The 122,863-nt window shown below is 39.7% G+C and overlaps 5 protein-coding genes across 8 annotated transcripts; 2 read left to right on the top strand and 3 right to left on the bottom strand.

Moving 5' to 3' along the window:
- Window positions 1-44,875: 44,875 nt before the first annotated feature.
- Window positions 44,876-52,038, bottom strand: nt5m (5',3'-nucleotidase, mitochondrial). 2 transcript variants are annotated; one of them, XM_086140823.1, is made up of 6 exons: window positions 51,595-51,693; window positions 51,206-51,456; window positions 49,710-49,810; window positions 48,202-48,262; window positions 48,001-48,115; window positions 46,494-46,782 (listed from the first exon to the last, which is right to left on the bottom strand). In XM_086140823.1, exons 2-6 carry the CDS (start codon window positions 51,392-51,394, stop codon window positions 46,643-46,645), a joined length of 606 nt encoding a protein of 201 aa, XP_085996949.1. In that variant the 5' UTR covers window positions 51,395-51,456; window positions 51,595-51,693; the 3' UTR covers window positions 46,494-46,642. The 2 variants fall into 2 exon arrangements, with proteins under 2 accessions (XP_085996948.1, XP_085996949.1); XM_086140822.1 differs by having other exon boundaries at window positions 44,876-46,782; window positions 51,206-52,038.
- Window positions 52,039-53,218: 1,180 nt separating this feature from the next.
- Window positions 53,219-62,397, top strand: cops3 (COP9 signalosome subunit 3). Its single transcript, XM_086140501.1, has 12 exons — window positions 53,219-53,390; window positions 54,309-54,438; window positions 55,779-55,891; window positions 56,472-56,521; window positions 57,055-57,147; window positions 57,461-57,640; window positions 57,776-57,916; window positions 58,361-58,534; window positions 59,718-59,804; window positions 60,724-60,837; window positions 60,934-61,014; window positions 61,609-62,397. Exons 1-12 carry the CDS (start codon window positions 53,336-53,338, stop codon window positions 61,660-61,662), a joined length of 1,272 nt encoding a protein of 423 aa, XP_085996627.1. The 5' UTR covers window positions 53,219-53,335; the 3' UTR covers window positions 61,663-62,397.
- Window positions 62,398-62,743: 346 nt separating this feature from the next.
- On the top strand, window positions 62,744-88,671 carry usp22 (ubiquitin specific peptidase 22). The gene is made up of 13 exons (XM_086140500.1): window positions 62,744-63,200; window positions 70,937-71,069; window positions 73,736-73,849; window positions 73,987-74,088; window positions 76,239-76,405; window positions 76,529-76,676; window positions 77,831-77,933; window positions 80,424-80,582; window positions 83,326-83,452; window positions 83,594-83,685; window positions 84,050-84,112; window positions 85,751-85,900; window positions 86,492-88,671. Exons 1-13 carry the CDS (start codon window positions 63,081-63,083, stop codon window positions 86,532-86,534), a joined length of 1,521 nt encoding a protein of 506 aa, XP_085996626.1. The 5' UTR covers window positions 62,744-63,080; the 3' UTR covers window positions 86,535-88,671.
- Window positions 88,672-90,473: 1,802 nt separating this feature from the next.
- tnfrsf13b (TNF receptor superfamily member 13B) lies at window positions 90,474-94,040 on the bottom strand. Of its 3 annotated transcripts, none has more exons than XM_086140839.1 (5): window positions 94,015-94,040; window positions 92,726-92,814; window positions 92,226-92,342; window positions 91,251-91,535; window positions 90,474-91,156 (listed from the first exon to the last, which is right to left on the bottom strand). In XM_086140839.1, exons 3-5 carry the CDS (start codon window positions 92,320-92,322, stop codon window positions 90,939-90,941), a joined length of 600 nt encoding a protein of 199 aa, XP_085996965.1. In that variant the 5' UTR covers window positions 92,323-92,342; window positions 92,726-92,814; window positions 94,015-94,040; the 3' UTR covers window positions 90,474-90,938. The 3 variants fall into 3 exon arrangements, with proteins under 3 accessions (XP_085996965.1, XP_085996963.1, XP_085996964.1); XM_086140837.1 differs by having other exon boundaries at window positions 92,680-92,814; window positions 94,015-94,038; XM_086140838.1 differs by lacking the exon at window positions 92,226-92,342 and having other exon boundaries at window positions 92,680-92,814; window positions 94,015-94,038.
- An 18,850-nt stretch (window positions 94,041-112,890) lies between these two features.
- On the bottom strand, window positions 112,891-120,838 carry LOC147214729 (somatostatin receptor type 2-like). Its single transcript, XM_086140502.1, has 4 exons — window positions 120,581-120,838; window positions 116,528-117,191; window positions 115,563-115,888; window positions 112,891-114,619 (listed from the first exon to the last, which is right to left on the bottom strand). The coding sequence occupies exons 2-4, from the start codon at window positions 116,901-116,903 to the stop codon at window positions 114,188-114,190; spliced, it is 1,134 nt and encodes a 377-aa protein (XP_085996628.1). The 5' UTR covers window positions 116,904-117,191; window positions 120,581-120,838; the 3' UTR covers window positions 112,891-114,187.
- Window positions 120,839-122,863: the final 2,025 nt, after the last annotated feature.

Genomic DNA, 122,863 nt, shown 5'->3' with positions numbered 1-122,863 from the left:
CATCATTTCACGGGGAGCCGTGAGAATGACATCTGTTTGCACCAAAATCACTTTATCTACTGACTTTGTGCAGGTTTCCTTAAATGTGGAAAGAATTAGTTGACACCGAGCCAAAGTTTATTCTCAAACATGCAGTTATATCACCTTGTGGCTTGTTGCATCATGTGGAAGTTGAAAGTGATTTGACACCTTTCGTTGCAAGGCCTGGACACAGGGCACTGTCTGTTCTCGCCACTTAATTCAGCTTTAAAAAAAAAAAAAAAGAGAAAAGGCACATGACTCCATAAGTACAGCAGTTTCCCCTGTGATAAAGTGGTGCTCTGACGTGCACGGGCCCCTGTCAGAGGTAATCCTGAAAGTCTTGACCTGTCGGTTCTCACAGGGGTGAGAACATTTTTTATTATTGTGCAGCAGGAGTGAAGGACACAGTGCTGTGTTTACCCCCCCACAGTAACACTGTGTGCTTCATTTTGCCTTCATAATGAACAAAACCGACTGATTTCATTAATATGCGCTGTGTCCTCCAGCAGAGGAGCAATATTTATTTTTCTCCCCCCTGGTGAAACGGGCGTCGGATGCTTCCCCCCTGAGGGGCTGCAAGGGAAAAGCTCTCTCCCAGTCATGTAATATCCCGAGGAGATCAGCGTACGCAGTTTCATCTGAGCAAAAATTGCAGAGCAATTTTTTTTTTTTCAGCAGAGAAAACAATGTACCATCAGGAGAATAAATACAGAATGTGCTGTGGGCCTTTGCATTATAGCACTGAGAGGATGAGTCAAGCTACAGCCAGGATTCTCATTGAATCTGCAAAATGTATAATCCTAACAAGTTACAAGGGTACTAATTGGGATGTACGTGTTTCAGGCTGCTGGGATTAACCATGTAAAAGAAAAATACTTTGATGCAAAAAGTATTTAGTTTTCATAAATAGATTTTTTTTTCTAATTCTCATTTTGGGTATACTGATCCAGAACAGCCAGGAGAAATTAAAAAATGCATAACATATGAAGCTCTGGGGCAAATAAAGATCTTCCTGTAGCTTTGCAGAACTTCTCTGGTCCGTCGTAGTTAAGGGAATGCATTTATAGGAACAGTTATTAGGGAAGGGCTTATTACTCTTATTCAAATATGATTTTCAAATTGATAACTATCAAAGACCTCTCACAAAGACATCCATGTAAACACTTGGAAAGAACGGCCAAATTTCTGAAAAGGGTTTTCCAAGTTATCCAGGTCATCGTGGCCCCCAAAAACACCTTATCATAAAGAGCCAGACTTGTTTTCTGAGTGTTTTCTGAGAAGAGGAACTGGAAGTGTGTGTCTGACACAAGAGTTGGAATGTCTGCAAGACCTTGAAACAGAAGCGTTTCCAGAGCTATAAACTCTATTCTAATTACTTAATCAAACATTTCTTTGGAGAGCAAATAACAGAGATATTCTTTTCACTGATCCAAAGGTAATGTTTATGAGCACAAAGCCAGTTGGTTTATTAGCATACTGTATATTTAGTCACAAAAACAGAGGTGGATTTAAAGCTCAGCAGCAAAGTCGTAATCCTTTTTCTGCCCATTTTCTATTACTGCCAGTAAATGGCCCAAATTCCACCACCATGCAATTCTGCCTCAACATTTCTCCCCACATCAAACCCACTTTTACTCTTTCTGAGACCTATATCGATCAGGGACCCTATCAATATCATGGAAATGCAATAGTAAAAGATTGTAATGGAAAAATGTAACTGATTATTCCGCTTGATTCCAGTCTGGTTTCTGCAAGCGTTTATAGCAGTTTTCAGTGTCTCCCTGGGCTGGAGATGTCAGGCTGCAAACACCAGGGATATAAATATCACATCAAAGGGATGTGAGGAAGCAGGGCAGTTGTTTTCATCCCAGGAGTTCCTAAAAATTGAGAAAAATTAAAAAATAATAATTGAAAAATGACAACCTCATTGATAATAGACACAAGGCTCCCGCTGATCACAGCAAAGACTGTCATTATACATCAGATAAAATGGTATAATCAGATGACATAAGGCTCAAACGTCATGAATAAGGAGGGCATTGTGTCCCTTTTGCATTCTGCGGTAGAATAACAGCTGGCTTTTGCACCCAAAACCACTTTAAGGAGTCAAAAAAAGAAGTAGATATACTGTTGTGCATGCATAAAATATAATGTTGGCATTGTAGATGATATATTCAACCATATTTTTGAATCTATTCTGGCGCAGCTACAGACAATGATGCGTGTGTATCCAGATAGATTAAAAAGATATTACCATGTTTTGCATTGCAAGTGGCTAATGTTTAAAATAACATGGTTTATTAAATAAACGATTTTTTTTTCTTCCCTTGCAATTTAAGTATTATATGAAAGTTATTTCGGGCTCAGTAACTCTCTGAAGGTTTTGGTCGTGAACTGCGTAGACAACAAAAATAAAGCATGTGGGCTTTTAGGAAGAGAAAGGCTCGCTCAGACTGGAAGGTGAGCCTCCGAAACATTGTGCAGAGCGGCGCAAAGTGAAAAGCCGGAATAAATGCACAGAGATGCAAAAGACATAGAGAGATCCCCTTCAGATGTCAGTCTGCCACCCACTTACACACGCACACACTTACACACACACACTCTCGCTCTCTCCATTAGACTTTGTCTCTTTTATCACTGTCACTGTTCAACAAATGCAACAAAAAGATCTGAATTGAAACTAATCAGACAAACTGAAAACACAACGTACAGATACAAGGCCCTCGAAGCTATAACATAGGGGTTACTAATAATGATCCTGTACCAGCCTCGACCGGACCAAATCACCATGGTTACTAAGTCATCATGTGCTCAGTGTCTGAATACCTACAGTCCTGGCCAAACAGACTAAAAGTGTCGAGTTTGCAGTGAGGTAGCAGGTAATAAAGAAAATAGCTGGTGGAATAATTTCTCGTCCAGGCATTTAAAATCCACTCTGGGCTTATAATCAACAACACCGAAAGCCTGCTGAGCCGCTGTTTTTCCACGTGCGGTTGAACTGCACTAAGTATCCCCAACTCCAGACAGGACTCCTGCCAGCGTTGAACAAGAGACCACTTTGTGATTGTGATTGGAAATAAAACTTCACTCTCACCGATTAGAATTTTGAAGAAGAATCCAGACTATTCATTAAATCCAATGAGTGCAAAACACTGCAGTCAAACGGACGTCATCAGGTGTGGCCTACTTTTGGTCACGTTCTCATTGCTTGAACAACAGTTGTACTTTCAGCAAGAATGTATCTTTATCTATTCAAGCGATGAGGCCCATTTCAAATCCCTCAATCTGATCTTCGCTGTTACCATGACGTCTAACCATTTCATAGAATGGAATGCTCCAAAAAAAATAATAGTATGAGCTGTTAAGAAATTTTTATCTGTTTGCCAGTCACTCCGGCGATCACTTGACTTTTTTTTTTTTTTGCTTTCATTTTGTGGGATGGCGGGTGATGTGACCGAGACAAGCGCGTCGACATGCATCAAGAGTGAGTCATCGACGGATGTAACGGAAAGAGTCCGATAATTTTTTTTTAAATAAAACATTGTTGAGCCTCAGATGATAAATTAAATGTATTAGTATAAATTATTTATCATTTCCATGCTGCCCGGTATCAAATGACAGAGTGTTGGGAACTGCTAACTGGGCTACCAGAGCTCAGGCTTTAGCTGGTGTTTGTGGACAAGTAAGCCGATGTGAATTAGCAACGTTAGCCACATGGTTGAAACATGAAGTACTATTGTAATACAATCTATAAATTATATATAATTTTTTATACAATCATCAAATGTGTTTTTTTTTTTTGTCACCCAGCTCCAGTAATGTCTTTTTCGAAACCTGCCATGAAGAGATAGTTTGCAGACAAGCGCGCATAATTTCAGGAAACGTGGGAAAACATTTTTTTTTTCTTACTCAGCGCAGGGGCACCTCGACATGTCTTACATTTACAGAGAAAGGTCGCGGTGCACAAGGAATACAACATCAGACGTCATTACTCAGCTACACATGCTAAGGAGTTTGCACAACACCATGGAGATGAGAGGGAGACCCAGCCAATAGCCAATCTTAAAAGATGGGTATGGAGGCAACACATTTTTTCAAGAAAGCAAGCAAAGAGAGAGAGAGAGATGCGGCAGTTAAAGTCAGTTATGTAGGAAGTGAGATGATTGCTAATGTAGGAAAGCCATTAAAAGGCAGCACGTTCATCAAAAAGTGTATATTATAGGCAGTTTCACAACATCAGCCTTTAAACCAACACACCAGCAAAGCACATATCTGACCTATCAGGTAACATATATAACCAACTGTGTGAGAAAGCCAAGCTTTTCTGCACATACTCAGTCCGTCTTGATGAGAACACGGACATTACTTATACTGCGCAGCTTGCAATTTGTGTCTGTGCGACAATTTTGAGGTGATGCCAATGCATGGATTGCCAGACCACCAAGAGATATAGTCCGCCAGCTGCGTGATGCCATCGCGGATACTGGTTCACCAAGGAAGAGATTTGCCGGGGTAACAATTGTCGGAGGATCATCAATGAAAGGGAGGAAAAATGGACTGGTGGCACTTGTTCAAAGAAAACTGGAGGAGGCCATTGCGTTGCACTGCATTATCCATCAGCAGGCACTCTGAAGCAAATCCCTGAACTTTGACAATGGGATGTTTGTCCTTGTGAAATGCATTCACCATATCCGATCCAAGGTCTTAAAGCATTGGCAGTTCCACACCTTTTAGAGGAAATACAGTCAGCATGAGGATGTGTTTTTACTTTATTGATCCCCAATAGAGAAATTCGAATGCTACACCAGCACAGGGCAAGAGGACAGGTATTAAAAAGGCATTAAAAGGGACAGAAAGGACAGAGACAATACATTTAAAAAGTAGATAAAGATGTTAAATAGGACAAGACAACAATAAATAAAATGACGAAATAGATAAAAACTCACAGGAACAGGGACAAAGTTGCAAGATGCGACTAATTCACATCAGAGCTGTGTGTTGTCCAAACAAAGATGGTGGCAGACACAAAGAAACGTCTGAAGCATTCAGTTCTACACTGAATGGCTGAATGAGCTGCCCACCAGCCACCGCTCGTGTTTGTCCAGGATTGCACCAAGTTTGTCCTTCACCCACCTCTCAGCCGCTGTTTCCAAACAGTCCAAGTTCAATCCCAACACCAACAAGTTCCTCCTCAAACCACCACCTGCTTGGCCTCCTTGTGGAATTGTAGGTTTTTCCGGTTACCACGCAACAAAGCGCTCGATCAGTCGTCTGTACGCAGCATCATTGTTGATGTATCGAGGAAAGAGTCAACAGAAAACCTTGAGTTGTAGTGGAAATCGGAGGTGAAGACACAGAGGAGGGATGCTGACAGGAGAGTACCTTGTTATGACCAGAAGAAGATTTTGACAAGACTCAGATACACGGCCATCCATCCTGACATAATGAAACCATCCTGTGAGGTTTTCCGAAATCCAGGTCGTGATGTCAGGGTGAAGTTTTAGTTTTTGAGTTGAGAGCAGAAATGAAAGCCTTCATAGAGAACGGTGAGATGTCTGTCCTCGTGCTTGGTGATCCCAAATGGCTCACGGACTCAGCTTTTCTGTTGGCATCGCACTGGAGCTGAATGTACTTAACAAGAAGTTACAAGGCCAGGGGCAAATTGTCAGTGCTGCCTATGACGTGAGAGCATTTTCCACAAAATGTGTTATGGAAACCCCACCTCTCTCAGAGAAACCTCAACCATTTCCCATTACATAACAAAGTAATGGATGAAGGCGTAACATTCAGCTGTGAGAAGTATGCTAATGCCACGGTGAAGCGACAGCAGGAATTTGATCATAGGTTTGCGGACTTTAAGACACACAGAGTCTGACCCCTCCTTCGATGTGCAAGATGCCCCTCCAGGACTTCAAATGGAGCACATTGACCTGCGGCGCAGTTGTAAACTCAAAGCTCCAAGTTCATGGAGGTAAGTGGAGGTAATTTTTGAGAGAATTCCCCCCTGACCTTCCCTAAGCCTTCCAGTATATTCAGGCAGATTGTGTGCACACATTGGAGCTCATATCTGTGTGAAAAGCTCTTCTCTTCACTGACTTTAACAAGTCAAAATATACATCCGAGGTCACTGTTCAGCATCTTCAAGCTATACAGAGGATCTCAATTACTTCCCCCATCAAGCCAAATGTGGCTCAGCTGTGCAAAAGGAAGCACTGCCAGGTAGAAGTAAGCACACCAATGTTCTGAAGGATTGTTATTGATATGTACTGAGAAGATTGGATGGTTGTACTTTTTTTTTTTGGAATGCTTGAAACATTTTTAATGTTTTAATACATGATACAGCCCAGCCTCACCCAGACTCCACTTCAGTGGCCCCCAGGTAAGTTGAGTTTGAGATCTCTGTTGCATAATGTCCCTACAGCTATGTAACCATTATTGTTATTCTTCATAAGAGATTGTTTGTGTCTGTCCCTCCCAAATCCTCCTCCCACCTCCATCACATGTTTGCTTTCTATCTCTTTGTCCTTCTATTTTCCCTGCACTGGTCAAGAAAGAGCTTTAGTTGGGATCTGTCCAGGCTTCTACCTAGTAAAAGGCAGTGTTTACATGCCGCTTTTGCCAAGCACTGGTACATGGGAGAGTGTCCTGTCTATAATTTTTATAGAATTTGTTCCAGACTTGCTCTCCCGCTCTATATGAAATGTGTAGAGGCAACTCTGTCATGATTTGGCGGCATATAAAAAAAAAAAAGTCTGATTTGACTTGATGAAGCAAATTGTTTGATGTGCATGTCAAATGTTTTATAAAAAAAAAACCAAAAAAACAATTATAACAGAGTTTATATTATCTTGGACAGCTTTGGAGGCTGTGGTTCAGTTGGTAGTGTTCATCCCTCTAATCGAAAGGCTGGCGGTTTGGTTTCCCAGCTCTTCCTGTCTGCATGCTGGGGTGTCCTTAGGCAAGACACTGAACCCCAAAAGCCTGGTTAGAGTGTGTGTGTGTGTGTGTGTGTGTGTGTGTGTGTGTGTGTGTGTGTGTGCGCGCGTATGCATATATATATATATATATATATATGTGTGTGTGTGTGTATACTGTAGACAACTTTCGTTCAGTGAAACAAAAACATTCTTGATTGGTGAAAAAGCTGTGCATGATGCACCTGACTGTTATATTGGATTTTCAGCAGCTTATTATTCTCTCTCTTGTGATTGTATTTATCAGGCACAGCGTGTCGTATAAATGTGGCCAATTTGCTGTAACGTCTGTAATAGGAGAGCTGTCAGACTTGTGGCTACTCTGTCAAGAATTCTCGGTGCTATCTTTCCAAGAATTATTCATACTGTACATGTATTCATTAGTTGTACCATCTTCCCTTGCGAGGGTGGTGAGTGGAAAAAGAAAATAATCACAGTCATTTATATCATTGGAAGTTTTTAGTCTGTGATTTATCCAACCTGCATGCTTCCAGTCTGCAGGAGGAAACAAGAGTGTTGTTTTCGGAGTGCAGGGACATTACTAAGTAATTCGTCCTTTCGGCGAATATCAAAAACCAAAGTGCATCTGGGGTAAGAAAGAGAGCAATACTTTAAAAGGATAATTATAGAATTCAACAGCTCAATGCATATTTTTTCCGTGTGTTTGTGTATCAATAATCCATAATTATCTGAATCAAGCAGATATTGAATACGGAATAGTTTGAAAGCAACTGCTTTGCACACACACATACAATTGACTGACACAGTCACACAGACAAAACAGTACTGCTTTTACCGTGGTGGCGCTTGAAAATAAAGAAATGAATACTTCCTGAAAACATAGCCTTCAGTTCTACATTGATGCGTAAGTGTAACTTTCCCTGAAATGAAAGGAAGGCCTCTCAAAAGATTGTAAAATGGATGTTTGATCAGCAGATTTTCACAGGAAAACATACTTAAATGTGGCATTTGTTCTCTTACTGGACAGGAAGCCATGTCCTGGTCAAACTGCCAGTACAATCCTAATGTTTTCATCCGAGTTTAGCAAGTAGCAGTAGGCTAAATGCATTTTACATGTCACCTAACCAATTCAAAAACTCATCAAATTCTATCGGCAGATCCACTTCAAATTGGATTTACAACAAGGGTATAAACATGTATTTTCTTTTCGCTCTCTGAGCACCTCAAACCTTAAATGTTCCTCTTGCTGTTAATTTCCAACTGCTACTCACAGGAAGAGAAATGATTGTAATTTTTGCCCAAATGAATGGGGATCATTTATTACATTACCTAAAGGGATTATATACTGACGTCACGTTGCATAGAGGAAACATCTCTTTGTCTGACTGACTGTTGATTACTTTTTTCTTTATCATTTAAATGGTCCTGCTGAGTGAACACAAAACAAAGTCTCTCTCCGGCGCTTTCCTCTGTTTTCCTCGTATTTTTTTGGCAACGTCCTTGTCTGAATGAAATCTAATAATGCGCAGTTGAATTGGAAATCCACTACCTTCATGTAACTCAACAATTCCTTTTTGAGGTATAATCAAATCAAAACAAATCCACAATGAGAGTCGAGTGACTTGGAAAGCTTTCTACGTAAGGACTTGCAGAAAGAGTTTATCTTTTTGATAATCAATCGGCAGATTTAGCAGGAGGAAAAAATGAATAGATCGTTTTGCTTTCAGGCAAACTGGTCAACAACACCGTTACCCAACACAGAGACGAACAGATCCCACTAAAGTGGAACCAACAAATAGTTGACTGATACAAGGACACTGTTAAACTGCTCATTGACTGGATACATCTCCATCCGTGATGGATGCGTCTCTGCTCAGAGCACTTTGGTCGGGCAAATGCAAACTAAAAACAAAGACGTCAAGACAACTCTGACATAACCACTTCTAAAATGCAATGATTGTTTCTCTGTGACCTGATTAGTTGAGGGTTCTTTGAAAATCTGAACTGTAATTTGTTGTTATTTACAAAATCACAGGCCAAACGTTTGATCACGAGGTAGGAAGTAATTCTATGATAATGAATCTGTAATGCGGGAATGAGAAGAAAGGGCACTTGAAATCTGTTTGGCTTCCTATAAGAGCAGAGTGTATGCAGGTAAAGCATGAATTTTTAAGATTTAAAATCCTAAATATTTTTCTGGTGTGATTTTGGGCGGAAGCACATGGAAGACTTATCTTACAATTTATTGCTGAATTTCAATCTATAAGTTCCTGTTGTGTTTCTCCAAACAACCTGCACAGGCTCGGTTTCACAGCAAGAAGATCCCTGGTTTGATTAAACCAACAGTCCTTTCTATACTGACTTTGCATTTTCTCCCCATGACTGCGTCAGACTCTGAAGACGTAATTGTCTAGACATGAGAATGAACAAGTGAATATCTGTATGTCTCTAGATGAGAGTGAATGAAAGAGTTAATGGTTGTATGATGTGTGAATGAGACCGTGAATGGTTGTGATTTACTAGCAACGGGTCCTGCAATGATTAACACTTAACAGTCAACGCGTATAACCATAGATTTATTTAATTTTTAAGAATTGTATGCAATAAGATACAAGATTCAAGTCAATTTTAACTTCAGATGAAAGGGATACATGTAAATAACTAGCCAATTGTGATCAGCCATTAGTGTTGGCCATGTGATAATATTAACATGACAAAAAAAGATAATAAAGCGCATGCCTTCGTCTATACATATGTCTTAAATTAACACATTTTTATTCTCTGCTTGTGCTCTGCTGGTTGAACATCACACGCCGGGCGGCAGACTCATCTAACAAATTACAAAAGTGAAGAGAAAACGTATTAGACGATTAAGTCCAGTATGAGATAATAGTGGCCGTTAGGGCCAACTACGTTTTAAACCCCATCTGTGAGGCAGACCATCACAGCACTGCATCCATTTCTCTTATATAATGATAATAATTGATGACATTACTGTTGGCAGCTGCCTATGAGCTCATACACACACCGCTTCCGTCGTCCAGTGTCGGGTAATGAAATATCCAGCCTTCAATTTGAAAAAAAAAAAGGCCAAAATTCTACTTGTGAAATTTTCTTTGCACAATTTTGGATGACTTGCACAGTTTCAGCCAGCGGACTGAAAATTGAATTCATGCCGAATGGAATTCCTGTGCAGTCATTAATATCTGTCCATTTATTTTTTCATGTGCTCTGTTTGTGTTGCTCTGTCTCAGCAGGTTATTTGCAGTTCAAATACTGCAAGTAGGAGAACACAATCTCACCAAAAGCTGCAATTTAATCAAACGTTTTCAAAATTAGCATTCGCCACATTTCACATCAGGCACCTTGAGTTGTGACCCGACAATTATTCTACTTCACACTGAAGAAATTAATTGTGCGTAATCAGTCTTTGGAAGGAAGTGAGTTTAATTTACAAATTAAAGGATGAATATGTTTTGTGCAATGATATGAACATGTTCATCCTTTAAATAAACCGGATCCTGAAAATTACATCCATTTTCTTTCATTTGCTACTGTAGTGTAGCCCCTCCCGTACAGATATTAGCAGTCTGCCCATCAAAACAGCTACAGTCATTGAGAACAGCACAGCATTTCTCGCTGTGTTTAATTTTGATTTTAAAGTTGTGTTGCCACCCTTAGTGCCACCTTCACTGGTGTTTCTACACACTGCGTGGTCCTGCAGCTGTCGTCGTGTCCGCCAAGTTGGATCCAAATGCGGAGGCATTTGATAAAGGAATTTATCGAGACGGATTACATCCCAGTGCTTCCACCTCAGGACAAGACTGTTCCAAGGTTCATTTCCGACGGGGGTGAATGGTTGCGTGTCCCAACATGTTGCGATATGCGACGCATGAGCGCTCCAGGGTGAACCCCACCTGGCCAATGACAGCTCGGATAGACTCCGGCCTCCCGGCGAGTCTGAGGGCAGGGTAAACATTATAGATAGTTAATCGATTGACAGCTACATCCCCCTGATCAAAAACAAGACATTGAAGTTAGCAAAGTAATCATTTTAAAAGATGTCTGAGCTGATAATTCCTGACAATGCAAGCCTACTTTGTTGCTTTTTATTAAATACATTTCTCCCGCAGCGACACGGAGTGCAAGCACACTTTTCATTGACTCAGGATGTCCGGATTTCGTTGCAATTGTCAAATATAATTTGTGTTGTGCTTGCTGTGCAGACTCAAACTCATCCCCTTTTTTTTTTTTTTTGTTTTTGGCTTGTTTGTTATTATTCCACGCTCCCAGGGGCACTGCAGCACATGACCAGGTTGACTTTGGTTAGGAAGTAAGGAAGCCAAAGGAAGTGATATGAGGTTAATGCATCACTTATTACACAATTCAAAAAGAAAAAAATACTTGCTGTGTTATATTTGGGTTCAGTATATTGGGATGTGTAAACTTGACTGTAAGTCAAGTACATAATTAGACCGGCCAAATCACACAGCATCCATCTGCAGTCGTGCTTTGTCAATATTACTGTGTTGACATCGATGCCTGCCCCCATCCTGACTTACGGGTTACAAAAAAGGATGTCTAAATTCAACACTCTGCTGACGTTTTACCTTTTGATTTGACAACAAACGTGCCGCATCTGGTTGTTTAACCCGTTCACATGGTGTTGTCAAAAATGTTTTAATAGCACAGCTTACCAGTTCTCAAAATCTTATTAAGTGTGTTTCAAATAGGTAATTGAAATATTCACAATATAGCATGGTAGTAGATTTATACTGAACTCTGAAAAGTAGCAGTCGATTGCCAAACTATATAACAAAACTATGATGTCGTGAGAAAAAGAATGTGATTATTTTATGGTTCTTATGATTGTGGGTTTTTGGCACTTAACAAAATAGACAAATATTAGATTATAAACATGATGATACTGCTTGTGGTACATAATCCAAAGAAAAACTGGAATCGCCTCTCCAACATTTGTGTTTGTGTGTGTTTTGACATCAAAGCTTTGTAAAAGTTTTATAATCTACAAAACATTTCCATCAAAGTACTCTTTTGTCCTCCTAAACAACTTAGCTCGTAACCCCCAGTTATTATTATTAGTAAGCACAGGATTTCCGAACTAAATTATTTTGTTATAATAAATTCGACAAAATTATCTGACCTCAAGATCCATTTAATAACACTGTCACTCATCCACATTTTATGGATTCCATTCCCTCTGCTTCATCTCCTTAGTTTTAAGTAATAGTACAAAATAAAATAAGTACTCTCATGATGGGAAAGAGGAAGAAGCGGTTGGAGGGAGCGGAAGGCGGCAGTAAAACAACAAATCCCCTCATTTCCTTGAAGTTCATGAAGTTCAAATCTAAGAAGTTAGTGTTATGGTCAACATTTCACAAAAACAAATGACTAAATTACATAGTAGGAAAGCTCTAATTTCATATCCCTCAGATGTGTGAAATGATATAACAGTGTCCTGACCATCACAAAGATACAACACTATATATGTACTTCGAATAAGTGATTGTAAATTCCAAACAACAGTTTCAATTGTGCGTTCCATTGGAAATAACACAAGCGTGTTTCCTTTTCTACTTTACAATGGTAAATGGGAAATCTTCCAAGAATTTGCTCTGTTATTATCTTCTGAAATCAATTCCTGTATTCCCGTACACATTCTCCAGTCATATAGCAATGAAAATATACAACCTTGGTGAAGAATTTCAAATAAACAAATCAATCCATGATCTAGATCTGTGTGAAGTTGTAGAACTTCTCCCCCACTGGGCCCCGATGCATCCCAACAGATAAACAGATAAGTCATTATCTGATGTCTGACAAGCTAAAATAACCACCTTCCCAAACAAACTTTAAGTACATAAATACCATATACTTTTTTCACAGCTCCAGCTGAATCACAACAACCTATCAAGATGACATAACGACTGTCTCACAGAATCTGTTATAGAATAAATCCTTATTTCTGCTTAAATAGAATTGAAGATTACATCATGGTTTTACACAAAACCATGAAGGTGGGACGTTATGTAAAATAAAAGATCTTATGTCGGTTATGTGACGCAACAAAATCCAATCGAATTTTGTAAATGATTCAAATCAATGTGAATACGCCATTCTTGATAAATAGAATTACAAAACTTCAGTTTGAGAATCAAGAGCATGATCAAAATCTCTGTTAGACGGTCCAGAAAATGGAAAAAAAAAACTATTGTCTGAAGAAAATAAAATTTTCCTACGTAATACTCCCCCTGAATTGTTTTCATAATGCTCGGTAACATTTGAAGAGAGGACAGTAATTTAGCTATATTAATGTCTGCATAAAATGTTTATGACAAATCCTATCACCCCTCCATCTATAGACAGATTGTAGGTATGCCACACAGTCTGTATTTTGACTCCCATCAATAAAATTGTGCATTTGTGTACCGGCCAGCAGCTTATAAATTTGTTATTCTGGCTTATTAATATTCACAGTGCAGTGTTGGCTGCTATTACTAGCTATTCAGTGAAATATTTAAATTACATTATTTTTGTTGACTATCCACAATGTGACTCAAGCACTGGGTTATTGTTTATTCCCAGCAAACCCAGTGTGTAATATTGTTTGACCAAGTTTTAAATGTATTTTTCCCATTTCTCCATCTTGGATTTTCACCTCAGTGACTGTGTTGCTGAAAAAATGTATCATTCTTTAAAAAGATTTTGTCTTTTTTTTTGTTCCCTGCGCCGGGTCTCAGCAGTAGACCGCTCCTGCAGGACTTTCATGTCTTGTTTGCTGTCAGCTGACAGCAAGCAGAGCAGCAGGGATGAGGGAAAAAAACATGTTCAGTGAGGAGCATGTAAAGATAATATGCGACTCCAAAGGCTTCAGATTAGAACAGACAAGAAACTGTAGCAAAGATTCAATTACAGATGACACAAGGCGCCATCATCAAAAGACCCCGCCGATGTGAATTTGAGAGGGTGTGTGTTACTGTGTGTGTTCGGAGGCCGAGCCATTGACGCACAACATCACAGAAATAATACTACAGGCGTGTTAAAATCTCATAAACCCACCGGGTCTGCAGATGGATTTGATGGACTGTAGCTGTGTGACAACACACCGGGTTTGAGGGACTTTAATTTACTATTGGCGGTTTCGGGCGGCAAGCTGGCGTCCATGTGGCTTGGATTTGTCACTTACGAAAGGGATCCGTGCTGCAGCTGTCACAGATTGGCGGACTGATATTGCAGCTTTTACCTCACGATAAACGGCCAGCATTTTCCAGAAGAGCATGAATGAAATGATGATAGGAGAATGTATTGGCTGGATGTTATCAACCCCTGACTTCGACTGACTGGAATATTGTTTGTCACTGCTCTGCCTTCACTTTGCAGCATGCTTTCAACCTGTGCCATTTTTATTTCCGAGGAATAGCAACCCTGCTATTCCACTCAAACTGCACTACCTTCTATAATCAGCGCTGAAAGCTGCACATAGAAAGCTTAGGCCGGGCTCTGAATGTGGATTTCTTTTTTTTTTATATAAGCCACACATCTCTGTTATTTGGGATGTTTCGACAGTTGGCTTGTGATACAAAATGTATTCAAAGAAATTCATTTAGATTGCGCCGTTTCTGGAAAATGTGTTTGCACCCCGTGTGCATCTGCATATAGATGACCGTCAATAATTATAAAAATGTCACCTTAGGTTATGTGATCCTTATAAATGTTTTTCTTCAACTGCTGCGGTCACAGAGTGCATGGATAAATGTCCAAACACGTTGGAGGTCAATCGTCACATGACGCGTAAAATTCATTCATAAAAGCGCAGCGTGAAGATCGTATCCGTATAAGGCAGAACAATCGAGCGATGGGACAATAAAAGAACAATCATTACCTTTGAACAAACATTTGTAAAACGGCTTCGCTCAGCAAGCAATTATCAATGAGGTTCATTTTGCACTTTATCCTCTTTAAGTTGAATGAAAAGTTGGCTCAGGGCTATTTTTTTTGAACCAGGTGGTAAGGATTATTTGAATGAGGAATGTGACTAAACCATGAGTCTCAAACCACAAGAACAATAAATAAATAAATGTAAACTTTAACAACATTAACAGAATATTAGTAAAAGTATTTAGATGCTACGAATAAATGAACTGAGGAACTTAACATGTGGCTTGAAAGCAAGAGAAAAACTAAAATATTGCACATTATCAAGAATATAATGATACTAAAAGTGCCCTGATTTTTTATTTAATCTGTTTAAACTTGTTCATGTCATGGATTGCCATCATAATGCATTCTGCAAAGTATGTAAAGAGTATATCATAGCTGAAAATATTTCGAGGCTGCTGTCCACAACTTTCTGCTTAACCGGAACACACAAAATCACCGGCTATTTTACCCTGGGGAGCGACTAAAAAATGTCTGAGGAGAACAAAATCAGCAGCAACAATGGACAAGCAGTCCCCATCACACACACAGCCATAATAAGGCAGAATTCTGTACTTAGCTTTTCCCTGCCAGGGGAGTGACAACAGGCAGTTCAATGGTGGATTAACTTTGACCTCACCTTATTGTTGAGGTTACTGGTCACACACTCGGAAGTCACATCTATCTGGGTCAAAGGATGCTTTTTGAAAAATAAAAACAGGGAGGCAGGGAGGAGGTCTTTATGTTGGAGTTGAAGAGGCGTGTGTGCTATGTGAGCGCGAGTGGATGACTTTGTGGCACGAACATGCATTCAGAACATATGCCCTGAATGGATGCATAGATGGAGGGTTAGGTAATATGTTTCTAAGTCCAATGCATTTTTTGTTTTTTTTATTGTTTTACTGTGACATCCTTTTATACTATATTCTTTACTGGATTTATAGGTTGATTTGTGACTTGCAACTTTTAAATACCGAGCTGATGATCTGAATGCTGAGCCGTGTTTCAAGACAAAGCATACTACATAAGAAATTATTATCAATGATTTTTAATATTTTGTATTGAATCAGAAGTTCTTTAAGTGATTTTTGAACTTCACTGCAGAACCTTTTTCAGAAAAGAGGTGTTAAATTGATTGGATTGACTTATTAGCAGTATCCCTTCAGACAAATAAAACAGGAAGGGTGTGTGTGCAAATTTGAAACACACTAACAAACACGTTGATAGTGTGTCCGGGTCTCTCCGGTTGTACTTTAAATCCCCCCTTGACTAAATAAGGTGACTAAATAATCCTTTAAGATTAATCAGTAACATAAATGTACCAACTACTGGTTTGATTTTCAAGCAGAGGCAGGATATGACACAGGCCGCAAGCTAATATTTCATCACCACAGAGGGGGATATCAAGAAACTTGCTATAATATTCTGTGTTTAATGAAACCCTTTGTTTTGAGTAAAACCAGTCTTGCTTATGCTTATAATTTATCTTGGATCAAACTAAAGGCTGCGTAATTTTACAAATGTTTATCCTTCCCTTCCATCTGCTCTGCCTTTGCCGCTTTGCGACATTTCACAGTAGTCTTTTGCCATCTTTATTTGTCAATTTGTAAACTTCAACAAAACGACACTTGTTTTGACAGCTAAGCGCAGTTAAATTGATATGGGTATTAGTCAGTATTATTTGTTCCTGCCTGAGATTATTTATGAGTCTATTTTCCATGTTTAGTGTTTAATCTCACCCCCGTGCTGTTTTCCTACCAGGTGTGAGGTGGGGTGCGCAGTTTAATGAAAATTGCGTCTATTTTATTTAAGTGTCCAGACCAGAATAAACAGAGGCTCGACTATGTCTGACTCAGCACAGGAGAAAATTAGGGAGGAGAGTTTGCCCGAAGAAACTCAATTAAATAAGTCTCATGAATCAAAATATATTTAAAATAAAATGTGCCCATTTATACATGTATCAATCTTTTTTCTTTAGTCAAATTAAAAATATTCTTCCTCATAACTGCTGATATAACCCGGTGGCATTTTTTCTATTTGTTGTAATTTGTTGCAGTGTGTCAGCTGTTATCTTCAGTGTTGTGCCATACGCCAAGGTCTGTGCCTCCCAAAGCTGAAGGCTGCTGTTCTGAATTTTTGTTATGCATCGCAGGTGGATATTAAATTCCCTTGATTGACATCACTTCCTTTTCTGCACAAGACATAATCATTATCTTTTGGCATTCTTATGAGGAGTCACGGAAAGGTGACAGTGTCCTCGGTGTGCCGCTCTGTTAGCTATTGATTCAGGTGAGGAAGAGGCAGGGTGCAATCCTTGACCCAGTGCTGTTCAGTACTGTTTTCATGTAAAGTAAACCCCTGTTATTTTGGGGGTTATGTTCTAAAAAAAATATCCCGCGATCGGCAAAATCTGCGAAGTAGTCAGCTTTAGTTGTCAGCCATTGCTGGCAGTAAATGTGCACGATACTGTGTGAACCTGAGATCCTCCTCCTCTTCGCTGTCATGAATGTCATCGCTGTCAGGAAAGGTTTCATAAAGTTTTTTAACTTTTGTGCGAATAACGTTGTCATCCCGAATAATGTCCTTTTTCCCGCAATAATAAATCCACAAAGCTAAAGGAGACTCCATCCTTACAATGGTCTTATTGCGGACAGTCACTTTGCCTTGTTAAAACTTATTGCTGCTGTTGTCCTTAAGTCATTTTCCTCCTTTATGTAACGAACCGAAGAGTCATTTATTCGGTCACGGCGCCCTACAGCCGCATAGCTTCTACCTTTATGGACACTGGTCTACCGTCCTTTAGCCAATTAGGATGCAGAACACAACACACTGTACAGTAATGTAAAAAAAAAAGCATTAAAACAACGGCACTAGAAAAATCTGCGAAACAGTGAAGCCGCACCCAGTTATAGCGAGGGTTTACCGTACTTTCTTGCGATGAGCTTGGCTTGTCAATGCACCGTTTCCAGCTGCCTCTGCAGACTCCTTAGTGAAGACAATGGCAGCGGTCACGACAATGTGTAACATTTCTCCCACAAAGCATATTTGATTTTATCATACAACATAAAATTGCTTTTGAGACATTTTTTTTCCTATTATAGGAAACTTCATGATCTACTGCTGATTGCACAACATGTAATACCCTTTCATTCCTGCACTGTGGAGTGCGTGGGTGAGGGGGGACCAGAGGAGATGAAGATTGAAATGATTGAAATATTTACAGTGGTTTCAGTCCGCACTGCGAGAAACATCCAGCCGTATCACTGTTGTGTTTTACAAGAAAACCACTCACTGCTTCCCTGCACTGTTGAAATACGTCAAATCAACAATTCCCTTCTCTCTGTAGAGTGCAGAACAAACACATACCAATAGTGAGAAGGTACTCGCTCTACATAAAGCGGTAGATTTTGCGTCATCGGGGATGAGGAGCACTCCTGCGTCATGACCTTTTCAGTGAGGCAGGCGGGAGGGAAACAGAAAACCTGCGTTCGGTGACATATAATGGGAGAACATCGTCCCATCTCGGGGGGGATGTTTAATAGCTTTTCAGTTCATTAAAAAATGATGTATTTTGACTGAGATGTCGTGATTAGAAGTTGCACTCGGTGTTACATTCAACAATAGGTTGTTGTGTGTTTGGGGTATTTCCTTTTAAGGCTTTTGCATTAGAGATCTTGTGAGACCTTGCACACTCACACTCAGCAGGTACTGACAAATTAATTTATTTACATATATTAATGTGTGCTGGAGTTGTCATTTTATCAGTCAAAAATAATAATAGAAGTGCTTTCAATGACAGTGCTATACAAACATGAAGAAAGGAGAGTCGGACAATATGAAATAAGCTATCACTCAGCAATTCACTGTTACAGCTTTGTGTGCGACACATTGTGCCAGTCTAGTTGTAGCAGCTTCACAGTGTATGTGGTTTTGTATGGCGCTATAAAACGACCCCAGGCATGTCTCAATGTGAAGACGGACTGTCAGAGAAGGATCCAAAATTCAAGAGTGCATTTATGGTAGTCTCTGATTGTATCCTGAGTCAGTTCATTTTGTTGATGTGTCTGGTTAGCAAACAGTTGGTTAAAGAATAAATAGATTTTTTTTTTTTCAATTAAATAAATAATTCTTGGATACAGGAGAATTGTTCAATGCAGAAGCAGTAAAGGATCACAACTGAAACTGATATTTACATGGCAATAAAAACCTAAGATAGTGTCGACAACTGACTCTTTACTGCAGTCTTGTAATGTGAGCCCTTGCTGTGTTGCAAAATTGTTTCACTTTGATATCATGGTGGCTGTGAGAGCCAATTTCACAGTGAGGAAATTTGAAATTTGGAGAAAAAAAAAGAAATGTCAGGTTCCATATTTGCAAAAAGGTTGTTTTTTTTTTTGATGAAACACAGTTTTTCACATCTCAGCGGCAATCAATTCAGCAATCCACTGGTATTTCAATTGATGAAAGTTTCTAATTTTATTAAACGGCTGAAAATGGCATAGGATTGAAGCTGCTGAGACTTCCCTGCTTTATCCCAATTTTATTGAAACATCTGCACATCATATTCTTTTATAACCATTAAGAAATAATGAGCAACTAAGATTTTGGATGCATTTGCACTCGGCCTTAAGTGTCGGTATTTTTTGGCTTGTCAGAAATGTAACAAACATCAGCCTGGACGTCGATGATACAAGCGGTCATTGCAATCATGCTAGTTATCAGTCATTCCCAAAGAATTCCCTTAAAACCAATTTTTTTTTTTTTTCAAATCATAACTTTTATTGCAAGAAGGTTGGGAGTTTCAAGCAAGCAAAACACATGCATCATCATCATTAACTTATATAAGATTGCAATCACTGAGAAGGTTCTTTCAAACGAATCCCTCTCTTTCCTTTATTGCTCCATCTGCTGCAGAGAAACACTGTCTGGTTCACACTTCTGCCACTGACAGCCTCGTACACATGCTTCACACCGTTCCACATATGTAACACGCTGAATCAACATCGCACGGAGATTTGAAAGATACCAGCAAGCAATGGCATAGAGTTTTCTGACAGCAGGCTTTCTGACGCTAAAAACCTTGTTAGTGAAGATTTAAATCATAAAATATGACACAGACTTCCTTTCAAGTAACGTGCAAACCAACAGTTACCAATTCACCAGCTGGAAAAATGCCACATTTTCTTGGCATGCATTTCATTTGATTTGTCATGACTATCGGCAGTTGTAATGAGTAACTTAGCGTGTTTTCACTGATTTAATGTCGTGTTCTAACGAGAAAAAAAATGGAGTTTAGCGCAAAAGAATGAATGACCTGCAAGTTAAAACAACTATTTGGAGAGCTTGTCTTAAAGATTGTGGGTATTCATATACAGGCCTGAGATATTTGACAAACAAGCTGGTGATTTAAGGACTCTTGTGTAAAAGCAATTACACTTGTGTGACCAAGTGAGTTATTATTATAGTTTCTGTATTCAGCAGATTCACTCCATCTTCTGTCCCTGAATATAAAGTTGGAGATTTTAGCACTAACACACATGTCGCTGCACGCAGCCGATCGCTCTCAGGACAGGACGCTTCTTGGAAGCGCAGTATAGTTTTGAACATCATGTGTCACCATTCCAGGCTGTGACAAAAGCCAATATCATGCCTCTTCTAACATATTCTTACGCTAAGTCACGTACTGAATAACTTTCAATGCCAGATATGATACCTTTGAATGGTATCTTTTCCTTTGGGTTAACAACTCTGCTTATGATCCTTCTCGAAGAGTGCAAGTGATTTGATGTTGATAAACAACACCTCTTTGTTTATTTACCACTCTTTGCCATTTGAATGTCACCATATTAAAAGGAAATTTTGGAACCATTTAATATACATGTCATATTGGAAGTGACTGCTGACATCATTCTCTTACCAGAGTTGGAAACAATTTATCAATCCAACGTGGCCAGGAATGAATTGCAATCTCGGCCAGTCCAAAAATGGTCCTCCCCCCGTGGAAACTCGCAGAGAAGCAGCGCGCAAACATTAACCCTTGTGTGGTGTTCAGGTCTGTGGGACACGTTTTCACTTTTGTGTGTGTGTGTGTGTGTGTGTGCCCACAGACCCGAACACCACACAAAGGTTAACAAGAACCCACAAATTCATTTTCACAAGTTTTTCCGATTTTGACAATTTATGCCCGCTGTGAAATGCCTTTTACAAATTTTACAGATAAAAGTTGGACGCCAGGAAACCGTTGCCATGCATCTGGACCCTGTAAATTTAGAGACTTGTGCAACTCCCTACCAGTTACCAAAGCTTAAAACATGCCATGCTCTCCCACCCTAGTTTGCCTTCATAATTCATTCTTTATTAATCCCTGGTGGGGAAATTTGTTCTCTGCAATTAACCCATCATGGTAAGCTGCCGTTCATCAGCACCAGGGGAGCAGTTAGGGGTTCAGTGTCTTGCTCAACAAAACTTCGACACACTTGGAGCAGCTGGGAATTAAACCAAGAATATTCGGTTCGAAAGACGATTGCTCTACCTCGGCGTCACACCGCCCTTTCCAACTTTGCACTGCCTTTCGTCTGTCCATGCAACACTAGTACTGCAGATTAGTCACTGCTGCTGCTGACCTCTATGCCCGAGTGTTTATTTTTTGGTGTTAATCTAATTACCGGTACAATGTCATAGTATAAACTCTGCATGTGCTTCACCCTTTGTTCCATTCTAATCAGAAAACGTGTGACGGATAAAGTACTGTCCAGGACTAAATTCAAGATTCAAAGTGTTTATTATGGAATGTACAGTTTTGAAAAATGTGTATCCCTGTACAGAGAAATTCTTATTCAGCTGTCCCCAGTGAAGCCAAATTGTAGGCAAAAAAAAAAAACAACTACAAATGAGAAGCATAATATTTGAATGAGATGTAAACAGTGCAAAGAAATGTTAACAATAATAACTGAATATGCAAGTTGAAAAAAAGAGCGCAAATTGAAATGTAACTAATTGTGTTCATGGGATAGGCGTGTCAAGAAAGAGCTGCCTGGCATCTTACAGCTGAGTGCAACTTTAAGTGTGCAAACTCACAAAATGCAGGTTGTATTCAGGCAGTTGAATAAAAATCTTTAGCCTTTGGAACAGTAAGTGTTTTGTCGTGTAGTTTAATTTGACATGGTAGACAAATTCCGGTGCTAGCCATGAATCCCAATTTGATTTTGGGATTTTGATGACGGTTCACCATTGTTACAACACAGTTATAAAATGCCTCGGCTTGCTGGGCCGCATTGGTTTTGCGTAAGAAGGGAAAGCAAAATTGCACAACACTAGGACACAGGATATTGGGACACAAGAATCAGCTGGAATACAAACTCGGCTAATTACCCAACAACAGACAGGTGGGTTTAGGGGCAGGGCTCAAAAACCGATTGGACAAGAGATATACATGGGGCAGATTCGTGACAAAACATGGGTGTGACAACACATTACCGGTGAGTAAAACAAGCAACAACACAAGGGGAGCAGGGTTGTTAAATTTAAACAGGAAAGACGGGATGGAAACAGGAAACCATCGATCAACATACTCTGGGAAAACCATGCTGGAAACCACAACAAAACCATAGCGACTGCAAAGTCCAGGAATACAAGGGATGAAAAACAAAATCCTACGGCCCCAAAGTTAATGGTCCTTCAAACAAGACTTTAAAAATTACATTAATAATTACAATCATTGCTCCACTTTTAAGAGTTCCATGCCAGATATTCTTCTGTGTTTGTTTTAATGGGGTGAGTGATGAACGTTAGCAGCTTTTGTCAAAATTTGATTGCATTAAAATGCATTAAAGCCACGGTTCTTTCCAGAATGAAAGAAATAATAATGTGATGAAGCGTGTGAGAGGAATCCTTTCAGGAGGATTTTCCTGGTTTCCAATATGCACATATTTCCAGTATTGTTTTCCCTCATGAATAGGTTTTTTAGTGCCTCTATTTATTTTTTAAATTTTATTATCTATTTATTTATGCACATAGTATTTAAATTGTATCCTTACTTGAAACAGAACAGAGGCAAAACTTAGTTAAAAAGTGACATTTTCCCCTGTGAGTTTGGCCTTCTCTTTAAAAAAAGCATAACAACTTGTGCTCCGAATTTGATTTCTGAGCTCCATTGAAACTTGGATTCCTCTTTCTATATTAAGATCTGAAAAAATTATATATGGTTCTCATTGAAGTCCAGGTCAATGCATCTAATTTAATTCCTGATTGGCTAATAATTAAATTTGGTTGACAATTTTTGTGAGGGCAGTATCTGTAAATTGTCACAGTATCTGGGTTTAGTTGTCTGATAATGCCTTTGAGATCGAAGGTTTATCGGGATGGGGCCGTACCAGGATAACACTGGCATCAGTTTTCCTGTTCGACATTTTGGTCTGATGACTATAAAAAACATATTATCTTTTTTCACCCATTTCACAGTCGACTGAAATAAAAAAAAAAACACATCATATGCATAAATATACAAAAACAAACAGATCCAAGGAAGAAGAGTTTCTTCTGCTGAGCATCAGGGAAGCAGCCACGCTTCTGTATGAAGATTTGATTCTTTTTATCAGTGACGGAGCAGGCATGGCAAAGATATTGCATCAACATTACTGCACATCACCACCACCCAAAATATGCATTGACATAAAAATGCTAAGAAACCACCCTTTTTGTTTCAAAAATATGCTTATCAGTATAGATTTCAGAATTTAGTGCAGATTTAAAAAAATATATATATTTCTATGTATGATTTAGAGTGTGTGTGTGTGTGTGTGTGTGGTATTAAATTAGCTATCAAAGGTCACAGTCTTTATCTATCCAACACAACTCATCCAGGCACAGGATGCTCCCTTCCAATGATTTCTCAGCACTGTGACCTTCCCACCATGTGAAACATCTCAACTTCCCACAGCTGAACTACTGCATTCACAATCAGACACACACCGTCAAGGTTTGAAGCACATTTCATTGTAAGGTTTATCCTACAGCAATAATTAATTGTATTTCATGCACGGATGTTGTATTACCAGTTTGAAAATATAATGGATATTAGCCTCTGTGAACTTTCAAGCTGCAGGAAAATGAATACCGGATCTAATACCATTAAGGGCAAAGAACTTGAGCACTGTGGTTGTTACCTGAAAAAGAACTTACTGCAAAATATTCAATTGAGTGAAAAATATGCAAGGACAAAATGTGTCCACCAATAAAAGCAGGCGAGGGGTAAATAACTGTTACGAAAATAAATTGAGAATTACGATCAATGTCAGCGAGCTCTGTCATTTCATGAAAATCAGTTTGTAATCATGGGCCAAATTCTAACTCTTTGTAGGATGTTTGTACCCCCGGCAAATTTGAACATTTCCAACTGTCCGTCCCCTAGTTCCGAATCACCAGGTTCGACAAGCGATCCAATAGTTCAAAAAAAATCCAAAGGTTTATGTATCCAAACTATCTCAGAATTTTTCACCTCATGACTCCTTAGCCTGTATATAAGCTTTTCAAGATATAAGGTTGTACAAACCAAAAAATGTGTATTCTCTGACACTTTCATCACTGCTGAGGAAATAATGTCAATCATTCTTGTCATATCAGGCTGAACAATATGCTACCTTTACCTGTACTTCTTGTGTGTGCATGTGTGTAATACACTATTTTTCAGTTGACAAAGCATTACTTTTATCCACAAAAAAATAACTTGGCTAGAGGTTAAGCATTGAGTGAGCGTAAGGTCTGCGGTTGATCTGAGGTTTGAACAAATAGGTCTCACCCTCTTCTGGCTTGCTTTTCTTGTTTTTCTACACAAAATCACAGGGTTTGTAGAAACCGATCAACACAGGGGGTTTTTCAATGTCAGGCATAAACATAGCTTCTTTTTTTTTATTCCAGTGGTGAAAAAAAATCATTGCATAAGTACTTATACCCTCAGGGTTCGTGTTAGTTGGCAGCAGTACACGCTGGAATTTGTCTATAAATGTCTATTTATTTTAAGACTGGGGCAATCCCATTCTTTTTTATTGTTTATTTTCTTCCCTCCAAATTGTTCAGACTTTGTATTTTCTAGTGGACTGTTAGAAAGATGGCAGAAAAAATACAGACATCCTTTAAACTGACAAATGGAGGTCCATTTGTAAACAATGTTGACCATTTTTCTGATATATTCTTCTCATTTTCCAGATTAAAATAACAGGCAAAAAAAAAAAAAACATTTATAAATTGAATAAACCAAACATTAAGTACATCTGACATTGATTTATTTTATTTTTTTGCCATCTGAGTGTAACAATTCTCTTAATGGTAAGGCTGATTACTTTTTGTGCACAGATAAAATGAGCAGTCTTTCCCAATATAATATCCTATTTGGTGAAATAAAGAGGGAGAATGGCAATTAAAAACCTAATTATGTCTAGCCTTTGTGAAATAAAAGCTCCATTGTAAAGACGTTCCTCAAATGCACCCATTCTATTGGTTTTAAAATGTTTGTTCTTTCTTTAATATGCATAACAGCGATAAACTGCACTTTTTATTTTTTCGCAGCAACACATGAATATCCCCCAACTACAAAGCTGTGTTATCGTAGTGTCTGGTAAAACGTCGTACGTCAAAGGGCCCTATCTCCACTCGGCACAAAGTGCATGCTTTTTTCTAGTTTCTGACCACCAAAGTTGTAATTTTATTTCCCAGGCACCCCCGTTGCTTAAACAACAAATGCAATTTACTCTGTGCCCGTGGGAGTCTTCTGGTGTTTGCTACGCTGATTGAATGGGGAAAAAAAACTGATCTTGAGTCATCAGGGAAGTACATCAGTAAAGACGTTTTCAGGGATTATCTTGTCCTCTCAAGGTGGTTTGCTTGTGGTAATTTTGTGCTGTCTTGATTCTGGTTGTTCAGGAGGACAAGGCTGAGACAGAACTTATGTCTGCATTTTCCAGCTGTTGGATGAAAGCAGGGTTATAAGTATAAACACACACGCGTGCACACACACACACACACACACACGCAGGGAGACAACTTCAATATAATCAACGGAACTACCCTGGGAAGATTATTTGAAAGGTAAATGGTATATAGCCTCAATTTATAAAGCGCTTTCACAACTTGTGGTTTTGAAAGCATGTCAAATGAGGTAACATACACTCACACACACACTAGGATAGGGGGAGAGGCAGAGCTGCCCTGCAAGGCATTAACCAAGCCAGGGTGAGTAACTTGTGGTTCAGTGTGTTGCCTGAGGACGCTTCAGCATGCAGGCGGGAGGGGACAGGTAATTGAACCGCAAACCTTCTGCTTGGAGCTGCATGTACACTGCAGGTAAAGCTTTAAGACATGCTTATGTTGACATTGTGCAATAGTCATGGATGGAGTGTACCAACATGGTGGATGGAGTGTACCATTGTCCTGGATTGAGTTAACCAATGCCATGCATGGAGTTTACCAATGTCATTCAATCAAGCACTTTATTACACAAAGTGCAACGAAACTGAGGGATAGCAGCTCTCTGATCCAGTGTTGTTTCAAAACAGAATTAAAAAAGGCAACACAATAGCAGCAACTGTAAGCATTGAAAACGGTAAACCACAACAATAGCAGCAAATATAAGTTAAAATAGAAGACAGCAGCTAAAAGAATACAGGACTGTCTCAGAAAATTCGAATATTGTGATAAAGTTCTTTATCTTCTGTAATGCAATTAAAAAAACAAAAATTACTTTTTCATGATACTCTAATATTTTGATATAGGATGTTTGAGTTTTCTTAAGATATAAGCCATAATCAACAATGTTAAAATAATAAAAGGCTTGCAATATTTCAGTTAATTTGTAATGAATCCAGAATGTATGACATTTTTGTTTTCTCTGAGACAGTCCTGTATATAAAACCTAGTATGTACGTGCCATAAAGTCACTTAGCATTATTGCACAGTGCTGTCTTTAATTCCCAAGTGTTCAGGATTGTGTGGAATTTAATGCAATGACAGTTCTGACGTTTTTCAGTCTGGTTTTTTTTGCTTTGATAGTCCTAAAATGCCTCCCTGAGGGTTGGAGTAGGCGGTGATCAGGGTGGGATGGGTCTCTGGGGATGCTGTGGGCTCTCCTGAGGTGTGTTATAGGTGTCCTCGAGCGATGGAAGGGAACAACCAAGAACTTTTTGGGCGGTGCTAATGATCCTAGGCAGTGCCTTCCTTTCTGTTGCCATGCAGCTAGCGGACCACAGTGAGATACCGTAGCTCAGGACAGACTCCACCGTACCCAGATAACAGGACACAAACATCTTCTCTGTGAGGTTGTTTTCCCGAGTATCCTCAGGAAATGTGATCTCTGTTGTGCCTTTTTAGCAGAGCCTTGGTGTTGAGCTGTCCAGATCAGGTCCTCCTTTATATGAGTGCTCAGGAACCTGAAGTCTGGGACCCTCTCCACCCCGTCTCCCCTGATGATAATAGGCTGAATGTCCGATTTCCTCCTCTTGAAGTCGACTATCAGCTCCTTTGTCTTGGAGATGGTGAGGATGAGGTTATTTCGTGAGCACCATGCTGACAGTCTTTCCACCTCTTCCTTGCATTCAGTCTCATGGATGGAGTTTACCAATGTCATGGAGAGACTGTACTAAAGTTGAACGACATCTTGGCAACCATCCATGCAGACAGGCAGTGAATTTGTTTCTCCCAGAAGCTGGTCTGGAAATACTCTATAAATTGAAACAGAGGTCCTGGAGATGATGTTGGAATTCCTCAAGCCATGAGAACCTCCGAGGAAACCGTATTTGTATAGATCCCTTGGATTTCTTAGGCTTTCTGAGATGCTACAGTGCTGCAATCCTCCAATGCTGACAAACTGAACAAAATACAACTTCCATCTATTGCGATGACAATATTGCAAACATTTATGTGAGGGGGATGTCGAATAGCAGTGGATTCTTTGAATTTTTCGCCTTCCCTTTATCATGGGCACAAGAAATGGAAGAGTTCTCTCTTTGCCTCATTCTGTCATTAACTGAGAAAAAAAAAATCTGGTTTGTTGTGATGTCATGCGAATAGATCAATCTAGCAGTAAATAAAAACTGACTTTAACAGTGATTTAGATCATCAGACAGACAAGCACACATGACTGTGTAACCAGAAGCCTCCTGTTAAACCACAGACCGCAGTCATTTTCTGTATCTCCTGCAGTACTGCTCCTCCAGGCAGCGCAGCCATTCCCCTTCCTGTCACCCAAATATTGATAGACTACATCCGACAAACCAATCATGCGCATCATTAAGTTGTCTAATAGAAAAATTAAATTTAAATGAAATTACCTCATCTCTCATGATAGAATAACATTGGTTTGACATAATTTGACTGGTCTGCGGTTTAAAATCTCGGGGGGTTGAAATTACTCCTTCAAAAAAAAAAAAGAAACACCTTTTTATTTTGTTTTAAAAAGTAATGTAAAACTGCTGCTCTTGAAGATTGGCAGAAAAAGTCTAAAAAAAATACAAGCCATAGTCTGTGACGTGAACAGTCAGAGTCATGCATTCAAACCTGCAGCATAATCTAACAATCAGATATTCAATAGAGCTCCAAGATTATTCAAATATACTGCAGAAGAATATTCTTCCCATTTTACAACACTTACCTCACAAAGTTGATTTACCAACATAGCTGGTTTCACTTGTATACCAAATTCGGTATTATTTTATCAAACTGCATATGTCGTGCAGTATATGCTAATTCAATCTGCACAAAAGTTTGCTTTCTGTCAGTATATCCAGCAAAGGAAGGGATAGAAGGCTTTGACTGCTGGCAGTGAAGAGAGAGATGAACACACTCTTTGCAAAGCAAATCAAGGGAAAGTGTAAATTGGAAGAAGAGCAGAAATTACCATCATCCATGATTATTGAGAGGGGAAAGGTACACGTGAGGCCAACCACCAGACCGCTTCCTCCTGGAAGAACACTTTCACTGGGCCTACATCAATTCTGCAATAACAGAATAAATGTTATAAACTTGCAGTGAATATGGACAATGTTCTAAATCACACTTTGATATTCAGAGTGGCCCAGCTGGAGAAGATTTCCACAGCTAACTTACATTATGATTCAATTCATTCTTTGTGAAGAAGAACACGTTTTACTTTCACCGACGTGTATGTTGTAAACAGATGCTTGCCAAATAAATGAAATGTAAAATTCCATCATGATCTAATGACATTTGATATATAGTTTGTCAGCTGTTTAACATGCCGAAACCCTAATACTTGGAAAACACATTAAAATTCTGCCAGTGAACTGAAATACAACGATGAGAAACAACCAATTTCTGGCCAGCAGTATTGCAATATCTAGACAGAACCTGAAATTATTGAAAGGCTTTGCTGTGATTTTTGAAAAGAAATGATTTTATCCAATAAGGAAAAAAAATGTTTTCTCAGCTCATTCTCAACACTCATTTTTCATATTGATCTCAAGATTATGTGAAACACAGTCAGTTAATCCTGGGATCACCTATTAATTGCATGTAATGTGTGTTAAGGTTAACTTGTTTAGACATCGCACTCAAGTATTTAAAGCATTATCTATAGCTTTGGCGTCACCTCAGGACAACCAAGGACCAAGACATTCAGTGTTTACATTTTTAATTTTTTTTTTAATCCTTTCTCCGACACTTTTCTTGTTCCACTGAGACCCTGCAATGAAAATGTGTGATTAAAAGCATAAGTTGGATATTAAAGTACACACCAAATTTGAACAGTGTGCAACCACATGCCTACACAACAGTAAGTGCCGGAGACAAGTACCACAAGTCTTAATAGTGCTGAATCATCAGCAGGAGCAATAATACAGTCAGTGCCTCAATCTAGTGTGGAGGCACTGAAAGCAATGCCATCAGTCACTAATGTTTTGCCTCACTTATGCACATCTGACCTCTCAACTGAACTCAATTTAATCCTTGATGCCTTTCTTAATGGAGATAGAGAACAGTCAAATGGCAGCAGGGAAAATCATCAACATAAACAACTTCAAGCATCAGAACTTACTTCTCTTCTTCTTTGTTGCTCTTTCTGTTCTTTTACTCTCTTTGCTTCAGCATCTAAGTACAGGAAACTGTATGGCTGGGAAATAATTCTTAACAAATGGGGATTTACACAAGTCTCCTTAGAACAGATGTGCAGCAACTCTACCTAGTCAAAAATATGATGTGGGAAATGTGCACAAATTTTAAGGACATGGCATGCTGGAATATCGGTCTCATGATCCTGAACACTACTTCATATATATGACATGTTTCACACATTTCGTGTGTTATGACTCCTCTGACGATGAGGCTGATGTGTCTTCTAGCCAAACGCGCATAGGTTACAGAAAAAATCCATGCAAATCTCTTTCAAATTTGTATTAAGGTCATAGATTCATATTTTGAATGAAGAACTCGAGCACAGTGGGTGAAAGAAAATTAGCGAGATTTAAAGTTTTACAAAACCACCAAACAATGCCATCAAAACTTGCTCATGCACTAGATGTATGTTTAGCTTAGCATGCAGTCTACTCATGCAGATGGTGCTCGCTGAAGCATTTGGATGCATCAGGTTTATGACGACACACAGCGATGATTTGTGTCAAAATCCAACAAAACAGCAGGTGAAAGGAGGGTATGCCATGCAAGGATAAGCGTAGTGGCTGAGGAAGACACGCAAGCAGACGTTTGTAACGTCTGAGCGGCACCATACTGTGAGCCTTCTTTTGTGAGGCAGCCACAATCTGTCAGAAAAAAGACATCAGTGAGTCAAGTTTCCTTGTAAAAATAGAAGAGTCACAATCGACAATGCTCTTTACTCTCACATGAAATACACACAGCACCGATATGAAGAGTGACGAAATATATAGGTAGTCTGAGGGCGTGTAGGTTATGTCCTGTGTGAGGAGAAACAACTGTTACCTAACTGTACAAGAGCACACATAACAAGAGAGAAAGTTACTTAACGGTGTTTCATTGACAGATGGAATTTACAAGCTGTGAAGCATCAGGCAGAGGAAGCTCTTGGCTGCATCTGTGCTTCTATTTTGTTTTGTTTCTTCATTAAAACTTGTACTCAGACATTGTAACTGTCCACGAGTTCATATTCGAGTACGTTTCTGTCACACTAACACAATGCACATTAATGACATTTACACTGACCACTGGATCAGCAATTAACAATAACATACTTCATCTCAGGCTTTTGTGTTTTGTTGTACTATGGACCGAGAAATTGGATTTTGGCCTTACAGAATTGTCAAACTAAACAACTCGCCTGCTTAGTCATGCATTCGCACTTTCCGGCAGTTTTCCTTTGTCACTCAGCGAATGTTATTTTAACATGCATTCTACCTTTGCAAGTGCATCCATGAAGACCCACGTTATTGTTGTTTCCTCCACATGTGGATTTAAGTCTTTTGCTGTTGGCGAGCAGGGCTAATCCAGACATTTGAGAATTTGCCCTCTGGAAAAACAACTCCGTTGATGGAATGATCCCACCATGCAGTGGCTCAGAGTAACGCTAGGATTTCATTATGCATGTTAAATAAACCATTGGCACATGTCATGGCTAATAAAACCCCTTTCGGGATGCCAATATGCCCGCCTGTGTCCTGGAGTTTTCAAGCTGAAACAGGGTCAGCCGAATTTACTGGGCAGATCGACATTGCCTACATGGTATGAAAGTAACAAAAACTGTTGTAAAATCCAAATATATCAAGCTGGATCCGGCCATAGCACTCATTCATGTGTAGTTACTGTGGCATGGGTTTGCCAGCTCTTTGCTTTGGAAGTTTGCTACCATTCATTGTTTCAGTATATAATCTGGTTCCAACAATAATGCTTGATTTCAATTTAAGATTAGATTTTTAAAAAAGCCACTCTTAGAGTTTCCTTTGGTGGATCTCAGTGGGAAATTGCAGAAATTATGACGTGTTTTTTTGGCTGGAAATGCTTCAAACGCAACAAGACTAAAGACTAAAGAGCACAGCTATCAATATCCAGTGAATCAGACTGGAACAACACAATACACCCGAGCTGGCACTTAAGACACAATGCTATTTTGTATCACACCGTCACCAGCTGAGTTTTAAAATCCACAGGACATATCTGTGAAAAAGACCACCCCCTGTGGAAGGCCCAAAAAGAGATCTTTTCACATATCAAACCGGAAATGATTCACCTACCAATAGAAGAGGGGAAAATTCACAATGGTTTATTCATTCATTCATCCCTCCATCCAAACCAATTTTTCCCCATTTTCCTTATTTCTCAGCCATATGATTCACGGAGGGCAAATCTGACCTGCCTTCTTTATTTGCACTTGTCTCTCATCACATATGAGAGGGACTTCATGAGTCAGTCCGGCAGGCTGTAAAGTGGCCTTCAGCCCTGTTTTCTACATCATCTCTCTTCCGTAAGCCAGAAATGCAAACTTGTACTTGTAATATTTTTGGCGCTTTTGCCTCACAAGATTGTTGCATTATGTATCCCCTCATTTCAGTGGAAGGCTCCACTGAGTTTGCCCTCTGGAAAATTATCTCACAATAGAAACTTCAATTGCCGATACTTTAATATAATTGAAATAAAGAGTGTATTTATTTGCATTTATCAGAGTTGTCTCATGACACTCTAAATGTAGAGCAGGTCTGAACCACACTCTTTAAAATGATTTACAGCAACCCAATATTCCCGAATGTGCAAACACTTTGCAACAGTGACGTGACAAAATTTTTACTGAGCAGAAGCCTTGGATGGATCCCTGCTCAGTGATGACGGCCTTCTGCCTCAACCAGTGTTGAGTAGAAAGAGAGAGTGAGGGGGAAGGACAGAGAAAGTGAGTGGGATAGAGACTGTTGCTATGAGGGTCGGGAAAGACAGGCATAAGTAATCATTTACTAATAATAACAAATACAAGCTTTATCAAAAAGAAAGATTTTAGGCTATTCTTAAACAGAGAGGATATCCGACCCCTGGACTGAGACGGGAAGATTGTTCCAAAGACGAACGGCTTGGTAACTGAATGGAAGCAAAAAAAAAAAAATTATTTGTTTGTGTTGATTTTAATCCTACACAAGCTTACATCTGAAATGTTTGTTGTCACCATGATAACCCCTGAATCAGCAGGGGCCCTGTGCAGTACAGTCCACATCAAGTATTGACCGTATCAAAAAGTAAGAAAGTCCCCAATTATTAATCATTATTTAACTGTAAAAACTGTAAAAAAAAATCTTCTTACTGAACAGAGTCATTTTTGTGTCAAAACCTGGGATGAGATAAGTCTCTTGTTTTTGTTCGAAAGGTCAGGGATAAGAACTGATAGATATCGGTGCCATTACTGAAAGTGAAATATCATAAAAACAGCAAAATATCACTTTCCTCCCACAAAACTTTATCAGTAAATTTTCCACCCTACATTAGATTGTGCCTCCCAGCACTAAATTTTCCAGTGCAGGAAGATGCTGCACAGACTTTTGCACCCTTGTGATAATTTGACATTTGGGTTATTTTTGTTTTTAAAAAATAAAGCAGGCTACACAGGATACATAAAAACATACTGTTATCTAGTTTTGAAACATGACAGAGGATAATGACTTTACAGACTCAGAAAAACTTTGGATTTCAGTTGTTCATAGCATTGGCATGTTTTTGACGCCTGTATATATGCGGTATTTTTTTATGATAGGATAATGCTTGGAACCCATAGAGTGCAGTTTTTCGTTTGAAAACTGTTACCAAAAAAATAAAAAAAATAAATAAGCCAGTATTTGAGTTACATAATAGTGTGTATGACCTGCATTATTATTCTACCAAATTTGGACAAAGTGATAGATGTGATGTTGCACTATTGGGAAGCAGCAGCCAGATGCTGAAAATATAACATTGCTTGAATTTCAGCCCCATTATAAACTGTGTAAGATTCACAGTGTATAATGTAGGATTAAATAAAAGTTGAGTTTATTTTACAATTATCATTGTTTTCTTTCACAGTGACTTTGTCATGCATTTGTAATAATGTTCCCATGATGATCGCAATAAATTGGGGGGTGGAGTGGTCCATGTGAACGTTTACCAGTAGTCAACTGCCTGGAAAGGAAGCAGTGCTATAATAAGATGTTACACAGTCAGGCATTATTATGTTGGCAGCAATATCTCTGCCTGGCAGAAGATTGATGCCAGAATGGACGTAAGTTTCTGGTCCATCACGGTGGAAATTTACCTGCTTTTCTTTCCACCCGAAAACACGAAAACACCTACAGCACAGGAGGCAAGCAGAAAATACACAAGCTGCTCTGTAATCCTCCATTACTGACTGGAAACATAAGTAGGCATGAATAATCACAGGGAAAATACACACAGTTTAGCAACACAAGCTTACATAGAGACGCCATGTTCTGTTTTTGTCATTTGAAAAATGCAAAAAAAGGAAAAAAAAAACCCTGAAAGGTGCTTAAAATGTTCTGTTCAATGAATCTCTCTACCCAGCACTCATACATTTTCTTCATCTTTGCGGAAATTATCAAGGCTTACTCTGAAGTGTATTATATTTTCCTGGAAGCTTCAGCAAAGCTGGACATCCTTATAATGAATGATGATGGGGAATACATTTTGTCTTGGTTCCCTTAGAAATAAAGTGCTTCAGATGCAAATCTCTGATTCATTAATAGTTTATTACACACTGAGATTATTGCCCATCTCACTGTCTCTCAATGAACCCATATCAGTTTCTATAGATGTATGTTAATGGTTACTCCACACTGTCTTAAAGCAAAATCCAAACTTCTGTGTGATTAAATGATGGAGTTAAGGGAGTTAAGAAAAGCAAATATATAGCTATTTTAATAGTGACCCATTAAAAATGTCCTCATATAATCTGTGCTGCAAGAGTAATTTGCATTCAGGGTCTTAACTTCTTGACCCACTTTCCTTTTAACAGCCTCATCAACATCTACTTCAGTCAGTATTTCTTACAAACTGAAAGCAGTAAAAAAGTTTAATGTGTCTGCACGTGGACAGTGGAGGTAGAAAGCAAGTCATGCATCTCACTGCGTGTCCAGATTTTTTCTGTAGCCGATGATAATTGTAATTGTCGTAAGCAGAAGGCGTCTCTTTCAGTAAATTAACAATGATGAAGTAGATCTCGATAAGATCTACGGTAGAGACCAAATCCTGTCAACATTGTCTGCAAATGCAGCTGGCATATGTTTTCCAGATAAAAAAAAGAAAATAAAAATTCAAATCCTATTTTAACATTTCAGCATCATGCTGGAGAAAGCAAAAGTCCTTTTGAACACCCAGAATGGAGGCATAAGGCAGTTGGGGTTTCAGTGTTGCACCTAAATGAGCCTGATTTGCCCATTTATGATGCAGTTCAACACTTCCTAAATTACTGTAAATACAAGCACGGATAATATACAGCCACTCTAACACTGACTGCTACTGGATTTAAGTATTTTGACATTAAAACATTTTGACGCAATAGTCTGAATAAGTAATAGCCTGTAATAGCATTACTTTAGCCTGAATAAAGGAACTGGTAATAAGACAAGTAAAGTTAAGACATGTAGAGTTGGTGAAGTGACCTATGTGTATCTCACTGGTTGCTCTGTAAAGCAGATTGCTGTCAACATGCTTGACGATTTCTGATTTTCCTTACACCAATCATAAGTGTCTTTTCAGATTTGTTATTTATAAGATGATTGATATTCAATCATGACTTAATGTCTTGAGTCTTAAATGTCTCCATGTGGGCACTCATATTTGTCGAAGTACTGGACTAACATGCAAATAAAAATGTAAAATGGAATAGAATTTAACAAAAAATGTTTAATTCAGAATATGGTCCAATCATTGGAGTCTATAGTAAGGTACAGTAAGTGATAAATGGTTAGAGAGGGGGTAGAACAAAAATATGGGACCAAGCTGCCCTTTGGCCGAGTCAGAATGAATTCTGCAACATCGGTTAAATGAAAGTAAACATATTCGTTTCTATCCCCAGGCAATATGAAAGGGGCATTCCTGTGACCACGTTTATGAAAGTCATTGAGATGCTTACCTGTTGACAGTTAAACAGCCACTCCGCAGATCTAGCCCTATTCATGTCGGCCATTCACGCAGCAGGGCCGGTACCCTCGGGGAGGACTGATGCATGGGGGAGCCCAACCTCAATAGGGGTCTTAGTGTTTAGGGCATATTTTTATATAAACAAAATTACACCAAATTTTTTAGACATAATTGTCAAATTCTTTTTGGTCAACCTTTTTTTCGCTTTCATCCCAAGTGGGATTCACTCATCCCTTTACACCCTTGATTGACAAAGTCAAAAGATCCCTTAAAAAAAAAGATTACCGGTGTTGTTGCACGGAAGATGTGTGCGGCTGTGTGTGTTTTCAGGAATTACCCGCAGTGTTTGACTTCCACCCATAACACCAGCTCAGGGAGGCATAGTGTCCTATTCTGCTAGACACACAGACGGATGGTTAGATGACACATACGCAGACAAGACACAGACAGACGGACAGACTGGCAGAAATCTGCCAACGGTGCAACAGTGGCACAAACACGGCGGGAAAACCTGACGCAGTCATCCACTTATATTGGACACATGGGGTGTGACTAAAACTGAAGGCTGCTGTTAGAACAGGGCGCTGTCAAAACCATAGGAATCATATAAGATCAAATTTGTCTTCTTAGGGTAGACTTTCAGGATTGTGTCCATGTGATGACGATTTTGTGCATGTGATCACACCACGGTGTAATGTTTGCAAGTGCCCTTGGCGACAGCGCTGGGCGACTCGGGTGAAAGCAACTTAAGTCAGTCAGAGATTTCACTGAGACACTGTGTGTGTGACTTCTGTAACATTACCAATCAAGTAAATATGTCAGCACACACACTGGATAACCCCTGGTTTACCCTTTGGCTAAGTTGAGTGGAATCAAATAATCCAATACAGCAGATGTTCTAGAATGCCTAAATATTATTGGTTTAACCTGATCAAATTACGATGGTTCAAAGTGGTACTTGAAAAAAGAGATGTTACATGTTCCACAATTCTTATGGGGAAGGAACATTTTGGGTGTGTTTTTTATGTGATACGTAATTACACAGTTTGGCCTCATTGTCAAATTAAGTTTTATTTGATTAGGATCTTTGGCATCTCATTAGAAATGGGATAGATTTCTGGCATGGTATTTATGGAGCTCATTACAATGACTTTCCTCAAGTCAGAAACATTTATCTATTTTTAGCAAACGCTGAGGATCTTTGCATACTTTGGGGTTTTATGTCTGGTTATAACATTGAAGAATGACTGAAAATAGAATTGGTTTTCCACAATAAAGAGGTCATTTGTGAAGACTGATTCTGAAAACTGTCCGTCTTCAACTGACCTTTGTGAGGATAATCGGCGGGGGGGAGGCTTTTCTGTTCCCAACCACTTCTTAAAAGTAAGACCTAACTGTCAATATCACATCTCTATCTCAATTGCAAACTGTAAATGAACATTGCTCACACAGACTTTGTAACTCCCTCCACTCATCTCTTTCCATTAATGCTGTACAGCAAAAGACAAACAGAAGACGAGCAGTACAAACAAAGTGAGAGAATAACAGTGAGCGAGACTGGGCGGGGGTGCGGGGAGGTGGTCGAGGGCCTGTGACGGACGGAACAAAAACAACTTGGCAAACAGGATGAAAAATCCACCTGACCTGCTCTCTCTCTCTTTTACATGCCTGATTGCATTGTCCTTCAGGTTTTCCGGCCATGCGGCTCTAATACTCGATCCCACGATGTCCATTTTTGTTGTTTCATTTCTTAAGAATGAAACACACTAAACAATAACACATCCATGTATTGGTACATGTGAAAGTTAACTTTCATGGAAAATGTCTCCTCGCAATCAACAGGGCGTCGTTTACCGTAACCGTCCAAGCTTAACATTATGCTGAGTCTAACGCTTCGTGGGTACTGATTCTCCCCTTTAGGACATCTTGTACGTAATCATCACTGCAAAAAAAAAACAAAAAAAAACACAAGATGTTCAACAATATTTCCCCAGAATGTAGATTATGATTACACGCCCATGAGACTTGTGTATCAGAGCATTTTTCTCAGTCTCTGTTGAACGACTCTGTTGGGACTTCCAGGCTTCTGACGCAATTGCCCAATAAAGAAAAGCCTTTTCATCATGCTGCTCAGTGTGTGGCTGTTCTCTTTATCCCAAGGCTGTACAGACTAGTTTGACTAACCCTTCCTGACAATACGAGTCAGATGAAACAGAACTTTGTGTTCATACTGGACCATACACTGTTAGGATTAGCTTCCGTCAGTGCATGATCCATATTAGAGCATTAAAAATATCAACATCCTTTCATATAATAGTGCTTTCAACTGCGTACAAAGCGGCAATAAAACAACTTTTTCTTTAAATATTTGAATTTCTCACCCCCCACAAAATAATCCTTTCCTGATGTTCTCTGTTCATCCAATTTTAAATTGGGAAAAAAAATTCACCAAAAATGTACTGAAACAATTCAAATAATATACGTAAATCATGTCTTCTACTACTTCTTTTCCTTTAGGCTTTTCCCTTCAGGGGTCGCCACAGCGACAACCTTTTCCATCTAATCCCATTCTCTGTGTTCTCCTCTCTCACACCAACTAACTTCATATCCTCTCTCACTACATTCATATATCTTCTCTTTGGTCTCCCTCAAGACCTCCTGCCTGGCAGCTCCAATCCCAGTATCTGTCTACCAGTATATTCACTATTCCTCCTCTGTATATGACCGAACCATCTCACTCTGGCTTCTCTGACCCCTCCAAAACATCGAACGTGTGCTGTCCCACTGACTCATTCCCGATCCTATCCATCCTTTTCACTCCCAAAGAGAACCTAGACCTCTTCATCTCTGCGACATCTAGCTCTGCCTCCTGTCTTTTCATCATTGTCACTGTTTCTAGACCATACAGCATGGCTGGTATTATTACTGACTTGTACACCTTTCCTTTCATTCTGGCTGATAGTCTTCTATCGCATACTACCCCTGACACTTTTCTCCACCCACTTGGATTTGTTTGAACCCATTTATATACCTCTTTTTTACACTCTCCGTTGCTCTGGACTGTTGATCCAAAGTACTTGAAATTCTCCAATTTCTTGATCTCCACTCCCTGCAGCCTCATTGTTCCACCCAGGTACCTCTCATTCACACACACATACTCTGTGTTGCTGCGACCAACTTTCATTCCTCTCCTTTCCAGAGCATATCTCCCCCTCTCAAGATTTTCCCCAATCTGTTGGGGCTCTCACTACAGATCACAATGTCATCTGCAAATATCATGGTCCATGGAGATTCCTGTCTAACCTCATCTGTCAGCCTGTCCATCACCGCTGCAAACAAGAAGGGGCTCAGAGCTGATCCCTGATAAAGTCCCACCTCAACCTTGAAATTCTCTGGTGCACATACAGCACACCTCACAACCGTCCCACAGCTAGCATACATGTCCTGCACCCGTCAAACATAGTTCTCTGCCACTCCAGACTTCCTCGTGCAATACCAGAGTTCCTCTCTTGGCATCTTGTCATATGCTTTTTCTAGGTCAACAAAAGCACAATGCAGCTCCTTCTCTGTGCTTCTCTATGAGCATTCTCAAAGCAAATACTACAAATGTAGTACTCTTTCTAGGCATGAAGCCATACTCCTGCTCACAAATGCTGGCTTCTGCTCTCAGTCTAGTTTCCACAACTCTTTCTTATAACTTCATTGTATGGCTCATCAACTTTATCCCTCTGTAGTCAACGCAATTCTGCACATCCCCCTTATTCTTAAAATGGGCATCATCACACTTCTCCATTCCTCAGGTATTTTCTCACTCCCTAAGATCCTGTTGAATAATCTTGGCAGAAACTCTACTGCTGCCTCTCCTTGACACTTCCATACCTCCACAGGTATATCAGGACCAACCGCCTTTCCATTCTTCATCCTCTTCAGTGCCTTCCTCATTTTACTTTTACTAATCACTGCTACTTTGTGATCTCCAATAGTCACCTCTTCTACCCTTCCCTCTCTTTCATTTTCCTCATTCATTAGCACTTCAAAGTACTCTTTCCATCTTCCCAGCACTCATCCAGTATCTGTCAATACATTTCTCTCTCTATCCTTCATCACCCGAGCTGGTTTACAACCTTTCCATCTCTATCTCTGTTTTGCCAACCTGTATAAATCATTCTCTCCCTCCTTACTGTCCAACAGAGCATACATGTCATCATACAACCTTTGTTTTGCCTTCGGAAAAAAATTAAAATATCTAGAATAAGACTAAATGACAAAAAAATAAAATATGTGGATGATGGACAAGATCTCTACAGCCCTGAGCAGGGCAGACAAGTGTCGAGACAGGTTGGTAGTTTTTGTTTTTATTTCTTCTGCTGCCGGATGTAGAAATAACAAACACCTTCACACAAATGGCTTGCCATTTTACTCGCAGGCAAAATGACTCATTGGATAGAAATATAGCTAACAAAGATGAAGCGCAGATTCGAAGCAGAGGCCAATACACTGCCATTGATTTTCTACCGAGCCAGTGTTATGGGTGGAAACGTGTCAGTCTGCTGGCATCTGGGTGATGCCTTTTAATGTACTAACAAGCAATAGAAGTCACGTGACCAAGAAAGCATTTCTGAAGTATTTTTATTTGAGCCTTGTGTACCACTTCCTGTGGATCCATTACAAAATTAAGGAGATATTATTACATGAGCATTGTTGCCATTTTAGTTTTGCTCAATTACCTGACCGAGCTAAAACTTTTACCCCTATTTCCGGCATAATTAAGGCTCTTCTCATGTTTGCTAGATTTGCAAGATTTTTTTTGTCAGGCTCTTTTCTGAAAGTCTGTTAGTTCTCTTGCTTCCTGTCATGGACAAGAAATATGCAGATGGTTTATTAAAGACTAATCTGTCTCTAGGCTTTACTGAGACTGAATGCTACATCTATATATGACCCCTTGAGTGACTTGCAACTTGTTGAGAGTCAGCTTGCATTGACTCAAGGCCCTTGTGAGACCCTGTGTACAGAATAAGCAATACACTGAATGAATGAATAACATTGATGAAAGTGGTCTGTCTTTTTTAACCACACAGTTTTGACACAAATATACCTTTATCTGTCCCGTGGAACCTATTGAGTTTGTGTCTTGGAACCAGTCACATCATGTTTTCAATGAATGCAACTCCAGTTCCTCCCAGTCACTCTCGCAACATGTCAGTGTACACCGATGCTGTTTTTACATTCTATAAGCAGAACTCGCTTAACTTATATTAAATTGACGTCTCTTTGGTACTTGAAGGTCTTCTGATACTGCTTATCAAGTAGGATACGCACATGCATTTGAAAAATGCAGTAAAAGCATGTTTATGTTTGTCTGCAGGAGGGCAGTCAGTGCTGGAATGGGACTCATTATCAAAGTCGGTGCCTGAAAGTGATGTTCCTATAAGCTGCATTTTACTCAGTGTTAAAAAAAAGAATTTATGACTAATTGAAGCCAGCACAACAGAACAATATTGGCCTTTGAATGCAGTAGAAATGACTGATGTCACTTGGGACCTTGATAATGGTTATACTTGAAAGACAAAACCACATAATTAAAAATGGTTCTATGATGCATTAGAGAATTGAACTGGCACTATGCTGTGGACAGACAGCTTCAAAGTAGTGGTGTAGTTTCAATGTTTTAATGATGACAACTGGGATTTAGGCCCAGCGCCACTGGCCATGCAGGAAGTATAAACCATATTGCTAGTCTCAATACAGACTCTCGACAATCTACAAGCTGATCAAGAGTTATACAGTTAAACAAAGATAACAAATTGAGACGGTAACTCAGCATTAAGTGTGTGTTTTATCTATATTTGCAAAAGAGAGATGTTATTTGTATTGTATATGTGCATGAGATAACCCAGGTGTTACCTTCAGCTCTTTGGTATTGGTGATTTGAATTTTTTTATTTCTGTATGAGATCACACTGTATGTGTATGGTAATTTATTAAATCACCTAATTTATGACAGCAGATTCTTCAAAAAAGAATATTTGATCATGGTATGAGTGTGTGAAAGACTGAGTAAAATCAGTTTTCCCATGTCTGTTTAATGAATCAAGAGGGCTACAAGCTTTAAATTGGATAACTGTCTGCAGATAAAGCATTCCCAGTGGGACTCTGAACTGAGTTGTACTTACAGCCGGATGAGCCAGACTACTTCATTCAACAACAAAATTCAGTGAATACAACTTAACCTTACCAATCTGAAAAAGGTTGCAAAGACCTTGACAAACCTAATTCAAATTCCAACCCAGATGACCCAACAAGCTCCTTGATGTTTTTTTTTTTTTTTCTCCTAAGCACTCAGGGGATCCAGGGTCATTGTCCTTGCTAGGTCTCCATACTGACTGAACTGAAAGTGCCACTTGGATGAGATGCAAAACAATTTCGAGCAATCAACTGGGCACAGTTGTCACAAAAAGATTTATCAACGGGTTTTCACAGATATGTTGAATGGTCATTTGGAAAAAAAAAAAAAAAACATCTGGCCAAACTATTGGTCTTTATGTTTAATTTGTTACTGAAGATATTAGTTTTGGCATGGATGACTATCTTGAAGCATCAATTTTTTTTACATGTTCCCAGCTGTGAAAACATCATTTGAATATCAGTGCAGAAACAGGAAGGGAAAGAAGCCTGTTCATCTCCCTTCCAAAACAGCACTCTGAGAAACACCCCAGCCACTTCACATCCAATGAGACTGGTACTTATAAAGATAACTGACATGCTGGAAGTGTTATGATCAGCAACAGGCCGCTTAAATTTCTTATCAAACATAAAACTCAAGAGAACAGCATAACAGGCTTCAGGTACACAGTGTTGCAGGTTCATGGAGATTATACATACCTCTCTTTCTATCTATGTTGATTGCAGAAAAGTGGCTAGATGAATCATCGTCCATTTACTTTCAACATGTTTATGAATCAGGTAAGTTGAACTGCTGTTTGAACAACAGGTGCACAATTATGTCCCATTTAACCAATGTCTGTCTGGAATCAGCGGTAACCTTGGGTTGGTCTTCTTTTCTTTAACTATGATGAAAACATTTGGATTGTTTGGACTCAGAGACAAATATGAAAAACATAGTTTCTTTAGATTTGTTCTGACCCAAATCCATTTAAACACCTCAAAAAGTACATATGGAGATGCCATTTTTGTTTCATTTAATTCTCATGGGTACCACATTGGCCATTCTAATATGTAGATCCAAGATAGAAATCATTAAAAGGGCTAATTTAGACATGCAAGCTTATCTAGTGGAGATGTAGTAGAAAAAAACGGTAATAAAAATAATGATGGATGTTGCCCTCGACCAACTAGGCACTTCAACTTAAGCTTGATTTGTTCGACAGTAAGGTTTGGTCAGCTCCTTTACAGTTTGTTACACAGTACAATGTGAGGCAAAAAAAGATAAATTGCAACATTTATTCAATTAGGATTGTGCAGGTGCACTTGTTTGATGTGATGATGCAGCTCCTTGTCAGATAGAGCTGTACACTCACAGGTGAGAATGTAAAGGGAAATAAAACTGAGCAAACATCAAGGACAAAGGACATTGGAAAAAAGCTTTCACATACTGATATTCGACACTGAGAAGGGATTAATTTCATATGGAGCTGTTTAAGAGCCCTCAAAAACATATTTCCTCTGGAAATGACAAGTGACTGGACTTCTCGGAAAAGCCACTCGAGTTCATATCAGAGCTTTTTCAACATAAAAAAAAAACAGAGCAGACATTGATAGAGCTTGATTGTGTTTAAACAGGGTGAATAAAAAAACTATTTAACGTATAGAGATTTAGTGAATTAAACTCGCACTATAAAGCACTGAGTACTATGTGGATCATCCAAAATAAATCATCACTCTTGAGTCACAAATGACCAAGATGGATTTTAATTCAGCTTGGAGGTTCACAGAGGATGTCCAAATTAATAGCACCGGTCAACAACACCAATCCTAACAGACAAGTTCTTTTTCAGATATGTATGCAAGTTAAAGCACAGGACAGAATACTGTGAAATAGAACTCTGACAAACTTAGATGAAATGCAGCAAATGCAATTAAGTGGTAAATGCAACTCAGTATTATATATATATAAATATATATATATCATATTTTTATTACATATTCAGTTACCACCTTCACAGCATGTTTGAAATCCTATTTGACATGTCAAAATAAACACACATGTATTTCAGCTGTGTTGTGGAAGTATTTAGCCAATGAATGGTGCTTTAAACTATGGTTTGGCAATTTGAAAATACAGTATATTGACGAATGCCCCCCTCCGCAAAACACATTATAAACAATAGTAATCATTAGAATGAATAAATTCCAACCTTCCCACTTAGTTCAGCGTGTGAACACATTTATATGGATCCCTAAGTATTTGGCCATTTATCCAATTATTATTGGTAATCCTGCACTGACAAAATTCAAAGAGAAGATGCATTTGAAGTACAGACATCATTCTTCAGATTTGCGTATTCCCTTATACAGGATTGCAATACGATTAATGATTACTGTGCATGCAATTCACACACTATTTTGTAAAAGCTGAACCCAGGACAAAGCAAAGTTATGATTGATATTTGATATTTGGAGGACTTTCCACTTCAGTGGTCTACCTTCAGTTTGTCTCCAATTACAATACATATAGATATAAAATTTCAGTACCTTTACCTCTTTCATAGGCTGTTTTTGGATCACTATTCATCCACCCTAATACACTGATCTGTTTTTCAACACTTTGCCCAAAGTGAGCAGACTCAAGCCCTCTTCACTTTCACCTTTCCGTCTTTGTACTTCTCTTTTCCCATCATTCTGGTACAAGTTAATCCTGAGTTGGTCTTTAGAAAGAAAAGATTCTTTTTTTTTTTTTTTTTTGTTTGAAGTGTAATATATCTCCCCAGTGCCTGACTACAAGCATTGGCCACTTATTGACTCCTCTGTATTTAAATTCATAAAGGACATCTTTTGATTGTACTTGAAAAGTAAATATGTATTCCCCCGAAGAGTACTCTTGGCATGACTAGTTGATGAAAAGGGGATTTACATCTTGGAGGAAAAAAAAAATGACATGCTTATCAATCTTAGCTGTGTTCTCTCGCTGCTGAGCTCCACAGTGCAGTCCTCTATAAAATAGTACTGCTCTGTTGAGTTGGCCTTCCTTCATACTTTATTTTAATATATTTTTCATCTAATTTATTTTGTGCATCTGAAAATAAAGAAAGCTGCATAAAAATGGCTGAAATTCCAAATTGCTGAATGCAGTATTTGGTCAGACCTGCAAATATCACGTCTTAATTATTTCATTGTGGTTGTGTTCACAAGAAAGTTCTGAAAATGTAATATTTGTTCAATAATTTTGGACCCAACTGTATCATAACAGTTCGTGGATGTTTGGCTCACAGTGCCTGGAAACATAACATTGCCTCACCCTACCGTACTTTAATATCAACATGTAAGGAAGGAAGAACATTGGAATCAGGGCATGTCTGTTTGGGCTGCAATTTACCAATTTACATAATCATGACCATCTTTCAAGTGATGTTTACAATAACAGTATTGTTGTTTTTAAATTTTGTAGCGGTACTGATTTAAAAAGAAATTGAAACAACAGCTGACATTCAACCAAAGATTAGTAACATCTGGCAGCTCAAAGATAGATGACTGGTTGTGCAAAAGTACATTGTAAAATAATTGTATTACTTTTGTTTTTCCTTGAACAAACATCTCATATTTTACTTATGTATTTTCTAACAAGTATAACAAGCATATGCATCTTCAGTGGCTAATCCATTCAATACATGCACAAGGGTGGCAATTCTCTAGCCTTGTATTGTTTTTCTTCCCACATTCATAAAAATAATCAGATGTTGTACGCCATAGACAAAACTAGTAAAAATAAAACTATTTCAAAACCCCATGAGATATTTCGGTGTTGATCTGAATTTGTAAGTAGCAGTAAGTGACCCAGTCAGAAGATTTTCTGTCACATTTTAAACCACCTAAAAGACTTACATGAAACAAATTGTTTCATAAAATTATAACATTTGTATGACGAGGTCACTTGCTGAGGGTTTATGTATTGCACGTGCTCCCCAGTACCTGTGACCCATGGAGATTCTCCTGCATAATGTGTACAGTAGTTCTGTAATGAGTGAGTTATTAATGTACTAAAAAACTGACACCTGCAGATAAACTGCTTCTGTGTTCCAACAAAAAGATGTGCATGAAGAGAAGTAATGGCAATAACATGATAAGAGTATAAAAATCATACAGTACACAAACATGAGACTAACTAGTTTGCCTTTTGAAATACCCCTTGTCTATATTCCCTGTGCTCATGCAGATTTGTTTCGATATCCAGGAACTGGTTGTCAAAACTTGTTTAACGCTCTTATAGTGCCCCCTTGTGGTTTCTTATCACAGTGTAATAAGTGGTTGCTTGGTGTCAGAGATCCTTATTTCCCAAAGTTTCCAGCTTGTATTCGCCACCTTTCTTTCGATGGTTACCTTAGTTCTTCAGTTGTGAACCAAAATTCCCTACAAGTCTTGGCATCCAGCACTAAGGTGATGAAGTCAGCTCCTCAAACAAGGAAGGATCCAGGCTGCTGGGGTTTGGAGTTCTCACTGCCTTTTGCTGTTCAAGATGGACCTCCAGTCATCTGACCAGGAGAGCAGCCGCCTCTGAGTAGGCCCAACCTGAAGGTGCTTGTTGTGGCATGCAGTGAACAAGACATGCTCCCATGTGGGTTTGGGCTCCACACCTGATTAACAGATGAGTACAAAAAAATTACAGTATATAACAAGCCATCATCAAAATCTATTGTGTGGCGGCAACAACTGCCAATTTAGACAGACAGTAACAGCCCAAGAGTCTCACAAAATGCAAATTTCACACTGACGAACACCCACATGCTATTACACAAGCAAAATTGTGGAATCAACTTTACTTCCGGTTCTTTTCCTCAGTCTGTATTTCTTTGAACACACTCTCACGCATGCTTGTAGCTTGTTCATATGACGGCGATTTTTCCGAACACGTGTCATTTGAATTTGATGATGTTACATCATTACTGTTTTATCATTCGTTTGGTCCTTTTTAAGTGACATATCCCTCAATATACATCAAGACTGGGTCACGAATGCTAGGGCCAATGGCACAATCACGCTCAAAATCTAAACCTGCAAAACAAGCTCAGCAGTATCTGCTACTGAAACTGCAGTGGTTTCCAAGATGCCAATGTCCTTGAATTTAGGGGATCTGAAACTAAAACTACGCTACCCCCAACCTATTGGAAGAGCCTTCAGAAATTATGAAATTCATGAGCTAAAATTAAAACGATGGAGAAGTGAAGAAATGCAAGAAGTTAGTATGTGGAATATGAAGAACCTAAATCCCACACAAAAGTGGAACAAGCAGCAATCTATTTGGGGGCCCGTATGTGACCTCGGACCTTGTTGAAAGCCACAGTTTCTAATCTATTATGCAGGTATAATCATACTAAAAAAAGAGGCAGGTTCATCACTTCTGCTAAGTTCTCAATATACTGCTCAAGGTGCAAAACTGCTGTTGAAATTCACTTTCAAACAATTCATGTTTGGGAGATGTGTGAATGTTACAAGAAATAAGTTATTAAGGAGATACTTCTTTTATGAAGTTTGGAGAGCAGTTTCGAAGAATGAAATAAAATTCGGTAGTGTCTGTATATAGCAATGAGAATCTGAGAAATTATGACATTTATATTACATCATCATAATCTAATCAGTTTGTCTTCGAATGAAGTAATTCGATGGAGACTTTTGTGGAATGTTCAACTCAAAAGGCCAACCAGAAATATTTTTACTAAAGTCATAACAATGTCCATTACTGGGACCTCCTAGTTTGTTCACAAGTGCATTTGTGTAAATCTTGCTGAAAAACTTTTTTAAAAGTCAAATGCTGTACAGAGTGTTTAAAAAAATTACACTTTCGCAGTCCTCACCTAGGATGTCAGGCTTGTCATCGATGAGTATGTCTCCAGAAATCACAGTCTTGTCTCTAGTAAGAATAACCTGTTCCAGGAAATCGTGACCCAAATGCTTTTCTACCCAAGCGTACTGAAAAATAAACAAATACAGAGGTAAGGGAAACAATTAGAAAAGAGTAATTGTTTTTAGATGCAATTTCAGCACATGGCTCTTACCTTTTCATATGGACAATGTTTGTAATGCTTTATAGGGCTGGTGCAAATAAAGACATCTGTGCTGTGGAAGGAAAATGAAAGGGGAGTGGAAACACTTGAAAAAGCAAGCAAACAACTTTATATTGTGGCAACTGATTGATTAGCAAAACACAGAAATACAAACAAGGTGAACAATGTCAGCTCACACCATATGCCTTTTTCCCTGACAAGAGAAGATGCTCTTTTTGTTCCACTGGGTTTTCTTCTTAGGAGATGCCAATCAACAGCCGTCTCTCCAATGACTATGGCAGACTTAAAGATAGTCGCTCGTATTGAGTTAATGTCACTGAATCAAGTTTATGGCAATACCACCTGGCCATTTAAACATGTATTACTAATGTGTTTAGTTTTTTTTCTTGTTTTGTTTTTTTACTACAAGAGCACTTGTAAAGTGCATATTCTGATTCTGATAGCTTGGTCCATCTCTGTATCGTAGAATATCTTAAATTGTACAATTTTGTTTCTAGTTCACATTTGCTTTGGCTTTAGAAGGAAACGTTGCACATTCCAATAAGACATTTCAATGTTGATAAAATCCATGTAAAAAGAAAACTCCAATTGAGTGCAATGGCCAAGGGGGGGAAAGGTCATTACTTGCAACACCCACATGTCACACCGACTCAAGACTGGAGTCTTGAGTCTCAAGCAACTCTCAAATTTGAAAGTATTTTAAGTCCAAACGAAAAGCTAACATGGCTGTTTCCTACATTGAGTGGGTGCCCACTGCTTCTTAAACATGTGGGTGGGTGAGATTGCAAATTCATTCATTCATAATCAATGGCGCTTTTCTTGCATTGTGAATGTGGTTGGGAAGCTGGACAGAACCAACACACGTGTGCAGAACATGTAAACTTAATAGAGATTGGACACAGCTACCCACTGAATATGTTTTCCCCAAATAAATAAATGAAAGAAATGCAACTTGATGAAACTACACCAGAAAAAAGATTCAGTGTTGAAGACTTTATCAGAGGATTTCTCTGTTTTTTCCAGCATGACGACTATAGCCGTTCAATTTGTAAAGGAACCGTTAACAGCTTATACGCTTACAAATTTTTCTGGAGTAATGTATTTCAATGCCTTGGAAAAATTATCAAGTCATGAGGCTCAAGTCCATAAATGTCACAAGTTATGGTCTTAAAAGTCAAAGTTGAGTTTCAAGCCTTTTAAGAAGTTGCTGAATAAGAGGACTAGAAGGAAGTTTTTTTTTTTTTTAAAGATTTCCTTTTCTAATCTTTAATCGTGTGAAACCATACCGTGCTTATCTGTATTCATGAATATTCTATGCATACAAATAAGGCTCTAAAAGTAGCAAAATGTAATTGTAAAAAGAAAAAAAAATGGCTCTGCAGCTGCTGGTCTTTTTCTTCTGCAGAAATTATAATAGCAGTATTAATCTGCCATGTAATCATTCATAATCATATATATGTATATTGAGCAGATGATTAAATTGCATTTTCAAAACATACTTCTCCATCTTTGCCATCTCCTTCACAGCCTCTACTCCTCCTGGCAGCGGCTCCAGCTCTATGAAGAAATCCTTAGACTCCCAGATACTAATGGCTTTCTCCTGAAGACATAACACACACACATTCAGGCCCGTTATCAATACGTTTATACTGATCAGGTGCTTGCTCACATGTGAGTAAGCTTGCAGTATGTGCTTGGGAGAAGTGCGGTGTATACACCTGGTTATTTAGAAACGCTGACAGAGTAGGACTCCAGACTCCTAGCTTTTGATAATCTTCCAAGATGTAAAATATTTTTCCTGAATGTGTAGTTACTGGATAATAATTTTGGTAATATGAGAAGTGAAGTGAGAAAGTACATTTTGACAAAATTTAAATAATGCATTGAGCACCCTGCAGGCCACCATAGGTTGCCTTGTGTTTTGATCATGTCCTGCATGTACATTGTCTCACTTGAACCACATATTGTGGAACATGTTTTTTTTTCTGCTTTCAACTTTTTGGAGTTGTTATAACAAGTGTCAATTATTATTTTGCAAGATCGAGTAGAAAGAAATGCGATTTTACACGTAAGGCTCACCATAGAACTGGAACAGGAACAAGGAAAGGCCAGTTCCAGTTCTGCCACATGCTGACATGGATCCAATTTCAGTGAATAACTGGCATAAATCAGTAGCAGTCCCTCCAAGAATAATAACTGCAGGTGCGCTGACACTGTCAATAGTATGTCTGCCGCAATTTCCTCCTCCATCACTTTGGGAAAACCTTTATGTAATAGTCGGTTAAACAGAAATGATGGGCAATCTGGAAAACTCACAAAACACGAATAGCCAGTTGTGAAGGTGTTTCTGTTTTCATATTTTAATAAGCTATATACATAATACTTTCACTTTCTTAATTATTTACTTTTCTTCGGTGCTCGGTATAAACACAAATGAGTGAAGATTTTCGCATACAAATAATAGCTCATATAGAAAAGGGAAGCTCTTTTACTGTTTACACTGATACTGTACTGGGATTCTGTTTGGAAAAAGATAACCAGTCCGGCTCTGGTGAGGCCACACACAGCTTCAATGTCAATGAGAGTCTTGTGCCTATGATGGATTAAACTGGTTAAGAAAACTACACCCATCAGATCTGACACAAGTTCTTCATTGTCTACATTTATTATTTTCTTGTTTTATAAATATTTCTTGCCTGACAGTGGGAATCTAATCACACTGCCAAATGCAGTACTACTTATGGTGTGGTGTGTTTTAGTCTATAGCTTCCCCGCTGACTTAAAACCAATTTCATGAGAAACTTTTTTTGTTTTTAGTCTTACAAATGGGTAGTTCAGTCGTAGACTTCTTTTGAATTTTAAGTTAAGAGTTTTGGGATGATCCGTTGTAGATGGTGTCGAAGCTGCACCAATCAGTTGTGAAAAAGATGTGTGTAATTGTGGGTGCACTTTATTTGTATTATTCCAAAGAACCGCTTCAATCCGCGAGACTTACACAAAGGTCGGTCCTCAGCTGTCCGTACTGCGTCGACACCCAAAATCCTCTCCTGTCATCCAGTGTGATGTACGGCTCATCCGGGTACTTGGCCCGGTACTTCTTTAGAAACCCGCCCTCAAAATCCGCCAAAACCCCATCCATATCAACTAGAACCCTCAGTTTCTTGGTCGCGGGATTTGAGGACATGTTAACACCGATCCTTTGAAAAGACTCTCGGAGAAAGTATTTCCCTCTTCCAAGTAGGCGGGCTGTAGTGAACGGTATCATTGTTTACACTTGACTTGAACGACTCCGGGCCGTGCACAAATTAGCGTCCCGTCCAACCTCTCCCTGACGGCCAAGGGGAGCAGCGGTGAAAAGTCCGCATGAGAGTCAAAAAAGTTTACCTTGGAGTGCGTCAACTACATCGTCTCGTTTCCATTGCTTGAGTGGATAATTCGTCGGTTCGTTAAGCTGTGTGTCACCGCTAGCTTAAACGTGTCATCCCGTTGGGGGGCTTTGGGTGTCACGAGCAGCTGTGCTAACTTTAGCTCGCAAGCTAACTCGGGTGCTCAGCGGCGTGCTGTTCAAACGTGACCTGACTTTAGGGTACAGTGTACTGGGCTCTGGTAGAACCGTTTCTCACTGTGCATTTATTGTCCCGGAGCTGTCAACTCCATTTCTAACCCCAGCGGATCTAGGAGCATGAGGAAATGCGAGGCTGTTTGGCCAAAAATTTTAAAAAATATAATGAATGCATTGCCGCAGTATAGCACCAAGGTTGCACCGCTCTGCAGAGGAACCAGTAAGAGTTGGGAACAAACTGTACTACAGTTCATGCAGCTTAGCACAAAGATGTTAAACTGAGAAGATAGCTCACACAAGTTTCCTTGCTTTCTTTGACAAAGCTACACAGTCACTTTTAGCAGTTTGCAATCCACCATATTTTCAGTCAGTTGTTTTTATAGAGACAATAACTTATTGCATTACTGCCGATGCTATGAAGTCAGTTATGATATCACTCTATTTATGACTGGCTTATCTATTTGAATAAGCACAAGGCAGTTTTTATGGAACGGCTATCAGATGTGTGCATACATAAAAATGTGATTGTCTTTAAACATTTCATTCCTGCAGCACTGTCTCCATACCATAATGTAATGCAAACTGCCAATATACATTAAACAGACTGAGTGAACTCCTGCATAAGGGAATCTTTTTCTCTCTTCAAGTGTCACGGGACATTCTGGTGTCACTGGACATGAAAGACCAAGTGAATAAAAGTGATAAAAACTGGGGAAAAAGGAGTATATTTGTGAGCGTCAGAGGGAAAACCTCTGGGGGGAAAGGAGCATTTTAAGTGTCAGGAGCCCATGCAAAAGAAAGGTTTCATATTCAGTCCAGAACAGATTAGCTTACACAGGAGGTACATATTATTCAAACAAAAGAAAAAAAAAACTCTGGTAAAAGCGGTCACTGTAAACCAGCTCTTCGAAACTGAAAGTGAGTTTATGTCCTTAAATTAATTGCATGCCAGAGCAAAGTAGTCGCTTGATGTTTCAAAATATTTCTCATGGACAAAGCAATTGAGATCTAACACAAGTGACTGGTGAAATGATACGGATGACTTAATTTCTAAATGTATAAAAAGCGTGGAAAATCTGTTGTTTTTCGACATTTTTTAATCGAATATGCAAATACCTGAATTCTTTTATGGGCAGCGGACGTCTATAAATTAGTTCGAAAGGTGCTCTTACGTTTGAGAACATCTTTGTTCAAAAAAAAGGAAAACTGTACGTCAGTTCCTGTAGCTCTTAAATGATGAACATTAACATCAAGAGTATCGTGGTGCATTTGAAGATTATTTGAGCCATAGTAGCTTTATGTATAAGTAAATTAAGTGTTGCAAAAGTAGTTGTTAGTTAATGCAAGAACGACCAATAAATATGGCTTTGTTTTGGCAAAACATGTTCCTTTAAATATCCGTTGGTTCGAAAATCTCGTTGCAGTCTCTTCAGTACGTAAGATCTCGCGACATCTTCAACTCAGTGGCGGCTGTGTGGCCCCCTGTCTCTGTCCGGACGGAGTTGTTTCTGACGTTTGAATGAAAACCAGTGCAAATTACCTCCACTTTGGACCCAGGAAATAATGGCTTCAGCATTGGAGCAGTTTGTGAACAATGTGCGGCAGCTCTCCGCTCAAGGTAGGGTTGTTAAACTAATTCGAGGGGGTTGTACTCGCTGGTTAGCTTGCATGCTATCCAATGCTTGCCGATAGCTAAGCAGCCAAACTGGTTAGAGCCCTCTTTTTGCCTTATCATGTAAACACGCCGCAAAAATCACTTTGTTTTTCAACGAGACTCCTGCAAAGTGTTCATTCGTGGTCTATTATGGCACATGCATACATCGGTGAAACACAGACTTTGTAGCTCATCAAACAGAACATCAAAATCACACTTTTTCTTTTTGATCTAGAAAATAATTTCTGGGCACTGTCAACCGGTAGTCCCGCCTTCGCCTCCCCACGATTTGCCTGTGAACTGAATTCTGGAATCGTATTGGTTTAAAGTCGTCTGTCAATCCCGTACGCATTGCTTCTGTTGCAAGGCCTTGACAGGACACTTGACTGGGCGATTTGTATTGAAATGGTCCACCATAGCTCGATGTTTATATGCAATTTAACGAGATTCTCGTACGTGAATAAGACAGCTTCACGGCTGTTGCATACGATAGAATCCTTTTGTTTTTTCACTGTAAGATTAATACACTGAAGAATATCTGTTGCATTGTCCTCTCCTGCTAAGTTAAAGTTCATCCTAACTAAGAACACCAAAGGTGACTTTAAAAAAGTATTCTTCAACGATTGTTGAGTTTGATAACATTTTCAATAACCGCCTGTCTATAAATCAGATAATAAACCTTAATCATGCAAAGCTTTCCACCATAGTGAAATAAAATTAGAGGACCAAGTGCCAGTGTGGTATGAAAGTTATTATACTCATGTTGTGCATTTAATAATTCAATGTAAATCGTTTGAGATAATTGTGCCTTTTTAAATATGTCAAAGGTCTACAACAGGGGCCAAAGTGGCTTAACTTTTCTTGCCAATTTGCTTCCGGCAGGCCAGATGACTCAGCTGTGTGAGCTGATCAACAAGAGCGGAGAGTTGCTGGCCAAAAATCTGTCCCACTTGGATACGGTGCTGGGGGCCTTGGACATCCAGGAGCACTCCCTTGGTGTGCTGGCTGTGCTGTAAGTACACTACCATAGTATTTTCTTTCAGGTTAGTGTAGCAAGCCCAAGTCAAGTACTGTTTTCTTGATCACCAAAAACCTTCCAGTTGTCTTTGTCATTACTCTTTGCTTTGCGCTGCATGGCTCAACTCTCAACTCAACTGTTGGTGGGTTATCTGGCTGATTGAACACGTTGCATTTCAGGTCAGTGCAGCATGAAAGAGAGATTCAAGAGAAATTCCTTTAGTGTCCTAGTCTACTTATGTAAATCATTGCCAGATGGCAACATGGGTGAAAAAATCAAAGCTGTTCTCAACTGGTCAGTAGTAACAACACCACCTCCATGTACCTTTTCAAAAAGAAGGATTTTTTTTTGAAAAGATCAGATTTCGGGGCTCAGTTGATTCCAATGAACTACAAAGATGCTTCACCCTTTGTATATTTTAAAGCATGGTAAACTGAAGTATATAATGCCCATTTGTAGTTGGGTGAGAAATTCAGACTTGTTTGGTTAACAGCAGCCAGACTTTTGATATGTATGCCATTCAACATCAGTTGTCATCCCAGAGGCAAAAGCTTGAGGCAAAGCTCATCTGTGTCGCTCCATGCGTTGTACCATGCTATATTGCTTGTATCAATCTATGAGAAAGATGTTGGTCTCACAGATGTGTGATAGCTGACTTGTTTGATTGTTCAATGTTAAGTGGAGCTCAATCAATTCACTGAATTATTCTTTTAATGCTGGCAGTGAGGGACACTTACAATTTAGAATTGAAAGCTATTGAGTCTTACCATGACGCATTAAATGATTTTGAATTTAAGACACTGTAACATTTTTTTTTCCATTTAGTAGTTTGATTCTTCATCCCTAAGCACCCAATACGTTTTGGTTTGATATCAATTGGCTAATTGGTTTCCAATGAAAACACAATTCAAAAAACAAATGATTTGTCGTCAATGTTGCATTTGATCAGACAAACTGTCATTACTGCTGGCTATCCATACTATTTATTGCATTTATTTATTATTTATTTATTTTTTGTTTTGATTTATTGTTCTTGGGCTCTTCACTTTACAAATGTAAGCAACAATTTACTGTGAATGTTCTTTCATAGACATCCGTGAATTATTTTCCTTTCTTTACCTATACTCTGCCTCTGGAGTTGTCCTTTTGTAATAGCTGCTTGAATATGAAGAGAAAATGCTCTTTCGCTACTAAGTAAGCGACAACGCAAGACAACGCAAATGTAACCATCATTATTTGACAATTATAGCCCAGAATGCAAAACCTCCCTTTTTTGACTGGTAATTTTAGTGTCCAGGGCTCTGTCAATGTAAACATATGTCTGTTTTTTCCAGATTTGTGAAGTTCTCCATGCCAAACATCCCTGACTTTGAGACACTCTTTTCCCAAGTCCAACTCTTCATCAGTACCTGCAATGGGGAGCACATTAGATATGCAACAGACACTTGTAAGTTGTGACTTACATAACTTGTCACACACACACCGCTTGTGATTTACTAAACATGACACACACTGCTTACTGTGGAAACATTTACGTAATTGTTTTTTTGTCCCATGAAATGGTAACAGTTTTCACATTGGTCAGGTCTGTAAAATGATGAGTTCTTTTGTAATGGAGCAGTTTAAAGTTTTGTCAAGAGCCCCATTGTGTGAAACAAAATCATATGTGCATGTCAGATACAATGCACAAATCAGGGAGGCATAAACACAACTGTATGCTTGAAATACTCATAGCTACTTTTACCCACCATCGAATTCTTATAAAATTTTATTTGTGATTATCTCAAATTTACATATATTGTGAAGGTTTGTTATAACCATATTGTCATCCATTGGTATGTGCTGACATTGAGTAACAGGAAAAATGGCAACATTTATCACTGAAACTCTCCAGTAATTCTCGTTAAAGCAATATCACATGTAACTGCATCATGTGTTACCCTGTGTTGCACATACAACGAATCATCTAACCACTCAGTGGTCCATTTTCATTCAATACTTTCCCTGTTTTCTATTTCCTCTCACAGTTGCTGGTCTCTGCCACCAGCTGACAAATGCCCTTGTGGAGCGGAAACAGGTAAGAATTTAACTTGACAAAGGCTGGGCTTAAATTATGCAGCAACATATCCCAACTGCTTATGTTTGAATTCAAACTAGTTGTAACTTAGGGTACCTCATGCTATCAAGATGAATGTGTAATTTTTTTAATGTTGTGTGAAAGCAAGTGATTTCAAGCAAATGATTTCTTTCACTTCTTACAATGTGCTTGTGTGGGCGTGCATGTGTGTGTTTATATACACACTGCATGTGCTGTTTGAACCTTGTGCATGAGTAATTTTTCATTGGTGTTGCTAAAGAAATTCAAATGTATTTATTGATTTATTTGTTTTAATCATTGTTCGTCGGTACCAGGCTGAAAATGACCACATCACAAGAGTGTCAAAGCCCATGTGAATCCTTTTTTTTTTTTTTTTTTTTTTCTTTCCCTGTGCCAGCTAAATATTTAAATGCATTTTAAAGTGAACTAGAGGGGGAGGCCATTTTCAGAGGTTTTTGACTATGAAAACAGTGACAATCAGCCCACAGAAAATCCCTTTTTTTTCTTATCAGCCATTGAGGGGGGTCGTCGTTCTAAAACAGGCAATAGACAAAATGCAGATGAACACAAACCAACTTACCTCAGTTCATGCAGACCTGTGTCAGGTGAGTTCACCCTAATTTACCTGCACTTAGAGTTCTCTGAAATGTATGATTTATGCAACTGTAATAATCACCTTTTTCACTGAATAATACATGAATATCTCAACAATAGTGTTTTTCAGATACTGAGTATTGAGATACTTTATATTTTATATCTAGACATTCTTTGCAAATTCCGTAAGACATTGACCACATTTGATCAGTGAACTTGAATACTCTCAAAATCTTTAGTAATTCCGTGAGGACTCTAACAGTCAACTTTTAGAAATTAGCAAGAATTTACTCCATAATTGTCAACTTTCCTTTTCACCTGCAGCTGTGCTTGTTAGCAAAGTGCTTCAAGCCTGCCCTACCCTTCTTGGAGCTGGACATGATGGACATCTGTAAGGAGAATGGAGCCTATGATGCAAAGCACTTTTTATGTTACTACTACTATGGTGGCATGATCTACACGGGCCTAAAAAACTTTGATAGAGCGCTGTATTTTTATGAACAGGTACTTACTTTCCTGTCCTTTTCTATGCATCTGCACTGACATTTACACACGATCAATAAAAGTTGTTTTAAATTCTTTAACTTTGATCAATGCCCTGGATAAAATCTACTCTTGTCACATCATGTGTGTGTTCAGGCAATAACCACTCCAGCCATGGCAGTAAGCCACATCATGTTGGAAGCCTATAAGAAATACATCCTGGTCTCGCTCATTCTCCACGGCAAAGTGCAGCAGCTGCCCAAATACACCTCACAGATTGTAGGGAGGTTCATCAAGGTAAGGACGTATGAGACCTCTTTTCATTTATTTTGATTTAAGTTGCTAGATTATGGAGAATTTTGATGTTTTAATTGAAGGGCAATTGATTTTTGAGTCCATTAAAGCAGAAATCAGCTAATTTCTTTATCTACCGGTACTCTGCGTTCAAAACATGTAGCTATTCTGTGCTAAGTTTTGTGTTCTTAAATCTCTTGAGGGATGTCTTTTATTCATCTCTTGTGAAAATAAATATTCAGACAGATACAGTCAACCTAAAACTAGGAGTCAGAGTTGTAGTACGGTACATTGTTTACATGCCTAAATTTTAAAAGTCACAAAGAAGAGTCTAAATTTAAGTTATAATGAGATGTAAACTCACAACAAATACCTTCTTTTTATACAAATTGTGGTAATATACAACATTTTGTTTTAACATATTTTTCCTACACTGACTACCTTCAGCCCCTGAGCAACGCATACCATGAGTTGGCACAGGTTTACACCACCAACAACCCGGCTGAGCTACGTAGCCTGGTCAACAAACACAGCGAGACCTTCACGCGAGACAACAACACAGGCCTGGTCAAACAATGTCTCTCCTCCCTCTACAAGAAAAACATCCAGAGGCTAACAAAGGTGTGTTTTTCTTCACAAATATGGGAATGGAACATCTGAAGTCATTGCTTCGTTGTGTGATGAAGGTTTAAGTATACAAGCATGTGTTAGCAAGAAACCAGAAGTATGCTTGGTTTTGGGCTATCATTTTTAAACTTAGCACAGCTGCTAATTCTTTCTGTCTAGTTTGGAGGACTAATTGTGTCGTCCAGTAGAAGAGACAATCCAGAAGTCAATACATATCCTGACACTTGTTATTTAATGGATACAAGAGTATTAGAATCGGTTTTAATGGCCATGTTCGCACTCACAGGGAATTTGGCTCAGGTTTTTGGTTACATCTTGTACTGACTTAAAGGTAAACAACAAATGTGCAACTTGATGTGAACACAGTACAAAAATACAAAGTGCAACATGCAATTTATTTCGGTATAGCTGTTTTTCAGAGGTTGGGAGTCATACGTTTTTTTCCATACATTTGTCTTTCAGGATATGAGAGAAGACTGGCTTTTTACCTATAAATTATAAATTGATTATTACATTTAAATGGCTAGATTTCCCTCCATTCAACCACATTAGCAGACGTAGCCGTGTGGAAGAAAGGCTGCCCTCCCAGTGTCACAGCAAAACTTAATCAGACCATTAGTTCACTGCTGGAAATTCTATATTAAATATCAAATGACTAAAATGATGGAGCGGTCACCCCATGCTTCAGATTGATTGTAAATAAATCATGTTAGTGTAGTTTTAAAAAAACAAAAAAAATATGTTGAAACTGGTGCAGCTGTGGGTGGAAGAGGTCTAGCCAACCAAAAGTCACAGTAAAATCACAATACAATTTTCTGATGGCTGTGTGAGCTGCAGACAAGAGCTTCAAACCAATATGTAGTTTCCAAGTCAACCTTGAGGAGAATTGAGGTTTGATAAGACAAGAGAAATGTACACTATAGCTAATGCTAAAAGAGACTCTTCAGTGGTGCCTTTCGACAACTGTCAAATTTCAGTTAGAAGCAGATAAAGTCTTTCTAGCCTCTTGCATACTTGTGAGCGACAAGGGAACTGCCAATTGCAGTCTAGTCAATGCAGATTGAACAGACCCTTTTCACAGTGGTTAAAAGCACCCATATTATGTAGTTGTTTGATCAGTGTTTGTGTACTTATTTCTGTTTTTACATCTGCTTTTGTCTTTACTGTGTCCCCTTAGACCTTCCTGACGCTCTCTTTGCAAGACATGGCAAGTCGAGTGCAGCTCTCAGGCCCTCAGGAGGCTGAGAAATATGTCTTACACATGGTGAGTGTGTCCAGAACACCCATCATGCTAATCATTGGGTTTCCCTTTTAGGAATACACTTGGATGAATGAGAGAGTGAATGGTTGTTTGTCTTTATGTTGCCCTGTGATGGAGTGGTGACTGATTCACTAACATTTCCTCTTGAAAGCCAGCTCCTCTGCACTGGTTCTTGTCCTGTGTGTGCGCCCTTTAGTGATCAAACATTATGTGTTGGAAAATTTCTGGCAAACCTTCTCATGCATTCTCATGCTACAACTGGTGACCTGAACTTTTGTCCTCGGTTTTTGTCTGATCACCCTTTATTTTATTCACATTACAGAATTGAAAGACATTGTTTGTAGCAACAGAAAATTGACATCACTGTTTTGATGATGGTATTAATATATGTGCTGCATGTTTTGTTTTAGAAACATCTTTCCAAATATGTCACCTTCACAATCCCTCATGAATACTATATATTTGTAATATTTGACATGGAATTACATGAATCTTTGTGTTGATTAGTACTGAGAATTTAGGAATCTGTATCAAACTATACAATTAATGTATATATTGACTGGTAAAATAAGTTCAAAAAATGTACATCTGCAGGTACTTGGGAATTGAATAAGGTGAATAATTCACTGTTGCACAGATTTTCTGTAAGTTTTTAACCCCCTGACACCGAAACCTGAACATTAGTAACATGCACTGACACCAGAGTTTAGAGTCCTTTTCCTGTCTGTATTCTTTCTAATTTTCCAAAGGTTTTACATTTACACTTATCAATCACAATTGCAGTCTTTCCCCCCCTCCCCCCAAAAAATTCAAATTGCACCCATGATTGTGATTTTTTTTTTTCTTTTATTCAACAGTTTGTTGATCACTGTTATGTTGGACTTTGTTTACATTTTTTATATACTAATGCCAACCTACACAGATTGAAGATGGTGAGATCTACGCTAGCATTAACCAAAAGGATGGCATGGTCTGCTTCCACGACAACCCCGAAAAATACAACAACCCAGCAATGCTTCATAAAATTGACCAAGAGGTGAGGATATTTTTGTGATAGTTTTCTTTATTCCTACCATATGAATCCCTCATGTATCTACATATTAATGTGTGTTATTTTTATTTCTTTTTTCAGATGTTGAAATGTATAGAGCTGGATGAAAAACTAAAGTCTATGGATCAGGAAATTACAGTAAACCCACAGTTTGTGCAGAAGGTGTGAAAATATTCAAACATTTTTCCCATGTGGCTGATTGCATAAATATATACAACGTCTTGTCAAAATCTTCCTGTCATGGCAACTGTTTTTGAATTTCTTCACTTGAAGACGTTTCACCCATCATCCTAGAGGCTTTTCTAGTTCTGACTGAAGAAATATCTTGGATGCTATGGTCTATCTGAGAACCTTCACAGATAAATACAACTTCTGTCATGCACCATATTTGTGATTCAGGGGTCTAACAAAAATAAAAAAATGAGGAAAAATACCAGTACACTGGGCTTTAGCCCTACCAGTCTTTCCCTGCAGTGGGTTCAAAGTGGTCAAACTTTGTGCATTAATTATTAAAAACCTGAAAAATAATGACATGACATTCCTCAGAATTAGGCTGGCAGCATCACATGCAGCAAGTTGCAAAACTCCATTCGTCAAGTTTACACTGTACGGTGACATTTATCCGCTGCATAGGGTTTGGATCAGGGGACTTAAGTGTTCTCTCAAAATTATTTCAAGGTGGTTCCAAGGAACCATAAAATAACAAATTGTTTACCCATTACCAACTTTTGACCATGACTGTTTTTTTTCTTCCAGAGTATGGGATCGCAGGAGGATGATGTTGGTAGCAAAACATCAAGTTATTCCTGAGGGGCCTTTGGACTGGGAGAGAACGCTGCAGCCTCCCCAACACATTCTTCCTGGGATGAGTTGGATTTTTTTTTAAGAGGAAAACAATTATTCTATTGCATATGGACATTGGTAAAGGCAAATTTGGTTGTGTGGAATGATTATAAATTTGGATATCCTTTCTTCACAGTGTCTCAAGGATAAACTATCCTTATGGAAAAGGAAAAAGATTACAATTTTGTCAGTGTTTTATTTATCAATGTTCAGGGTGGCGCAAAACACAATAATAAAACTGGACTTATTTGTTCCAAAAATATATGTGAATAATCTCACTGTTTGTTTTGGTTCTGCTGCATGATGGCTGTAATTAGAGGGTATTACTTTGGAGGTAATACATCTGTGGCTGGCAAGGAATAAATCCGAATATATTCTACATTTGTAAAGACTGCAATGATCGTTTCCCTCTCACTCCTCTTGGTTAGAATGTAGATATCAATAGAGAATCTGTACACACAAACATGCCCTTGACCAAACTCAGCGCAATGGAGGACTTGTTCACAATTTGGTGCACTGTTTTTGTTGAGTTATTTTCCTTTTTTTGCCTTTTTTTAGGTCTGATCCACTAGAGGTCGCTAGAGCACTATAAAAAAAATCATTCTGACAGCTTGTTATCACAAGTGGTGAAGTCAACAGATGAAACCAAACTGTCATGTCATTCGGGAGCTTTGCGATTGTGGATCTGTTATAATAAATTGTTTGAGAATATAGAACTGGTTTTCATGCTTGTGTGGGAAGGGCCTCAGCCGTGCGTGTGTATTCTGCGAAATGGGTTCGAATCGCTTTCCGGTCTTGATTGTGAGTTTGTGTCGTCCTTGATTGATACAATGAAGCTGATTTATGCCTTAGCCAATGTTCGTTCTCACACAGGCGGATGTTGTTTGCTGGAAAATGTCACCAATCACTGGGCTGAACCCACCTCATGAGGGCGGGAACCGACCGCAGAAAGAGAGTTGACATCCGCCAATCATGCGCAGCACCCGCTCCCAATTGGTCTGTCAGTGGAGTGGGCGGGGCTTCGGGAGACTCATCGTGTAAGCCACTGTTGAAATTCCAACGCTAACCAACTTTAGCCAGCTTGCTAACATATAATTCAGCGAATGTGGTGGAACTGCGTCCACGGCGCTTTCCCGGGTTTGAATGCACGAGTAATATGTTATATCTTCTACCGTTTTATTGAAATAATTGTATCGATGGTTGCTGCTATACGTGTTGCCGCAACTGCAACCAGGACATGTCCAGTTAGCCAGAACGCAGCAATTGGTGGATAACGAACCTGGCGAGCTAGCCAGCCAGCCAGCCCGTTTGGACTGGGTCTGCGTTGAGGCTTTTGAACCGTTTCGTCGCACAGAGGAACGGCAGAACCGGATGCTGTGACTATCATGAGTCCCGCAGGCTGCCCCCATGTCAACGGCTTCAAAGTGGACAATTGGAAACAGAACCTGAGAGTTATTTATCAGTGTTTTGTATGGAGCGGTTCAGCCGAGACCAGAAAACGCAAGGTAACAAGTGACTGTGTAGCGAGTGACCTCACCTAAATAACGGAAGCCAGCGTGTGTGGCTTGGTGTATGTGTATGTGTGTGTTTGCGTGTGCGTGATGGCCCAGGTGCGTGGACAGCCCCTCTCACACAACGCAACGTCCGACCCACTGAATGCCAAACTGCCTCCTGCAAATTAGACCACGATCGACGCTCAAAAAAAGCTTGTGAAGTGTCGGTAACGTCCACAAAACGTCAAACTGACCGACTGAAAACAACAGTCAAAACGGGTCCCTTTTAGCAACCCCCTCCAGTCGACCGTAGTGCACTTCAAATACAGAAACCGCATAAAAACGCCGGAGAGCTGATGTGCATCTGTTTGCATTGGCATTGCGCCCTCAGTTGCTCCACTTCCCTTCAGCAGACCGCAGCATTATCACACGGCGGTATTTCCCCACTAAGCTGCACGTCCGTACGTTCAAAATTAACTAAGCTGTCATAAATCTCCTCTGCGATCATCAACCGAAACAGAAAGGGTCAAGCTGAAAGCGTTTGATCACTGCCTTTTTTTTTCAAACAGCCTTTCTGCTGTCCGGCCCCCCCCTCCCCCTTCGATCCTCCCTCCCCCTTTTTGTTGTCTCTCTTTTATATATAATTATTATTGATGCCCATAACAATGAGTGGATCTGCAGTGCGTTACAGAGGTTCGAGCAGTGTAAATATTTTCAAGTTCTTTCCGTGCCATAATTGTATTTCGTTGCTTCTGCCCCCACCCCACCCTCAGAGCAGACAAGGCTGGCAGCGGGATTTAACATCCCTGCTGTGTCTCCTCCTGATGGCACCACATTTTTATTGATCACGGCTCAGTTTTCCTCACAGAACCCCCTGCAGCTGGCAGCTTTTTTTTTTGGTTTGTTTTTAATTCACTTCTCATTGTTCAGTCACAAATATTTCAGCATGTTCTTTGATGAAGAGGGCTATTGATCTCCATCAGTTTTATGTGCAATCCACGCACATGCTTCAGTTTGTTAATACCTGGAGTAGTATCAGGCTTTTGCTGCATGATTTGCCTCCAGGGGAGTGGGCATTGCCATGTATATAACCAGATTTTCCAGTCTTACAGAGCAGAAAATCAAGTGCTGTGTATCACGCAGCCCTTCAAGAAAAATATTGCATCCTTTGAAGATCTCTTGAAATGCATTCGTGAGAAGTTTGATCATCTCTCCAATTGTCGGGCACACAAAGTTCAGACTCCACAAACTGATAGCTGGTTGTCAGTGTGGAATCCACAGGCGAAGGACAAGATATTGGAACCAGGAGCCTTGTGCTTGTAGTCTGAATAGTATTGACCAGTCGCAGTGAGTGGGCTTTGGTTGATTGCAGGTAAAATGCGCTGGTGCAAAGAGGCAAAATCCTATAGCAGAAATGGGATCTTGCAACCAGTCTGTTGTCTGTGCTTTGTGGTTTATCTGCATTCATGTATTAGTTGTTGAACAAGATGAGGATGTCGGAGTATAAATTCAAATTGCTAAAGTAAACATGCCAATCCGGGTGTATTTCTGGCGACTGGATGAAGAAGTCACATTGTGGATTTTCGGTGGAGAAGACAGGAAAACCAAGAACAAGATTCAAAATGACCTTTTAAAACAATCATTCTGAATTTACTCTTTGCAGTGTCTTGGTTTGTGCCAGCCTTAGATGCTAATTATCCTAACTAGCCTTAAACCTTTGACCAATACCAGATTATTTTTTTGTCACAGTTCTTATGATCATTTGAATGCTCTGCACTTATGCTATGTACCATGGTTTATTAGTTAGTAGGGATGCACAACTTTTACCAAATATTCCAAAATATTGGAATTTTACACCTCCAATTCTCATCAGTTCTAGCGGCATGCATTCATGTAGCAGCTGGACTGTTACTGGATTTCTGTAATTGACATTGACTGTAAAATTGCAATAGCGATAAATTAGTGGTCATGTTACTTTACTAATTTTTCTATATAATATATAATGAATAGTTTTCAGCAGTTAGCTATGTAGCCTGTCAGTGTGATGTCAGAAGGTCTGTTTGTTACCATTCTGATAAAAAATTAAATAATGTGTCTGTACTATGGTGTAAAGGGAAATGAGGGGAAAATATTAAAGTAACAGTTTATTTAACAGTAATATTATGATTCAGTTTTTGACACACACAAAAGTTACCTTAAAGTCAAGTGTAATATATGTGACATTTACCTATGAAGATTTGTACTGCGTCATAGCTGAGCAGGTGATTGTTATTTAAGATTGACATCAGATAATTTGCCATCAAGGCCATGCAAGGAGGCTTAACAGATGGCAAATGAAACCTTAATCAAAGTGAATGCCATGCACATATTTTTCTTTCACCTATTTAAGTAGATTTCATCTACAGACAACTGGACAGGAACATCAACTCCATATTGTTTAAAGACATTGAGTTTTGTATATTTTATTCAAATAATTTCTCTCGTTTGTACATTTGTGCAGTCTGTCAGCTTGCAGTAGACATCTTGTATACTCAAACTATAGTTTATCCACATAGCCACAGCCATCCACATAGCTCTGTGTGTGTGTGTGTGTGTGTGTGTGTGTGTGTGTGTGTGTGTGTGTGTGTGTGTGTGTGTGTGTGTGTGTGTGTGTGTGTGTGTGTGTGTGTGTGTGTGTTATACATATATGTATGTTTGTATATGTATTCGTGTGTTTGTGTGTTTGTATATGTATTCATATGTGTGTGTGTGTGTGTGTATATATGAAATTATATTTTGTCATTTATTCGAATCAATAAAGAACATGTCAGACCAGTAGAATCATTGTGCCATGAGTACCTGCAATATCGTATGAATCCTATCCCTGCCGATACCCATTCTTAATCGACTGATTGTATTTCATGGTGCTTGCACCCGCTAAGACAGTCTCCCTTTGAGCTCGGCAGCAGATTCAGCTGTAATTTTCTTTTAAGTCCCGTTAGGGCTGTCCTCTGTCAGCCTGTGCCAGCACTACCGCCGCTACTCAGTATAGCACAACGGGATGGAATCATTGTGTAGGTGGTCCAGCACATTGTAAACTGTGGTTGGCAGGAGACAGAAGGATGATTAAAATACTCGTCGTTAGTTGAGTCAACTACTGCTACCAGCAGCTGGGGTGGTGTTAATGCTTTGGTTATCCACCGGTAATGTTCCTAGGTCCGTTTTTTTAACAATACGCATGTAGATTTGCTCTGACACGCAGAATTGGTCAAGCCCAGCACTGTTTCTTTAATTGGACGATGCCTGCTTTTTATGGCTGAAAATCCTGCAGCTCTCCTTTCTCTTTTTCAGTTACTACTACTTTATTTCCTTCACAAAACACAACAAATCATGAGAAAAGGCCAGATATGCTAATGTTACCGGTGTTTTATCTTCCTGAAATTATGCAATTCACACATGCATCCAGTTAGACCAACATACTCATTCTTATGTAGGCTATAAATCATGTGCTGTAATGCTTTCCTCCTGGACTGAATGGCCCTTTAATTCACCTATCTCGACACCTCCATTGGATGCAGGCTTTCCCTTTCACTGAATGAGACAGATGCTGTTGCATTTGGATCTCAGTGTGATAATGTCCTCACTTACTAACCAGGATCTTTCCAGCCCATTACCCTCCACTGCCCGTCTCACATAACATCCTGCCGGCAGATGGCTCGTCACCAACATTGCAAGCTCGGAGAAATATGACATGGCCACAGTGCTGGGTGTTTGCAGGGTGTTGGAAGACTGTGCGACCTCACCGTTTAGAGGCAAAGCACCACAACTGAACACACCAGACTTCCACTACATATCTGAACCATATGCAATACATATGTGCATTTATTATATTTGTTTGTGCATGTATGTATGTCAAGAATGTCTCATCTGAATACAAATGTGTCCCCCTGTACATTTTCATTTAAATGACTGTGATAGGCTTCGTGCAGCATCAGCTGTGTGAAGCTGCAAAATAATATGCACTTAGTAACACCAACAATGTGAGATTGTTTGAAAATGTTTTATTCCTTATTCTCATATTCTTTCTCTGTCATTTTCCTGTAATTATCAATATTTTCTTGATAATTTTATTGGATGTGTTGATCCGAAGCATAACAAACAGCCCAATTTACCACTGAAATTAGATTACTGGAAAAAAAAATAGTGGCCAAATTTCATCATAAAATGTGTGTTACTGAAAGAAACATACAATATGAGTATAGGCCATATGTATTCATCTATTTAGCAAACCCTGGTTCTGAGGCTCTTTGCATGAACTGGAAGGATTGTCATTGATTTGTTTGAGTTCAAATTAGTATTCATCTGTTGATTGGGAGTGCTTGCTCTCAGTTCACTCAGCTTAACTGGCCTGGGCAGCACAGTAGAGGATGAACCGATACAAAGGCATATATAAATCCCTGCATGAATACAGTGTCTTCGGGGAGCGGGAGAATTACATATGCGTACTGTAACACTCACAGCTGGAAGAATAGCTGAGGAGGGATGGTTTCATATTGATGCTATTTTATAATTCATGTGCTGTCTAAGCACTTATTTATGGAGGTCTCCGTGTGACTTGAATACAGATCTGTGTTTTTTGATTTATTCTTGGTCTATTAATTGGTAGCTTTTTTAGGTTTAGTATCCCTCATGAATTGTTTCGTAACTATTTCTTGGAATAATTTATTGATCCTTGACCTTCCATCACCTGCTTAATCTGGAGGGGATTTGATAAGATTTGTTGACAAGTCGTTTCTCTTGATTTTTTTTTTCCCACATTTGCTTGAGGGCATAATTAATTTAATTTGAGATTGTTAATGAATTTACTTTACCCAAGTAAGCCTTTCATTTATGAGTTGATAGCCTCAATTTTTGTTAAAATCAGTATCAAGTATTCAATATATACATGGAAAGCTAATCAATTGAGTGATTAAAAAGTATTTGCTTTACCGTCATGTGATATAGCTACCATAGCAACCATTCAAAATATTGAAATTATTGAAATGTCCCCACTTTGAGAAGATTTCAAGGCACATTCTATTCTATTCAATTGGGGTCCTGTGCTTTACTCATGTGTATCCATGGTCTTGCCTTAGTGGGGGCAAGTTTTCACTGAAAATTTCTCAAATTTCCCCAATGGGGATTAATAAGGTATCATCCTAAAATAAAAAAAACATATATATATAATCAATCACAGCACAATTTCACTGGTTTCCTTCAAAATTGCAGCAACGATGAACCAGATCTTGTCAAACCAACATCAAACCTTTTCTTATCATTTTCAGCAATATTTCTCTGGTCTTTGTCTTCCCAAGACAACATTCCCACACAGTTTGTAATTCCCCGCCACACATCACCAGAATGCATTGAAATTAAGTAATCAAGGCCTTTAATGTTTTTGAAAGAAATCCACTTGCAGTTTAGGGATTACTGTCATTTTTACACACTTTTTCCTCATCTTTTAGAGGCTCAAAAGAAACTAGACGCTATCAGCCACATAAAAGATGGACTTGGGTGACATCTGTAAGCCGTTTCACACATGGGCATTTATGGCCTCAGTTGGATGTTATCTCACGGGTTCATAGATGATGTGAAGCCGTAGGATGACTCAAACAAGACCATAGTTCCGCAGTATTTTGCTGCTACATGATTTGAGAGGAGCTGAGAACATTCATTGAAATCAACTTATGACTTCCTCAAGCCTAATAAATGGGAAACTCCTCAATAGTCAGTCACCATCTTTGTCTTCTGTCACAGAAGACAGCAAAGCAACCACAGAAAGGTTTACCAACAGCCAGCAACTTGAATAGAAGGTGCCTGGTGATCATTATGTCTTTCAGTCACTTGCTGCAAAGGATTTTCTTCTGACTTTTAGAATGTAATTACCTTTGAGCCTATGGAAATGAGATCTTTCTAAGTGGTTCATTGAATAATTTGTTAAACCCCTTGGACTGGTTGTAAAACTTTGCACTTCAATCATGTCCGGATAAATTCTTCTCATATTCATTGTAGGGAATTATGGAGACTTTATTACAAAAGTTGTCACACTGTCGAGAATGCCTTTGGACCGGTGTGTATATACCCCCAAGGAAGGGAAAATGGAATTTCAGTTTGGCAACCCTCTGACATGTATGTCCGTGAAGGTTCTGCTCTGTCGTATTAATATCTTATCACATCAGCTGGACTTTGTTGAGTTTCGACTCTCGTCCGAGTGGCTTCTTCAGTTCAATCAGAATATTCATCCCAGAGGCTTCATCAGAACTGAAGCAGCACAGTCCAGTTGCCAAGATCTGCCATGTGACAGATTAACTCTCATCTTATCAAATTAACTTTGAAATGTAGCATCAGACCAGCATCACAGGTTTGGTTGTCGCCTTCTATATTGGTTTTCTTTATCCCTCCATGTCATATCATTTTTTTTAAATTCCTTGTCTTCTTTTATCTTTCTTGCTTTCCTCCCCCCAGGTCAAACTCACCTCCTCATGTTAATATATGCTCAATGATATGCAAGTATATCTCATCTGCATACTTTTGAACTGTTGCATTCTGCAGTCCTTCCACAGGCTTGCCTATCTCTTCTCATATTTATATCATAACTGCCAAATGGAATGCATAGGAAGAGCATTTAATAATTAATGACTTTAGATTTACACTTTGGCATGAACCTTACAAGATTGCCGCAGGTCTCTTTAGCTATTATAGTGGAGGAGGGAAAAATAAGCAAACGATGGTTCACTAAGTAAAACACAAAATGCCACTCTGGGCTGCATACAATTAGCTGCACTGATTCTTTCGTACATCTCACTTGCAGACACACAGTAATGCACACTGCTTGGTTTGCTTCAACTCTCCAATAGTGATTTCGTGTCTCAATCAAGAGGCTGAAAAAAGGATTTTTTTTGTTTATTTTTATTTGTTACGTCTGTGAGTTGAGGCAAACTTATAGCGAAAGAGCAAACTACAACTCAAAAAAGGACTGTTGTGGCCGATATTGTGTAATTCCATTTTTGTCTAGCAATTATCTCACTGCTCATTCTGGGTCTCTTAAAAGAAAATGAAGAGAGTTGTCTTGTTAACGTTTTTTTTTTTTGTCATTTTCCAGGTGGTTAATTCCTTATTGAGTTGTTCCCTGCTGATTTTCAAATGCACACATGCACACAACAATCCATATTCTCAAAAACTACTCAATTAGGAGGTTGTCAAAAACAAAGCATTTCAAAATGTCAAACAATGGTGTGTATTGGAATGTCGATTGTTTAAACTATATAAATATCAATTTCCAATTGCCAGCCTTGATTAAGGACGGTGTTTAAGCTGACAACTGTTGTCTGCTGATTGAAAAACTGTGATACTGAAAAGAGCAGAGCTTTAGGCTTGAAAACTGAAACAATGTGCTTCTATAATGAGCTATATCAGGCTTGAGTGGTAACTCACAATATGTCTTAAATCCCATTCTTAGGAAGTGTCACCTCACATGACCCCTTTCATGTTATGTTCACAAAATAGTTTCAATTAATCCATGAAGCTTAATTAGCCTTTTTCATTTTTGTTACTTTGTTTTAATTTTTTTTAGACCAATGCATAACCGAGTATCCAGCCAAAAAATGACTGTTATTCTTACTGACACATCAGTTTGAAATTTGGTATGTTTTCATCGGCAAAACTATTATGATAATCATTTCTCTTCATTAACACCAGCTTCTCTTTTGTCCCCCCCCTTTCTCCTCAAGGCCAAGTCCTGTATCTGCCACATGTGTGGTGCCCACCTCAGCAGACTCCACTCCTGCCTCTACTGCGTCTTCTTTGCCTGCTTTGCCAAAAAACACATCCACGAGCATGCCAAGAGCAAAAGGCATAACCTAGGTACGTTTGCACTTTGACACACGCTGAATTGGTGGGATTTTACAGGACGGTTTAAGCAGGAGTATTTTGAGGGTTCATTGATGCACCCAGTTTGAACACCATTAATATCATAAACCGTCTAAATTAATTATTCCAGCAAAACAAAACACAGAAATAAAGGCATTTTATGGTGCTCATTATACAGCTGAATGGTTCGTGAAGATAGAGCTTTGTGCGACTGCATGCAATTCAGTCTAGGTTTCTGGTAATGTCAAACTTCCGCTCCGGCTTAGTGAAATGCAGTGCTAAGTCCGGTGCCTTGAAAAGATTGTGATGCATTTCGATCAACCGAAATAACCGTGACAGAAAAAGCTTTTAGGAAATCTAGTGCAGCTTAATTGCAACTTAGCCAAAGTGCCAGGCTTGGAGTTGGATTTGAACATCACCTGTGTATGTGGCCTCTTGTAGCCTATTAGAGGAAATGTATGCATCAGAGAACTTACTAATGAACAGGGACCGAAGCCTGCCGTGGTGGCTGCCTCCTTTCATACTTAAGCACATTTACATACTTTCACACTAATTTCAGCAGGGAGTCTGTTCCAGACCTGGCATTAGCATGCAAGTGGTCAACTGGCAGGTGTGAACATACTGCATCACGGACCAATCTGATCACTCAGACTGGCATGTTCACAGACGATCCGGGCCACATGTTGGTACATTCATTTACTTGTGTGAATATAAATGTGATGACTACCTAATCAACTGATATCAAAGTGACATTGCCATTCCAGGTAGCACTGAAATAATAATTTTTACAAAAGTCTGTATTTGTATTTGCAGGGGAGAGGTATCTCTGGGTGAGGGCTGACATTGTGGATTTCAGTTACAAGAAGCTTAATGGATAGCACAGAGAGACATTTTCTCGCTTGTGGAAAGTCTAGCTAAGCTTTGAGCTGATTTACTTTTGCATCTGTATTTCTCTGCACTCAACAAAATCACCCATTCACATATCCCCCCTCAAAAAATTGTAGATTCAAATCGTTATGCGCGATCAGTGGGAAAAAAATGTATTCTCACAATATTTGCAGTGTACCCTTATGTATCGCTTGTTATAGCTTGTTGTAGCAAATGGAAATTATGTGCCTGTTTTTATGCATATTCAGCAGGGAGGTAAGCTGGGTTTCACGTGCAGCCTTGCAGGTGGAAGATGCATTTTAAAACTAGGTGTGAATTCACGTACGCAGAGCCGCCACTTCAGATTAGATCACGCACATTAATCTTCCAGCTCTGAACAGGGCCTTTGTATTCTAAATATATTACAATACCAGCTCTTTACCCAGTAGCCTTCTGTCAGATTCTCTACATAATAGAATTACGCAGTTTGAGCTTTAAATGAAGTATGTTATGCTGCAGTGTTTGGAGGAGCACTCTGCCGTAGCAAAGACACTCCGGGTGCCCATGACAAAGGCTGGCTTTGGCAGATGTTGAGAATCTGCCAGTTTTTATTTTATTTTATTTTTTATTTATATGAAGCCTCCACTCTGCTTTATCTCTTGGCTCAGGAAGACCCCCTCTGGTGTGTGTGTGTGTTTCCCAGGAAGCATGATTGTGAGTCTAATTAGGTTAGCTGCTGCATTAAATGCTGCAAAAAATAGTGAGAAAAAGAGGGGGTGGGCGGGGGGCAGATCTCAGCAGACTGTTGAGGAGGTAATTAAGATGTCTTTAACAAAACCCGGTGGAATTACCCTCCATTAAACCCAGCCCTTCTCTTCTCCTCCCTCTCCTTTATATTCTCCCCCTCCCTTCTTTTTTCACTCTTAAAACTCAACTTTGTCAAGTTACCAGATTCTGAGATGTGACTCTACATGTGAATGTTGTTTGCAAACATACGTCATACTCATATGCTTTCTGTTTTTCTTTTTTAACTCTCATCCTCCTTACTGTTACCCGCCAAGCCTCTTGATATGTAGAGTGGTAAAATCACCAGACCCATTTACTTTGTGTCTTTTCTACGACTGCATTTTCATCATCCCTTCCCACTTCAGCCCTTCTTATCCCTCGGCCCTCAGCTCACTAACTTGTTCATACCTTCAGTGGATGATAGTGTCAGTCTGGAATAGCTCATGGGGAGGTTGTCATGACAACAGCAAACAGGTAGCTGAAGGGTATTCAGCAGGTAAGGAGCGATGGGAATGAGACTGGAAGGACAGTATTGGTTAAGCTTGTATGAGCATTTAAGTTAGTGTGTGACATTGAGGGACTGCAGTTTGACAGATTGTTCTTGTCACCCTATGACTCTACTTTGCTTTTTCCATCTCTGGGCCCCTCTGTCGTTACTGCATAGTGTGAACTGATAACAGATATAACAGTAGATAAGCCCTGGTACCGCAGCACCATAGCAACATGGCCCCTTTTTTTCTTTCTCTAAAGCACTATGGGTTGTCTTGTGCAGGAAAATATGGTTTAAAAATACCATGCTTTTTGCTTTGCTTTGAATAGGAAAAATCCTCAGTTAAAGTAGTTAGCTGTCGAATGCATGCCATTTGTCGCAACGGAGCCCTTCCTTCTCCTCCAACAAGCAGGAAAGAGTAGCAGAGAAAGAGTAGCCCTCTCTTTTGAATATAACCTCTTCCACAAGCATATCCTTGTTTTTCACTTACTGTCTCTCTCCTTGTCTGACTTTCCAGCTATTGACCTGCTGTATGGGGGTATTTACTGCTTCATGTGCCAAGACTACATTTATGACAAAGACATGGAACAGATTGCCAAAGAGGAACAAAGGAAAGCCTGGAAGTTACAAGGTGTGAGAGCATTTTTTTAACCATCAATAGTATACACGGTGGAATTGCTGTTGTGTTTTTTTTTTACAATACTCTGTTATTGTCACCGTATAGATTTCATTAAATGTAAGAGTTTGTCTGCCTATGTGTGTTTCAAGGCATAGGTGAGAAGTACTCAACATGGGAACCGACCAAGAGGGAGCTGGAGCTCCTCCGCCATAACCCCAAGAGGAGGAGAATCACCTCCAACTGTACAATTGGTCAGCATTCATACATGACGGCATTCAATAAAAAATGTTTACTTTTTGCTCTATGAAGTGAATGTATTTCAAGGGTACCTCAAACGCATTTTCTGCAATTCCCAGTTGTCATTGCTTCTGATTGGAAGTGAATCCCATTTTTAAATATAGCATTTTAGACAGCTATACTGTTAGACAGATATACTTTGGAGATTTTGCACACCATTTTCAATGTGACTGAGAAAATTCCAGCAATTATTTCGTATCAATTATTTTCGCTATTCTGTCCTGACTCATCTTTGCCTTTTTTCCCCTCTCCTTGTGCTCTGTGCTGGCCATAATGCTTTGCTTGCATTTGCGGCCAGCAACAAATTCTCGATCGGAGACACACCCTCATGTTTGACACGCTGTGATTCATACAGGAGCAATGTGCAGGAGGAATTAAACTATAATCATAGTTTTCTACGACCAAAATATCTTACAAACTCTTTCAGCAACTGCATTGCTTGTCTATTGATCTTTTTTTTCAACGGAATTGCACAAACTACAAGTTGATTGATCCCCTCACCCAGGATGACTGCTGCGACAAGTAGATTACACATGCGGAGGAAATACTAGATTGTACATCCTGTCTATGGGAATAACTTTACTACATCACTAGAATTTTTATAAACGTGTCCTTGATGCTGGTCTTCTATATTATTGTTGGTGAGAAGATGCTTTTAAAGGGTTGCTTCTTAATGACTGCCAGGTTGCTACTATGGCAACAATGAATCAGGGAAGAGCCATTCCACCACAGTGACACCATATAGGAACACCTCAGGGGAATATGAGAAGATGGTAATATTAGACACAGCTTGTAGATTTTCATAGCTTTCTCTTTCGGAATTGGATCCATAAAACTGTTGTTTTCAATATGGATTCTTCCCAAGGACAAGGACCCAACATCAAAAAGGCTTGTCTTATGAATTAGGCTAACGTTATCTCCAATGGAAGTGAAAAAGTAGTGTCATGCAGAGATGAAATGCATACATTTTCATCTTTGTGCACACATGCAAAACTTGTTGTTCATCGGTCTCTGTTGGCGTGACCCAGTTGTCTTCCTCTGTTACTTCGGTCCTCTTCCGCGTCTCCTCATAAATTCTGTCGGGATGTCTTGCTCTTTCCGCCGTCCTGGATGGCCACCTCCAAGGATGTTCTGATCTCAGGTGTACACAGTAAGACAGAATACTCTTCTAGCTGGTTTTGGGAAGGTCTGTTTATCATAAGTTACTCGCAGTAGACATTGAAATTAATGTAGCAAAAGAAACAGTGAATGAAGAAGGATCGAATTGAAGCATGAAGATGGCGGTTTGTCCATTTGTGGCTGCCGAGCCTTAGCTAAATGAAAACTGGATACCTAGCTTCTGGCGGCTTTACATGTAAGAAACAAAAAATGTTATTTTCTGCAGGAATAACCATCTAAATCTCAAACAAGTTATTAAAACTGCACTTTAAAATTGATTGAAATATTTTTGTTGTCATTCTTCATATTGAATATTCCGGCCATGTATTTAATGGTACGAAGTATGTTCCAGGTTTGATTAATGGATAAATTGATTATCTGCACAACAAACAGCAGTAATTGAGATCTCAACAACTCTATACATTGTGCTGGTGGGACAGCCTCGCAAATAATCAGCTGTTCTTGGTGGGAAGCAACAGAAGTGTTTTTAGAACAACAAGAAGTGTTAAAGCATGGATTTCTGGTATTGTGTGGGAGCAAGGAGAGCTGAAATATGTTTTAACACCTTGTAGCAGCCTGCAGGGATCTTCTCTTGCACCATTAACATCCCTGGCACTGTCTATTATCAGCTTCGTTGCTCATCTGTGAGCACCGTCCCTCCCTCCTTCTGCCTTCCTCTCCCTCCTCTGTCTTACTCCCTTCGTCTATCTTTGCACCTCTTCCATCCTCTGTGTGTGGTGTGGTCTGCTTTAATCTAACAAGGGTTTCCCTGTGTGTCCAGCATTGCGTCAGGGACACAACTATACTAATGTGTGTGTGGGTGTGTGTGTCATGTTGACCGTCAGCACTGCAGCAGCGGAGGGGAAAAAAAAGAATCTTGAGCTACTTACTTCTCTCCATTTCTCATTTACGCGTCCCTGTTCTCTCTTTTTGTATTTACTCTCAGGCCTGCGGGGTCTGATAAACCTGGGCAACACGTGCTTCATGAACTGCATTGTTCAGGCACTGACACACACCCCTCTGCTGCGTGACTTCTTCCTGTCCGACCGACACAAATGCGAGATGCAGAGCAACTCCTGCTTAGTGTGTGAGATGTCACAACTCTTCCAGGAGGTAATATTTCTGTTTTTTTTTTGTTTGTTTGTTTTGTACAAATTGTATCGATGAGTGGAAATTAAAGATTGACATAAAAAAAAACATTTTCTCTCTGTCATACAAATTCTCTTTGCTTTCAAGTTCTACTCAGGCCACCGTTCACCACACATTCCATTCCGCCTTCTGCACCTGGTGTGGACTCATGCCCGCCACCTGGCCGGCTACGAGCAGCAGGATGCTCATGAGTTCCTCATTGCTGCGTTGGATGTCCTACACAGACACTGCAAAGGTCAGACACATGCAGAAAAAGACCTTGAAATTGCCTTCATCTTCAATCTTTGTCGACTCCATTAGCTCGGATCATGTGACGAACTAAAAAAATTCCCACGATTCAATAACAAAGTACTCACAATGTAATCATACAGTGAGTGGAGTGAATACACAGTGTGTCACTGGATGACTAATGATACAACATATCATCTTCTAATCAGACAAAGTGCTTCCCTCTGAGGCCTTAAGTAACCCTTCTGTTTGAGTGGCTGCATTGTGCTCCTACAAATTGGCTTTCCTTTCTCTTTTTTAATTTGGGCTAAACAGGCACAGTAGGAACAAGCTTCCCATCCGTATTGCTTGTAACCAGGGTGACAGGTCCCAAATATGGGTATTGAGTATTGGGTATAAATAGGCCCAATACTCTTTACTTTACTGCTCTCCCTTTTACGTGTTAAGTCTATGGGACATTGGGTAAGTGTGTATCTTGTGCTTGTAGTTCCATAGTTTTGACCTTGGATCAAACAGTTGTTTACTCTTGTTCATTCTTGCTTGTACAGCAGCGATGGAAAGTCCTCTATGAATATATTCATTTTTGTTTTAATCATTTTAATGTCTTTGGGTGTCTGAAAAGCCACAGTGCTGACACCAGCTACTTTTCCATAAAGAATGAGAAGTTAAACTAGCTGTGCTGTGAGCAAAGACACTGGGTGCCTTTTTTGTTTTTTCCTCACCAGGGCTTCATGCACTCATCTCATCGGGAGCAGTTAGAAAATAAAACGCTGACTCTCACATGGACCCTTAGGGTCAACAAAATAATACCACTATACACTAAATGAAATCTCACAGGAAAAGGCTCTCCAGTTATCGCTGTAAAAGCCTGGGTGGAATTTAAAGGGACACAAGAAGAGACGGTGATCAGTCAATATCAGGCTTCCTCCCTCTGCCTTCTTCCATTGATGTTTTTTTTAATATATTTTGTCATCGGCAATATTAAACCATTTATTGAAAAAAAAAGAGAGAAAACAATTAGGCTCAGGAAAAAATTAACCATCTACCAGAAATAAAAGAGGAAACCAGTGAGGTACAAGAGAGATGGAAGAGGAGCGACTTGCTATTATTGTGATCGTTTATGTTCAGCTTCTCCTTCACTGTGTGCTCTTACCCACACAGATGACAATGGGAAGAAAGCCAACAACCCAAACCATTGTAACTGCATCATCGACCAAATCTTCACAGGGGGTCTGCAGTCTGACGTCACCTGTCAAGTCTGCCAGTAAGTGTGCGTGTGTGCGCGCCACTGTGAGTTTGTACGAGTTTGTGTGTATCTTTCTTGTGCAAGCAGAAGTTTGACAGTGATCTACTTCGCTTGTCTGTCTCCATTCTGTGTCATTCCACAAATTTCTTGCCCCAATGTGAGCCTGCATGCCTCCTCACACCATCATTCACATATTGTACCACTCAATTGCACCGACACATGCGCGCACATATATGCACTCACACACAGCACTGCAGTAAGACGAAAACCCTTTCATGCCACACACTCGCCCACAGTGGATCCACAGCTCCACCTGTTGGGCAAAGAGTATTTCAGCTTTGGTCTGACACGCATAGTTTACTCAAGTCTGATTAAAACAACAGAAATGAGAAAAAGTTTAATCCTAACATTTCAGGCATAATCTGGATGTGTTTTAACAGCTCACCATGCCTTCACTTATGAACTGCTCTTAGGACTAACCCTACAGGATCATCCATCACTATGGTTTTAAGTGTACTGCATCTATAAAAGAAGGGAGGCACTCTGTACTTTGTGCTGTCATAACACCTTAAGTTTCAAATTCTAACAAATAATCATTGAATTGTTATTATATTTTTTTTTCCTACAAATTTTAAGAAACGTGAACCATATGTGGGTAAATTACATTAAAATGTTGTTTTATTGTCATTGCAGAGCTAAAGTTTTAATTTGCAAAAATATTTTGTCTCCAGCTCTGTGAAAACAAAAACAGAATATCTGTATCTTTAGGTCTACTGCATCTTTGATGATTCATATTTTGAGAAGTTTTAGCAAGACAACCCGAGTTCATCAAAACAGAACTGCAGAATAGATCTGAAAATAAGCAAGTAATACTGAAAAAATATTAACCTCAAAAGCTGTTAGAAATTAATACAACTGATCGTCTATTCAATCTAATGTAATGTATCTGAGTAGAATCCTATTTAATGCATTTATGTGGCAGATGTAACAAGGCAGATGTAGTCATAACTGTCACAACTATTGCGCATTTTTCTAAAGTTATTTTGATAGAGATCTCACTCTGCCTGTTTACATGTCTGCATATACTGGTATTATTTTCACAATTTTCCACTCAATCCAGATACATTCCTGGCAGGGGAATTTTGGTGGATCCTTTAAAAAAAAATTGTTACAAACTGTAACTCCATGCTGATGTGTTTGAGTCAATCGACCTCATGTGCCAAGCCCAACTCTGCAGAAGCAAATAATGAAAACAAGGTATTGAGAGTGTTTTGAGACCGTGAATTTCTTGCATCCTCCAGTTTCCCCAAAGGAATAGGGCGTACAAAATCTCAGATTAAAGCAAACTCAAAAAAAACTGGGGCCGAGTGTAAAATGAGTTCACTTGTTAATTAGCAGTAAAATTCAGAAAGTATAAATTAGTAAAATAATTTTTCAGCCTACTGTGGAATGATAATAATAGTTATCGGCTGCTACGGACTCCAAGAGACCTTGATAGCAGATTCACAGTCTGATGATGCATCTTATTCTTTCAGTGGAGAAATGTCACAAATCACAATAAATAAGTTCTTTAAAACACAACTTTTTGATCAGAGCAAATGACATGTTGTCAGGTTCACAGATATTTGGACAGCAAGCACACGTTTATAATCGTGCCTTTATTTTCTGTGCCTTGAAAATAGTAAAATAGTCAAATGGGATAGAACTCTAGACCTTTTAATTACTGTTCCACAAAAATAATATTTGTGAATTTCCAGACATTTTTGTAGAGCGTCTTATTTCCAGTCTCAACAGTAATGGGACAGGCGATGAGCAAGCGGCTTCATGGCGGTTTGTGGTCTTCTCAGAATACATGAAAAAATGAAGCAGATAACAGGTCTGCTTTTAATTTCCAGCTCCTCACCTGAAATGTCTTTATGAAAACCAAAGAGGTGTCTGTTCGAATGAGGTAAGACAACATTAGAATGGAACAAAGCAAACCTTCATTTTAAGAATGGCCAAAACCAAACAATTTGGGACTTTATTGAAACAAAGGAATGTACTGGCCAGCTCAACAACACAAAAAAAAAAAAAGCCTGGCAGACCGCAGAACACAACCATTGTACACGAATGCTGAATTCTTTCCTCAATGAAGTCAAGAATATCCCTTTTCACAACATCTAGACAAATTATGAGCACTCAGAAGAAGGCCTTTTATTGTAGAAGTATGCACTTTAAGAGGAGCCCTCATGATGCGTCATTGTCTTGACGTTCATGTATTCCACTTATGTGTGCTTTATATCTAACCGCCAGTACTAATCTGGACTATCGTCTTTGTCTGTAAACATTTGTTTGCTTTAGTTCTTGTCTTTCTCTTGCTCTACTCAGAATGTCTGCCTGGTTGAATTATTAGGTGTGGTGAGGAAGAAACGGAAAAGCTTTTGTCAAACATACATATGTGATCTCCTGCGTATAGATATATGAAGCTCACCACCTCACATTTGTGCTTATGTGTTTTTCCGTTTTCAGTGGCGTCTCAACCACCATAGACCCATTCTGGGACATCAGTCTCGACCTACCAGGCTCCTCCACCCCCTTCTGGCCCCTCAGTCCTGGAGGTGACGGCTCAGTTCTTAATGGAGAGAGCCACACAAGTGGAGCCACAACACTCACAGACTGCCTACGGAGGTAGTGGACTATGAGTCAGTTTGTACATGTCCTCTAATCATAATAACCGAAGCCGTACAGTTAACGATCCAATCGACCCAAATAAAATCTGAATAAAATTCTGCAAAAAATTTAAAGCATGAGCTTTGCAAGAAAAATTTGAATTATTCACGAGAATTATATAAGAGGGCGGCACAGCGAGATGATCCCTGGTTCGAGTTCGACCGTGGGCCTTTTTGTGTGAAGTTTGCATTTTCTCCCCATATCTGCGTGGGTTTCCTCAGGGTTCTCCGGTGTCCCCAGACAGTCCAAACGCATTGCGGTAAATTGCCCAGACATGTGAATGGGAGAATGAATGGTTGTTTGTCTCTATATTTGGCTCCGTGATGGACTGGCAACTGGTCCAGGATGTACCCCCACCTCTCGCCCAACTGGGATAGGCTCCAGTACCCCTGCAAACCTGAGTGAAGGATAATCAGTATAGATAATGAATTAATGAGTTATATAAGATTCAAAAGTGATAGTCAGGGCTGTTGCATAGTTTGATGCGTAACATACTCATACAAACCAAAAAAAAATATTATATCTGCAACTAGCAGGTGGCAAGAACATAACAAAAAGCCCAGAAGGAACTTCAACTGAGACACAAGCTTCAATGCAGAAAAGTGATGTAGCTATTTCAAGATGCACAATGGGGAAATATTTGAACAGAAATAGGTCTCACTGTCATGTTGCCAGAAAAATACAGTTTCTGTGCCCAATGCCATTAAACAGCCACTTGACAGAAAGGCAAATATCACAGACAAGCCTCGAGGCTTGAGTAATAATGTAATTAAGACTTTTGTGCCAAAATGTGAATGTTACATTTATGAACATTAAAAAGAAGATGAGTGAAAAAGTTGTCCCAATAGAAGCATTTACTGGATTTCATAATGTTTTGGGGTAAACCACAGGTGCACTTTCGTCATTATATGATAAAGATAAATGAAAGATAAATGCAGCATGTTATCAGCAGAAACATTTCAGGACAATATACAATGCAAAAAAAATGAAGGGGACATTTAAACAGCACATTTTAACTCAAATATAGCAAATATATACACATATAATATATATAATACATATAATAAATATAATATATATACACATATGCACATATATATATACACACATGTAATATACACACACAAATGTGTGTGTGTGTGTGTGTGTGTGTTTGTGTACACACGCACACATACATGCACACACAGTTTAGTCCAATTCTCTGATACTTAAAAGGCTTGATTTAAATCTGATTTAAAAATGCTTATTTTTGTTTTATTTCTAAAAGATAAGGCATTTAACAAATTGTGACTTGGTTAGATTTATTTAAGAGGGATATTGAAATCTGAAGTTTTCAAGATGATACTGTCAGGGTGTTTAAAACCTCAGGGCTTAATGTCAATATTTCGAGACAAGGTAAGATTTTCCAACCAGCAGGAGTCAATAGCCTGACACAGTCTCTTGACAGTGATCAGGCTTGTCGGGAGTTAGCAGATTACAGATGTAAGCTGGAGCTCAACTGTGCAAGGCTTTCACGCACCTGAAAATCAATCATACATCAGATGTTAACAATGGAGGGAATCAACCACTGTTGTGATTTGGAGACCTCTGGAAGAAAAGCTTGAAAGGATTTAGTGTTCTGCAGATTTTTGTTGAATAAAGTGGATATTAAAAGCATGGATGACCTTCAGTGAAAAGAGACTTATTTGATCTGTGATAAATGTGCCAATTAAGCTAAGTGCTGATCTTGGAAAATATAACTTGCCCAGTCAAGACATTACATCTACAATTGTTACAAGCATGAGTTCTACTCTGAATTTCATGGATAATAAGTTAAAATTAATGAGAAGTTTGAACAACCTTAACACAGGAGACGCCCCCTGTTCACAGATGTCAAGACAGCATTTCTAATGCCAACTCCAACTGTTGTTATGCTTAATGTGTCCCAGTACTGAAAACTTACTTGGCTATAAAGTCTACACCAGTAGCTTAATCCAAGACTCGATCTTCCTACCTTAGACAAAGCATTTTACAAATGATCTGTAACCATACCAAAGCAAGCCCTTTCATAAGACGAATGTAGTTCAAGAAACAGAGATACTCTCAAAGCTACTGCGGGAGACCTGATAAATTATATTAATCTCAGTTTTTGAGTCACTAAAATACATATTGGGCATCCAGCCTTGACTAATTTCCTTTTGTTGACATACCAGTGTAGATTGTTGGGTAGGATATTTACATCCACCAGTAAAATTATCAGTGGGAATATACATTATAATGCATGTTTTGCCATTTAGTTTGTACCTCGAAAGGGCCGTGAATGAAACCCTGAAGAACTCCATGACCGAAAAATGCCAGCATCTCCAAGGGTAGAGCATTTTTCAGACACTTATTGAGGCTGAGCTAAAGATCATAGCTAGATTAAGTCGGAGGCTTCAGTTTAGAGGGATTTCATAAATGTGATCAATTGTGTGAATTTATATTTTATTTTTTTGCCTTCACCATTCATGCAAAGCAGTCCAAACACAGAAAGGGAAAACTGTTCCCATAATATGCACACACAATTCTTTCAAAAGCGGTAAAGAAACACAAAGATATTAATGTTTGTTTGGCTCCCTGAGACTATTTCGTGTGGTTTCCAAATTAACTAGACTCAAGAGGTCAGGGAGAACCACCTGTTTTGAAGTAACCCCAAAGGCACATTTAATCTCATCTTGTGCAGGTTCACCCGACCAGAGCACCTTGGCAGCAGTGCAAAGATCAAGTGCAGCGGTTGCCATAGTTACCAAGAGTCTACCAAGCAGCTGACAATGAAGAAGCTGCCCATTGTGGCCTGTTTTCACCTCAAGGTAACAATTTGATGTACAGTTGGTGCAATTTGAATGGTCGGTTTTCAGTCATCGGCGGAGGCAAAAATCTCCAGACGATTTCGAGTATTGCACTCATTTTTAGGGTTGCATTTCCACAACTTTCTGTTTTTTTGAACCCAGAGGTTCGAGCATTCAGCCAAACTACGGAGGAAGATCACAACTTATGTCTCCTTCCCCTTGGAGCTGGACATGACCCCTTTCATGGCCTCAAGGTGAGCACAATCCAAATGAGGACTAGAAGTACTCAGCTTGAAAAAGAGAAGACAGCAAAGTAAGTTTGAACAACTTTGAATAAATGGAGAGACTTTTTTTTTTTCTGGAAAAAAAACTATAAATATGTTTCAGTCACGAAATCAGGGGCATATGTCGGTTTGATATGGCTGACCTTTATTTTGTGGGAGTGTGACCAAAAAACAAAAAATGTGTGTACTATTCCAAAAAGTAAAGGATATCTGGTTTAAAAAGCAAAAAGCCAGAGCAAAAACATGCCACCTTGTTAAACTTTTGTATTCCACCTCATCTGTACTTGTCATTATTTCAATAATAGTTGTTTTTTTTTTCTTGTATGTGTTTCAGCAAAGAGAGCAGGATGAATGGGCAGTACCAGCAGTCTGTGGAGCCTTTCAACAATGACAACAAGTAAACAGTTTTGATTTAACCCTGTGAAACACTCGAATACAGAATATCAAGTGTTTATTACAAGTGTGATAAAACTGTAGCCACATTAGTGATAGTCACTGTCACAGGAAATAAGAAAAACAAAGCAAATGTTAAGGTGAGGTAAATAGATGTAAACCAATTTCAAAGTTCCTGCTATTTTCTTGATATTGGAGTTTATTGTTTACTTCACATTTGAACAAGGACATTGAGGAATGGTGAGCCTTTATTTTTTTTTGCCTTGCATCTTTTTCCAAGCATTAGTACAAATGAGTAAGTAAAAATCTGAACCAGTATCAAATGTTTCTATTTGATTTGAAGTGCATCATCATCATGGCTGGCCCTACTGAAAACTCATGTTTTATTTTGTTTTTCTCAACATAAATATGACAGGTACATGTACAACATATAATGAGATGACATGATAATGGGAAATATCAGGGGTGTAGAAAAAAAAAGGAGGGGTGGGAATCATAAAAACCCACTCCACATAGGTCATCTAAAAGGGTGTCTTCTGTCCAATGCAAGTCCAAAATTCCTTGAGTCCAGCCTCATTGTATTAGCACAGACATGACAGGTGCCCATCTTTTAGTAAAAATAGGCTTCTAAAGTCTTAATGAATATGTATTATTCTCCATCTGGTATATGTCCCTGTCCTTTTTGGATTTGGTTTTTAACGCCTGATAGTTATGTCTTAACGCTGCTGTTAGCGATATGTTGAGGAGGTATTTCTCATCCTTTCTGTCTATACCCACAGGGTTTGCTCCTAGTAATGCAGTTGCAGGGTTTTGTGGAATGTCCCATTGGAAAACACCTTTGAGGGCATCAAAAACCTCCTTCCAAAATAGACTTTGTTAAGGACAAGCCAAAATATATGCGTGTGGTTCGACTCATTTATCACCTCCTGTCTTTCACCATGAATCCACTTTGATATTCTTCTTTCCTTTATTATCTACATTTACCACCTCAATACTTCCAGCATCGCTGTGCTTAATTTATTCTGATCTGTCCGGCAAGGAAAGTACCAGATCTCTTGCTAGAATTCTGACTTGGAATTGCTTTTGTCCTTTTAAAGAGATAAACCCCAAACTGCTCCCCTGGCGCTGACGGACGGCAGCCTCCTGCTCATGGTTCATCTATGATGGGTTAATTGCAGGGAATGAATTTCCCCATGAGAGGTTAATAAAGGATAAATTATTAACTGATAGCAAAAATTATGTGAAAGCTGTTTAGTCTTGAAAACATCTGTGTCATATTTCCATCAACAGCGCAACTCTGCAGGTTTCTAGGTAATATAGTGAAAAAATGGGAGCCTTTTATCACAGTTTTGAACTAAAACCTGGCCAAGAAAAAACAGGAAATTAAAAAACATCGCTTCTCACTTTTGCCTCTTATTTCCAATTTTTTTTCCCAATTTTGCCTTGGACACAACAACAAACTATTTCACTATTCCAACCTTTCTATTGAAGCTGGCCAATTTATGTTACATTTCATCAACAACAATTTGATACCAGTAGTCAATCTGTATCCAAGGTGTTAGTAATTTCAAGACGTATCACATACCTTGGTCCTTCACAAAGACTGAGCTGTTGGTTTTACCTTTCCATGTCTCTCACTCAGATACAGCCTATTTGCTGTAGTTAACCACCAGGGGACGCTTGAGAGCGGCCATTATACCACCTTCATCCGGCAGCACAAGGACCAGTGGTTCAAATGTGACGACGCCATCATCACAAAGGCTAGCATCAAGGATGTGCTTGACAGTGAGGGGTGAGTCGCTCGCAACCCAAAGTAACTCCTCACCCTGCCAACAATTTCCTCTCTCTGCAATATTCTGCAACTCACTCAGCAAAAAGAGAGCCACAGAGGTTCAAACTGAGACATTCACACCATAGATGTGACAAACACTCAGCTTTAACAGGTACCAGGGAATGATAATCTACTCTATACATACACAGTTCTAAGGCATCCTTATAAATCTAGTAGCGTGGGGTCAAACAGGTCACATAATCATTTGCGAGGCAAACATATTCCTTATATAAGTATCGCTTCTCTGTACTTTCATCCATTAGTTGAACTGATTTATCCCTATGGAGTTCTGCTGTACTGCTGTTGCTCAAGAGAGATGGTTAGAAATTTTATATGTAGCCAAGAGACTGGATCATTCTCACATTATTTTTCTTCCAAAAAATATTTATTCTTCTACCGCTGTTACTACTTTGTGTCTCCAAGATGTAAGTTTACTCTGTGGCCTCTGCAGGGCTTCGTAAATGACTTAAAGTAGTCTTCAGAACAGCTAGTTACCGATGAATTATTAGTGATGCTGAGCCCTGACCCTGTGCTGCTGTTATCTCCCCACAGCTACCTTTTATTTTACCACAAAAAGTTCCTGGAATACGAATAGATTTTCCACCATCAGCACAACCGCATGAGGACATCTAGGATACTGCAACAATTTTGGTACTTGGAATTAGCTCCTCTCTCGCGAAGCTACGGATGGGCCATTAATTAAAGGAAAGGCCTGATGGCATTGCCCTCTTCCAGGATCATCGTGCAGTCCAGCGTGCACAAGGACATGAATCACATGCCTTCAGATAACAGATCAAGACCTGAGATATGAAGAATTGGCATTGCTGACCAATCTCCCCCACCATTATCAAAACACCAAATGAGAAAATTTCGTATTTGGAGTCGTCTGGAGTTCTAGAGATGAGTGTAACCCATGCCAAGGTGCAATGAAGCTGCTGTGGTGGCTTAAAAACCGTACTAAGACACTTTATGTTGTTTCTTTTTTATTTATCACCTGTCTGTAGTTCCATTGTGCGACAGTCAAGAGCCTCCGATGCAGGAGTGCAAGAACCCTCAACAAAATGCAACCCATCTGAAGGGAGATTTGTACGAGCCCTGAAGCACTGTTGCATACCTGCAGAATATTTTCACTGGAATTCAGGGGATACAGAAATGCATATATTTGCCTGCACGTGGAGGTGGACTGAAATACGGACAGCTCAAGATTCTGTTCCTTTCCAACATTCTCAATTTTACAGACCGATGTTTTTCTTCTCAAAACCTTAATTTATCTGGGGACAGATAACTTGACAACTTGTCCCTCTCCAATATTCTGCTTTGTGCATACACAGCTGCAAACGTCAACGCTGCGAAATGTTGAAAGCGTCTCCTTGCCAGGCTTTGGAGGTTCGATTTTAGCAAAGGGAGTGAATATTTTTCATTCACTTTCCCCAAAACTTTCTGGAAACAAGCACATCCTTTTCACACACATACACACACTCCCAAATGACCAAATATTCGAAGGATGGAAGTTGTCTTATTATGCATTTTTGCTCACACTGCAAAAAGTGAGGAAAAAGTACCATATAAATTGTATTATGAACATTGTGTAACAAAACAGTTTATTCCAGTCACTACTAGTGAGTTTGTTGTCAGTCAAAAACTTTATAAAGTTCAGACACATTTTCTTTAGGGAGTACGCACATTATGTTCTGTCTCTATTGCTGCTTCCAACTGTTGCGGGGGGTCGGGGGGGGATTACACAGTAAATATTATATTTTTATACATACTGTAATTAAGAAAAAAGTTTGTTTACAGTTTTGCATTCTCCCTCATTCACATCATCTGTATTACTTGTGGAGTCACTCGTGTTTTTTTGTACACACAAAAGAATAAGGCTTTTAATTTCATTGAAATTGCTGCTATGGCGGCTTAATTTTAAGTTTTAATGCTAGCTTTTTTTTTTTCCTCTCTTTCTTTTGGCTTTGTGTGTGTGTGTGTGTGTGTGTGTGTGTGTGTGTGTGTGTGTGAGTGTGTGTGTGGGGTTTTGTTTTTGTTTTTTTTCTTGTTCTTGGACAATAATGAGACATATGTATTCTCCATGTCCAAGACCAATTGTTGTGATGCTGTTTTTGGAAATGGCTAAAAAGTAACAAAAAAAGGAAAGCCTCAATACAGACTGTGTAACGGGTCAGAAGCTTGGTCCTGCAGTGTTAACCATAAGCCGCATGTTGCTCTAATTTGGTGTGTTTGTATGTGCGTGCGTGTGTGTGTGCATGTGTACACACCCAAAAATCAGAGGGAGGGAAAAAAAAAGATTAGGTTTGGTGTGTCTGTATAAAATGTGTTCTTGCGTATAAAGAAATACAGTGCGTTTGTGTTACTGTTAGTATGCACGTGACCGTGCATATGTTATGTGTGGTTGTGTACTGAATCAGTACTTGCATTTAGCATGCCGTCTGAGCTGGATTTCAGTTTGATTGGATGTGTGTTTTTATTTTTTGTTTTTTTTTTCTCCACATGTTGAAGATGTACGTACAAGTATATATGTACTGTTTGTATGTAAGAGACAAAATGGTGAAACCTCAAAGTTGATTTTGTTCTTCTATATTGCTGGATCCGGCTGCAGGGTTGTAAATGAAATACACTTGTCTTGGCCCATTACGTCATTCCTCCCTCACAAGTAACTGCTGCAAGAACTGGATACGGTGATGGAACGAATTCAAATAAAGAAAAATCTATATCTGTAAAAATCGGTGGGCTTCTTATTTATTGCCCTATCATTATAATTATTTATCCATTGATCGGGTCCTGTGTCAAACTGCAGGTTACCATAGAAACTGTACGTGGCTTGTGTAAAGTGCTGCTTTTTATTTGTCAACCCTTGACATAGGGGATACTTGCACCGCACTGCCTATATTTTCAGGCTTAGAGTGCGTTATGAAGCATCCTGGAAAATGTATGAAGTTGATAGTTATATCTAAGGACAGGAGCTTGTTGAACGCTGTACAGTTGCTGGCACTGAAACCTTGAAGTCGGTCATATCACCCATACAGGCCCAAAACCAAGCTTTTCGTGATGAGAGGAAGCATCAGAGTGGTTGGATTTGATTGATATAGCAAACCCCAGAAATTCAAACCAGTCAGTTGCCTGGAATCCCATTTTAGGTAGATTATGGATGAAAATGTTTAATTTTTGGTTAAGAAAAAAAAAAAGTTGTGTAGACTTGTGAAATTCGCAGCAGAGCGATCAAAATCGATCTTCAGCACCCCAGGTAGTCTTTTTTTTACTTTTTTTTACGTTGTAGTACTTACCATATTTATATTTTATGATTGTGCAATGGTTGTAATTTATTCTGACTGTGATACAAAGAGATACTCAGGCAAAATTTAAGAGAAACAAAATCATCAAGCACAGAGGAAATTTGTGAAATATTGCTGCATTTTCATACTCACACTGTTTTGGCTTAATTCTGGATAAGCTATCACACTGCCAACCAAGACAATCTGTCAGTCTGTGATGGCTGATTAGGATCTGGTGAAAATTAAAATCTTGTAAAGTTTATTAATGGAAAGAAAGTGATTCTTATCTTGATCTGGTAAAACTTCAGTATGCAGATTTGCACAGGTTTTTGTTTTTTTTTCTTTCTTTTGTTGCCATCTCAGAAAGAAAACGCTCATCTTTCTCAACCTAAACCCACAACATTTCTAGCTAATGAGGTTCATTGCAGCTGCCATGTGGCTTGTGTTCACACCGGTCCACCAAAGCTTAGCCTGAGTGAAATCTAATCCAACAAAAAGAAAATGAAGCAAAGAAGCATCTCTTCAACTAACTATTTTAAACTAAAAATGGCTGTGTCGATTGTCCACTGTCATAAATTCACGCTATTCAAAATAATGCTATTATGGTTAACTTCCTTGTTACCACGTCACAAGCCAGCAGAACCGTAATTCTCATTCACTATGAACAAGCTGACTTGGTTTCCTCCTTCCGTGTCCATTGTGACTGGTTGGCTGCTCCCATCACACCAGAAACACCCCACCTAAACCTCAACAACTGGAGTCCGAGTTTAAAGATGGCTTCAAGTGAAAGAGGATTGGAGGAAGAGAGAGATGCAGAGGCTGGGCCTCCTGCTTCTGGTGCTTTAGAGAATTGAAACAAAGGCATTGCTTGTGTTTGATTGTATGATGGCTAAATCACCAATCAAGCCAACAGCCCAACATAATTGACATGACGGTCCTATTTCCAAGCTTGGATGTTGGTCGGCTCTACGTAGATCCAAAAACACACATTAGAACCTGTAGAAAATTGAGTTGAAAGTAACCTTGGTCATATTATTTCTGTGATGAGTAAAATTCTTGTATATTCGTGTTAGCCCCTCCACACCCCACAGAAGGCCCTTTTCATTTTAACCAACCCACGAGGTTTACCGCCTCATCCCCAATTAAAAAAATAGATTAAAATTCAGAATAAAATGCCAGTAGTAGCTAAATGTAACACTAAAGTTGTAGTTTTTATTGGCATATCAGAAATTCACTACACAAGGATCGCAAAAAGCAGCGGGGTTGAAATTGGACTTATTTCTTTGCGCGCGGAGCCAATGCAAGCTAATAACACGGTCACTGTTCTCCGCGGCCATCGTGAGGAGCGCAACATTGAACAGACGACCCAATCCCAGCGAAGCATTAATCAAGTGTCGTCTGACGGTAGTTACAGCGCTTTCCCTCCGTGCCAAATGACCTTGTCAGCCCTCAGGACAAATACGCCTCCAGATGATAAGAGGTCTGGCACAAACCTCCACGTTTCAGTGGAATGACTTCTATGAGAAGTAAAAGATGAAGTGGCTGCATAAGAACTTTTTCCGGTGGGAAGTCAGCCACTTCATACAGATTCTTCTTGTGGAATAGTTTATCGGAGATTGGGAATGCACTCTTTCTACTGCTCGTATTTTTCTAAAATCTCTAATATTTGTAAAATCTTAAATGCAAGAGAGACGGTATTTCATAGCACTACAGCTGGGTCAGGAGATGCTTTCTTTATTCCAGAGGGGACATGCCTCCTGAGCATGCTGCAGGACAGCCTGCTGGTAGTAGGAGAAAGGCGGGGTGTGGGGTGCATCACTGGCGTGGCCTCGCGGCGTCAGGTCAGGGAAACAGTGGATGCACACACACGTCTCAGTCGGGATACTGTCATCAGATGGCTCTGCATAAGTGGGATGGCTTGTGTTTGTTACAGAATCTGTTTAGGAGTAAACATTTTAGCGCTGAAGGTTAGACGCATCACCACAATTTATAGTGACTTCAGGTGAGGGGGGAATCCAGACGATACTCACCTCTGGAGCGCGGCTCCTCCTGACCACCTTGCTGAACGGCATCCTGGCCTGAATCGATCATCACCTTCTGGGTTTGTTTAGGTGCCTTAGGTGCTGACTTTGGAGATCGAGATTTGTCTCCTCTCACTAAAACCGCCAAGGCAAGAGACAAGACAGACAGCAGCAACAGCATGCAGAGAGCCAAGAGGGAGTAGAGGATGGCGGAGTCAATCAGGGCTGTGGGCGCCGTGGGCGATGTGATTCCCTCCAAAGTCGGGATATGTGAGGTAGCTGAAGTTGATAAAGCTGAAGGGCAGAAGGAAAGAAAATCTTTATAAAAAGGCCGTGCTAACCTTTTTGAGCATGATGCACATTATTTTTTTAAGAAAAAGATGCTGCAGTAGGCGGCTGCAGAACCAGTTGGAGGTTGAGATCGAGCTCTCCGTTGCATACAGAGTACGGATGTCCTCCACCGTTATATTGACCATAATTTGAAGTGGGTAAAATGTGAAATGGGCAAATTTCCCAATCCATGTATTTTCTTTCGACAAGTCTAAATTATCCTTTCAATGGGATACTATTGTAGAAAAATTAATAAATAATACAAAATTTATTTTGATCTGCGCAATAAGAATAAGAACAACTTTATTTATCCCGAAGGAAATTGTTGTGCCAGTTTCAAGTAAACCATAACAATAATAAATAATAATGGGAAATTGTATAAACAGTATAAAAAAGGTTGCCATCCTAATCCCTACATGCATTCACTGCCCAATTAATAAAATGGCCTTCATGTCTGCAAACTAGTCCTCAAGGTCAAATCCATTGTTCTACTAAAGTTTCACATCTATGAGTAATTATGAATGTTCACAAAGAAAATTCTGAGTTTTCAGGAAATCTACGTCAAACATTGCACAATGCGCTGACAAAATAGGGAAGGGGGGGATGAAGCACGGTGATTAAGGCTGAAATCAGGTCGATTGAGTCAGTACCCACTCTGGCAGTGCTGGAGGCAACCTGCTGGATGTCTGCCACAAACGTCCGTACACCTTACACACGTCTTCAGCAGTGCATCGTAGTAATGGCCTGACATCGCTTTGCATTGTGCGGACACTGATGCAGGGGGACATACAGGGCATGTGAATGAATTTGAATGAGTTCGCCTTTTTGAATTGCAATAGGGCTCGGGTGCAATTCAGCGCAGAAAATGACATTTCTGTCTGACGACAGCGTGTTTTTCTATCTTCATTTGTGTTTTTCGTGACACGCCTGGAGGAAGTACCTCCAGTTATCATACAATGACAATCTCAGATGTAACAGCCACACTGTGTCAGTAATAAATGATATAGATTATCCTTTGATTGTTGACCATCATGCATTCGTGTGTATCATATACGCTATCGTATGACGCCGTGTCCATGTGTGTGTTTGCGTGTGTGTGTGCACTTACTGCAGTAAGTGCTGCATTTCGGGATAATAGTCTCTCTGTGGCACACCTTTTTGCAGTGGATGCAGGTCTTCACCAGGCTATCCCAGTGCTGACCCCCAGGGCAGCTTCGAACCATCAGCTCAGATAACACTCACACTGACACACACATACAAACACACTTACAAAGAGGTATTAAAAAAAACCAGCTTGTCCATGTTCATGATGCTTTGCTACTACACTGGTATTATACTGGTGAAACCAAAAACCTAAAAAAAGTATATTCTTTGCCCTATCATACTATCATGTGTTATGTTAAACTGTTCAATACAATTATCAGTTTTTCAATTCAAGAATATACGATGATATTTAATACTCTGCTGGAATATTCTCTGCCATACTTTATACTATGTTCTGTATCTGCCATGATACAATTATATGGTGTAGAGTACTATATTGAATTATAAATACCATTCTATGGTAAAAGTACTATGTACCGTATTATTTTTCACTATGCTTTCTGATGGAAAAAAAAACATTATATTATGTTTTTTAACAATGTACTGTAGTATATTGTGCCCTACAATACACTACTCTACAGTGTTATACTATGGGTTATTGTGCGTTTGCTATATCATACTATTGTATAAAATGCTACATTATGACATATACAGTACATGTATCATTTAACCCCAGACTTGCATGTAGACCAATTTTCTTTGCCATTTTTACATTAAACAAAAAACAAAAAAAAACATCATTATATACAAACTTTATCAGACTGGAAGACACAGTAACAGTGCCGGTCTTACAACATGTAAACTCTCCTAGAATCAGACATCATTTAGTTGTGAAACTCAGCCCTCCTCGCTCCAGTGAACGCTTAGTCAGCCGACTGTGAACGACACACATCTCCTCCACCCTCTGCGGCTGTCTCACACACATTTGTGAGCCTGATTTGAGTATATTTTTCACACCTTTATAATCAGCCTGGCCGATCCTTCACAGCATTAGAATATATGTATCTATATATAATACTAGATTTGTATAGATCATGTATGTTTGAAACTCACTAACATCTTTTTGATGACCCGGACTGACCTGTTATCATTCATATGACTCGCTTTTTATTAAGTTTAATTGTATCTTCTTTGAGGTTCTATTGAAGCAGAAAAAGAGGTAAACTGCAAAGTGCGATGTTTCTGTTAAAAAACAAAACATCTTTAAGCATTCGTAGTCTTTAGAATCAGTTGATCTACTCGCTGATCGAGGATTCAAGTCCTGCTCGGGTAATAAACGGTGATCGCGCTCCATTTTATTATTATTCGTCATGAAAGCTGGTAAAAGATGACTTCTTACCTGGTGAAATAAAGTGGTCACAGAAGTTTCTCTGGTTTGAAGATGAGAATGAAACGCGCCTGTGTTTTAACAGGGACACTCATTTGGGTACCTGCTATGTTTGGGACTCCCCCCAACACATACGCACATACAGTGCATGACACACCAGCCCAGCCTTTTTGGCTCATGTATTACCCTGGATTTTAACACTGATCAGTAAAAATATATATTTTTGGCAATGTTGCCACAATTGTTCCCAAATAGGCTTGATACAAATAACAATTCTTCAGGATATAAGAATACAATCTACTCTCTGAGTTGAGACTGCTGTTTTGAAGCTTAGCTTATAAAAGCTTTGTCTTTAAGACTGAAGTCTTTGATGTGCTGGAAATAAATCTTCCCCAAATCTCTCCTGTCCCAGTTTTCCATCAGACTAGCATTTTTATCTTTGATATTTATCTGTATTTTACTGGATCCCTGGCATCGCCATCGCTCACTATTTCCACCTGATAGGCTTCTCTATTGCATGATGGTGCATTGACAAGACCTCAAGTAGCAGGTTTCTGCATGCATGCGATTTGCATCATACCACTGGCATTATCCTATTTGACTTGTAATCGAATAAAAGAACATTTAGTTATTACTAAAATGCTATCCAGTCCTAAATGGTCTCTGTAGTACTTTTAGCACCTTGTCGATCCAAAGCATTTTACACTGGATTTTACATTCACCCACTCTCATATGCAATCGCACACCAATGGCTGCAAAAATGCCACTCCAGGTGATAACTAGACCAGTGGGGGTAACTTTGGGGTTCAGTGTCTTGCCCAAAGTTCGGGATAAATAAAGTTATTCTTATTCTTATTCTTATTCTTATTCTTATTCTTATTCTTATTCTTATTCTTATTCTTATTCTTATTCTTATTCTTATTCTTATTCTTATTCAGCATGCATACGGAGGAGCACTGGGGGAACAATGACTAAACTGTCAGTGTTCTGATTGGAGGGATGTCTGCAATACCAACTGAACCACAATCACCTGAAGTCAATCTTGTACAACTTCAATCTTTTCAATACCCATCTTTTCAACAGATATGTGAAAAAAGTGTAGTATGAACAAAGGGTTTTTTCTATTAAGCTTTTGTTTTCTGGCACAAGGACTCTGGACTTGAGGCAGATGATGTTACATGGATTTTTTACAACTTCAGAGTTGACTGAAGACACAGTCATAAAGGACTCGCAGGTTGACTTTGAGTTTGATTTGAATAACTTGTGATTATTTTGAGAGTTAAGCCATCAAAAGCTTCAACAAAAAAAAGAACAATGGTGAATAAAAAGAGATAAAATTGGACAGTTTCTGACTCTCTAAGACTTTAACAAATAAAAGCTCAGCTTTTATTTGTAACATTGTGACTTCATCCTACTTGGGTGAAATACAACCTTGTTGAACATTAAAGAAGTAACTGTGAATACACATCACTACTGATGTCAGTTAGTTGCTCTGTTGTTTTTTTTATTTGCTGTTTCTTTTCAAGTGAGTCACTGATAATGTAAGTTCAGTTTGTGCAAATGTGTTTGTAAATTCTAAATTCTAATGTCTTGGAAGTTACCCCTGAATTAGTCTGGTTTACTGTGGAAGTTTCCATTTTCACATCTGGTTTCGGTGTATTTTACACATCCAAACTATAAATTGCTATTAATTTCTACATTTATCTTAAAATTTCCCCAGTTTAAAAATAATGACATCATTCTTGTTTCTGAATTATCGACTACTGACGTGTGGGAATATGTTGTCAAAGGCACTCAAGTGAAACTGCTGGGCTTTTCTCTCGGCTGAGCACAAGATGTCTCATCTGTCCCATCTGTCCTATGAATTTCTGTTTCTGTTTGTGATAATACAGAATACCAGCTTGAGGACCTGAAGTGGGATATCTTTCAACTCTGACAAAGCTTCATGCCGTTTTCTATCAGCACACAATGAATGTTTCAAAAATAATAATTTATCCTGTATTAATCCCTGTAGATCAGGGATGGGCAAACTACGGCCCGCGAGCCACATCTGCCCGTTGGTCTTTTTAATCCAGCCCGGCAAAGATCGATACAAAATCCATACTTGATGTGAATGATTGAATGGCTGGATCAATGAATGTGGAAGCTCAAACAGGAGATGATTTCATTTTGGGAGCTACTCGAGAACTCTTGTGAAATTTTCCTGAGCTGAATGACACAGACTGGCTTTGAGATTTAGCCTTTACCGTGGACACACCGACACACATGAATGAGCAGGACGTGAAGCTACAGGGGAAAAAACGGTTCGTGCATGAAATGCAAGCAAACGTCAGAGCCTTCAAAACCAAGCTGGTTTTATTTTCAAAGCAAATGTGTTGTTAGTGGCTATGCCCTGCAGACGGAAGGTGAATTTGAAGAGAAGGAGAAGTTCTGGAATGAGTTAGATGAAGTGATGCAGAATATCCCAGAAATGAGAGAGAGGTAATTGGTACAGACTTCAATGGACATGTTGGTGAGGGCAAGAGAGGGGATGAAGAAGTGATGGGCAGATTTGGTATCCAGGATAGGAATGCAGAGGGACAGATTGTGGTAGATTTTTAAAGGGAAGGCAATGGCTGTGGTGAATACCTTTTTCAAGAAAAAACAGGAACATAGGGTAACTTATAAGAGTGGAGGTAGGAAGCACGCAGGTAGACTGCATCTTGTATTGACCTGAAAGAGATCAGTGACTGCAAAGTAGTTGTAGGTGAAAGTGTAGCCAGACAGCATAGGATGGTGGCTTGTAGGATGATTCTAGTGACAAGGAAGATCAAGAGGACAAAGGCAGAGCAGAGGACAAAGTGGTGGAAGCCTAAAAGGGACGAGTGTAGTTTGGTTTTTAGGGAGGAGTTGAGAAAGGGTCTGGGTGTCCAGGATGCTTCCAGAGGATTGGACAACTACAGCTAGTGTTATCCGGGAGACAGGTAGAAGAGTACTTGGTGTGTCATCTGGAAGGAAGGTACATAAGGAGACTTGGTGGTGAAATGACAAAGTGCAGGAGTATATACAGAGAAAGTGGTTAGCAAAGAAAAAGTGGAATACTGAGACGACTGAAAAGAACAGACAGGAGTTCAGGGAGATACAACGTAAGGTAAAGATAGAGGTGGCAAAGGTAAAACAAAGGGCGTGCGATGACCTGTATGCTCGGTTGGATGGTGGACCCCTGAAGGGAAAAGCCGAAAAAAGAAGTCAGACAATGTTCAGACAAATGTCAGACGAGTCTGATATGTACTCTTAACAAATGTTTTTTTTTTTTTATATGTATCTTGTGCTGATCCGGCCCGTCTGTCAAATCTTAAAAGTCAATGTAGCCTCTGAGCCAAAAAGTTTGCCCACCCCTGCCGTAGAGTAATGGATGAACTATATTGTTAACCAGAAGCAGGGGAGCGGTTAGGGGCTCAGAGTCTTGCTCAAAAACACTTCGGCACACAAGGAGGAGCCTGGAATTGAACCAGGAAAGATCGCTTCCGAAGACAATAGCGAAGACAATGCCGCCCCTCAACCACTGATGAGACTGTCAATCAAAGTTGAGCTGCTGAAGAAAAAGACATCAGAAGCAACAAAAAGATGAGAAGATTCTTAAAGCTCAAATGTCTCTTGATATGGAGGATAAGGGCCGTTTTAATGCCGACAAACTGTCGTTTCTAGCAACAGATGTTGTGGTTTCAAATCATGGAAAGGTGATAGTTTTGTTCTGTTTCAGTATTCTTAGCAGTCTGGTTGTGGGGTTCAACTAGAATCAGTTGCTTGTATGTACATAGATAAGATCTGAGATAAAACACACTTATCAGCCTGTTAGGACAAACAAAAACAACATTGTTATCTGAAAACAGAGTGAATTCACTTAAAAATTGATCATCGTGTTCCAAAAACAACATGATACATGCTGCTGATTGGTATTATTATCATTATTGTTCATATTATTGTTATTATTTTTATTGTTGTTATGACACCATTTGTTGAAGAAGAGGAAGCTGTTTGTGATGACTTAGCTCATTGTTGAGTCAGTGATTTGCACAAAATGGTTCCACCATCTACCCAGAAATGACGTGTCTTGACCGGCTGCAACATTTACTGGTGGTTAAGACAAACACACACACACACACACACAATTACACATACATATACATTTGTGTACACACGTTTATGTTCTTTTAGAATAACTAACATCATATCATATACATATAGAGATGCAAATAAACATGGTTTTATATGATGCACTTAAAGTGGACACACAGACAAACACAGGGGCAAACATGCACATGTACAGACACACACACGCACATACACAACAGTAACATGAAATCTGGAAGTAAAGAGAGGGGTCAAAAGACCATGTGGCAGTGAAACACATGTGTCACTTGAAAATATTACAACTCAGAGGAGGCTGAAGATGGTGTTGTCTGGCCTGGATCTTACCTTTCAGCAGCCTCCTACAGAAACCTGAAGTCCCAGATTAGACTCTGTGCAGGTGGGTAGTCAAATTCTCAAGAAGGAAAAAGGAAGCCGGTTCATGTTAGTTGAAAAAAAGAAGAAAGAAAAAAAAAAGGAACAAGCAAAATAAATAAAGACTAGATAAGACATCAGGCAAAATTTCTGGCTTTTCAAACCTGCAATTCTCTGGTGCCACCGGGCTAAAAATACTTGTAGAAAACAAAAGTATGGACATTGAAAAGCCTATCTAAATTTAATATTGCATACTGAAATGCATACATTTCCGCAAAGATCATTGCAAAACCTTTATATCCAAGCTATAATACCAATACTTTTTTTTTTTATCTTTGCACATTTTTTAGGTGATTTCTTGTGGATTTTAATGTAATATTTTGCTGATATTTTATAACTTGGAGATGTTTTAGAAAATGTCCTATATAGATAGATAGATAGATCGATAGATCGATAGATAGATAGATAGATAGATAGAGAGATAGATAGATAGATAGATAGATAGATAGATAGATAGATAGATAGATAGATAGATAGATAGATAGATAGATAGATAGATAGATAGATAGATAGATAGATAGATAGATAGATAGATAGATAGATAGATAGATAGATAGTATGAAAGAGTCTTTTCTTAAAACACATAGGTGTTTACTAGAAACTTTAAAAGAATAAGGTATACTATGTTTATCTTTTTAATTTTCTAATTTATGTTTTTTCCCCTTTTTGTAAGAACCGCAATCAAAAAATGATATATCCTTTACTTACTCGATTTAGAATTTCAAGTCAAAAATATATGTTGTTTATAATTTGACAACCAAAGAAAGAGTAATATTGTTTAAAATCATATGTATATATTTTAATAGGTCTGGGTGCTGTATTGTGAAAAATTACCACTTCCGCCAACACCTCACTCCTGTGCTTGGCTCCGTCGTGTGGCCTTGCCATGCATCAGTAAGTCGCTAAAATGAACTGTAAATTAATGTCACAAATGAGTTTATCTGAAATCGGAGAAAGATTCAATGATGATACGCTAGAAGGGTCTCAGAGAGACGACAAAAAGGAAAGCTGCATTTAAAAAGAAAGGTGATACACTCACCCCACACCTGCTATGCTTAATATGCAGTGACCGGCTAAAAGCGAAGTTCCATGGCATTAGATAGCTGTTACCCCTCGGTGAGCTGCCACCTTACCATGGTGAGGGGATTGTGTGTCCCAGTGATCCTGGGAGCCATGTTGTTGGGGGCTTTATGCCCCTGGAAGGGTCACCCAAGGCAAGCAGGCCCCAGGTGAGGGACCAGCAGGGCCCGGGGACAGGTCCTGGTGGCCAGGTCTTCACCCATGGGGCTCGGCCGGCCACAGCCCAAAGGAACAACATGGGTCCCTCTTCCCCTGGGCTCACCACCCACAGGAAGGGTCAAGGGGGTCAGGCGGTATGTGAGCCATGCGGTGGCTGGAGCGGGGACCTTGGCGGTCTGATCCTCAGCTGCAGAACCTGGCTCTTGGGACATGGATTGTCACCTCTCTGGCGGGGAAGGAGCCTGAGCTGAGAGATTCCGACTAGATATAGTTGGACTCACCTCTACACAGACCGTGAGGTCTGAAACCAGGCCTCTCGAGAAGGGCTGGACTCCTTTTTTATTCTGGATTTGCCACCGGTGATGGTGCCGGGCAGGTGTGTGCATATTGATTGTCCCCCGTCCTGGCGCTTGCAAGGTACAACCCGGTGGTCGAGAGGGTAGCCTCCCTCTGCCTGGTTCTGACTCTTGTTTGTGGTTATGCAACCAACAGCAGTTCTGTGTACCCGCCCTTCTTGGGGTCCCTGGAGGTGCTGAGAGCTCTCCTACCGGCGCCTCCCTCATGATACTGGGAGACTTCAACGCTCACGCGGGCAACGACGGAAGGGTGGGATTGGGAGGAATGCCCCCCCGATCTGAGCCCGAACGGTGTTTTGTTATTGGACTTCTGTGCTCGTCACGGACTGTCCATATGGAACACCATGTTCGGGCATAAAGGTGTTCATATGTGCACTTGGCACCAACACATCTTAGGCGGCAGTTCTTTGAGCGACCTTGCGGCCGTATCGTGTGACTTGCGTCCGCGTGTCCTGGACACTCGGGTGAAGAGCAGGGCGGAGCTGTCAACTGATCACCACCTGGTGGTGAGCTGGCTCCGATGGTGGGGGAGGATGCCGATCAGACCTGGCAGACCTTAACGTAATGCGAGGGTCAGCTGGGAATGTCTGGCAGAGTCACCTGTCAGAGGGAGTTTTAACTCCCTCCTCCGGCAGAATTGCAACCACATCCCAAGGGAGGTGGGAAACATTGAGTGCGAATAGGCCATGTACCGTGCTTCCATTGTCCAAGCAGCAGACCGGAACTGCAGTCGTGAGGCGGACGGCGCCTGTCGGGGCGGCAACCCTCGAACCCACTGGTGGACTCCGGCGGTGAGGGATGCCGTCCAAGTGAAGGAGTCCCATAGGGCCTTTCTGGCCTGTGGGGCTCTGGAGGCAACTGACAGGTACCGGCAGGCCAAGCAACGTGGGGCTTCGGTGGTTGCCGAGGCAAAAACTTGGGCGTTGGAGAAGTTCGGGGAGAACATGGAGAACAACTTCCGATGACCGTCGGGGAGATTCCGGTCCACCATCCTGCGGCTCAGGAGGGGGAAGCAGTGCTCCGTCAACACTGTGTACAGTGGGAGCAGGTTACTGCCAACTCGAGGTGTTGTCGATCTGTGGCAGGAATACTTCCGAGAACTCCTCAACCCTGTTGAAACACCTTCCATTGAGGAAGCAGAGGGGGGTAACTGGAGTGGACACACATATTTCTGGGGTTGAAGTTGCCGAAGAAGTGCTCCCCCATCCTCTGGGCGAGGATGAGGTTTCCCCTGGGGTTCCTCAAGGCTCTGGATGCTGAAGGGCCGTCCTGGCTGACATGCCTCTGCGTCATTGCGTGGATGTCGGGGACAGTGCCGCTAGACTGGCAGACCGGGCTGGTCTGAAAGGTGTGCTCCAACCACAGGGGGATCACCAGAGGATCCCAGACTGGCCTCAAAGCGCCTCGGGGTCCCCCCAGAGGAGCTGGATCATGTTGCGGGGGGAGAGGGAGGTCTGGGCTTCAGTGATCCGGCTACCGCCCCCATCACCCGACTCCGGATAAGTGGGAGAAGATGGATGGATGGATGGATGGATGGATGGATGGATGGATGGATGGATGGATGGATGGATAACTATTAGCTAGCTAGTGAACCCATATAAACCATCAAAACTCAGTTGGTATACATAGACACCAAACACCCTGTATTAAAAGACAAACCCTTGGATTTTTTTGAAAGAAAAAATTGTGAACATGAAGGATGAAAGCAATTATTGAGAGTCAAAATAATATCAAGAAGTAGGCTGGACAATTCGAGTGTTATTGTTTCTACCGTCACCCCCCAGATGGGTCCGTCCAGTTGCAGGGAAACAAGCTCAGGGCTCCGAAGGGCATTATGGTGTGTAGATATTGGTGTAATAATAGTTTGATGGTTATTAAAAGTGCATAATATAAAAGGTAGTGGCTATATTTACATTTATTATTTTTTTGAATTACGCCCTTTAGCCCCACTGTTCCCGAAAAAGTTGTCTGGTATGAAATTGGTCCGTGGCACAAAAAAAGTTGAAGCCTAAAATTGGTTGCAATGGGAAATCAATACAGGCTTGTCAGTTTTGTCGATTTAAAACATACTCCTTGTTCCAGCAGGGGTGATGATGTCTGTAAACATCTAGAAAACAGCACTTTAATATTTCTGGAGTGCTTCTCATTCAATTTTGGAAACAAGATACAGGAATGGATGTTTAAGTTTATCTTCTCATGTCATCACTGTAAGATACAAACAAAATTGAACTGACTTCCAGTCGCTTCATCAGAATCCAAGCAGCAAAACCCATTTTGACCAGTAGAGGACGACAGCACGCAGGATTTGACCACATTAACCTGTTCAGTGAAACTGAGTCTCTGAGTAATGCTGAATGACCTGTTTTACGCAGAATCTCTCTTCTCAGAATTACATTTCAATTTATATTTAATAAGTTTCTTCTTCTTCTCCCGTTCAACTTAAATTGATTTGTATCCATCACATGATAAATTAGTTTTTTTTTTTCATCGCTGTGCATAAAAAAATGAAATGTAACTATATTTGAAAATTTGTTCACCATTTTTGATACATGGGAACAACAAGCAAGTTGAAGCTCCATGGATGAAGATAAAATATTAAACGCCCTAAAGCAATGAAACTCATGTGAAGTATTGATACTAATAAGTGTTTGCTTATTTTGGGTACGGGAGGATTATTTTAGTGTCATTCCCAAAATGTGGACATTTATTTAATCGGTACTTTCAAACACTTTTAGCACTTTTTAGTCAAAACAAGTGAACACACACAGATACAAACCTACACGCACAAGGTCTCCAAAGATCAGTTGCAACCGCTACACACAGTAATAACCATCAGTAGTAGTATATAGAATTAACTGTAAAAATAAAATTATACATTATTAGTGTTTAATCAGACATCTCTTTGTCTGAAACATAAATTGGCAGGTCTGGTGGTGGTGATGGAAATTCTCATCTATGTAAAAACACATCTATGTTTGGCTGCGAGATGGAGCATTTCGACACACGATGCCGCAGAATCTGGAATGTTCATGTTAATCCCCTGAAATGGTCCTTCTGCCAGAATATCAACCACGTTGTTGCAAGGCGTCATTTTGCTCCCTCTCTTGTATTCTTTCAGCGCCGCCACGATTCACCTCTCATGACTGCAGTACAAGAGGGCCAGACAACGCATATCCTCAGGCGTGACATGATTATAAATCCAGGATCTAAAATGATCACATGACTTTTTGGATTTGGATGTTGTGTTTGCCCACAAAGCCAAAGTCATTTCCAGCTGGATCTTCTGTTTTGAGTGTGTTTTACCAGCCACAGTTGAACTGATTGTTCTGACTGAGAGATTATCATTCTGACACAGATTTGGAAGTTAAATATGCAATCAAAAGCAACACGATGACTGCAGCCAGCCGGCCAGGTGTTGTCATGTTTAAACTTAAAGAAGAAATAATAGTGTGCTTTTTGTGTTCTTCTGCCCCCAAGTGGCATCTAGTACAAATCTCATTTTACAAGCAGAAACCAGTCACATTGACCAGATGGATTAAAGTGGAGGAATACTAATTTATCCACAATATTAGCGTAACATGAAACTAAAAATAAAACCTCTTTCACCAGACTTTTTTTTTTCATCTCAAAAAAGATCCTCAAGTTTTGTAAAGGTCAAAGACAGGAGGACTTTCATGTGAAGCTTTAATTAAGCTTTGTTTTTGGGGGGCTAAAACTAGTTTTCATTTTTCTTTTTTTCCAATGCAGCCGAGAGCAGGAAACTCTTACATAAGGAAGCTGTGAATTATTCATGAATTATTCTGGCGTTGATTTTAATTAAGCTTGTTTCTTTATGGGTGGCTTGAGTAGTCATTTTTTATACTGAAACGGTTACACGTGCAATGGTTTGGATCAGAATTTTACAGATGGCTGCTGTTCATCGGTGAAAAGGCTTGGGTTTGCAGCCTTTTTTTTTTTTTTTTTTTTCTAAAACCATCAAATTGGCCAGTGGTGGCCTCCATGCGTCCTCAAGCCCAAGCCCAACATCCATTATCAGACACATTGACTTGCCTCCGCAATGGAGGTGAGTGCTCGATGGTGTAGCTTGGCACCGTGCACAGTCATGAGTCATAAGGAGGTGACTCAGGCAGGAGATATTAATAAAAAAAAAAAAAAAAAAAAAAAAGGAAAATTTTTGTAGCCAGGTGCATTCATACAGTAGGTTGAATGTACATAATATCAAAGTGCCTTGGATACAGTTGGTCCCCTGACATGAACTGCCTTTTATTCATAGGGGTTCTGCAACATGTCCTACGTGGGATTAAGAAAGGATTATCTTCTCTAATCTTATTTTTGACACTCGCTGCCCCATCTTGATAGGAGCCAGAGCATTTTCAATAGTTCGCGTGTCCTCGTAGGAAATCGATAAAGGCCAAAATATGAAAGATCAACCGGAGATGACGACAAAATCGCTTTGGCGAGTTAAAAACAAACAGTCTGCAGGTCTTCTGCAAACCTTTTGGGAAGCAACTGGAAAGATTGGAGTGAATCTCCTTTTCTAACTTTCACTAGGTGGTGCTGTTTCAGGAAAAAGAAAATACTCGTCGCTGAAACGCTCTCTACTTTCATGAGGAGCATATTGGCACAGCGGTTAGTCCCTGGGTCAACTCCAACAGGGGATTTTTCTGCGTGGAATTTCCATGTTCTCCCCTATGTCTGTGTGGGTTTCCTTTAGACTCTGTTTACCTCCCACAGTCCAAAACCGTATAGTAGGTTAATTGACGACCCAAACATTGCCCCGTCATGTAAATGAGAGTGAGAGGTTGTATGTCTTTATATGTGGCTCTGTGATCAACTGGTGCTCAGTCTGGGGTGAAAGCCACCTCTCACAACGATGGCAGCTGGGATGGAATTAAGCAACCCCCGGAACCTGTGTGCAGGATAAGCAGTATAGGTAATGGTTGAATATAAGTCTGCTTTCATGATAAACCTTTGCCACCGCATTGGTATTTGTCTTAACTTAATTTAAAGCTCTTATTATCAGACTACACTGATCATATCCAACCCATTATCTGATGTTTGATGACCTGTCGGCCCCTCCTCCCCAGCACGGCTGAGTACACCTTTCCACGGTCTTGGACTCTTAAAAATAATCATGGCATTAAATAGCAGTTTCACCTAGCTGTCTGATTTAAGAAAATTAAAGAATAGAAATAATAGAGACAGCTTTTAATTTGCAAATAGTCGATTAGCCGTGACTAATTCAGCAGCATCAAGGGAGTACGATTAATTTGGAAAGGATTTTAAGCCAATGAACAAGTGTTGACTGTTGTGCTTTTGAGAATTGCACGTTATCCTATTTGGCAAGGAAGGGATTTCCACATTTGTCACTGCCAGTAAAGAACCAACTGAAATCTAAACATCTGTTTTTCGAAAAATAGTCAGGGAGGCCCTTCTGGGGTTTGTTCCGGTGATAACACTGAGTGATGGCGCTTCAGATTCCAGGCACTGTCTAGAAAAATGTAGTGGGTGTTGTACAGACTGTATTCAACAGGTATATAATAACACATAAACACACAAACGTGCACACACGCGCATACAAAAGCACACACGCACTAAGGCAAAAATACACAGGTTTGACCATGGGAGCAGAGACTGGCCTGCACTTTTAATTGCAGAGACAAGGACAGCAGTCTGTCATACAATCAATGATCATGTTCTATGCAACAATATAGAGCCACATATATTCATCAGCTTTTTGCATTATATCACACAAATGTAAGCACAATAAGCTGGGGAATGGTAACAAAAATGTTATACAGTAGGTATTAGTTTGTTTGTTTATTGTTTACCAGCATGTCTGTGTGGTAGAAAGGCCTTTGGTTGTTGAGGGACAGGAGTTACATGAGAAATGAAATATTCGCTTTATACAGATCAGAAGTTTCAAGGCACATAGATAATTGAACTGTACATAAGCATCATGACTTTTTCTGACAGTCACTGCAAACTAAAAAAATAGAAATAAAATCTTGCCAAGTATATGTCTCATATGTCCTTGAATTCCCCATGATGTAAGACAGAATAAATGGATTCCTCGTGAGCTGGATGGGGCCGTTTTCAGAAATTAATGAAAGTTTCCTGGTAAGTGTGACCGCAGAGGTCAGACTTCTTTTCTTCTCTGTGCATGAAAGGGGCAACTGGTTGCCTCACTCAGAGCGTAATTCAGGAATTAATCACACCAAAATGCTTATATGTATGAATTGTTACTCAAACCATACAACATTATGAAATACTCCTGTAAAATACAATGTATTGATTCATGTTTTAAGCAACTTCATCACCAAAACTGCATTTCTGGTAAAAAAAAAAATGAACAATGACACGACACTGAAGCATAGTCACAAATTTCAGCTCAATAGTTTTTAAATACAAACAATACTGAAGTTGCAAAAACATCAAGAGACAGGTATCTTTCTCTTTTCTACCTTCACAGTGAACAAAAGTAATTTTACCTCCTTTTCTCATTTTGGTATAAATGCAAATATTTTAAGGAAGTTTCTTCCTTTTAGAGGAAAGCATCATTGCCATGGCAGAATATTTCATTTAATATACTTAGCAAGACTTTGTTTGTGGGATGTATTCACAGCTAGTTACAGCCTTTAATAAAAGTTTGCCGCTGAAATGTGAATCTGCGCATAATGTTGGCATTCGATGTGAGCGTAACCAGTTTTAGTCCGTGAGGTGATACAGAATGCGGGATATGCGACCTTCGACATGCAACAAGGAGCAGAGGTTATCTATCGTACACGGAGTTCATATTGAACAGTGCATCCTCAGGAGTGCACATTAGCCCTTCGCAAATGAACTTGTTTAGAAAAAACAATAACAGAATGCAAGAAAACAGTAGGTTCCCCCTGCTTCTGCCTCTGATCTGTACACTATACAACGGCAGGAAGCTGCCAGAATCCAAACAAATGCCCTTTTTTTTAAGACATGGAGCCGAAATACACACCCGGTGTGCACGAAGCCATGCGTCGTGTCGACTGAAATGATAAACAGCAAAGGAAATGCTTTCATTATACGACCTCATTGTTTTTGAACGAAGTGATAGAGGAGGGTGCGATCCACCACTCCTGCAGCGTCTCATAGCCTCAGCTGTTTATATGACCCACTTTTACAATGGCTTCATCCAGAACATCTTGTCAACATCAATTAAAACATCAGAATGGTCCATTTGGTACATTAGGGTCCATTAAACATGGCTGATCAACCAATGAGCAATGGTGCTTCATGTTACTCCTCTAGTTCCTGTGTAAAATAGCTTTCTATTTATATCAAGCTGCAAGCTGTACATACATATATATGTGTATATGTATATGTAAATGTATATGTATATGTATATGCATATATATATATATATACCAGTGACGTGCAGTCGGTAGAGGCAGGGGAGGACGGGCCCCACCTGTCATCATGAAAAGAAAAAAATGCAAAATGAAAAAAATCAATTAAATAGTAACATTTATTCAGTGATTTGTACTATATACCAGTGACGTGCAGCTGGTAGAGACAGGGGAGGACGGACCCCATCTGTCATCATGGAAAGAAAAAAATGCAAAATGAAAAAAATAAATTAAATAGTTATATTTATTCAGTGATTTGTACTATAAAGTTATTTTCCATGTAGCATCACCATTTTTAGTTATTTTTTCTTCAAAATTTTATTATTTTTTTTAATTTAAATTTTTTTTTACATTTATATTATTTTCGAATATGAAGAAGCAGCAACCAGCTGATCCCACTGGATTGAATGATTCCGCTAACTGTGCTGCCATGCTATGCACTGACACCATGGTGCTGTCCCTTAGGATGTCATTAAAAAAACACTTTTAATACGTGAACCAAATTTCCATAGTTTAGCTGATGTGTCTAATGTTTTTCGTCAACAACTGTGAGATGTTTCTCGTGTTTCTCGTAATCGTAAAACGACTGCGAAGAGACATTAAGTGAGGCACGCAATGACGGTGCCTCATGGAAGGGGGCACCGCTGATCCCAGGGATCCTTCTTACTACTGGAATACAGAATAATAGAATTAGATATCGCAAGCTACAGTAAACAGTTAGCAAGTCAAGTGCAGACATCTAACTATTTTCTTGCCGATCTCATCGGGCTGTATAGCTCACAAACGGTGAGGGATGAATGTAAATTTCCAGTGCAGCTTCTCAACCTTTTGGCCCAGTAGGATCTCATACAAACTGTTCCTGACGCGACAAAGTTGCTCCGGCCGGTGCTCACCGTTCCGGCTACGATAGCATCGGTGGAGCGCTCATTCTCTGCACCGAAAAAACTCACAACATACAGTCGGAACAGGACCGATCAAGGACGACTGTCTTCACTGGCAGTGATTTCTATTGAGACAGAGACACTTTTAAAACTGAAGAAAGAAACAGAAGACTTCTGCAAGCAAGTTATCGATGCTTGAGAAGGAGCGGCGCATGGACTTCATTTATAAGGTAAGAGATGATATCGTTATTTATGCTACAGTTGGTATATGTAAAGAATGCTGATATGATATTTTAAACAAAACACGTCAACTGCTGCCACTAAAATGGTGAATAAGCTACTCTGTAGGTTCATTATGTTTGTAAATCTGACTGTGATGACGTCAGTGCCTCACCAGCCATGAACCTCACCGCGCGTCACTGCTCTTGGATTCATATATACATATATATATATATATATATATATATAATATGTATATGTATATATATATATCCATATAAATAGAGAGCTTAATGGATAAAATCAGGGAGGAGGCTTGACAGTGCTCTGCAATGGATGTTTGTGATGTTACTTTCCAATTGACACAGGTACAGCAGAAATTACACTATATAAAATCAAAAGGAAATAAAAATCAAGAGAAATGGATAAAGGTATTGCATGCATCTCTTTGTGAACTAATAAAATGGGGTTTATTGGAATGGAATAGAAAAGAAGAAGTGAGAAAGTCTGATATAATTACCTTCTTTTTGATTTATTACTTCACAAACCACTTTCCCGTGTGGTTTCTTGTTTCAACTTTAGTTCCTATACTTTGCAGAAAGAATTCAATTTGTTTAATTAAGGCATTATTTCGATAAAATTGTTCTATGCCTGGGTATATAGTTTCCTTTCACAGGACACAGTGAATAGTTGCCTTGCTCTTGGAGAATTTTCTTTATTCCTAAAGTAAATCTTAATGTTTCGTATATATATTGTATGAGTCATTTATCTCATACTTTGAATTTCATTATAAAAGTTTGAATTTTTAATGGACAGGCTGAGGTTGCTATACAATACTTCAACAACATTTGTCCAACTCCCATAAGTTTAATATTACGCACACAAACTAAGATTGTTAGGTTTAATTTTGGTGATATATGTGCATTTAAATGAGCTTCAAAAATCGAAGGATCTGTGATATAAAGTGTCATCCATATGTATATTATCTACAAGTTCTTGAAAATTGAGTAAAACTCTGTGTCTTTTTCATATTGGACACATATGGACACAGAGTGATCGATTTCAAAACGAGACTCTGCAATCTTAGCCGGCACATAAAGCACAAGAGACAACTGAACGTCTTGAGGGAACGACAATCAATCCGAAAACCACAGGCTGATAGACTGAAGAGTAAAAACTGGAATGTAATGCCTGCAGCGAGCTGCACACATGAGATCTCACAATGCCAATGGATTCCTACAGGTATTTAGCCATTCAATACCGACTAAAGCTGTTGTAATGGTGCGCCAACCGCCGGCCGATACCACATGGTCTCATGAAGTCAATTCTAACAGTCTGCGATTGTATGTTACAGCGGCGGTATGTTCCTTTCTCTCTGGATCAGTATGCTGGAGGCCTGTTGGTCACCCTTGTCACTATCCTCACTGGGAGTAGGGTGCTTAAATTCTGTGTGACATTCTGGGGGCAAAGCCAAGAGAGCAACAATATTTATTTTGTTTGCAAAACGAAATCCGTACAAAAGGGCGCACAGGTACCTACATAAGCATGTGTTGCTGCTCTGACCCATGAGTAAATGTTGGCGTGACCGTAGTAAAAATACTCCAACTAGCTGCGGCATTGTAGAGATTGTCATGACAATTTATAATGCTGCCCACTGTGAAAGTGAGAGACAGCTATGTGTTGTGGCCAATCAGTTGTTTTCTGCAGTAACCTTGCATGGAATCCTTGTCTGTTTTCATTTCTTCATTGCACTGTTTCTACGCCCCTGATTTTCCTGACCGCTGTATATTTATCTGAGTCTGTATTCATGGCACAGCATGGTTACTACTACTCTCATAACTGCCTTCTGAATCTCAGTACAAACAGGTGAGGCTCAATCACTGCTGAATAAAATGCACAAAAGTACAGAAAATGCAAGGATTATGTGACTGCCCTTTCAGTTAGAATATTGAAGTATTTTGTTGAATCTAAATTGATTTTTCAAGATGTTTGACTTTGGATAAAAGGATGTTTTACAGTGAAGTCAGATACTTTACCAGCTAAGTAACCAATGGGATTGCTTTAAAATGGTAATGGGATCAGTTGTATAAGTGTATATGTATTTCAGCTTTTAAGTTAACTCTGGGTAATTTTTATCACCTTAACAAAGTATTCTGAGGATGCCGTTGTCATTTAGAACAATGCATAAATGTAAATGTCATGTTTCATTATCATTAAGAAAGAAAGAAACCGCTAAAGCTGGCTCAAAAAGTCCTGAATGTTGTCAAGCGTAGTGGAAGTTTTCGTCTGTCATACAAAATCTATCAAAACAGATGAATGAAAAAAAAAAAAAAATCACATCATTTTATCTAAATATGCAGTAACAGTGATTGCTATTTGCTCCAGTTTGATGCGGAAGCCCCGAGTCACTTCAAAGATATTTTCAAATTGTCACTCTTCACCAAATACATTTTGACATTTTAACTGTGACCGTCATCACACAGATAATTTGCTTTGCATTATTGCCAATAACCACTTTTGATGATCTATGTGCTCAGTTTTTAGAAAACATTTTCTGGCTGTCATACAATTGCATTTAAAGCGCAACAACTTTTTTGGCTTTTTCCTGTTCTTGACCCATGGAGAAGAGTGACACTGAGGAGTCTCCGAGAAACACAAAAATCATGAAAAGTCACGAATCATTTTCCCTTCAAGTTTGGGGGGGAGTTTGAAATTTACTCAGTTTTGCAGTGACTCTGTCAAAAGGCCAAAAAAGCAAAAAACAAACAAACAAACAAAAAACAATAAATAAAAGACTGTCATAGTTGTATTTAAAATAGAAAGTGGAGGACAGTTCAGTGTACTGATCTTTAACATAAGTAGCTATATGACGTTACATCAACTCAGTATCATGAGATATAGTAAAAGAAAACAATCTGTCCAAACATGCAGTAACTGTTGAATTGTATTGCTAGATATACTGGATAAATATGACACGCATGAAATCATAATATCCCCCATATAAGGAGAAGTAATTCTTTTTTTCATTCCAATCTGGACGAGTTTGGCTCCCTGCAGGCAGACGGGAAGATCGATAATAACGTCAGCCCGGCAAGAATAAACACGGACACTTCTGTAGCATTCTGCTGGTATAATGACGGTCGGGCTCATTAATTAATCCGTGTTTGTAAACAGAAGCTCATACATAAAGAGTTATACGTGCATTGAATTCAGCCTCTAAAGGCCTGGTTCTTCACGTTACGAGAGTATGTGAACAATAGGCCTGTCCTTTTGGTGCTATGTGATTTGTAACATCAATAGTCAACTGGTCTGTGTTAAAAGGTATCTATGGCAACTAGCGACACTTATTCACCCCGGTATGCCGTTTGCAAGGAAACATACATTTCCAACATTGCGGGGTGTGTTATGCACATGGAGAAGCTGTTTAGATATATCAGTGAAGGTTGTGAGAATATACATATGACATGACCCACATGTGAAAATATACGGATGTCTTGATGACTTAATATTAACTTCACCCACTTTGGAGTTTGAAATCAAAATATACAATCAGTTCCTCTTTCTTCAAAAATAGATAGAAAACAGCAAAAGCATTTTGTGACATTACAAATACTGAATTATCGACCAAACATCGGAAGAAGCGGCACCAAGGTGCCAGACTTCCGGGGTCTACAAAAGGTCTACATTCAATGAAACACAGCCATAAGAAAGCTGATGATGGCAGCTGAAAATCTATTGAGAATTGTGAGGTTTTAAAGAATTGAAAGGTTCCAAGGCATTTCTCTCATTTGATGTTGCTCACATACACAAGCTGCTCAAATGAGTTTACCTGCATCCATTGCTTCCACAAACATCCCAGTGTTGCTTTTGTATTATTATTACACACAATACATCTACGAGGCTCCCCCCGGCTTAGACGTGACACATTTTCCTGCCTTCTGTGAAATGTAGGTATCTCTGCAGACACACTCTGGGTGAAACAATTTATGCGACAGAGGTTGGAAAGCGCATTTCGACGTTGTATCAGCAGGAGATCTTGCTTTTTCGAGACGCAACAATTTACAAGGGAAAAGAAGTCTGTACAATGGCACCACTGGCACAGGCAGTAAGCACTGTTTGAATTACCATACCGAAAGGTTTTGATCCTGTAACGTTGAATAACGACAGTTTCTCACTAACACTGTCTCATTCTGATGTGCAACGCACCCCTCTTTGTGTGTCTATGTGTGTGTGTGTGTGGATGAAGCAGTGAAGTGACACTGATTATTTCTTTTATAGTGCGAAAGCCAGCATACTTTCTGTTTACTTCTGTTTCCAAATTGTTTCCCATTAAGTTAACCAGGGACAAACAATAGTTTACTGTCCTTTTAAAGAGTTCCCTTTTTTATACTGAGAGTATTTATGTGGCATAAAAACAGTTACAGAAAGACTTCACATTTGTGCGGGCATGCCGGAGCTGAGCCGTTTTCTGCTTAAACTCAAGCATGAAATTGGAGGTTACAACCTTGTCTGCGTCACAAACACAGGCAAAAGGGTGTCTTGCACATATGTAAATAAGACCATAGCAATTTTTTGTTATTTGACGGTAAGAGTTACAAAGGGCTCAGTTAACAGCAAAAGGTACATTTCCACAAAAGACAGTTTAGGTTCAGTCCTTGACGCAACAGCAACACAAAATTTTGCACTGAGGGTTGCGTTTGAGATACATTATCTTACTCTCCAATGTTTGGTCCCTCATTATTCACTGAATACTCCTTCCTATATACAAGCTTCTACCGTTTCAAATCAAGCAAATTCGCAGCAGTTGCCTAAATCGGCATTTTATGTGCATGCTAAATCCGAGAGCTTATCGATCAGTGACTTTTTTCCCATGGTGTTGCCAGCAAGACAGGGAAAAAAACATCTTTCAATATTAGAAAATAAACGTGTTTCAAGGGGCTGGTTCTCCTATTGTGTGCTGATCAAACATCACCCGACTAAAAGGTACAAATTTATCTTTGCTATGGCAATGCTTGCTGTTACTCCAACTAGATTTTTTTTCTCCCTGTGGAACCACATCAGTCCTCACTCCCCTGCTATGTATTGATTTTTGACCAATCAGAGGTACAGTTTGACACACTGATTGACACCTCAGGGTGGAAATCGTAAACAGTAGCTGGCTAGTTTTTTTTTTTTGTTTGTTTTTTTTGTTTCATTTTTTCATTTTTTAGCATATCAGCAACGAAAGCCTCTATAGTGTTGAGGATAGATTCAGTCAAGATGCAGTTTTGGTCTGCTCAGGGCTTCTAACCAGCTCAAGTTGCCTCATTAACTCCAATATCAAGTTTGAGCTGGAGCTAGTGTACTTTCCCTGACCTTTGAAAGCCCACTTATGAAATTGTTTATATTTCACATAGACTTTCTTCTTGTGTCAGAGTCCATGACAACAGCTATTACATCACCCTCCTGCCCCCGCATCCTTGAGTAGGGGTCACTGGCACAATCATCCCATCTGTGGAGAGAACTGCTCTGTCTCTTTGGCCTTCATCTGTGTCACAGTAACTCTTCCGAAGCTCATTTCCCATCAAATGCTTGTCTGCAGCTCACCATTGAGTAAGGAAGAATTTTGTGTCTCCAAGCAAGCGTTGTTGATCATGGCGTCGTTCACCATCCTGCTCCTGTCTGCTCTGCTGTCACTGCGCTCGATCTCATCCAGGCCCGCCACCTTTTTCAGGCACAGAACGTTCTGAAAGCTCTTCTTGAAATTATCGGAGAGGAAGGCATACAGGATAGGGTTGGCGCAGCTGTTTGCATAGCCGAGCACCACCACGAAATCAAAGGTGCTTTTCACAGCAGAGGTGGGGTTGATGGATCCGGTGACGGAGGTGACATTGAAAATGTAGAAAGGCAGCCAGCAAAGGACGAACACCGCCACCACAATAGACACCATTCGCGTTACCTTGCGCTCAGAACGTTTCCGTTTTGTGGAACCTACACGCATGCCTGATGACTTCACCTGGCAATGGGAAGGAGTGTTAGTGCCTCAGAATCTCAAAAGTAAAAATACATTACTTGTGTTTTTTTTTTTTGGCGTGCCAACAATCCAGCGTCCCCCAAGAAATATTTCAATAAGAGTCTATTTCTATCCGTTCAGCACTAGGTAACCTCTGAGTCCTGATCAATGATAATATATAAAAAACGCTCCCCTGGCGCCGCTAAGTGGCAGTCAACTGCTGAATGATGGGTTGAAAATAACCAGGAGTGATACCATTGGTACCACTGGCTGTCCATTGAGAATTCTATCTATTCTAAGTATCTTTGGGTCAAGTTTGCCCAAACACATGTATTATTTACTTTAAAACAGCTTTAAAAATTGAAGATTTTGTGTCAACAAAGTCTGTTTTCTCCATCTTACATAGTTAACAGCTAAAGAACTCGTTCTAGCTGACTGCCATCTAACTCCTAAACACTTACTCACTTACTCTTTCTGCACGTTACATGCAGAACTGCTAACTAATGCCATTTAAACTGCACCCATCCATGCATTTGCACTTTATGAGTTGCACACAAAGTTGCACTCAATGTTTTGCTTGCACTGCCAACACCGATCATATTCATAATAACGTTTACACTCCCTATTTGCTGTCAATACATATCCAATTGCACTGTGGACAGCAAAGTAAAAATTTCATTGTACAGGGAAACACGTTTTCCACACTGTACATATAAACACTTTGAATCTTGAATCTAATGGACAAAGTTGTTGGTCGTCAGGCATGGCTTGCCCTTGTCCAAATATATGCTTTTAAATGCTGTTTAAGATTGTTAAAGCTATTTCTTTTTCATGCGGAGAGGTCAATATACTAGCTGGTATTAAAAGAATTAAACCTTTACAAGGAAAGCAAGAAACCATTTGATTGCAAAAGAATACAGGTCATGGTTTTAAGGAGTGTACTCACCTTGACTATGATAAGCAGGTAGCACAGGCATATGACTGCCAGGGGAAGGAAAAAACCAATGAAGAAGGTGTAGAATATGAAAGCTGTGTAATAGACATCCTGGGGCTCCGGCCAGACAATCCCGCAAACTGGGACCTTGTCCAAACCACTGAAGATCATGGTCGGAAGGATGACTAACAACGACACACCCCATACTGTCAGGTTAATTAACTTGGCTACTCGGGGCTTCCGCCATTTTGTAGACTTGATAGGGTGGACCACGGCCAGGTATCGATCAATGCTCATCACCATCAGGCAAAAAATGCTGGTGAACTGATTGAGAGAGTCTACAGAAGAAGGGCAGAAGGAGAATTTGGTGTTAAAAAAAGAGGGTTGATTAAGGGATGTGGTCAGAAATCAGTAACAAAAAGAAGTGGGCTCATTGTCGAATTATAGGCTCAAGTTTTAGATTCAAATATGGGCTTTTTGTCAGTGTTACACATATGTAACTCACTGCATTCTTGGCTATTCAAGATTTCGCTTCAAACTTGACTCCTGCTGTTATTGAAAAATTCAAAATTGTCAAACGAACAATTTCTCAGAATACCTGCAAATAGACTCAACGCTCTGCTTGCATTGAATGTCAGCGGCTGACGTTTCAAACTTACTGAGTCACGGCAGAAGCCTTTGCAGCCATCTGAGCAGCACATGACACATTTCCTGTTGCTTTTTGTGGTACATTTAATTGATCCTTTTTCGTTGTCAAAGTGACCTATTTTTCAAACGATTTTTTCCACCTTCACATCGTTATGATCACACCGGCGCTAAAAATTCAAGTTGATTTCTTATATAAAGATAAAAATGTGTAAGTTTTCCTTGAATTGCCGTTAAAGCAGATGATTATTTCTGGATAATATCCCTCTTGATAAGTAGTTTAACTGCCATTTTTACCCAAGTGCTCCACTCTGTCAGTGCTCACCACCTACCTACGGTCATGATAACCCTGCAGAGCGCCTCTCCAAAGGGCCAGTGCACCAGTGCCAGCTGCATGGCGATGAAGGGGAGGCTCATCATGCACAAAACATCTGCCACAGCCAGGTTGAGGATGTATATGTTTGTTACCGTCTTCATTTTGGCATAACGCAGGATGACGTAGATGACCAGGGTGTTGCCGCACAGCCCCACAGCGCAAACCATAAAGTAGATGAAAGTGATGACCACCGAGCTGGTCTTGTCCTGGTGAGGCTCCCTCGTCTCCGTGATGTTTAGGTCCAGGCCGGACTCATTCACCTGTATGAAGTTGTCATACAGGAGCTGCTCGGGGCTAGTGATGTTGGGCGGAGCTGAGAAGGGCCACTCCATTACTGCCGATTATCACGGGGTTCGAGTGTTTAACTATGGAGCGTTTTAAAGCTGTGATCGGAAAGGATCTCAGCGATGGCACGTATGGGTCGATGTTTTTTTTCGGTACATAGGAAAACAAGGGCAAATGGACAAAGGTAAAGATCTATGATGGACCTGGAATAATGACATTTGAGTGTTGGGGATTCCAGGGGTTGGGTGGACTAGGATGAGTGGGGACAGCTTTGTCCAGGGGACCACAAGTTTCACATCTCAACTGTAGGGAGAACGCCAAAGTCCGGAGCAGATCTATGGAAGAGGAAAGAAAACAGTACAATCAGTTTGGTTGGGAAAAGTAACCGCACTGAACAACAAGAGAAACCCAAGATCCATGGCAACAATTGCAGGGTTACTAAAGATAACTCCTCTCACACCTGTAGTCAGACAATCATGTTGAATTACTTTTCTTCAAACAGTAGATTTACTCATCCATTTATTCTTGCTGAATATCCACCATTTCCCACGCAGAAGAATTTGTCAGGAATGAAGGAGACCAAAGCAAGTTCATAGTTGATATAGGGTTGCAGTTTCATTCTTGGAAAAAAAAAAATCTTTTAGCTGAAAGCATCACCAAAATGTTCCATGTTCTGACATCCATTAGGCAACCCAGTCCAACATGCCTCGCAATTGTAATACACCCACTGGCACACTGTGTTTGATGTCAGTCACATTTAAAGTTGAATTGGTGGAAAAGCAGATGACTATGAAAAATGAAACTGAATTCAAGGTTTTTTATTTTCATGATGATTTGTTGTTGTGACCCCTGATGGCAACCGTCGAAAAGAAAAGAAGGTGGTGAAGAAGAGGCTATCAGTAAATGTCTGCCATTTGCCTTCTCTTCTGAACAACTCAGGGATATTGCTCTCTTTTTTTACTTGTTGTTTGGTTTTGGACTTTTCATGGTTTCTTCCAACAGTCCAAAAACATGTCGTTGGAGACCCTCCTTGGAGACCCTGACATTCCCTTTTATGGGGATGAGAGAGTGAATGGTTGTATGTCTCCATATGTGGCCCTGTGATCTACTGCTGTCTGTAGATTACTGTCAGAGATTCACAATTACTCTTCTGAGAATTCTGAAAAAGCAAATGGTTTTTTTCAATAACAGCAGGGGTCAAGTTGAAAGCAGAATCTTAAATAGTCGAGAATGCAAGGAGTCACACATGTCGACATTGATAAAAGTCCATATTTGGATCCAAAACTTGAGCCTATAAATTGACAGTAAGCCAACTGCTTTTTGTTACTGATGTCTGACAACATCCCTTGATCAACCCTCTGTTTTTTTAAACTCCAAATTCTCCTTTTGCCCTTCTTCTGTAGAAGAAGTGTGAACCCTGCCTTTTGCCCAATGATAGCTGGATTAAGCTCCAACCTCCCATGCGACCCTGAATGCAGGCATCAATAATGAATGAATGAATGAATGAATGTCATTGCAACGTTTGTTTCCTGCACACAGGGTCACAGGGGTGCTTGATCCAATGCCACCTTACATCATACGAGAGGAAAAGCACACTGTGGATCCAGTCACCTGTCGATCAAAGTACATACAGCCTACTCATGCACATATTAGAGTCTCCAATTCACTTACTGCGCTTTTTTTGGCTTGGGAGAGGAAACCGAAGAAAACCCACCTAGACACACTCGGAATGAAAAGGCCAAGGTTCGGGATCAAACCTGGAACTACATGCGAACGCTAAACTGAACTACAGCCACTATTTAGATGTTGGCCGTATCAAAGAACAAGCATCTAAGTAATATCTATTGAAAGAATAACTTTAATGGCAAAATATGTCAGGCTTATGGCGGAGACGGTCCGAAAATTAGTATTTGGAAATGAGAAGGAGGAGATGCGATGGAGTGAAGCGGACCAGTCACCGCTGTCTGTCGGCTTGCGGATACCTTTCAGCGAGGTACCAATCAAGCCACCCCGCACTGCTTCGCACGCCATTCATCCCAGACGAATAAATCAAGCTGAAGGGTGTTTGTGTGTGGAGACGGCTTTCTGAGGGTTGCTGACAAAATGTGGGATAGGGAGGAAGAGAGAGAGAGAGAGATGCTTCGAGAGAAGGGGCAAAAACTGGCCGTTTTGAACCGACAGCAGACGAATCTAGAGCCATGGGAGATCTAGCTTGTGTCTTTTCTGTGTCCAGACCAGAAAACTGTCAACGACAAAGAAACCAGATCAGGTGTGTGTGTGTAGGGGGGGCAGCGGGGGGTGTACATACATGCAACAGGGTAGGCCTGAGCGGGAAAACGATGAGGGCACGGTGCTGCCAGAAGTCATATGTTTATTCAATTGATCTTCGGACAAACAGCTCTGACACTGCGGCGGTATCAGTAGCTCGACAGGAGCACTGGTCTGAACCTTAGCTCTCATCATTTACCAGATTTACATATTATCGGCACATGTGGGCTTAATTTGAAAGCGCCTTGAGAGATGGAGTGGCTCCTATAGTTCAAACACTGCATCTTTTAAGTTACTTGCTCTAACTATTTTAATGTATTTACATGCTTTTGGATTTTAGTATCATCGTAAAAGTTAAATCAGCGCAGATTCCACATGGCTGCTTAGCAAGAGCAAGTTCATAGTGACAGAACTTGAGGTTGAAAGCATTAAGCATTAAAACTCATGCAAACTGAACTTATTTGACCCTGATTTTTTGACAAGGAAATGCAGTTACATTTGGGACATTTTAGAAATTTCAGTTAAAGCTAAATGAAATGTAATTCCCAAACCGGTTGAAAAGCCGCTTTCCAAGGTAAATCAAAAATGCGGGAGTAACATTTAGGTGGAAAAATGGGACAGTCACATAATGCCACAAGCCCCCGCAATTTTAATTGCAAAATGACCGAATCTTCAAAACAACCTTTCTGAGCCTGAAGGAGACGATATTTTGGTCTTGACTGCCGGGGAACAGAATGACTTGGAAAAGAGAGCTTATGTGTGTGGAGCAAAAAAGCAATCCGACCTATAACAGGGTTTATGGGTTTGCCAGTAGGGAGCTACATGAGCTGCACTGTTAATTAAAAATTGCGTAATTTAATTTACTGGCAGGGTATGGTGAACATTAGTCCTGTACTCTCCTTTATGTGCTGCCTGGGTTTGTGGCCGAAGCTGGATCTCAGAGACTGGATGAAGGGACACCTGGGATGTGGCTTGGCCGTGAGAACGGTCACACACTAACCTGCAGGCGGTGCGTAATAGATGACCAGAGCGGCAGGGGTTTTTATTTCACTTATGGGAAAGCCTTTTATTACCAAGAAAAAGAAAGTGGATTCATATCCCCCCCCCCCCTCTCGTGTACTCTTTGTCAGAAAATGGCTCCGGCAGGAATCAAACAAATTACCTCTGACTTAGACCTCCTTATTGTCCTTTTTTGAAGCATGTGGCTGAGAAGAACCCCGTAAAGATAAGAAAAATGATGCTCAAGCTTGACTTTATATAGAAACACAGATTTATATCTCAGATGCAGTTGAAATGAAACAGTTTCTCACCACTGCGGTCTGTTTGTTGTATTTAAATCAACTTCAGAACCAAAAAGCAGTCCAGTTTGTCTCAGGTTTTTTTTTTTTTTTTTTGTACAAAAACCCAAAGTCCAAATCTTTAGATAAGGAGATATGCATCTGCATGCTAGACTTACATTTAGGTTGAAAACTTCATCCTCACTCCAAGATCATGTCGGTAAGCGTGTCCTCGGTGTGAGGGTTTGGAATCCAGCCTCCCCGGAGCTGCATCCCGCGCCTCTCCATCCACCTGCTCCCCGGCGGTTACGCACGGCGCGGCGCTCTCCGCCCACTCGCCGCCCTCAGAAGAGCTGGTGGTTTGAAGGTTTTTTTTTTCTATTAGGTCATTTTACGGGGAATTGGAATCCGAATATGGACTGGTTTAAAAAAAAAAAAAAAAAAAAAAAAGAGTAAAAGCTCGTTCTTGACGGGGGGGTGTTTCACTTCTTCCCGGTACAGCAGGTGCGCGCCGACGCAAAGTCTTGGCAGCGAATCCTGGCGACGAGTCGCGAACAGTGTGGAGACGCACGACTGCAGCGCGGAGAGGGAGAAAGAAAGGGTGAGAGAGAGAGAGGATGAGGAGGGAAGGGGGTTGGAAAAGGCGATGGGATGAAGGAGGAGAGAGAGTAACATTTTGAGCGACAGGTTACAGACATGCGTCACCAAATGCGCAAACTGTGGATCCCCCCCCTTTTTTTTAGATCCATATCACTAAATTTAATCACCCACGTTTACGCTGATGGAGGTTGGGTCAAACGTCACTCCAGTGTCTCCTGAATATCTTCTTTTATAAATGAAAGGATGATAATGGGAGAGAAAGCTACATGTTATTCTGCCTCCTCTGACATGCATCTAGTAGAATTATCTCAGCGGTGCACATTCACATCGGCTCACACTAACATCCGTGGAGGAAAAGTATCCCTCACCCATTTTTTATATGGTGGATGTTCCGAGTGCCTAGTGGATCTTCAGCAAGCGCTCTCGATGATCCATGAGAAATTTCCCTGCAACTGCGACTTAAAATAGCTTTGGTGAAGTGCTGCTATTCTTGAAACGGGCTAATGCTCCAAACAAGATTAATGTTTTATTTATTTTCAAAATTGATACGATGGACTGGAGACATTCCAAGATTGAGGGTGGTGGTCGCAGCGATGGGAGGAAAGTGTTCACAGTCTGAGGGTTATGGGGTCAGGCCTGTGTTTGCTGTTGTTTAAGGTCAGATGAGGTCACCCATCTGTGTGTAACTTACCGCACACTGGCTTTTAAAGTTCATTCTTAAATGAGTAGGAAAACTCTGGGAGCTTTTTAACTCCCTGCAGTTCACTTAAAAAAATGAATAGAATAGAAAGAAATCTATATATTGCACCTCAACTCTGAATATTTGACTATGGAATACATATATCAAAATATAACAAATATCAATATCAAATTTTTTTCATCTTTAAGTTGTTTTTTATCAGAAAGTAAAGATTTGGCTAATTGCTGGAAAGTCGAGCCTCCAAATGCCTCCTTTATTCAAATCCCGTGTTTTGTCAGAGGACGACATTTGACATTGATGGTGATTTGCATGATCTGACAGGACGTGGTGATGATATTACAGAGAATTAGCTCAGCTTCGCATAAAGACTTCGACAACAGAGCGGTGTTATTTGATGTTGTCCGGGTATGCAAAAAAACCCCACTTTTTTTAAACTCCTCCGCTTCCAGGCTTTCAGCATTTTGCACAATATGGATAAAAAAAAAAAACAAAACCAAAGAAAAAAAAAAAGGTTGCTCCATCTGCTCCTTTCAAGATAATGAGAAGGTATGTCATGCCATATTGTGAGGATTGCTGCATACGTTAAGCTGAGCTGGAGGGTATTTTGTTATAAGAAATTACTTCCATTCTCTAGTTTTTTTTCACTGAATGATATTTTGACCTAATGTAGTAGTTCTTAATATCATGCCGACTTAACATGATAATTTTTTTCTGAATCATGACAATATCCTAAAACAGCCTCCAGCTGGAAGCACTAGCTCATGAACATCAGCTTGAGAGGAGAAAGTTTCCAACCACTTCAACATTGTTCATTTTGGAAAAGAAAACAACAAATTTTTGAGAGGGAAAAAAAAAAAACCTTGAAAACTCAAAGAAAGCTGGTTTGGCATGCTGGTCGGCACTTTCGGCCTCATGAACAGGACGTGTCTCTGTGCTGCGGCAGATTTCTGCTCTGGGACAAAAGGAGACTAAACTAAAGATGATTGTGATGCTTGCAACAGATGTCCGAGCTTAGCTCGCATCCACCAAACATAGAACTGAAAACATACAGAACTGGATGTTCTCTTTAAGAGAAGGAAATACTTTTGTTATAAATTATGAAAAATGTAGTCAGTGATGGGAAAAGGTTTTCAGGAAAGTAGGTTTTAGTTTTCGCTGATGC

The sequence above is a fragment of the Fistularia commersonii genome, chromosome 33 (assembly GCF_037954325.1).
Source record: "Fistularia commersonii isolate RoL2024-O1a breed Wild chromosome 33, RoL_Fcom_v1.0, whole genome shotgun sequence".
NCBI lineage: Eukaryota > Metazoa > Chordata > Actinopteri > Syngnathiformes > Fistulariidae > Fistularia > Fistularia commersonii.
The sequence above is the reverse complement of the archived record's forward strand: the minus strand, read 5'-3'. Positions and strand labels throughout refer to the sequence as shown.

What these genes read in the sequence shown, in the direction of transcription:
- nt5m (XM_086140822.1), bottom strand. Translation starts at nt 51,475, where the DNA reads ATGATACCGTTCACTACAGCCCGCCTACTTGGAAGAGGGAAATACTTT. An exon ending in AGCTGAGGACCGACCTTTGT is followed by an intron (nt 49,811 to 51,205) that starts GTAAGTCTCGCG and finishes TTATGTCTTCAG; the next exon opens with GAGAAAGCCATTAGTATCTG. An exon ending in TGACAAGCCTGACATCCTAG is followed by an intron (nt 46,783 to 48,000) that starts GTGAGGACTGCG and finishes TCTGTTAATCAG; the next exon opens with GTGTGGAGCCCAAACCCACA.
- cops3 (XM_086140501.1), top strand. Translation starts at nt 53,336, where the DNA reads ATGGCTTCAGCATTGGAGCAGTTTGTGAACAATGTGCGGCAGCTCTCC. An exon ending in GCGGCAGCTCTCCGCTCAAG is followed by an intron (nt 53,391 to 54,308) that starts GTAGGGTTGTTA and finishes TGCTTCCGGCAG; the next exon opens with GCCAGATGACTCAGCTGTGT. An exon ending in TTCATAAAATTGACCAAGAG is followed by an intron (nt 60,838 to 60,933) that starts GTGAGGATATTT and finishes TTCTTTTTTCAG; the next exon opens with ATGTTGAAATGTATAGAGCT.
- usp22 (XM_086140500.1), top strand. Translation starts at nt 63,081, where the DNA reads ATGAGTCCCGCAGGCTGCCCCCATGTCAACGGCTTCAAAGTGGACAAT. An exon ending in GAGCAAAAGGCATAACCTAG is followed by an intron (nt 71,070 to 73,735) that starts GTACGTTTGCAC and finishes CTGACTTTCCAG; the next exon opens with CTATTGACCTGCTGTATGGG. An exon ending in GTCACCTGTCAAGTCTGCCA is followed by an intron (nt 77,934 to 80,423) that starts GTAAGTGTGCGT and finishes TTCCGTTTTCAG; the next exon opens with TGGCGTCTCAACCACCATAG.
- tnfrsf13b (XM_086140837.1), bottom strand. Translation starts at nt 92,794, where the DNA reads ATGGTTCGAAGCTGCCCTGGGGGTCAGCACTGGGATAGCCTGGTGAAG. An exon ending in TTGCCTCCAGCACTGCCAGA is followed by an intron (nt 91,536 to 92,225) that starts GTGGGTACTGAC and finishes TCTGCCCTTCAG; the next exon opens with CTTTATCAACTTCAGCTACC. An exon ending in GGAGGAGCCGCGCTCCAGAG is followed by an intron (nt 91,157 to 91,250) that starts GTGAGTATCGTC and finishes ACTCCTAAACAG; the next exon opens with ATTCTGTAACAAACACAAGC.
- LOC147214729 (XM_086140502.1), bottom strand. Translation starts at nt 116,903, where the DNA reads ATGGAGTGGCCCTTCTCAGCTCCGCCCAACATCACTAGCCCCGAGCAG. An exon ending in CAGGGTTATCATGACCGTAG is followed by an intron (nt 115,889 to 116,527) that starts GTAGGTGGTGAG and finishes CTTCTTCTGTAG; the next exon opens with ACTCTCTCAATCAGTTCACC. An exon ending in ACCTGCTTATCATAGTCAAG is followed by an intron (nt 114,620 to 115,562) that starts GTGAGTACACTC and finishes TCCCATTGCCAG; the next exon opens with GTGAAGTCATCAGGCATGCG.